The sequence below is a fragment of the Giraffa tippelskirchi genome, chromosome X (genome assembly GCF_054371585.1).
Source record: "Giraffa tippelskirchi isolate mGirTip1 chromosome X, T2T-mGirTip1v1.2.pri, whole genome shotgun sequence".
Taxonomy (NCBI): domain Eukaryota; kingdom Metazoa; phylum Chordata; class Mammalia; order Artiodactyla; family Giraffidae; genus Giraffa; species Giraffa tippelskirchi.
In genome coordinates this window covers 43,063,178-43,207,356 of record NC_137289.1, presented here as the reverse complement: position 1 = coordinate 43,207,356, position 144,179 = coordinate 43,063,178, and the positions used below count along the sequence as shown (strand labels likewise).

Below are 144,179 nucleotides of genomic sequence, written 5' to 3'. Positions count from 1 at the left end.
TTTTAGCAAAATTGCTTCATGGTAGCACACTCAATAGCAGAGCTAGTTTGACCACAACATTGAACTAACAGTCAGGGAAATGGTAAGAAGTATTGCTGAGGGTGGTTTCAGGGCATGTCCTACCTGCAATCTCACACATTCTCAAAGTCTGTAAATGTAGGAAATAGGAACCCAAACTTCAAGGTCCCCTTAAACATTTCCAAGTGGGCGATGACTGGGTTCTGGTTATTGTATATTCTTGGGGTAGTTTGAGGCCTCTCTGCTGGAGAGCCAAGTGAAATGATTTCCAACTCCTGATGTTAGAAATCCCAAGGTATCTCTCTAGTAACAGGGACACACATTTTGCTGGTATCGTTATTTTTAAATCCTTTAAAGTATTAACATTTTACTCAGAAATTCCTCTGTACATACCATATTCAATCTCAAAAAATAAAGAAAGTTAGGAGAATTCTAGAATTTTAGCTATTAAAGCTCTCAAAAACCCTTGGACTTCCCAGGCCTAAAGTACTGCCATTAGCCCTATGATGATAAACTCAGGCCACTCAAGGTTCCACAGTTTTCTTCCTTGTATGTTAATAAAAAGCTGCCTCGTGCATCTGGGAATTTCACTTCCAATTCCAGATTCTACTTTATTTACAGGCTAATGTGACTGAGTACTCCAGGAGACTTATGAAATATCTCCAACTTTATGAATAATGGATATAAGGCACATCTTCAAACTACTTACCTAAACATCCCCTGTGAGATCTGCCACCTGGAGGTTTGGTCTTCTGAAATAGACAACAGAGATAAAACTTCATTGAGTTTTAGTGAAAAGTATCTTGTTGGTACTGTTAACAACCGATATATCAGTAAAACTCCAAGATACTGATACTTAGACTTTTTTTTTTAAGTATATCAAATGTTTACCTTAAAAGATATACATCATTTCCTCCCACATTACTGGACATTCATTTCATCAGAAGACCTTAGACTGAGGATTTGTAGGAATCCTCCAGACGCTGCTAACTGCGGAAGTGGGCAGCTTCTGCCCGAGACAGCAAAAGCTTCTGTCTTCAGAACTGGATAGGTTCCACCCAAGATGACAGAATGGAGATTAATTTTCTCTTTTTTTAACACTCTTTCTGTCCCTTTACCCTTCTACTGATATTACCTATTATGACACTTTTACACCCTCCGGAACACTCTTGTGATCTCTCTTCTATTGCTGTTCAGTCACTAAGTCATGTCCAATTCTTTGCAATGCCATGGACTGCAGCACACCAGGCTTCCCCATCCTCCACCATCTCCTGGAGTTTGCTCAAACTGCTCAAACTCATGTCCATTGAGTCGGTGATGCCATCCGACCATCTCATCCTCTGTCACTCCCTTCTCCTGCCCTCAATCTTTCCCAGCATCAGGGTCTTTTCCCATGAGTCAGCTCTTCACATCAAGTAGCCAGAGTATTGGCGCTTCAGCTTCAGCATCAGTCCTTCCAATGAGTATTCAGGGTTGATTTCCTTTAGGTTTGACTGGTTTGATCTCCTCGCTCTCAAAGGGACTCTCAAGAGTCTTCTCCAGCACCACAACTCAAAAGCATCAATTCTTCGGCACGAAGCCTTCTTTAAAGCTTATCTTCATCCTATTATTTTCATCTTTTTAATTTTTTTAATCTTTTCTTATTTCATCCCATTATATGTTATCTTCTGTTAGATACTCTATCACCATCCAGTTAGTTTTAAACCCCTATTGCCCTCTTCTGCCACTTTAGGGAAAACAAAACTCTCCTATATGTTTTTCCCAGTCATAGCTGCTGCTCTGAATTTATCTGATTGCTAGATCTAATATCCTCCACCAGACCCTGGGGACACTAATTTAATATAAGTTCCTTTAAACATCTTGGAAGGAAGACTCTCTGATAAGCCCCTTTTGGCACTTAAGCTCCCCTCATATCATTAATCCCACTCTTCAGCCTTATAAAAATGGACCTTGACCTTACAGTATCAGAACACTTCTGCTAAGGTTTTTATAATACCATCAGCAAGACCTGCTAGTCAGTAGTAGACAATAATATTGAGGCCTCTTGACCATGACAGTCAGTTCACCCTCTTTCGAAAACACCCTGCTTTGCTGACCTATTTAATTCCACTCAAAAGATATGTCTTATCGTACTTAATACAATTGCACTATACACTTAAAAATTGTTAAGATGGTGAATTTTGTTATGCATATTCTACCACAACAACAAATAAAAAATGCACTCTGAAAAGAAAAAAAGTATCTTCCTTGAAGGATACCAAGCTGGTCTTCCCTTGTGATAAATGATACTTACACTTCCAGCATAGTCTACTTCCAACTAGGGTACTCCATTTTACATGGATAGGCTTCCACCGATCTGCCACACACTGATTTATTCTGTGTACTCAGGATAATTATGAGGCACTTCTACATATTTAAAGGTACCATCCTTCCTGTGGATCATGTGAAAAAAAATAGTACCCAGAAACCTTCAAAATGCAGTGCACCCAAGCTCATTAAAAAACAACTCCTCCAGAAGTTCTGGTTAAATGCATACTTTATAAGTGGAAATTCCCTCTGACGAGTAATATCACTGACAAACACAGCCCAAAACTTGCCTTAGACCTTAATAAATCATAAGTAATACAATTTCAACTTTGAAAGACAAACTAGTCTAAACCCATCAGGATTGCTATGGACAATCACTCAGGCCTTGATAACCTCTTAACCAGCCAAAGTGGAATTTACTCTATGGCAAACACTCCTTGCTGTACCTATTGATAAAGGTGAGTCATATATCAGGACCCCAGTGGCCAGGCCCACATCACAAATATAAACCTAAATCAGCAGGCACTTATAGGAAACACCTGTCAAGGAATCCTTACACACCGATAACTATCCGCCAACTCCGCTTTAACTAAGATTTACCTTAGAAAACAGGGCTTACTAGCCTTAGAAGGAAATCCCCGACCTCCTAGCAAGTCATGCCGTCTTTTGGCACTGCCTCTTTTACCTCTATAAAACTTGCTCTTCCCAAAATCCCTCAGGAAGAGCGCTTCACTGTTTGTGAGGCACTGCACTTCACCATCCAGGGACTGTTTTCCCCTACATAAAGGACATCAAACTCGTAACCAAATTGTTTTGTTTCATCAACTGACAGTTTTGGCAATGAGTTGAGACCTGAAGAGAGCTACTGAGATTCCATGAACTGCTCCAAAACACAGGTGAAGATACTCACAGAACCCTGTTGGTTTGCTGCCTCTTCAGCCATTCGGAGAAGGCAATGGCACCCCACTCCAGTACTCTTGCCTGGAAAATCCCATGGATGGAGGAGCCTGGTAGGCCACAGTCCATGGGGTCGCTAAGAGTCAGACACGACAGAGCAACTTCACTTTCACTTTTCACTTTCATGCATTGGAGAAGGAAATGGCAACCCACTCCAGGGCTCTTGCCTGCAGAATCCCAGGGACAGGGGAGCCTGGTGGGCTGCCGTCTATGGGGTTGCACAGAGTCAGGCACGACTGAAGCGACTTAGCAGCAGCAGCAGCAGCCATTCTCTGGGATCTCAGGTAAGCTTCTCTCAGGTTTATCCCTGCTTATTTTGTGTTCTGAGCTTTTGGAGTTTGTTTCTCCTAATCCTTCTGAGTGGAAAATTGGGGCGTGAAAGACTCCAGACTTTTCTAGGTGAGACTTACTGGGCCACAGCATGTGAGTTTGTTGCCAACTTCCCCTAGCACATAAGCCAACTTCAGGAGGTTTTGATAGGTCTCATGAGCCGTGCACAGGCAGCCAGAAACAGTAAGTCTCATTGAACTAGGGAGGGTTATTTCAACAAGGGAAAATAATGGATACCCTTCAATCTAAGAAAACAAGATGGGCACTGTTAGGGGCTTTGCAAATCTTCAAGGTAAGTCCACAGCATAAACCAAAGGGGGACTCGGGGAAACAAGATAAGAAATTCTAACTGCTTTGACCAGTGATACATCAGAATCTAAGTAGGCACATGTCAGACTATTTAAAAACATTAGGATGTCTGCCACTGTAAAGAAATCTTGTGAAAGAAATAATAGATCTATTGCTAATGCAAATCTTGGAAACCATAGCCACAAAATTGGTGACTACAGGTGAAGCACTTAAAAGCCCTTAAGAGTGCTTGCTACCTAACTCTAACCTTACCTGCCAACCTCAAGAAGCGTGTGCATGCTCAGTTGCTTCAGTCGTGTCCAACTTTTGTGACCCATGGACTGTAGTCTGCCAGGCTCCCATCTCCATGGGATTCTCCAGGCAAGAATACTGTAGTAAGTTGCCATACCCTCCTCCAGGGGATCTTCCCATCCCAGGGATCAAACCTGCATCTCTTATGTCTCCTGCATTAGCAGGCGGGTGAAGGTCTATACAAAGAGGTATGCTGTAAAACACCACAAAATCCCCAACCCAGTAGCACATTCCTCTTAGGTATTAATTTGTCTCCGAGAGACCTAAGACTTAGCTGAAGAAATGGCATCCTCAAGTTTCAAAGAATTAAGCACACCATCTTCTGGCACACCTGCTAAAACTGTGTTTCAGTAATGCACTCCCTTCTGAAGCTATCACTACCTACAAAAATGGCAGAATCTTACTAAGACCACCTAGAATCACAGTGGTCACTGTGGGGTACACTTCAATTAGACAAGGTCATTCATTTAAGAAGTGTACTCAGAGATCAAATTGCCAACATCCATTGGATCATCAAAAAAGCAAGAGAGTTCCAGAAAAGCATATACCTCTGCTTTATCGACTATGCCAAAGCCTTTGACTGTGTGGATCACAATAAACTGTGGAAAATTCTAAAAGAGATGGAAATACCAGACCACCTGACCTGCCTTTTGAGAAACTTGTATTCAGGTCAGGAAGCAACAGTTAGAACTGGACATGGAACAACAGACTGGTTCCAAATAGGAAAAGGAGTAAATCAAGGCTGTATATTGTTACCCTGCTTATTTAACTTATATGCAGAGTACATTATGAGAAATGCTGGACTGGAGGAAGCACAAGCTGGAATCAAGATTGCCGGGAGAAATATCAATAACATCAGATATGCAGATGACACCACCCTTATGGCAGAAAGTGAAGAGGAACTAAAGAGCCTCTTGATGAAAGTGAAAGAGGAGAATGAAAGGTCGGGTTAAAGCTTAACATTCAGAAAACTAAGATCATGGCATCCGGTCCCATCACTTCATGGGAAATAGATAGGGAAGCAGTGGAGACAGTGGAAACAGTGGCTGACTTTATTTTTTGGGCTCCAGAATCACTGCAGATGGTGATTGCAGCCATGAAATTAAAAGACACTTACTCCTTGGAAGGAAAATTATGACCAACCTAGATAGCATATTAAAAAGCAGAGACATTACTTTGTCAACAAAGGTCCATCTAGTCAAGGCTATGGTTTTTCCAGTGGTCATATATGGATGTGAGAGTTGGACTGTGAAGAAAGCTGAGCGCTGCAGAATTGATGCTTTTGAACTGTGGTGTTGGAGAAGACTCTTGAGAGTCCCTTGGCCTGCAAGGAGATCCAACCAGTCCATCCTAAAAGAGATCAGCCCTGGGTGTTCATTGGAAGGACTGATGTTGAAGCTGAAACTCCAATACTTTGGCCACCTCATGTGAAGAGTTGACTCACTGGAAAAGACCCTGATGCTGGGAGGGATTGGGGGCAGGAGGAGAAGTGGATGACAGAGGATGAGATGGCTGGATGGCATCACTGACTCGATGGACATGAGTTTGGGTAAACTCCAGGAATTGCTGATGGACAGGGAGGCCTGGCATGCTGCAATTCATGGGTGCACAAAGAGTTGGACATGACAGAGTGACTGAACTGAAATGAACTAATTTGATGGGACCAGATGCCATGATCTTAGTTTTCTGATTGTTGAGTTTTAAGCCATCTTTTCACTCTCCTCTTTCACTTTCATCAAGAGGCTCTTTAGTTCTTCTTCACTTTCTGCCATAAGGGTGGGGTCATCTGCATATCTGAGGTTATTGATATTTCTCCTGGCAATCTTGATTCCAGCTTATGCTTCATCCATCCAGCATTTTGCATGATGTACTCTGCATATAAGTTAAATAAGCAGGGTGACAATATACAAAGGTTACAAATATTGTTAAATATTATATGATTCCACTTATATGAGGTACTTGTTGCTGTTGTTCAGTCACCCAGTCATTTCCAACTCTTTTTGACCCCATGGACTCCAGCATGCCAGGCCTCCCTGTCCCTCAAAATCTCCCGGAGTTTGCCCAAGTTCATGTCCACTGCATCAGTGATGTCATCCAGCCATCTCATCCTCTGACACCCTCTTCTCCTTCTGCCCTCAGTCTTTCCCAGCATCAGGGACTTTACCAATGAGTCAGCTGTTCACATCAGATGGCCAAAATACTGGGGTTTCAGCTTCAGCATCAGTCCTTCCAATGAATACTCAGGACTGATTTCCTTTAGGATTGACTGGTTTGATCTCCTTGCTATCCAAGGGGCTTTCAGGAGTCTTTTCCAGCACCACAGTTCAAGGTATCAACTCTTTGGCACTCTGCCTTCTTTACGGTCCAGCTCTCATAAGTGTACATGACCACTGGGAAGACCATAGCCTTGACTATATGGACCTTTGTCGGCAGAGTAATGTCTCTACTTTTCAACACTGTCTAGGTTTGTCATAGCTTCCCTACCAAGAAGCAGGTGCCCTCTGATTTCATAGCTGCAGTCACCATCTGCAGTGATCTTAGAGCCCAAGAAGAGTAAATCTGTCACTACTTCCACCTTTTCCCCCTCTATTTGCCCTGAAGTAATGGGTCTGGATGCCATGATCTTAGTTTTTTTAATATTTAGTTTTAAGCCAGCTCTTTCACTCTCCTTCTTCACCCTCATCAAGAGTCTCTTTAGTGCCTCTTCACTTTCTACAATTAGAGTGCTATCATCTGCATATCTGAGGTTGTTGATGTTTCTCCTGCCTATCTCGATTCTAGCTTGTAACTCATCCAGCCCAGCAGTTCTCATGCAGTGTTCAGTGTACAGGTTAAACAAGGTGACTGCAAACAGCCCTATTGTACTCCTTTCTCGATCTTATTTTTTTTTTAGCAGTAGCTATTTGCATTTGTTTTATTATAGTTATTCAAAAAGTATCCTACAAGTCAGATTTTTTTGTTGTCCAGTTGGTAAGTCATGTCCGACTCTTTGTGACCCCATGACCTGTAGCACACAGGGTTCCCTGTCCTTCACTATTTCCCCGAGTTTGCTCAAATTCATATCCATTGAATCAATGATGCTATCTAACCATATCATCTTATTCAGACTTAATATTACTTCTAATGGCCCTTCTCTGTTATGTTTAAAGCAATTAATTTTTTTAAAATTTAAATTTATTTATTTTTGACTGCACTGAGTCTTTGTTCCCTCAAGGGGTTTTCTCTAGTTGCAGCAAGCAGGGGCTACTCTCTACCTGTGGTGCAGGCTTCTCACTGTGGTAGTTTTTCTTGTTGTGGGGCATGGGCTCTAGGGCACGCAGGCTTCAGTAGTTGCGGCACATGGGGTCTGTAGTTGTGGCTCCCGGACTCCAGAGAACAAACTTAGTTGCTTTACAGCATGTGGGATCTTCCCAGATCAGGGATCAAAGTCATGTCTCCTGCATCGGCAGACAGATTCTTTACTCCTGAGCCACCAAGGAAGCCCTAAATCAGTGTAGTTTTTTTCTAAGTTTATTTATTTTTTAGTTGAAGAATAATTGCTTTACAGAATTTTGTTGTTTTCTGTCAAAACTAAATGTGAATCAGCCATAATTATACCTATGTCCCCTCCCTCTTGCACCTCCCTCCCATCTCCTTCCCCATGCCACCCCTCTAGGTTGATACAGAGCCCATGTTAGAGTTCCCTGAGACAGAGGAAATTCCCATTGGTTATCTATTTTATATATGCCAATGTAAGTTTCCATGTTACTCTCTCCATACATCTCACTCTCTCCGCCCCTCTCCCCTTGTCCATAAGTCTGTTCTCTATGTCTGTTTCTCCATTGCTGCCCTGCAAATAAATACTTTGATACCATCTTTCTAAATTCCACATATATGCATTAGTGTACAATATTTATCTTTCTCTTTCTGATGTACTTCACTCTATATAATAGGCTCTAGATTCATCCACCTCATTAGAACTGACTCAAATGCATTCTTTTTTATGGATGAGTAATTTTCCATTGTGTATATATACCACAAGTTCTTTATCCATTTATCTGCTGATGCACATCTAGGTTGCTTCCATGTTCTAGCTATTGTAAATAGTGCTGCAGTGAACATTGGGGTACATGTGTCTTTCAATTGTGGTTTCCTCAGGGTATATGCCTAGGAGTAGGGTTGCTGGGTCAAATGGTGGTTTTCTTCCTAGTTTTTTTTTTTTTTTTTTTTAAGGAATCTCCATACCATCTTCCATAGTGGCCGTATCAATTTAATTCCCATCAATAGTGCAAGAGTGTTCCCTTTTCTCCCCACCCTCCCCAGTATTTATTGTTTGTAGAATTTTTGATGATGGCCATTCTGACTGGTGTGAGGTGATGTCTCATTGTAGTTTTGATTTGCATTTCTCTAATAATGAGAAATATTGAGCATCTTTTCATGTGTTTGTTAGCCATCTGTATGTCTTCTTTGGAGAAATGTCTGTTTAGGTCTTTTTCCCACTTTTTGATTGGATTGTTTGTTTTTTCTGCTATTGAGTTGTATAAGCTGCTTATGTATTTTGGAAATTAATCCTTTGTCAGTTGTTTCATTTGCTATTATTTTCTCCCATTCTGAGGGTTGTCTTTTTGCCTTGCTTATAGTTTCCTTTGCTGGAAAAAGCTTTAAGTTTAATCAAGTCCCACTTGATTACTTTTGTTTTTATTTCCATTACTCTAGGAGGTGGGTCATAGAGGATCTTGCTTTGATTTATGTCACTGAGTATTCTGCCTATGTTTTCCTCTAAGAGTTTTATAGTTTCTGGCCTTACATTTAGGTCTTTAATCCATTTTGAGTTTATTTTTGTGTATGGTGTTAGGAAGTGTTCTAATTTCATTCTTCTACATGTAGCTGTCTGTTTCCCCAGCACAACTTATTGAGGCTCTGGTTTCTCAATCTTGAACCAATCAGTTGGTCCATACAGGGTGCTACCTGTTGCTTCTTGACACATGTACAGGTTTTTCAGGGGACAGGTAAGATGGTCTGGTATTCTCATCTCTTTAAGAGCTTTTGTTAATTTGTTATGATCCACACAGTCGAAGGCTTTAGTGTAGTTGATGAAACAGACATAGATGATTTTGGGTATGCTCTTGCTTTCTCCGTGATCTGGCAAATACTGTCAATTTGATCTCTGGTGGCGCCTCTTCCTTTACTAAACCCAGCTTGGACATCTGCAAGTTCTTGGTTCAAATAATGCTGAAGCCTAGCATGCAAGTTTTTAAACCTGACTTTTACTAGCATGGGAGATGAGTGTAATTGTCCGATAGTTAGCACATTCTTTAGTACTACCCTTCTTGGGAATTGGGATGAGGTTTGACCTTTTGAAGTCCTGTGGCCACTGCTGGGTCTTCCAGATTTGCTGACATATTGAATGCAACACCATAATGGCATCATCCTTTCGTGTTTTGGACAGATCTACTGGAAATCCGTCTCATTCTCTAGCTTTATTAACAGTATTGCTTCCTAAGGCCCTCTTGACTTCACATTCCAGAATATCTGGCTCTGGGTGACTGACCATACCATCATAATAATCTGGTTCATTAGGATCTTTTTCATACACTACTTATGTGTATGCCCTCCATCTCTTCTTGATCTCTTCAGCATCTACTAGGTCTCTACCATTGCTGTCCTTTATTGTGCCCATCTTTGGCCGAAATATCCCCCTGATATTTCTAATTTTCATGAAGAGATCTCTATTCTTTCTCCTTCTCTTGTTTTCTTCTAGTTTTATGCACTGTTCATTGATTAAGGCCTTCTTGTCTCTCCGTGTTTTTCTGTGGAACGCTGCATTTAGTTGGATGTACCTTTTCCGATCTCCCTTGGTTTTTGCTTCTCTTCTGTCTTCAGCTATTTTAAAGCCTCCTGAGATAGCCTCTTTGCCTTCTTTCTTTTCTTTTTCTTTGGGATGGCTTTGTTCACTGCCTCCTGTACAATATTATTGACCTCTGCCCATAGTTCTTCAACCACACTGTTAACTAGATCTAATCTCTTGAATGCAAAAGTAGGAAGTCAAGAAACACCTGGCGTAACAGGCAAGTTTGGCCTTGGAGTACAGAATGAAGCAGGGCAAAGGCTAATAGAGTTTTGCCACAAGAACGCACTGGTAATAGCAAACACCCTATTCCAACAACATAAGAGAAGACTCTACACGTGGAAATCACCAGATGGTCAACATCAAAATCAGATTGATTATATTCTTTGCAGCCAAAGATGGAGAAGCTCTATACAGTCAGCAAAAACAAGACCAGGAGCAGACTGTGGCTCGGATCATGAACTGTTTATTGCCAAATTCAGACTGAAATTGAAGAAAGTAGGGAAAACCACTAGACTATTCAGGTATGACCTAGATCAAATCCCTTATGAGTATACAGTGGAAGTGACAAATAGATTTAAGAGACTAGACCTGATAGACAGAGTGCCTGATGAACTATGGACAGAGGTTCGTGACATTGTACAGGAGACAGGGATCAAGAACATCCCCATGGAAAAGAAATGCAAAAAAGCAAAATGGCTGTCTGAGAAGGCCGTACAGATAGCTGGGAAGAGAAGAGAAGTGAAAAGCAAAGGAGAAAAGGAAAGATATTCCCATCTGAATGCAGAGTTCCAAAGAATAGCAAGGAGAGATAAGAAAGCTTTCCTCAGCGATCATTGCAAAGAAATAAAGGAAAACAACAGAATGGGAAAGACTAGAGCTCTCCTCAAGAAAATTAGAGATACCAAGGGAACATTTCATGCAAAGATAGGCTCAATAAAGGGCAGAAATGGTATGGACCTAACAGAAGCAGAAGATATTAAGAAGAGGTGGCAAGAATACACAGAAGAACTGTACAAAAAAGATCTTCACGACCCAGATAATCACGATGGTGTGATCACTCACCTAGAGCCAGACATCCTGGAATGTGAAGTCAAGTGGGCCTTAGAAAGCATCACTACGAACAAAGCTATGGAGGTGATGGAATTCCAGTTGAGCTATTTCAAATCTTCAAAGGTGATGCTGTGAAAGTGCTGCACTCGATATGCCAGCAAATTTGGAAAACTCAGCAGTGGCCACAGGACTGGAAGAGGTCAGTTTTCATTCCAATCTCAAAGAAAGGCAATGCCAAAGAATGCTCAAACTACCGCACAATTGCACTCATCTCACATGCGAGTAAAGTAATGCTCAAAATTCTCCAATCCAGGCTTCAGCAATACTTGAATCGAGAACTTCCAGATGTTCAAGCCGGTTTTAGAAAAGGCAGAGGAACCAGAGATCAAATTGCCAATATCCGCTGGATCATCAAAAAAGCAAGAGTTCCAGAAAAACATCTATTTCTGCTTTATTGACTATGCCAAAGCCTTTGACTGTGTGGATCACAATAAACTGTGGAAAATTCTGAAAGAGATGGGAATACCAGACCATCTGACCTGTCTCTTGAGAAACCTGTATGCAGGTCAGGAAGCAACAGTTAGAACTGGACATGGAACAACAGACTGGCTCCAAATAGGAAAAGGAGTACGTCAAGGCTGTATATTGTCACCCTGCTTATTTAACTTATATGCAGAGTACATAATGAGAAACGCTGGGCTGGAAGAAGCACAAGCTGGAATCAAGATTGCCGGGAGAAATATCAATAGCCTCAGATATGCAGATGACACCCCCCGTATGGCAGAAAGTGAAGAAGAACTAAAGAGCCTCTTGATCAAGGTGAAAGAGGAGAGTGAAAGAGTTGGCTTAAAGCTCAACGTTCAGAAAACTAAGATCATGGCATCTGGTCCCATCACTTCTTGGGAAATAGATGGCGAAACTGTGGAAACAGTGTCAGGCTTTATTTTTTGGGGCTCCAAAATCACTGCTGATGGTGATTGCAGCTATAAAATTAAAAGACGCTTACTCCTTGGAAGGAAGGTTATGGCCAACCTAGATAGCATATTTAAAAGCAGAGACATTACTTTGCCAACAAAAGTCCATCTAGTCAAGGCTATGGTTTTTCCAGTGGTCATGTATGGATGTGAGAGTTGGACGGTGAAGAAAGCTGAGCGCCGAAGAATTGATGCTTTTGAACTGTGGTGTTGGAGAAGACTCTTGAGAGTCCCTTGGACTGCAAGGAGATCCAATCAATCCATCCTAAAAGAGATCAATCCTGGGTGTTCATTGGAAGGTCTGATGTTGAAGCTGAAACTCCAATACTTTGGCCACCTCATGCGAAGGGTTGACTCATTGGAAAAGACCCTAATGCTGGGTAGGATTGGGGGCGGGAGGAGAAGGGGACGACAGAGGATGAGATGGTTGAATGGCATCACCGACTCGATGGACATGGGTTTGGGTAGACTCTGGGAGTTGTGATGGACAGAGAGGCCTGGCGTGCTGCAATTCATGGGGTCACAAAGAGTCGGACATGACTGAGCGACTGAACTGAACTGAATTTCTTGAATCTATTTGTTACTTCTACTGCATATTCACAGGGAATTGGATTTCAGTTTTACCGAGCTGTCCTACTGGTTTTCCCTGCATTCTTTATTTTATGCATGAATTTTGCTGTGAGAAGCTGATGAACAGAGCCACAGTCAGCTCCAGGTCTTGTTTTTTTTTCTGATTGCATACAGTTTCTCCATCTTTGACTACGAAAAACGTAATCAATCTAATTTCAGTATTGACCATTTGGTGATGTCAATGAGTAAAACCGTCTCTTGTGTTGCTGAGAAAGGGTATTTGCTCTGACGAGGGCATTCTCTTGGCAGAACTCAGTTAGCCTTTGCCCTGCTTCATTTTGTTCTCCAAGGCCAAACTTGCTGGTTATTCCAGATATCTCTTGACTTCCTTCTTTGGTATACCAATCCCCACTGATGAATAGAACAGCTATTTTTGGTGTTAGTTCTAGGAGGTCTTCTAGGTTTTCATAGGACTGATCAGCTTCAGCTTCTTTGGCATCTGTGGTAGGGGGATAGGCTTGAATTACTGTGATGCTGAATGGTTCACCTTGGAAAGAACCGAGATCATTCTGTCATTTTGGAGGTTGAACCCAAGTAGTGCATATCAGGATTCTTTTGTTGATTATGAGGGCTCTTCCATTTCTTCTATAGGATTATTGCCCACAGTAATTGATATAATTGTCATCTGAATTCAATTCACCAATTCCTGTCCAGTTTAGTTCACTGTTACCCGGGATGTTGATGATTATTCTCACTGTCATTAAGTTAGTAAAAATATAAAGTAGAGCTAATAAGTTAATATGAATATAGAAAGCCCTAGTGTAGTCACTAAGAAAATAAAATTTAAACTATATCATTAATGCAAACCAAAAGCTACACTGAAAAATTTCATTTACAAATGAAGGCAATAAAGATAAAAACAAGGACAAAAAACATGAATTTTGGGAAAAAAAATAAAATAGTCATAAATTTGATCATATTAATAATGATGCAAAAGGCCAGGCTGGATGAAGCACAAGCTGGAATCAAGATTACCAGGAGAAATATCAATAACCTCAGACACACAAGTAACATCACTCTTATGGCAGAAAGTAAAGAAGAACTACAGAGCCTCTTGATGAAAGTGAAAGAGGAGAGTGAAAAAGTTGGCTTAACGCTCATCATTCAGAAAACTGAGATCATGGCATCCGGTCCCATGACTTTGTGGCAAATAGATGGGGAAACCATGGAAACAGTGAGAGACTTTATTTATTTATTTATTTTTGGCTCCAGCATCACTGCAGATGGTGACTGCAGCTATGAAATGCAAAGACGCTTGCTGCTTGGAAGAAAAGCTGTGTCCAACCTAGACAGCACATTAAAAAGCAGAGACGTTACTTTGCCTACAAATGTCCAGTCAAAGATATGGTTTTCCCAGTAGTCATATATGGATGTGAGAGTTGGACTATAAAGAAAGCTGAACACCCAAGAATTAATGATTTTAAATATGGTGCTGGAGAAAACTCTTGAGAGTCCCTTGGACTGCAAGGATATCAAACCAGTCACTCCTAAAGGAAATCAGTCCTGACTATTCATTGGAAGGGCTGATGCTGAAACTGAGGCTCCAATACTTTGGCCACCTGATGCGAGGAACTGACTCATTGAAAAAGACCCAGATGCTCGGAAAGATTGAGGCCAGGAGGATAAGGGGATGACAGAGGATGAAATGGTTGGATGGTATCACCGACTCAATGGATATGACTTTTAGCAAGCTCTGGGAGTTGGTGATGGACAGGGAAGCCTGGCGTGGTACAGTCTATGTGGTCTCAAAGGATCAGACACAACTAAGCAACTGAACTGAACTAAATAATGATGTAAATTATGAATGAATTGAACAATCTAATCAAAAAGCAAATATTCTGAGACTACATAAATATGATAAAACTATAAGCTCTCTACAGTAGACATAATTTAGAGTCAAAGATATAGATTTTAAATGAAATGACTGAAAAATACATATAATGCAAACATCAACCAAAGAGAGAATTGGGTATACTGTACTAAGAAAAAAATGATTTTTATTAAAAACTGATGCTAGGGATAAAGAAGGACATTTCATAATGATAAAAAGGGGACTCTATTAGGAAGACATAGTAATTATATATGCACCTAACAAGACAACCAAAAAATGCATGGAGGAAAAAAAAACCTGATAGAATTGAAGAAAGAAATAGACAATTCAACAATAATTGCTATACTTTACTAATCCACTTTCAATAACGGATAGAAAGACTAGGCAGAAGATCAACAATGAAATAGAGATCTTGAATGATAATATAAACCAGATGAACCTAACAGATATCTATAGAGCAATTTATCCAATACAGGATATACAATCTTCTTAAGAGTGCAGGGAACATTCTCTAGAATACCCTATATGCTAGGACATAAGACCAACCTAAATAAATATTACAGGGTTCGAACCATATCAAGTCCATCCTCAAAATAGAATGAAATTAGAAAACAAAACATTTTGAGAAACAGATAAATATGTGGAAGTTAAACAGCATACTCCTAAATAATCAAAGGGTCAAAGAAAGAATCACAAGAGAAAGTAGAAAATACATTTGGATCTTCAACAATGCGGGGTTTAGGGCAACAACCTTTTCTGCAATCAAAAATCCATATATAACTTGTAGTTGGCCCTCTATGTGGATCTTCCAAATCAGTGATTTCACCTCTGCAGATTCAACCAGCTGCAGATGGTGTAGTGCTGTAGCAAACGAAGCAATGGACAAAGAATTCATCTCAAAAATATACAAGCAACACCTGCAGCTCAATTCCAGAAAAATAGACGACCCAATCAAAAAGAGGGCCAAAGAACTAAACAGACATTTCTCCAAAGAAGACATACAGATGGCTAACAAACACATGAAAACATGCTCAACATCACTCATTATCAGAGAAATGCAAATCAAAACCACAATGAGGTACCATCTCACGCCAGTCAGAATCGCTGCTATCCAAAAGTCTACAAACAATAAATGCTGGAGAGGGTGTGGAGAAAAGAGAACCCTCTTACACGGTTGGTGGGAATGCAAACCAGTACAGCCACTATGGAGAACAGTGTGGAGATTCCTTAAAAAACTGGAAATAGAACTGCCATATGACCCAGCGATCCCACTGCTGGGCATAAACACTGAGGAAACCAGAATTGAAAGAGACACGTGTACCCCAATGTTCATCGCAGCACTGTTTGTAATAGTCAGGACATGGAAGCAGCCTAGATGCTCATCAGCAGACGAATGGATAAGAAAGTGGTGGTACATATACACAATGGAATATACTCAGCCATTAAAAAGAACACATTCGAATCAGTTCTAATGAGGTGGATGAAACTGGAGCCTATTATACAGAGTGAAGTAAGCCAGAAAGAAAAACACAAATACAGTATCAGTTCAGTTCAGTTCAGTCGCTCAGTCGTGTCCGACTCTTTGTGACCCCATGAATCGCAGTACGCCAGGCCTCTCTGTCCATCACCAACTCCCGGAGTCTACCCAAACCCGTGTCCATTGAGTCGGTGATGCCATCCAACCATCTCATCATCGGTCACCCCCTTCTCCTCTTGCCCCCAATCCTTCCTAGCATTAGGGTCTTTTTCAATGAGTCAACTCTTCACATCAGGTGGCCAAAGTATTGGAGTTTCAGCTTCAAAATCAGTCCTTCCAATGAACAGCCAGGACTGATCTCCTTTAGGATGGACTGGTTGGATCTCCTTGCAGCCCAAGGGACTCTCAAGAGTCTTCTCCAACACCACAGTTCAAAAGCATCAATTCTTCGGCACTCAGCTTTCTTCACCTGCCAACTCTCACATCCATACATGACTACTGGAAAAACCATAGCCTAGACTAGACGGACCTTTGTTGGAAAAGTAATGTCTCTGCTTTTAAATATGCTCTCTAGGTTGATCATAAGTTTCCTTCCAAGGAGTAAGCTTCTTTTAATTTCATGGCTGCAGTCACCATCTGCAGTGATTTTGGAGCCCCCAAAAATAAAGTCTGACACTGTTTCCACTGTTTCCTCATCTATTTCCCATGAAGTGATGGGACCAGATGCCATGATCTTAGTTTTCAGAATGTTGAGCTTTAAGCCAACTTTTTCACTCTCCTCTTTCACTTTCTTCAAGAGGCTCTTTTGTTCTTCTCCACTTTCTGCCATAATGGTGGTGTCATCTGCATATCTGAGGTTATTGATATTTCTCCCGGCAATCTTGATTCCAGCTTGTGCTTCTTCCAGCCCAGCGTTTCTCATTATGTACTCTGCATATAAGTTAAATAAGCAGGGTGACAATATACAGCCTTGACGTACTCCTTTTCCTATTTGGAACCAGTCTGTTGTTCCATGTCCAGTTCTAACTGATGCTTCTTGACCTGCATACAGGTTTCTCAAGAGGCAGGTCAGGTGGTCTGGGTATTCCCATCTCTTTGAGAATTTTCCATAGTTTATTGTGATCCACACAGTCAAAGGTTTTGGCATAGTCAATAAAGCAAAAATAGATGCTTTTCTGGTACTCTCTTGCTTTTTCGATGATCCAGTGGATGTTGGCAGTTTGATCTCTGGTTCTCTGCCTTTTCTAAAACCGGCTTGAACATCTGGAAGTTCATGGTTCACATAGTGCTGAAGCCTGGCTTTGAGAATTTTGAGCATTACTAGTGTGTGAAATGAGTGCAATTGTGCTGTTGTTCGAGCATTCTTTGGCATTGCCTTTCTTTGAGATTGGAACGAAAACTGACCTTTTCCAGTCCTGTGGCCACTGCTGCGTTTTCCAGATTTGCTGGCATATTGAGTGCAGCACTTTCACAGCATCATCTTTCAGGATTTGAAATAGCTCAACCGGAATTCCATCACCTCCACTAGCTTTGTTCATTGTGATGCTTTCTAAGGCCCACTTGACTTCACATTCCAGGATGTCTGGCTCTAGGTGAATGATCACACCATCATGATTATCTGGGTCGTGAAGATCTTTTTTGTACGGTTCTTCTGTGTATTCTTGCCACCTCTTCTTAATATCTTCTGCTTCTGTTATGTCCATACCATTTGTGTCCTTTATCGAACCCATTTTTGCATGAAATGTTCCCTTGGTATCTCTAATTTTCTTGAAGAGATCTCTAGTCTTTCCCATTCTGTTGTTTTCCTCTATTTCTTTGCATTGATCGCTGAGGAAGGCTTTCTTATCTCTCCTTGCTATTCTTTGGAACTCTGCATTCAGGTGGGAATATCTTTCCTTTTCTCCTTTGATTTTTGCTTCTCTTCATTTCACAGCTATTTGTAAGGCCTCCTCAGACAGCCATTTTGCTTTTTTGCATATCTTTTCCATGGGGATGTTCTTGATCCCTGTCTCCTATACAATGTCATGAACCCCTGTCCATAGTTCATCAGGCACTCTCTCTATCAGATCTAGTCCCTTACATCTATTTCTCACTTCCACTGTATAATCATAAGGGATTTGATCTAAGTCATACCTGAATGGTCTAGTGGTTTTCCCTACTTTCTTCAGTTTAAGTCTGAATTTGGCAATAAGGAGTTCATGATCTGAGCCACAGTCAGCTCCCAGTCTTGTTTTTGCTGACTGTACAGAGCTTCTCCATCTTTGGCTGCAAAGAATATAATCAATCTGATTTCGATGTTGACCATCGGGTGATGTCCATGTGTAGAGTCCTCTCTTGCGTTGTTGGAAGAGGGTGTTTGCTATGACCAGTGTGCTCTCTTGGCAAAACTCTATTAGCCTTTGCCCTGCTTCATTCTGTACTCCAAGGCCAAATTTGCCTGTTATGCCACGTGTTTCCTGACTTCCTACTTGTGCATTCCAGTCCCCTATAATGAAAAGGACATCTTTTTTGGGTGTTAGTTCTAAAAGGTCTTGTAAGTCTTCATAGAACCGTTCAACTTCAGCTTCTTCAATGTTACTGGTCGGGGCATAGACTTGAATTACCATGATATTGAATGGTTTGCCCTGGAAACGAACAGAGATCATTCTGTCATTTTTGAGATTGCATCCAAGTACTGCATTTCGGACTCTTTTTTTGACCATGATGGCTACTCTATTTCTTCTAAGGGATTCCTGCCCACAGTAGTAGATATAATGGTCACCTGAGTTAAATCCACCCATTCTAGTCCATTTTAGTTCGCTAATTCATAGAATGTCGACATTCACTCTTGCCATCTCCTGTTTGACCACTTCCAATTTGCCTTGATTCATGGAACTAACATTCCAGGTTGCTATGCAATATTGCTCTTTACAGCATTATCACCAGTCACATCCACAGCTGGATATTGTTTTTGCTTTGGCTCCATCCCATCATTCTTTCTTGAGTTATTTCTCCACTGATCTCCAGTAGCATTTTGAGCACCTACCGACCTGGGGAGTATACTAACACATGTATATGGAGTTTACTAAATCGTAAAGATAACCCTGTATGTGAGACATCAAAAGAGACACAGATATATAGAACAGTATTATGGACTTTATGGGAGAGGGCGAGGGCAGGATGATATGGGAGAATGCCACTGAAGCATGTAAATTATCATATGTGAAATGAATCGCCAGTCCAGGTTCGATGCATGATACAGGGTGCTCGGGGCTGGTGCACCAGGATGACTCGGAAGGATGGGATGGGGAGGGAGGTGGGAGGGGGTTCTGGAAGGGGAAAACATGTACACCCATGGTGGATTCATGTCAATGTGTGGCAAAACCAATACAATATTGTAAAGTTAAAAAATAGATAAATAAACTAATTAAAAAAAAAAAGAAAAAAAATCTTTGTATAAGTGGACCTGCAGAGTTCATATGCCTGTTGTTCAAGGGTCAACTTTACTTTGAGAAGAATGAAAGCAAAAACACACCACATCCACGTGAGGGGATGTAGCAAACTAAACTCAAATAGGCAGCCATAGTAAACAATTAATTCTAGAGAAAAATTAATGACATAGAGAATAGAAAAACCACAGAGATACTCAACAAATTAGAATTTGGTTATTTAGAAAGGTCAATAAATTGACACAACTTTAGCGATTTTCATCAAAGGAGGAAAAAGACTCAAATTACTAAAATTAGGAATAAAAAAGGAAAAATTGCTACCAACTTTAGAGAAATAAATATAGTTGTAAAGAAATGCCATGATGCTAGTTAGAAAATTTAGATGAAATGGACAAATTTCTAGAGATACATAAATGACTGAAATTGACTCAAGAAGAAAATGAAAATCTGAATAGCAAGAGATAGAATTAGTCATTTTTAAACCTTTTGCCCAACCCACCTCACAAAAGGCCCCCTTACACTACCTAGATCCCGATAGCCTCGCTGCTGAATTCTACCAAGTATTTAAACCAAAAATCATGCTAATTCTCCACACATGCATTCTAAATGTGTCCACAGAAGTGGAAAGGAACATTTCCCAACTCATTCTATGAGGCAGTATTACTCGGATGACAAAACTAGAGGTCAGTTATTTTGTAGAATTCTCAATTTTGCTCCATCCAGTATTTGCTCATGATGAATTTCATGTTTTGCATCTTTGACAGGAAAATGACAGAAATGATACTGTGTTCATATCATCTCATTCTATCAGGTGGTTCATGATTTCATTGTGTCCCAATATTGATGATATTCACTTGGATCACTTGATTAAAGTGGTTGCTGACAAGATTCTCCACTGTCAAGTTACTCTCCCCTATCTTGTATTTTAAAACATTTTTTTTTTGTATTTTAAAGTACGTAAATATTTTATTCCTCACCAAAATTAGGTTTATTAATTTATTTGTATCTATTTTGTTAAGAGTCTCTTATTTTACTAAATGAATCATGATCTGTCACTATCATTATTTATTTTGAAGTTCACATTGTTCCAGCCTTGGACAGTGGGAACCTCCTTAAGCCTGGCTCTCTGTGCTTTTGCCATCTCCCCATCATTCTTTGACGGAGAAGGCGATGGCAACCCACTCCAGTTCTCTTGCCTGGAGAATCCCAGGGACGGAGGAGGCTGGTGGGCTGACGTCTATGGAGTTGCACAGAGTCGGACATGACCGAAGCGACTTAGCAGCAGCAGCATTCTTTGAAAAATTTGATGCTTTTGGTACAAGATATTCCAGGCTCATCTTGTACTTTTCCTGTCCTAGCCATGGAATTAACAATTTCTCCAAGAAGTCCCAAGTATTTTTAGTGGAAAATGGAATTTAGAATCCAATATATGAGATCTGTGTGTACTCATTATTTCCCAGTTCCTTTCATCGAGAGTCTGGGAAGTGTACACGTGTGTGTGCATGCCTGTGTGTGTGTGTGTGTGTGTATCCTCCCGATATAGCTCAGGCTCTGATATCACAAAATGCTGGATTGTCCTCAACTCATGTGAGTGCCTTTCTCAGCATATTCAGACTCTGACACCCACTCCAGGCAACCCTTTTATAAACATACCCCCCTTACCCTCCTTGCGCTTTGATACTCTGCACTGGCATACCCCCATGTGCAGATACTCTCCTTGTTCCACTCAGCCTCTAACTGCCCACACAGAGCTGGATCACTTCCATCCATGAATGCCCTCCTCACCTTGCTTGGCCTCTGACTTTCTACACAAACCTGCCTCCTCCTTGTGGATTTCGTCTTCTCTGGACTGAGGCTTTTACTCTGTATGCCTGGCCAGCTTCCTATTTAATATCCTCCAGATTAAACGGACTCTCATAGCAAGCTGCTCTGCTCTGTGAATGCCTCTTAATCCCACTTTGGCACTGATTGCCCATGACACATCCTAGCATGGATATCCTGTTTTCCCTGCTCAAATTGTGACATCTCATGCTACACACTTCCCTTCCCTGCTCTTGTGGATCTGGTCACTTCAACCTATTTGAGTTCTGACTCCCTATACTAGGCTATTCTGACTGCATGGATATCCTTATCACCCCTATTTCACTTCTAACATCTCACTCTGGCCCACTATGGCTCCATGACCCCTGTCACGGATACTTGTCTCGATCGATCTCACCTAATTTTTTGTGATGAGTTGCTCAGCAAGAGGGAGAAGGGGAAGAGAGAGGGGTGTTCTTGAATTGAATTTGAAGCATAAGTGAGCATTGCCTATCAAAGATAGATAAACCACATTTCAGGTAGGGAACTTACATGTGAAAAATGGGGTATAGAAAAATAATTCTTCGAGTTTATATTTTTTTCCAGAGGGTTACTAAATAATGCATCAACATTAGTTGAAGAAACTTTCTTCTCCCAGTGTAAAATGACACCTTCTATCTTTATCATATTCTTGATGTGTATGTGTGTCTATGTATCTTAGTCCATTTGGGCTGCTATAACAAAATATCAGGCATAGAGGTGCTTGTGAACAACAGAAATTTATTTCTCACAGTTCTGGAGGCTAGAGGTACAAGATCAGGGTAGCAGTATGGCCAGATGAGGGCCCTTTTCTGAGTTGCGCACTTCTCTCCTATAGGAAGTCTCCTGCGTATGAATAAGTTCCATTCTGAGAGTGCACTTTTAAGCCCAGTTTGTTGTAAGCCCAGCAAAGTTAGCCTTAGTACCCAAATAACAGAATCGGCTGTATTCTGCTGCTTTTTAAAAAATTAATTAATTTTTTTATTGAAGGATAATTGCTTTACAGAATTTTGTTGTTTTCTGTCAAATCTCAACATGAATCAGCCATAGGTATACATACATCCCCTCCTTTTTGAACCTCCCTCCTCTCTCTCTCCCCATCTCACCCTTCTAGGTTGATACAGAGACCCTGTTTGAGTTTCCTGAGCCATACAGCAAATTCCCGTTCCTTTCTGTTTGACATATGGTAATGTAAGTTTTCATGTTACTCTTTCCATATATCTCACCCTCTCTTCCCCTCTTCCCATGTCCATAAGTCTATTCTCTGTCTGTTTCTCCACTGCTCCCCTGTAAATAAATTCTTCAGTACCATTCCTCTAGATTCCATATATATGTGTTATGATATTTATCTTTCTCTTTCTGAGTTACTTCACTCTGTATAATAGGTTCTAGGTTCATCCACCTTATTAGTGAAGTGAAAGTCGCTCAGTCATGTCCAATTCTTTGCAACCCCATGGACAATACAGCCCATGGAACATTCTCCAGGCCAGAATATTGGAGAGGGTAGCCTATCCTTTCTCCAAGGGATCTTCCCAACCCAGGAATCTAACCCAGGTCCCCCACATTGCAGGCAGATTCTTTACCAGCTGAGTCACAAGGGAAGCCCATCCACCTTACTAGAACCGACTCAAATGTGTTCCTTCTTATGGCTGAGTAATATCCCATTGTGTATAAGCACCACAACTTCTTTATCCATTCATGTGTTGATGGACATCTAGGTTGCTTCCATGTTCTAGCTGTTGTAAATAGCACTGGAATGAACAATGGGATACATGTGTCTTTTTCAATTTTTGTTTCCTCGGGGTATATGCCTAGGAGTGGGATTGCTGGGTCATAGGGTATACTGCTCTTTTACACGTGCTTTCGGACATCCTGGGCTAGAAATAAATGTAGTGTTCTAGTGTACTCTATACAGTACTGTGCTGAAAAAAACACAAAAGCACAACCGTTTGTAGAGGATGCGCGCATGAGGCAATGTCTGCCAGACACGTGAATTAACTGACGTGACTGGACATGGGAATGCAAGTTTGAATCTTTGAAATTTCACAGTTTGAAGATTCCTATGTAAGGGACTTACTGTATTCTCACATGGTGAAAGGAGCTAGGGAGCTCTGTGAGTTCTCTTTGTAAGAGCATTAATCTCCATTCTTGAGGGCTCCACCCTCCTGACCTAAATATCTCCCAAAGGCCCCACCTTCTAATATCCTCACACTAGACATTAGGTTTACAACATGAATTTTGGGGGTGCCACTTTCATACAAAAGCTGTATGTGTGTGTATGTGTGTGTGTAGTTGAGTTGATTTCTGCTCTCGCTTCTTACCTCATGAGCTGTAAGTCTTACCATGTACCAGTACTAGTCGTATACCAGTACTTCTCTATGTAAGTATGTAGGCTAACCATATGCTTTAAAATCTAGTAAGGACAACCTTCATGCTCATTCATCTTCTTTTTCAGAAATGTCCTGCCTCTTATAACATGTTTGTTTTTCCACATATATTATAGAATTAGCTTACTTCTCATACCAATCACATTAGTATTTTTTTGAAATCTCATCATAATTTTAGAATAATTTGGGGACAATTGATATCTGTATAAAATCTTTTCATACTCCCAAAAGATACATCTTTCCATTTCGTCATGCATTTCATTGTGTTTTTCAGTAGTATTTCAGAATTTTCTTCAAATAGCTGTTGCATATTTTTTATTTGTCCTTAAATGTATTCTTAATATTTATCTGTTTCTAGCTATTATAAATGATGTCTTCCATTATAAATGTAATTGGTTGTTAGTGTATAGGAAGACTGTTCTATATATTATTATTTTTATCCAGCCATCTAGCTCAATTCCTTTAAAATACAGCTGTCCCTCAATATCTCTGGGAGATTGGTTCTAAGACACCACTGCCAAAGATCAGATACCCAAATCCACAGATGTTCAAGTCTCTTATAATAAGAAGCATAGCATTTTAGGATTTGCATATAAACTGCCCATATCCTCTCATATACTTTAAATCATCTCTAGATTACTTATACTACCTAATACAATGTAAATGATATGTAAATAGTTGCCAGCATGTGGTAAATTTGAATTTTGATTTTTGGAAATTTCTGGATTTTTTTAAATAAATATTTTTAATCCACACTTCGTGAATCCCTGCATGCAAAACCCATGGATAGGAAAGGCTGACTATATAGAGTACTTTTCTTTGGAGTCTCCTGTCGTCAGCAAATAATGTTAATGTTGCCTCCATTGCTCTATGTTTTAAAAATAAACTTTAAAAAACCTTAGAATGATTTTAGACTAACAAAAAAAGTGAAGATAGTTGCCATATATCAGAAAGTTCCAAAATATCACACATATTGTTATAAACTAGCATGCCTACTTTATTTCTAAGATTTGTCCTATTAAAATTTTCTTAGTTTTTACCCAATGTCCTTTTTCTGACCCAGGAACCCATCCCGGATCCCACATTGCATGTAGTAGATGTCTCCTTAGGCTCTTCTTGGATGTGACAATTTCTCAGACTTCCCTTATTTTTCATGACCTTGATAGTTTTGAGGAGTACTAGTCAGGTATTTTATAAAATGTTCCTCAACTTGGATTTGTCTGATGTTTTTCCTATTAACCTGGAACTATGAATTTTTTTTTGGGGGGGGGGTCTTCCTTTGTGGTTCAGCTGGTAAAGAATCCAACTGCATTGCGGGAGACCTGGGTTTGATCCCTGGGTTGGGAAGATCCCCCGGAGAAGGGAAAGGCTACCCACTCCAGTATTCTGGCCTAGAGAATTTCATGGACAGTATAGTCCATGGGGTCGCAAAGAGTCAGACATGACTGAGTAACTTTCATTTTCACTTTCACTTCATGGATTTTGGGGGAAGAAGACCGCAGAGGTTGAGTGTCCTTTTTACCATGTGATACGATCTACATGTCTTATCCCTGGTAATGTTGACCTTGACCACTGGGCTGAAGTAGTGTTTGTCAGGTTATTCCACTGTCAAGTTACTCTTTTTCCCCCTCGCCATATTGCTGTATTTTTTTGAATGAAGTCACTATGTGACTTTTTGAATGAAGTCACTCTTAAGGAATAGGGAGCTCCACCTCCTTGAGAGCACAATTACCTATGTCAGTTATCTGAAATTCTTTCGCGTGGGAAATTTGTCTATTGTCTCACATGTATTCAATCATTTATTTATATCAGTACGGACCCATAGATATTCATTTTATACTTTGGGATATAATCCCAAAAGATGACTAACTTAATTTATTACGTTGCTCGTCTTGTTACAGTTTTGGCCATTGGAAGCTCATTCCTGTCTTCTTTGACATAACTCCGTTACTTCAGGGCTTTTTTATTTTTTTAAAATTTTAAAGCACTTCCTTTTTGATACAGTAAGATCCCCCAGACTCCTCTTCTATATTTCCTCTCTGAGCCCTACAATCAGTAATTTCTCCAAGAAGCCTGGTTCCTTTTATTGGAAAAGAGGATTGGGAACCAAGATCTGTGCTTATTTCTACATCATTGTTTCTTTCAGATTTTGGGAGTATCATTTCTCTTAAACCCTTTCAGCTAAGAAGGCAAAGAAATATATGTATGTATACTCATGGGCCATCTATTTCACTGCTCAATTCAAGTATGCATGTGTAACAGTATCAGGATTGTTAACCTGTACCCCTACGAGAAAGAACACTATAAACTAGATTACACTGCTTTTATATTTTACTTTCAGTCTTGCAAACTCCATTCATTTCCGAAGTTACTTAAGTCAGGGGATCTTAGTGAGGTGGTTTCATACATTTGTAATATAATTCCATTCTTTAGTCAAATTCTGCATTCTATTCTTGATGTCAGTTTTTTTTAAATATGCATGCATTGCTTTACTTTTTGTGCTGTAAGGTTCTTCTGGTTTTGACAAATATGTAGTGTCATGTATCTTCCATAACATCATACAGAATAGTTTCACTGCCCTAAAACATCCTTTATGCCTGGAGAAGGAAATGGCAACCTACTCCGGTATTCTTGCCTGGGAAATCCCAGGGATTGAGGAGCTGGTGGGCTACTGTCCATGGGGTCTCAAGGAGTCACACACGACAGCGACTGAGTACAGTCATTTTTAAGAACAGTGTTGGCCACACAAAACACATCAGTGGCTCCTAGTTTGTGGCCTCTGGTTTAATATCTTACTTTCCCACTTGTCCCTCTGCTCCATAGGGGTACATGCCCATGGGGCTGCTCTGCTCAGCCCAGTGTTTGGATTCAACAAATGGAATAATGAAAATCGAAAACGGACCCACCCTCCCAGTAGAGCACCAGGTTCAGAAAGAATACATTGGCATGGAAATGGCATTCTGTCACTCCCCACCTCTTTTTCAATTGCCCTCTGGAAATTTCGCTATTTCCCTTTAAGCCCTACTCCCAGTTGACCCCTGCAAGCCTTCTTACCCTCGGCCCTGAAGTCATCACAATGGCCACATGGGTTCTGGTGGGGGCGGGGCCCTCTATGACGTCACCAAGGGCCCAGCCCTGGCTGGTCCTCAGTCTCCAGGTGCCAGGGCAAACCAGCGCACCAGGAGCTGTTTCCTCTCGGCTCACATGTGGTCCATCAAATGGTTCCTGTGCTTTTCCACGGGTGTTACCTGTGTCTGCGCCTTAATGTTTACTTCTCTGAGAGAGAGAGCCGAAGAAATCCAGGGGAAGATGCTCTGCGGAGGATACAGTCTAATTCAGCAAAATCAACCAGAGCATGCCCGAGACTGGCTTAAGATCATGTTTCCCTGGCTTTTCTTCATTGTGCTCATGTATGTGACAGTGAAGTTGATGGGAGAGAGTGGTGAGAGTAATGTGCAGACTCCTCCTGCCTGTCAGGGCGGTTCATTTGGCTCTCCGGGACAGAAAAAGAAAAATGCTTCCCCAGACAAAGACTATATGTTTGCCACCTTAACCCAGCTGGAGATGGACCTTGTGAAATTTGTGTCCAGGGTGCGGAATCTGAAACTTGCCACGGCAACCTGCAGTAACCTCAATGCTCCCAATGTCGAGGTTCCTGCAGACGCACACAATAACATTACACTGTATGAACTCTGGTGCGACGAAGACTCCGATTGAGTGGATTTGTATGTCAGAGTAGGAGAGGAATTGTTGATTGTTGACATACCTTATCCAAACTAATAAAACTATTCTGAAGCAAAAGAAAAAAGCCTCTGATATTTTTTATTTGCTCTACAGTTTGACCTTTTCCAGAGTGTCGTATAATTGGCAGCATGCAGTGTATAACCTTTTCCAGACTAGCTTATTTTACTTTATAACATTCATTCAGATTTCATCCATCTCTTTTTGTGATTTGCTAGCTAATTTCTTTTTATTCTTGAATAATATTCTGCTATGTTGATGTACCAAAGTTTGTTTACCCAGTCGTCTACTAAAGGACACTTTGGTTGCTTCCAATTTGTGGGTGAGAGAGAGAGAGTATGAATTAAGCTGTTATAAAATTCATGTGCATGTTTTTGTGTGGGTATTAACTAGCAAATCATTTGATGAGCAGTCTAGGAGTGTAATTGATAGATCATGTGGTATGACAATGTTTAGCTCTGTAAGAAATTGCTTCCAAAGTGATTCTACCATTTTGCAATCCCACTAACAAGGAATGAGAGTTCCTGTGGTTCCTCATCTTTGCCAGTAATTGGTTTGTCAGATTTTTGTATTTGACCATTCCAATAAGTGTGTAGTGGTATCTCATTATTTTAGTTTCACCAGTCTACTCTAAAAAGTTATCTTATTTCCGTATTTCCATTGCAGCATTTCCATTGTGTTTTATTACCATAAATTCTTCAGGAGTTTTATCTTTAATCTGAGGTTTAAATAGATCTACTGCTCAGCAGAACTTCTGCTGCTGTTTATACCATCAGTGATTATTTTGCTTAAATAGTCTTCTAATAATATTTTCATGAAGGACTCATAACTTGAAATCATGTATAACACTGAGCACGTTTTTGAGAGAGGGCAACAGGCAGGAAGGCCAGGGGTCTCCAAATGGAGGAAATAGGCTGCAAGTGTCAAACATTTTATCTCTCTTAAGCGGCAGGAAAAAACAAACTAGCGATATTTTTTCCCTTCTCTATACAAATTTGAGAGGTTTCTCTTAAAATACTGTGTTGCCATGACACCTGGTTTCAGCTGAAGTTAACTACTCTCAAACTTTGAGTTAACCAATGCATTTTTCTTATGGAAATGTTTGTCTTAAGCTATGTTAATGTACTGTGCATTTACCCCAAACACTGTCTTTCGCCTAAGGCTCAGAACCTACTTGGCAAACCAGTATGTTATACTCAGACATTGTTCCCCTAATCTATGTAAATGAAACTATTTGCATGATCTGCCTTTCTGCAAAATTCAAGTCAATCCTTTTATGGCCTGGAATGTCCGGTGCCCAGATTATTCGAAAATACATCTTATGGATGAGGGGTGTGGTGTCACTCTGAGTTGAAGACATTCCTTTCTTACATTAACAAACTGCTAGTGACTATATAACATCCAGCTGAAGACTAGCAGGGAGGTACTCTTTCTGCCCCCTTCTGATGCCTATGTCAGCTTTCTCTATCTCCTTTATACTTTAATAAAACTTGATCACACCAAAGCTCTGAGCGATCCAGCCTCGTCTCTGGCCCAGGATTGAATTCTTCTCCTCCAGAGGCCAAGAATCCCGGCCGTTTTTCTGTGGCTCAGCAACACCCTTTCATCTTGCGGGCTCGTCCGGAATTCTTCACCACAAGGTAAGGATGCTTAGAGCTCTAGTTCTTTGTTCTCCGAGCGAACACGTTTTCTGCTGTACTTTACTAACTCTACGGCGTGCTTGTGTGAATCTGCGTGAAAGAAGTGAGGAGCCCTGCTCTGCGGTTCCGCGGTGACCTCATACGGCTTATGGCAGAAACCTGTCGGGGGTTTATACCGACCTGCCAATGCCAAGAGGCACCCAGTGTCTCCTTTGGGGACCGAGCAGAAATGGGCAAAGCGTGTGGACCGAACTCTCCTTTCTCGGTCAAACTTTTCGGTCTCTTTGACCATTTCATAGCTCCTTGGGAATTAGAAGTACTAACCTATCTGTCGGGTCATAGACTTTCAAGGGACTTGTGATCTATGCTGTTACTGTGTACTGTTCCTTGGGTCCCAAACTTGAGGTTGGTAGTCAGCAAGCGCCTAGCCTCGCTAGGAATCGAAAGTTTGGAAGCTAGATGGAGCTCTAGCTGTGGGAACATCTCTGAGGTTAAAAGTTACTCAGATTGGAACTGCAATGGATGTTTTTTCCTTTGGTAACACTGGCTCTTAGTGGCCCAGACGAGGCTCTTATACTGGTGTGGTGATGCTTGGAAGGAACATCTCAGTTTTATGTGCGCATTGGTCTTATTGTGGTCAGGAATATATTCAGGGTCGTGCACAGGCACTCAGGTGACAAATGTCTCCTCCAGCGGTCTTGGTCTGGGAGGCATTCTGGAAGGTTACTCTGATTGCACCCCGGGTGGCATCAGAGGCAAGCAAGGTTTTAACGGCGAGGAGCTGGACGTCAGTCAGGGATGCCATCAGGTCTACCCCTGGTGCATCCCCACCCCGTCTCGGTGGTAGAACCGGGAGGGACGAGTACGGCGCCTGCGTCGGTAAGGGACAGACTAAGTCCGACCAGAAAAAGAAAAGCTTTGGTGTCAAGTCTGTCTACACCCCCATCTAGAGCAGGGAGGGACGCCTCCGAGAGAAAGAGGGCGCTGGTCGCTTTTTTTCTCTCTTACAGATGGGAGCTAACAATTCCAGCCTCACTCCTTTGAACTGTATCCTGAAAAACTAGGATAGATTTGATCCCCAGGGCTTAAAGAAGACACACCTGGTCTTCCTATGTGATACTGCATGGCCGCGGTACCCACTGGAGGATGGCGAACGGTGGCCAGTTGGAGGGTCTCTTAAGTATAATACTGTTCTACAATTAGACCGGTTCTGTAAAAAAAAACAAGAGAAATGGGTAGAAGTAGCATATGTGTTGCCCTTTTTCTCTCTGCGAAATATGCCAGACTTGTGTCCTAAGGGTGTAGGTTTGGGTGTGACACCTTCAGCTCCCTCCTGTCCTCCTACTTTGCCCCCATACCCGGGGCTCCCAACTGAAAACCAGAACCACCCCCCCCCCCGCAAGAAGGGCTGCCTTGGTCTCAGTGGAAACCCAAACTGAGATTCAAAGTGCCCATATAGAGGTCGAACCAACACCTGTCTCAGTACGACCTCAGACTACTTTGGTTTCAGTAGAAACTCAGACCATCGAAGTAAGAGATGGGATGGAAGACAGGAGACAAGGAGAGAAAGAAAATCAGGTTTCTCCAATCTATCCCTGGGATCTTCTGCGCAGAGCAGCCAGAGAGACTGAGGAACAGCGGCACAAGCTGTTGCCTCTTCATGAAGCACCCACCGGGAGAAATAATCAGTCTATGAGAGTGAATAAGCCTTTTTCTTATGAAGAAATACAAAGAATTAAGGAGGATCTGGGAGACTATTTAGAGGACCCAGAAAAATATATTAGAGCTTTTAAAGGTGTTACTTTGCTTTATGACCTTACTTGGAAGGATGTGATGTATATCTTGGGACACACGCTGACTCCCGACTCAAAGAGTCGAGTCTTGGAAAAAGCAGTTGCTTATGGAGATAAATGGCTTGGTAATGAATCAGTAGGGAAGAGGGAGGACGAAACAGCCGCTCTCCCCACTGAGAATCAGGCGGTCCCAACTATAGAACCAGATTGGGACTACAACACAGCTAAAGGAAGATGGGGTCAGAGTCATTTTGTCAGATGCATTCTTGAAGGACTCAGGCAGGCGCGTGCTAAGCCTTTAAACTATGGCAAATCGGCAAACATAAAACAGGAGGAAAAGGAAGCTCCTGGTCAATTCCTAGATAGACTGAGAGAAGCCCTTCGCAGATTCACTGAGATTGATCCCGAAAGTGAGGAGGGAAAAGCGATCTCAAAAGATGGATTTCTCACTCGGTCGGCTCCAGATATCCGCCGTAAGCTATTAAAACGGGCGTATGGACCTAACCAGTCTTTAGATAATCTGTTACAACTGGCTCAGACAGTCTATTATGGTAGGGAATATGAAGAAAAGAAAGAAAGGCAGAAAAAGACAAAGAAAAAGGCGGAAGCCTTCGCAATGGCTGTAAGAACTGTTCTTAAATAGCCTGAGAAAAATGCCCAGAGGGACCCAGGTGAAAAGGGATGGGTTTGCTCTTACTGTGGAAAGGAGAGGCACCTCAAGCGGGATTGCCCTCAGGCATTTAAGCCGCCCCCGGCTCCAGGTCCTGTCTGCAAAGGACCACACTGGAGGAGAGACTGCCCGCAGAGGCGTAGGTTTCAGGGGTCTGACTCTCAAGACAATCAGGACTGAAGGTGCCCGGGGGTCCCCACACAAGCTCCCGTCCTAATTACACCTGAGGAACCCCGGGTATTAATAACTGTGAGAGGCCAATCCGTCAATTTCCTTTTAGATACTGGGGCAACTTACTCCGTGCTTACTGAAGCCCCTGGCCCACTTTCTTCCCGATCCGCTTCCATAATGGGACTGTCTGGACGAGCCAAAAGGTATTACTTCTGTGTTTCTGTCAGTTGTGACTGGGATTCGGTGCTATTTTCACACGAGTTTCTGATCGTGCCAGAATCGCCCTCACCCCTTTTGGGGAGAGAGATACTGAGTAATGTCCATGCCTCTGTTTTCATGAATATGGAGCCCTCCCTTTCTCTCCCTTTAATTGAACCAAATGTAAACCCTAGAGTATGGGCTGATGGAAAATCGGTGGGTCGAGCACAAAATGCTATTCTTGTAGTTGATAAGCTCAAAGAATTGAGCACTTATTCCCACATAAGAAGCAGTATCCACTAAAACCTGAGGTTAAGGAAGGGTTAAGACCCATCATCGAAAATTTAAAGGAGCAGGGACTATTAATTCCCTGTAACAGTCCATGCAACACTCCTATTTTGGGTATAAAGAAATCAAATGGTAACTGGAGACTAGTTCAAGACTTAGGAATAATAAATGAGGCTGTAGTTCCTTTACATCCTGTGGTGCCTAATCCTTATACTCTATTGTCTGAAATTCCTGAACGAGCCAAATATTTCTCAGTAATGGATTTAAAAGATGCCTTCTATTCAGTGCCTTTGGCGGAGGAAAGTCAATTTCTATTTGCCGTTGAAGACCCTACGCAGCCAGCGTCTCAGTTAACCTGGACAGTTTTGCCCCAGGGATTTCGTGACAGTCCTCACTTATTTGGACAAAGTTTGTCCCGGGATCTACAACACTTTAATAGTTCTGGAGCGGTGGTGTTACAATATGTAGATGATATTTTGCTCTGTGCTGAGACAGAGGAAGCTTGTTCACAAGCCTCAGAAGATGTCTCAAACTTTCTGGCAGGCTGCGGTTACAAGGCATCAAGAGAAAAGGCTCAGCTTTGTCAACAATCTGTTAGATATCTGGGCCTAATCATATCAGAAGGGACTAGGGCCATAGGCCCCGAGAGAATTAAACCTATACTAAATCATCCCCTACCTATGACTTTAAGACAACCGAGAGGATTTTTGGAAATCACAGGCTACTGTCGCATTTGGATTCCGGGTTATGGGGAACTTGCCCGGCCTTTATATAAACTTATCGCTGAAACTCAGCAGGCCCAAACCGACAAACTGGTTTGGGCTCCAGATACTCAAAAGGCTTTTAAGGTTCTACAGGCGGCTCTCCTGCAAGCTCCCGCTCTGAGCTTGCCCACAGGGTCAGAATTTCATTTGTTTGTCACTAAAAGAAAAGGTATGGCCTTGGGAGTTTTAACACAACCCCGAGGACCTCACCAGCAACCTATTGCTTATCTAAGCCGACAATTAGATGTAATTTCACGTGGGTGGCCCCACCGCCTAAGAGTAATTGGAGCAGCGGCTTTATTAGCACCAGAAGCTTTAAAAATAATTAATGGATGAAACCTTACTGTACTGACTTCTCATGATGTGAGTGGAATCTTAAATTCTAAGGTTAATATCTGGATGACAGACAGTAGGCTTCTTAAATATCAGTCATTGTTGTTAGAAGGACCAGTAACTAAGCTTAAGGTTTGTGGGAATTTAAATCCTGCCACTTTCCTTCCTGAGAAGGAAAATGAAACACCAGATCGTGATTGTTCCCAATTTCTAACTTTAAACTATGCAGCTCGGGAAGATCTAATGGATACCCCATTAGACAATCCTGACATGGAAATATTTACAGATGGCAGTTCTCTTGTTCGAGATGGAAAGCATAAAGCAGGTTATGCAGTGGTGATGGCTGAACAGGTTTTCAAAACAAAATCTCTCCCCCAGGGAACTAGTGCTCAGTTAGCGGAGCTTGTGGCTCTGACCCGAGCTCTAGAGTTAAACAAAGGGCAGCGAGTAAATATCTACACTGATTCTAAGTCTGCTTATTTGACTTTACATGCTTGTGCTGCCATATAGAAAGAAAGGCAGTTTAACACAGCAACAGGAGAACCTATTAAACATTTCAGAGAGATCGGGAGACTTTTAACTGCTATATATTGTCCTAAGGAAGTAGCTGTTATGCATTGCAAAAGACACAACAGGGATGGGAGTAAAATAGCCCGAAGGTAATCAGCTGGCTGACGCCAGAAAAGCAGCACTTTACCCAATCCCCTTCACTACAGACGCCTTTGATCTGGACAGGTCCTGTGGAGCGGGAAAAACCACAATATACTGAGGAAGAATTAGAAAGATGAGAAAAGAGGAGCAAAGATTACTGATAAAGGATGGTTACAGTCCGAAGATGGATGATTAATAATTCCTGAAAATGCTCAATGGAAAATCCTTAAGGGTTTACACCAGAGTTTTCATTTGGGTGCAGAGAGTACTTACCAGATGGCTTCTCATTTGTTTGAAGGTAAACATGTAATAAAAACTTGAGAGAACATTATCAAAAGGTGTGAGGCTTGTCAAAAAAATAACCCAAAGACTAAAAAGCTGGCAAAATCTGGATTACAACGAAGTGGAAAGTATCCTGGAGAGGACTGGGTGGGAAATTGATTTTACTCATATGCCAAAAGCTAATGGATATTTTTTTTTTTTTTTTTGCTAATGGATATTCTTGCTTACAAGTTTGGGTGGGTGGATACTTTTACTGAATGGATTGAGGCTTTTCCCTGTCTTAGTGAACAGGCTAAGGAGGTTATAAAGATTTTAATCCATAGAATTATCCCCAGGTTTGGGCTGCCACGGAGCCTTCAGAGTGACAACGGCTCCGCCTTTAAAGCTGCCGTAACTCAGGGGGTGTCTAAAGCTCTAGGAATAGAATATCACTTACACTGTTCCTGGAGACCCCAATCCTCAAGAAAGGTTGAAAAAGCTAATGACATTATCAAAAGACACCTGCGTCAATTAACTCAAGAGACTCAGGACAATTGGATTAAAGTCCTACCCATAGCTTTAATGAGGGCTCGAACTGCCCCCAAAAAGGAGGGACTGTCCCCCTTTAAATGTATTTATAGAAGGCGTTTCTTACGCACAGACATTGTTATAGACCCTGAAGCCTTGGAATTAACTAATTATGTAACTCGGCTCTCAGCTTTTCAACAGGCATTAACAGAACTCCGGGAGAGGACTCCTGACCCAGCCTCTGAGTCAAGCAAGCCTCTATTTGAACCAGGAACTGAGGTCCTCATACAAACTTTGGGTCTGGTGGCCAATCCCTTGAGCCCCTCTGGGAAGGTCCTTGCCAAGTTATTCTTTCTTCTCCCACAGCTGTCAAAGTGCCAGGAATTGATTCGTGGGTACATCACACTCGAGTTAAGAGGTGGCACCCTGACCAGAACTAAGTGGCTTCATTTTATGTCTTGACTTTCTATGCTCTGACTTTGTACCTTTCAGATGGGCCTGATCATCTATGTGAGCCTACTTCTGCTGACTCCAAAGGTCCTGAGTCTGCCGTTTGATCCTCAAGATAATGCCTTCCTGTCCTGGGCTCACTCCTACGCTGCCTTTCATAATCGGTCTAACTGCTGGGTCTGCGGAGCACTCCCCTCTTCATCAGTGGAAGGCTTCCCGTGGTGGACATCTCCACTTCAAGGAAAAGACTTTCTCCAAGTCTGCGAATACCTTCGACAACAATCCTATGTGACGCCTCTTCTTAAACTAATGACATCTAACAACCCTAAAATGGACTGGTGCAACACTTTGTACCTTAACTATGGACATAACGTGACTTTTAATTTTGATTATACATTGTCTCGGTTTAATGACTCTTTTGCCACACATAAGGCAAATAGGTCTAGATCTAATGGCTTTTTACCTGATGTTTATCAAATATGGGATGAGGTTATATGGCTAACTCCTGAAAAAGGACGTCTAATATCTACTGCCCCTATATGCTGGGAACAAATACAGCCATCCCCGGAAGTTAGTCAACAACTTAATTATAATGATTGGAAACACTTGGGACTTTTGCCTCGGGAAATATGCAATGTAATCATTCCCGTGTTTTCCAACCCCAATTCAGGTCCTCCCTTTGTCTGGCCAGGCACTGATTGGGACTGGATATCTCAGTCACGCTGGCTTGCTCCAAACGGGACTTATTGGATATGTGGCTCTTACCTATGGGCATGGCTTCCCCCTGGTTGGACAGGGAGATGCACCCTAGGTCTCGCCTTTACTCACGGCTCTATCTTTTCAGAGCTTCCAAAAAAACCTGCTAATTTACCCCACCTTAAAACTCGGTGGGCAAGGTCTATATTTCACTGGTATGATTATTTGGCTGCAATGTTTGTTCCCTCTTTGGGAACTACAGACGTTATGCTACGAGTAGGTGCTTTGACTAATTTTACTCAACAGGCATTGCAAGATTCTCAAAAAGCTATTTCAGCTCTTAATGCTGAACAAGCACAAATTAGAAAGGTGGTTTTACAAAACAGATTGGCTTTAGATATTCGGAGAGCTGCGCAACGAAGAACTTGTGCCATTATTCATACCCAGTGCTGTACATATATACCTGATACGAGCACCAACGTTACTCATTTTGCTAAACACATGAACAAGATGATTGGGGCTATGGATACTCCTGGAGCCTCGATTGCCTCACTTTGGGAGACGTTAACTAGTTCCCCATGGGGGAAAACTAGTTTAATTACAATAATTCTGGTGATTTTGTTTTTGCTGTTTACTCCCTGCATCCGTAACTGTGTAACTGGATTTGTTTCTAGGTGCATGAGAGCTTTTAAGTTACAGATGGTGATGGTGGCTTAAATGCCTGCTACTGCTGCAGCTTCCTCCAACTACTATTCGGGGCCCCTGGATCAGACACCCTCAATATGAGAGTTAGGAGAATATGTTGCCTCAATAATTTAGGAACAACGCCCCTTGTCAGCTTGGAAGCAGTTATGGAACAAAAACGACATCCCTTTTCCCTAGGCAACATAATTCTCCTAAAAGAAAAGGGGGGAATGAGAGAGGGCAACAGGCAGGAAGGCCAGGGGTCTCCAAACGGAGGAAATAGGCTGCAAGTGTCAGGCATTTTATCTCTCTTAAGCGGCAGGAAAAAACAAACTAGCGATATTTTTCCCCTTCTCTATACAAATTTAAAAGAGGTTTCTCTTAAAATACTGTGTTGTCTCATGCATCGAACATGGAATGGTGTTCTGTTTCACATATGATAATATACATGTTTCAATGCTATTCTCCCAGAATGTCCCACCCTCAGGGCTGGGGCAATGGGATGACCCAGAGGGATGGGATGGGGAGGGAGGTGGGAGGGGGGTCCAGGAAGGGGAACACATGTAAACTCATGGCTGATTCATGTCAATGGATGGCAAAAACTGCTACAATATTGTCAAGTAATTAGACCCCAACTAAAATAAATAAATGTATTAAAAAAAAATACTGTGTTGCCATGACACCTGGTTTCACCTGAAGTTAACTATTCTCAAACTTTGAGTTAACCAATGCATTTTTCTTAAGGAAATGTTTGTCTTAAGCTATGTTAATGTACTCTGCATTTACCCCAAATGCTGTCTTCCGCCTAATGGCTCAGAACCTACCTGGCAAACCAGCATGTTAAACTCAGAATGGCACCAGACCCCTCATCCATAGGATGTATTTTCGAATAATCTGGTCACTGGACATGCCGAGTCATAAAACGATTGACTTGAATTTTGCAGAAAGGCAGATCATGCAAATAGTTTCATTTACATAGATTAGGGGAACAATGTCTGAGTATAAGACATTTCTTCCTTACATTAACAAACTGCTAGTGACTATATAACATCCAGCTGAAGGCTAGCAGGGGGGTGCTCTTCCTGCCCCCTTCTGATGCCTATGTCAGAAGCTTTCTCTATCTCCTTTATACTTTAATAAAACTTGATCACACCAAAGCTCTGAGCGATCCAGCCTCGTCTCTGGCCCAGGATTGAATTCTTCTCCTCCAGAGGCCAAGAATCCCGGCCGTTTTTCTGTGGCTCAGCAACAACCTTTCACTAGCAAGTAAGGTTCTTAAAGAAAAAATCATCACTGGGCTCCACATGTCACCCACACCAGGAAACTGAAAGAATCTTTGTCATTAAACACTTCAACAGGCAAAACCAAACCGTTACCAATATCTTTGGGCACATGGTGGTCAGGATGCAGGGGAGATCCAGGGATTTCTTAGAGATGAGCCCAGGGTCCTGTACAGACAGACAGAAAGTGCCCTGATTCCATCATCCAAGGCTTCCAGCAGGAGGCAGCCACACTGGAAGCCTTCTAGAAAAGGATCTTCTTTATCAGAATAAACATTGTTCAAATTGAAAGCATATTGGTTATTATTTGCCAACCTAAAATATTCTTAAAAGCCTGACCCCAGATCTTTGCAGTTCCCACTGGTTTCTTTGTGTTCAGATTGTCAGGGTGGAAACATTCCGTCATTTCAAATTAGTTTCTTCTAATTCTGTTATTGGCTATTATATGAAGGAAAGGTCACACTTGAAAAAATACATAAGAAAATTCCTGCAAAAAGATTGAGTCAAGGAGCCCATAAGCTGCATGAACTCTGCCTTCTAACAGTTTCAATTTCAAAGACTGACGGCAGAAGAAGAAGGGGACGACGGGGGGCGAGATGGTTGGATGGCATCACCGACCCAACGGACATGAGTTTGAGCCAACTCGGGGAGATGGTGAAGGACAGGGAAGCCCAGCGTGCTGAAATCTATGGGGTCGCAAAGAGTTGGACACGACTGAGTGACTGAACAGCAACAAGCAGCTTCAATTTTCTGCCTGGAGAAATCGGATAAAATAGGCATCCTGATTTTTTCACTTCTCTGTTCAAACTCTGCTACAATGAAATTGATATTCATATCAACATGTAAGGATTTCTGAGTTTTGAGATGTCACACCAAGGTAAGAGGTGCTGGTGAAAATAGAACGCTACTGGTAGGCAAAACATTCTTAAAGCTTTGTTTCAAATTGGATTTAAATACAACACTACATGGTTACATGAAGTCTGAACCGAGAGTCTAAATACAGCAGGCAGTATGTAAAAGCAAATTTGACATCCCGTATGTGGGAGTAAAAGCTACCGGTTTTTGCAGTAGTCATATACGGATGTGAGAGTAGGACCACAAAGAAGGCAGAGCACCGAAGAACTGATGCTTTCAAACTGTGGTGCTAGAGAAGACTCTTGAGAGTCCCTTGGACTGCAAGGAGATCAAACCAGTCAATCCTAAAGGAAATCAGTCCTGAATATTCATAGGAAGGACTGATGCTGAAACCAAAGCTCCAATCCTTCGGCCACCTGATGTGAAGAGCCGACCCACTGGAAAAGACTGATACTGGGAAAGATTGAAGGCAAATGGAGAAGGGGACGACAGAGGGAGAGATGGTTGGATGGCATCACCAATTCAGTGGACAGCAGTTTGAGCAATCTCCAGGAGATGGTGAAGGACAGGGATTCCTGGCGTGCTGCAGTCCATGGGGTCACAAAGAGTCAGACACAACTCAGCAACTGAACAGCAACAACCACGGGAGAGTAAATGTTTCTTGTCAGATCTGCAGCTGGTATGCACAAATTGGTTGACAGCACTCTCCAACATAGATTGTCTCCAAGTCTGATTAAGTGTGTCACAAGGGCATGAATCAAAGTGATGTATTCGTTCCAGGATGGAATAGAATGTTACTTGGAACAGTCTGTAAAACGTACACCGAGTCTGTAATCCACTCAAGATTTCAAAGAATAAAACATTTACCTGAAATTTAAAGCCTCTTGGAAAGTTGTGTTCTATCTATGAAAACATTTCATAGATTTCTTTTCATAATCATTTTTCACAGTGATATAACACTTTCACTCCTCAGTTGCTGATGTTATTACCAAGATAAACTTGTCCTCATGGGTGTGGGAGATAAAGTTGACCCATTGTGATTGTTCTCTGGTCAAATGACTCTCGCAATTTCTAATTATGTTCTACATCCACAATATTTCTTGTTATACCCATCAAAGTCTACTTCTCAGATCTTCATGTACACCAAATAATAGATACCTGGTGAGTTCAGATTATATTAAACACTCTTTCCACAGCTCTTCCCATGTCGATTGAATCAGAACAAGGTGAAGCAGGGAGAAGAGTTGAAATTTTCAATGATTTCTAAGGCCTCTAAAAAAAACATTAGACAGAAACCCTAGCCTTTACTGGTCTATACGAAAGAATCACAATGTGCCTGTTTCATGAAATTGCAACAACTGACTAACTAGAGTTGCAACAAGTTGGAGTTATGCTTGGAATGATTTGAGTTGAAACAGTTTGGATGTGGCCATGTGAGGATATATATAGGATGATACATACTTAAGGAGGTATCAACAAGTATGAATCCATAAATTGATAAGGTATACTTTGTAAACAAAGATGAAACATTGAATTTGTTTTCACTATCTGACCCTTCCAGAATTTGCCATCATCTACTGACTCCCCTGGGGACTTGGTTTATTGCCACCAGATTAAAACTAGTTACATGAATCGTGGTTAGCTTTGTTCTCTTTGTTTGAAATTGTTTATGTTTCTCTCTCCTAGTATACTCTTATAAAGGCCACAATCTTTATCACTTATTTTGTCGATAAGGTTGTCTCTTGCATTTTCCACTGTGTAACCATCTTCCATGTATACAGATATTGATATGTCTATGTATATAGATATTTATGTTTCTATGTATCTAGGTATTTATGTATCTATATATCTATGCATATAGACATTTATATATCTATGTACCTAGACATTTATATCACTATCAATCTGGACGTTTATGTATCTATGTACCTAGACATTTATAATTAAGTACACTTATGTATACACAAATAGATGTTTTACCAGTGTAACAGGGCCTGATAAAAAGGGAACGCTCCTACAAAAAGAGTCAGACATGACTTGGCGACTGAACAACAACAACAAAATAGAAAATACATTCCGTTCACCTGCCACCAACAACACATAGTATGTCAGTGCCACCACAGTATAAAATAAAGGTTCGTTTAAAAAAAGAATGCTCAGGGGGACTTCCCTGCAGTTCAGTGGTTAAGATTCTATGCTGCCAATGCAGAGGGCGAAGGTTCGATCCTTGGGCAGGGAAATAAAGATCCCACGAGCCGCGTGGCATGGCCAATAAATACATAAAATTATTAAAATAAATACATAAGAATGTTCAGGAAGAACACACAAGCTTTGGGGTGTTTCTTCAGGTACATTCCATATTAAATTACAGTCCTGAGTTAAAACTCGAAAGTTTTCATTGCCAAGGTTATCACAACTGGGCATGAAAGAATCCTGCCGCCTTGTGGCCATTCCCTGAAATAGCAACCTTAAGAGTTTTGCTTATGAGTACCTCTTTGTTGTTCAGTCCCCAAGTCGTGACCCACACTCTGTGACCCCATGGACTGCAGCACGCCAGGCCTCCCTGTCCCTCATGATCTCCCGGAGTTTGCTCAAACTCACGTCCATTGAGTCGGTGGTGCCATCCACACAATCTCATCCTCTGTCGCTCCCTTCTCCTCTTCCCTTTACGACCCCTCACCCCATGGTGGATTTGGGGCTGACCTCGCACCTCACCCCATGGGGGAGCTGGGGCTGACCCCACATCACCCAGTGGTGGAGCTGGGGCTGACCCCACTACTAACCCCACAGTGGAGCTTGAGCTGACCCCACACCTGACCCCACGGTAGAGCTCGGGCTGACACCACACCTCACCCAACGGTTGAGCTGGTACTGATCCGACACCTGACCCCATGGGCCGGCTGGTTCTAACCCCACACCTCACCACACGGAGGAGCTGGGGCTGACACCACACGTCTCGCCACGGATGAGCTGAGGCTCACCTCACACCTCACCTGTCGGTGGAGCTGGGCCCAACCCCACACCTCAAGCCAAGTGGATCTGGGGCTGATTCAACACACCATCCGACGGTGGACCTGGGGCTGACCCAACACCTCATATCATGGTGCAGCTGGGGCTGACCCCACACCTCACCCCTGGTGGGGCTGACCCAACACCTCACCCCACGGTGGATTTGGGGCTGACACCACACCTCATCCCACGGAAGAGTTGCAGACTGACCCCACACCTCACCCCATGGTGGAGCATGGGCTGACCCCACACCTCACCCCATTGTGGAATTGTGGCTGACACCACACCTAACCGCACGGTGGGGGCTTACCCACAACCTTAGCCCACAGTAGGGCTTACCCCACACCTCACACCATGGTGGACCTGGGGCTGATCCCATACCTCACCCCACGGAGGAGATGAGGCAGGAACCCACACCTCACCCAATGATGGAGTTGGAGCTGAATACACACCTCACCAATGGAGGGGTTGGGAAATGACCCCACATCTCACCCCATGGAGCAGTTGGGGGCTGTCCCCACACCTCACCCCATGATGAAGTTGGGACTGATCCAAAACCTCACCCCACGGAGGAGTTGGGGACTGAACCCACACCTCACCCCATGGTGGAGCTGGTGCTGACCTCACACCTCACCCCCAGTGGGGCTGACCCAACATCTCATCCCATGGTGCATTCGGGGCTGACACCACACCTCACTGCACGTGGAGTTGGGTGGACCCCTCACCTGACCCCAAGTGGATTTCCGCCTGATTTACACCTCACCCCACTTTGGGTTGGGGGCTGACCCCACACCTCACCCCAAATGGAATTGCTGGCTGTGGGTTGGGGCTGATCCCATAGCTCACACCACGGTGGAAATGGGCCTGACCCCACACTTTATCCCACGTGTGTTAGGGCTGACGACATACCTCAACCAACTGTGGAGCTTTGGCTGAACCCACAACTCACCCCAAGTGGAGTTGGATCTGACCCCACACCTCACCTCAAGGTGGACCTTGCGGTGATCCCACACCTCATCCCATGTAGAGTTGCACTAACCCCACACAACAACCCACGTGGAGTTGGCGGTTGATCCCACACCTCAGCCCACGGTGGACCTGGGTCTGATACCACATTTCAACCCAGGTGGAGATGGGGCTGACTCCGCAGCTCAACCCACATGGAGTTTTGGCTAATCCCACTCCTCTCCCCACGTGGAGCTGGGGGCTGAGCACACACCCCACCCCACAGAGGAGTTGGTCTGACCCCACACCTCACCACGTGGCGGGGTTGGGAGCTGACCCCACACCTCACCCAATGGTGGAGCTGGTGCTGACCCCACACCTCACCCCCAGTGGGGCTGACCCAAACATCACCCCACGGTGGATTTGGGGCTGACAACACACCTCATCCCATGGAAGAGTTGGGGACTGACCCCACACCTCAACCCACGGAGGACTTGTGAGTAGACCCCAGACCTCAGCCCACGGTGGAGCTGGGGCTGACCACACAACTCACTCCACAGTGGAGATAGGGCTGACCCCACACCTCACCCCACGGTAGAGATGGGCCTTACCCCACACCACACCCTACAGTGGAGTCGTGGATGACCACACACCTCACCCCATGGTGGACCTGGGGCTGACCCAACACCTCATCCCACGGTGGAATTAGGGCTGACACCACACCTCACCACTCGGAGGAGTTGGGGGCACACCCCACAACTCACACAATGGAGGAGTTTGGGGTAGACCCCAGACCTCACCCCTCTGTGGACCTGGGGCTGACCACACACCTCACCCCACAGTGGAGATGGATCTTACTCCATACCACACCCTACGGTGGCGTTTTGGCTGACCACACATCTCACCAGATGGTGGAGCAGGGGCTGACGGCACAGCTCACCCCATGGTGGAGCTGGTGCTCACCACACAACTCACCCCATGTGGAGTTGAGACTGACCCCACACCTCACCACACATACAGTTGGTGCTGACCCCACACCTCACCCCTCGTGGGGTTGTGTGAACCGACACCTCACCCCACGTGGAGCTGGAGCTGACCTCAATCTCACCCCATGGTGGAGTTAGGGGCTGACCCCAGACTTCACCCCACAGAACAGTTGGGCTGACGCCACACCTCACCCCATGGTGGAGCTGGGGCTGAACCCATACCTCACCCCACGTGGAGTTGGGGCTGATCCCACAGCTCACACCACAATGGAAATGGGCCTGACCCCACCCCTCATCCCACACGTGTTAGGGCTGACGACATACCTCACCCTACTGTGGAGCAAGCACTGACCCACAACTCACCCCAGGTGGAGTTGGATCTGACCCCACATCTCACCTCAAGGTGGACCTGGGGCTGATCCCACATCTCGCCCCACTGTGGAGCTGGGGCTGAACCCACTTCTCACCCCAAGTGGAGCTGGGGGTGAAGCCACTCCAAACCCCATGGTGCAGCTGGGGCTGACCTCAAACAACACCCCATGTGTAGTTGGGGGCTGACCCCTCACCTCACCCCATGGAGGAGTTGGGGGCTGACCCACACCTAAACCCTTGGTGGAGCTGGCAGTGACCCACACCTCACCTCCCTGGATTTCGGGGCTGAGGCCACACCTCACCCTCTGTGTTGAGCTGACCCCACACCTCCACTCAGTTCCACCTAGAGATGATCCTCTACATCCCTCAGGTAGAAAAATGGATGAACTTCACAATTACGTCTCAGAGAGCCTGAGTCTGAGCCTACATCTCACCTCAAGTGTAACAGTGCTTGTTCCCACACTTGAGCTCCTTGGCAGCTAGGAGTCATCCTACAACGCATCAGTGTTGGGTGGAGCTGAAGAAGATCCCAGGGTGGATCACACACATCACTTCGGTTTACACTGGAGTTTTTACCTGTCACCTCAGGTTAACATGCAGTTGATCTCCCACCTCACCTTGTGCAGAACTGCAATTGATCCCACCCCAGTCACCGCAGGACGTCTGTCTCAGCAGCTGACTGACAGGACATCCAAATGGGCTCATCCCTTATCATTGTTGTTCAGTCACTGAGTCATGTCTGACTCTCTGCGACCCCATGGACTGCAGCACACCAGCCTTCCCTGTCCCTTCACTATCTCTCGGAGTTTGCTAAAAACTCACGTCCATTCAGTCGGTGAGGCCATCCAACCATCTCTTCCTCTACCCCTTATCATTTGCTGGTTTAAGTGACAAATGAGGGGAGACTGACATTTTGTTACCGTGCCTGCCTCCCGAGACAGGCCTGGAGGTACCTGAGCAACACAGCTTTTATTTAAGGTGAGTCTGAAGGCAAAGCATGGGGGACGAGGGGCGAGGGCGGGGGTCCAGTGCTGGCGTGCAGGCTCCGCCTCTGCTCCCCATGCCTCCGTCTATGATTCTGTTCAGCCAGAAGGAGCCCCGCGAGCTATGTGAAGAGAAACAGCTGCTCCTCCTTGTCCTTGTCCATCAGCTCGTGCTTGGACTGCTCCTCGGTCTTCAGGGCAGGTGGCTGAGACTGGCACACTAGCCTCTTGCCCCGCTGAGGGGAGAGGACGCCGTGAGCCTGCACCCTGGCCTCAAGGTGGGTACTGAACCCTAACCCTAACCGCAAACCCTAACCCAACCCCTAACCCCTAACCCTAACCCTTTCTAGGACCTTGACACCACCTCTGACGGCTTCGTGGCGTCTTTCCTCTCTAGGACCGGACGCCACCTCTCACTGATCCCAGACGTCTTTCCTCTCTAGGACGGGACGCCACCTCTCACTGATCCCAGACGTCTTTCCTATCTAGGATGTGACAGCACCCGTCAAGACTCCAGTCTTTCCTCTCCAGGCCGGGTCGCCGCCTCTTATGGCTCCGTAGCGTATTTCCTCCCTAGGACCGGACACCGCCTCTCAGAGCTCCATGAAATCTTTCCTCTCTAGGACATGATGCCGCCTCTCAGTGGTCCCTCACGTCTTCCTCTCTAGGACCTGACGCCGCCTCTCACTGATCCCTGAGGTATTCCTCTCTAGGACCTGAGGCCACCTCTCACTGATCCCTGACAACGTTCCTCTCTAGAACGTGACACGGCCTCTCACATCTCCGTGCTATCTTTCCTCTCTAGGACATGACGCCGCCTCTCACTGATCCAGGAGGTCGTCCTCTCTAGGACCGGACGCCGCCTATCACTGATCCCAGACGTCTTTCCTCTCTAGGACCGAACGCTGCATCTCACTGATCCCTGACGTATTCCTCTCTAGGACATGACGCCCCCTCTCACTGATCCCTGAGGTCGTCCTCTCTAGGACGGGACGCCGCCTCTCACTGATCCCAGACGTCTTTCCTCTCTAGGAGTGGACGCCGCCTCTCACTGATCCCTGACGTCGTCCTCTCTAGGATGTGACACCGCCTCTCACTGCTCCAGTCTTTCCTCTCCAGGACGGGACGCCGCCTCTTATGGCTCCGTAGCGTGTTTCCTCCCTAGGACCGGATGCCGCCTCTCACTGATTCCTGACGTCTTTCCTCTCTAGGAAGTGATGCCGCCTCTCAGTGATCCCTGACGTCGTTCCTCTCTAAAACGTGACGCCGCTTCTCACATATCCGTGATAGCTTTTCTTTCTAGGACCGGGCGCCGCCTCTCAATGATCCTTGAGGTCGGTCCTCTCTAAAACGTAACGCCGCATCTCACAGCTCCGTGATATCTTTCCTTTCTAGGCCCTGACGCCGCCTCTCACTGATCCCTGAGGTCGTCCTCTCTAGGACCGGACGCCACCTCTCACTGATCCCAGACGTCTGTCCTCTCTAGGACTGGACGTCGTCCTCTCTAGGACGTGACGCCACCTCTCACTGATCCCAGACGTCTTTCCTATCTAGGATGTGACAGCACCTCTCACGACTCCAGTCTTTCCTCTCCAGGCCAGGTCGCCGCCTCTTATGGCTCCATAGCGTATTTCCTCCCTAGGACTGGACACCGCTTGTCACTGATCCCTGACGTCTTTCCTCTCCAGTATTGGACACCGCCTCTGACGGCTCTGTGACGTCTTTCCGTGACGTCTCTCCTGTCTAGGACCTGGGGCCGCCTCTCATTGGTCCTTGAGGTCTTCCTCTCTAGGACTTGAGGCCGCCTCTCACTCATCCCTGACGTCGTTCCTCTCTAGAACGTGACACCGCCTCTCACATCTCCGTGCTATTTTTCCTCTCTAGGACATGACGCCGCCTCTCACTGATCCCTGAGGTCGTCCTCTCTAGAACGTGACGCCGCCTCTCACTGATCCCTGATGTCATTCCTCTCTAAAACGTGATGCCGCATCTCACATATCCGTGACATCTTTCCTCTCTAGGACGTGACGCCACCTCTCACTGATCCCAGACGTCTTTCCTCTCTAGGACTGGACGCCGCCTCTCACTGATCCCAGACGTCTTTCCTCTCTAGGACTTGTCGCTGCCTCTTACTGATCTGAGGTCGTCCTCTCTAGGACCGGACACGGCCTCTCATGGCTCCTTGACGACTTTCCGTGATATCTTTTGTCTCTAGGACCTGTTGCAGCCTGTCAGTCATCCCTAACGTCTTCCTCTCTAGGCGGTGACGCTGCCTCTCACTTATCCCTCCGGTCTTCCTCTCTAGGAAGTGACGTTGCCTCTCTGATCCCAGACGTCTTTCCTCTCTAGGACTGGACGCCACCTCTCACTCATCCGTGACGTCATCCTCTCTAGGACTGGACGCCGCCTCTCACTGATCCCAGACGTCTTTCCTCTCTAGGACTGGATGCCGCCTCTCACTGATCCCAGACGTCTTTCCTCTCTAGGACTGGACGCCGCCTCTCACTGATCCCTGACGTCGTCCTCTCTAGGAACGGACGCCTCCGCTCACTGATCCCTGACGTCGTCCTCTCTAGGATGTGAAACCGCCTCTAACGGCTCCGTTGTGCTTTTCCTCTCTAGTACCCGTGCCCACCTTTCAGTGATCCCAGACCTCGATCCTCTCTAAGACGTGACACCGCCTCTCACATATCCGTGATATCTTTCCTCTCTAGGACCGGACACCGCCTCTCACAGCTCCGTGATATCTTTCCTCTCTAGGACATGACGCCGCTTCTCACTGATCCCTGAGGTCGTCCTCTCTAGGACGGGAACGCTGCCTCTCACTGATCCGTGACGTCATCCTCTCTAGGAGCGGACGCCGCCTCTCACTGATCCCAGACGTCTTTCCTCTCTAGGACCTGTCGCCGCCTCTCACTGATCCGTGACGTCATCCTCTCTAGGAGCGGACGCCGCCTCTCACTGATCCCAGACGTCTTTGCTCTCTAGGACCTGTCGCCGCCTCTCACTGATCCGTGACGTCCTTCCTCTCTAGGACCTGTCGCTCCCTCTTACTGATCTGAGGTCGTCCTCTCTAGGACCTGACACCGCCTCTCATGGCTCCTTGACGAATTTCCGTGATATCTTTTGTCTGTAGGACCTGTTGCAGCCTGTCAGTCATCCCTAACGTCTTCCTCTCTAGGCGGTGACCCTGCCTCTCACTTATCCCTCCGGTCTTCCTCTCTAGGAAGTGACGTTGCCTCTCACTGATCCCTGACGTCGTCCTCTCTAGGACTGGACGCCGCCTCTCACTGATCCCAGACGTCTTTCCTCTCTAGGACTGGACGCCGCCTCTCACTGATCCCAGACGTCTTTCCTCTCTAGGACTGGACGCCGCCTCTCACTGATCCCAGACGTCTTTCCTCTCTAGGACTGGACGCCGCCTCTCACTGATCCCAGACGTCTTTCCTCTCTAGGACTGGACGCCGCCTCTCACTGATCCCAGACGTCGTTCCTCTCTAGGACTGGACGCCGCCTCTCACTGATCCGTGACGTCATCCTCTCTAGGAGCCGACGCCGCCTCTTACTGATCCCAGACGTCTTTCCTCTCTAGGACCTGTCGCCGCCTCTCACTGATCCGTGACGTCTTTCCTCTCTAGGACCTGTCGCTGCCTCTTACTGATCTGAGGTCGTCCTCTCTAGGACCGGACACGGCCTCTCATGGCTCCTTGACGACTTTCCGTGATATCTTTTGTCTCTAGGACCTGTTGCAGCCTGTCAGTCATCCCTACCGTCTTCCTCTCTAGGCGGTGATGCTGCCTCTCACTTATCCCTCCGGTCTTCCTCTCTAGGAAGTGACGTTGCCTCTCACTGATCCCTGACGTCGTCCTCTCTAGGACTGGACGCCGCCTCTCACTGATCCCAGACGTCTTTCCTCTCTAGGACTGGACGCCGCCTCTCACTGATCCGTGACGTCATCCTCTCTAGGAGCCGACGCCGCCTCTTACTGATCCCAGACGTCTTTCCTCTCTAGGACCTGTCGCCGCCTCTCACTGATCCGTGACGTCTTTCCTCTCTAGGACCTGTCGCTGCCTCTTACTGATCTGAGGTCGTCCTCTCTAGGACCGGACACGGCCTCTCATGGCTCCTTGACGACTTTCCGTGATATCTTTTGTCTCTAGGACCTGTTGCAGCCTGTCAGTCATCCCTACCGTCTTCCTCTCTAGGCGGTGACGCTGCCTCTCACTTATCCCTCCGGTCTTCCTCTCTAGGAAGTGACGTTGCCTCTCACTGATCCCTGACGTTGTCCTCTCTAGGACAGGACGCCGCCTCTCACTGATCCCTGCCGTTGTCCTCTCTAGGACAGGACGCCGCCTCTAACTGATCACAGACGTCTTTCCTCTCTAGGACTGGACGCCGCCTCTCACTGATCCCTGAGGTCGTCCTCTCTAGGAACGGACTCCTCCTCTCACTGATCCCTGACGTCGTCCTCTCTAGGATGTGACACCGCCTCTCACGGCTCCGTGATGCTTTTCCTCTCTAGTACCCGTGCCCACCTTTCAATGATCCCTGACGTCGATCCTCTCTAAAACGTGACACCGCCTCTCACATATCCGTGATATCTTTCCTCTCTAGGACCGGACGCCGCCTCTCACAGCTCCGTGATATCTTTCCTCTCTAGGACCTGACGCCGCCTCTCACTGATACCTGAGGTTGTCCTCTCTAGGACCTGACGCCGCCTCTCACTGGTCTCTGACGTCTTCCTCTCTAGGACGTGGGGCCGCCTCTCACTGATCGCTGTCGTATTGCTCTCTAGGACCTGAGGCCGCCTCTTACTCATCCCTGACGTATTCCTCTCTAGGACATGACGCCGCTTCTCACTAATCCCTGAGGTCGTCCTCTCTAGGAAGGGACGCTGCCTCTCACTGATCCCAGACGTCTTTCCTCTCTAGGACTGGACACCACCTGTCACTGCTCTAGTTTTTCCTCTCCAGGACGGGACGCCGCCTCTTATGGCTCCGTAGCGTATTTCCTCCCTAGGACCGGACACCGCCTCTCACTGATTCCTGACGTCTTTCCTCTCTAGGAAGTCATGCCGCTTCTCACTGATCCCTGACGTCTTTCCTCTCCAGTATTGGACACCGCCGCTGACGGCTCTGTGACGTCTTTCCGTGACGTCTCTCCTGTCTAGGACCTGTCGCCGCCTCTCACTGGTCCTTGAGGTCTTCCTCTCTAGGACTTGAGGCCGCCTCTCACTGATCCCTGACATCGTTCCTCTCTAGAACGTGACACCGCCTCTCACATCTCCGTGCTATCTTTCCTCTCTAGGACTTGACGCCGCCTCTCACTGATCCAGGAGGTCGTCCTCTCTAGGACTGGACGCCGCCTATCACTGATCCCAGACGTCTTTCCTCTCTAGGAGCGAACGCCGCCTCTCACTGATCCCTGACGTATTCCTCTCTAAGACATGACGCCCCCTCTCACTGATCCCTGAGGTCGTCCTCTCTAGGCGGGACGCCGCCTCTCACTGATCCCAGACGTCTTTCCTCTTTAGGACTGGACGCCGCCTCTCACTGATCCCAGACGTCTTTCCTCTCTAGGACTGGACGCCGCCTCTCACTGATCCCTGACGTCGTCCTCTCTAGGACGTGACGCCACCTCTCACTGATCCCAGATGTCTTTCCTCTCTAGGATGTGACACCGCCTGTCACTGCTCTAGTCTTTCCTCTTCAGGACGGGACGCCGCCTGTTATGGCTCCGTAGCGTGTTTCCTCTCTAGGACCGGACGCCGCCTTTCACTGATCCCTGATGTCCAAAGAGTGGGACACGACTGAATGACTGAACTGAACTGAAAATCTAACAGCACTCGTATATTCGTATGTGAAATAATAGAGTATTGCATATGTAGACCAAGGAAACCTGCATCCAAATGTCTTTGCGTGAAGTATAAAATATACCAAATTTCAGGTAAGATAATCTGTACCTCGATTTTCATTTTTGAAATGTACAAAGTTTCTATTTCATGAGTGAAAATTTGCATCGTGCTTTCATATTTGAGCTATGGACAACATACTTCATGTCAGAAGATGTTAATAGAGATTTTCATATAGAAAATATATAAAATTCCGTATTTCAAGCAGGAAAATGTATGCTCAAATTTTCCTATGTAAGATATACACAATTCCATATTCATGTAGGAAAAAGTGTGCACAGACATCCAGATGCGTAACATTCCATAAGCCATGTATCACGACCAAAAATATACAACTAGATTTTCAAAAGGGAAATGCAGATTTCGTATTTCATGTAGAAAACTCTGCACCCATATTTTCATCTGTGAAACATAGAAAAGTACATATTTCATGCAGGAAAATCATCCTTCAGGTGTACATATGTATGAAGCGGGGCATCCAAAGCCAGTGATCTGGAAGAACCCAGAGGAATAATGTGGGGAGGGATGTGGGGTGGGCTTAAGGATGTGTTGGACACATGTGTACCTATGGCTCACTAAGGTTGATGTATGGCAAAAACCGTCACAATGTTGTATAGTAATCATCCTCCAGTTAAAATAAAGAAATCAACTTAACTTACTAACAAAATCAGAAAGAAAAGCACAAGGAACTCTAGTCAGTGCTCTGGAGACACAAATGGGAAGACAATCCAACACGAAGGGATCTATGTTAGCATATAATTGATTCACACTGATGTGCAGGAGAAACTAATACACCAATGTAAAGTAACTATACTCAAATAAAAATTGATTTAAAAATATTACAATGCAACTAGACCTCCAGCGGTGAATAAATAAATGGTTCCCCCATTTGCAATGTATATGTCTTTAGGGGCATTCCGCTAAGTAAAATATTTCAGTTAGAGGAAGACAAAAACTTGATCATCACATGATATTGTTAGTTAAAATACCTGAGTTATAGAAACAGAGAGTTGAATGTGGTTATCAAGGGCTAGTGGAAATGGACCATGATGGCCCAAGATACCAACTTTAGTCATACGTTGAATAATCTCACCAAAGAAGATGCTGTAAGAGGGCAGGAGGAATATGGAGCTGCACACTTAGCTCATGTCCATTAGTGAAGTTCGAAATCCAGCTCCACCAGAGTCAGCCTCTCAGAAGAGTTTATATTGCAGGCTTTGCCCAGGGCCCTCCAGGTCCTCTGGCCTCGTGCTGGGTAGCAAGCCAGGGCACCTGGGGACAGGCTAAAGGCTGTGTCTTGCAGTGGCCCAGAGCCGCTTGCTAGAGCCACTCACTGGCCTGGCTCCAGGTTCAGAGCAATAGCCAAGCGCTCCCATCCCCACCTCCATGACTGAACGGTTGTGGCTTCTGCATGAGTCAGTCTACCGAACCCAGCCCCTGCCCGCTGAGGAGACTGAGGGTCAGCTGCATGCTGGACACCTGGCTCCCTCATTGAAGATGGCTGGGCAAAGTATGGGGACCTTGGTAAGAGGAGGGCACAGAGAACTGAGAGCTGCCTCTTCAGCTGGGACTGGCTTCCTGTGGGAGGATCAAGACTGGGTGCTGGATGAATGCTCCCAGTCAGGATAACCAGCATGCCCAGGGCCCCCCCCCCACTCCTAAACAGGACCTTGGAGTGTGAAAGTCACGCTTGGAAGCTTTTCTTTCAGCATAGGGAATCATATTTGTTTCGATAGAGGCTTACATGAACACTGTTACCTCACCGTGACCTTATTTCACTAGCAGAGGATCTGACAGGGATACGTTTGCAACGGTTAATCACACCCCTCCCTCACCTCTCCCAGAAGTGTATTTGGCTGAAAACCCTTGGGGAGTTCAGGATTTTTAAAGCCATATGCCATCCTTTCATGGCCCTGCAATAAAACTCTCTCTGCTTTAAGCTCCAATGTTCTGATATTGCTTGGCCTAACTATACTGGGTACGTTGGTATTCATTAACAGTAGCACCTAAAGTCCTATTTCTGAAGAGGGTAACTATCTGAGAGAATACCTCACTCCCAAACCACATTCAGTCATTAAATTATGTGCAATTGATCATTCTTCCAAACACTGATGGCTACAACAAATTACCAGGTGAATTTAGGACAAAAGAACGGTGACAAATGTTGTCATCAGGTCTTCTTTGAGGAATACATGTTACTTTGTAACCTTTGTAATGACTGTGCTTTAATAGGATCATTTCAGTCACTCAGTCGTGTCTAATTTTTTGCGACCCATGCACGCCAGGCTTTCCTGTCCTTCTCCATCTCCTGGAGCCTGTTGAAAGATATGCCCATTGAGTCAGTAATGCCAATCCAACTTTAAATCAGTATTGAAAGTAAGCAAAACGTACATTTGACTCATGATAACATATTAAATAGAAAAATATTCATCAGGCACAGTACCAGACATATGAAAACATGTGTCTTTAGATTTCTCTTCTCTTGAAAATCAAAAGCATATGAAAAGGTTGATTAAAATATCTTCCCCCCAAAGAGAACTAGCACATTCTATTTGCTGACACGAAACCAAGGCTGTGGATAACTGAACTATAACAAAGCTCTAAGTTGAGCTAGTTAAAACTGAACATTAGATTTTCTGTAAATCTATGTTCTATTGAGGTGCTTTCTAATTTATCTTCTCTGTATAGACTACATGCAAGAACATTTGGACTTTCATAAATACAAAATACACTGAGAGAAAATTAATTCGGCTATTCAATAGCAAACAGTTTAGTTACTGTTCTTTTTGAAGTCTATTTTCTTCAATAACTATACCAACATATTTTATGGCTGTTCTCTCTTTCAAAGATTATATCAATGGGTTCGTTTGAATCTCGATGGAGAAGAGGCACAGACTGTTAAAAACTGGAATAATGAGCAATAGTTTTTCAAACACTATGAAGAACACACATAATACAGTGAAGACTCATATAAAATACACATATGCTTGTAGTGAAACTTCATGATAAATGTAAAACTGCAACTGCAACTGGTACGCATACCGATTTGGTTAACATCTCGAAAGGATAGAAGAGAATCAAAACAAACCAAAGAAAAAGGGGAGAAGTTCATCCTGAACCTCAAGTTTTGTGTGGAAACGCTGAAGAATAGTGGACAAAGCAATACTCAGGAAAAGAAAATGTGCTCAGTGTTGTTCGATTAAAAATATTTTTTTCTAATATGCATGATTTCAACTTACGGGTCCTTCATGAAAAAGTTATTAGAGGACTAATGAAGGAAAGTAATCACTGATGGCATAAACAGAAGCAGAAGTTTTGCTGAGCAGAAGATCTATTTAAACCTCAGAAAACCAGTGAAGTTGGTCAGTCGTGTCTGACTCTTTGTGATCCCATGGACTGTAACCTACCAGGCTCCTCCATCCATGGAATTTTCCAGGCAAGACTACTGGAGTGGGCTGCCATTCCCTTCTCCAGGGGATCTTCCCAACCCAGGGATCGAACCCAGATCTCTCGCATTACAGGCAGATGCTTTACCGTCTGAGCTACCAGGGAGGCCCCAAATGTAGGCGATGTCAGGAGTGAGATTAAACCTCAGGTTAAAGAAAAAACACCCGAAGAATTTATGGTAATAAAACACAATGGAAATATGGAAATAAGATAACTTTTTAGAGTAGACTGGTGAAACTAGAACACTGAGATACAACTACAGACTTATTGGAATGGTCAAATACAAAAATCTGACAAACCATTTGCCGGCAAAGATGAGGGACAACAGGAACTCTCATTCGTTGTTAGTGGGAATGCCATTTGGAAGCAATTTCTTACAGAGCTAAACATTGTCAGACCGCATGATCTAACCATTGTGCTCCTAGATAGTTCAGCAAACGATTTGATAGCCACTGCCCACACAAAAACATGCACATGAATTTTATAACAGCTTAATTCATGCTATCTCTCTCCCTGTCTCTCTCTCTCACACACACACACACAAACACAAATTGGAAGCAACCAAAGTGTGCTTTAATAGACGACTTGATAAACTACTGTAGTACATCAACATAAGAAAATATTATTGAAGAATAAAACAAAGTGAGCTATCAAATCACAAAAAGAAATGGATGAAACCTGAATGAATGTTATAAAGTAAAATAAGCTAGCCTGGAAAAGATCACACACTGCATGCTGCCTATTATATGACATTCTGGAAAAGGTAAAACTATAGAGTGAATGAAAAATATCAGAGACTTTTTTGTTTTGCTTCAGAATAGTTTTATTAGTTTGGATAATGTATGTCAACGTTTAACAATGCCTCTCCTACTTTGACTCACAAATCCAGTCAGTTGGATTCTTCGTTGCCCCAGAGCTCATAGGTCTGCAGGAACCTCGACATTGTGGGGGCGGTGGTTACCACCAGTTGACGTGGCGAATTTCAGATTCCACACACTGGACACAAATTTCACGAGGTCCATCTCGAGCAGGGTTAAGGTATGGAAAAGGTAGTCTTCTTCAGAGGAAGACTTTTCCTTTTTCCTTCTGAGAGAGCCAAATGAACGGTCCTAATGGGCTGCAGGAGGAGGCTGCACTTTACTCTCGCCACTCTCTCCTGCCAACTTCACTGTCACGTACATCAGCACAATGAAGAAAAGCCAAAGCAACGTGATCTCAAGCAAGTCTCGGACATGCTCTTGTAGATTCTGCCGAATTAAAAAGTGCCCTCCACAGAGCAGCTTCCCCTGGGGTTCTTCAGCTTTCTCTCTCAGAGAAGTAAACTTTAAGGCGTAGACACAGGTAACACCCATGGAAAAGCACAGGAACGATTTGAGAGACCACATGGTGAGCCGAGAGGAAATGGCTCCTGGTGCGCTGGTCTGCCCTGGCACCTGGAGACTGAGGTCCAGCCAGGGCTGGGCCCTTGGTGACGTTTTAGAGGCCCTGCCCCATCCAGAACCCATGAGGCCATTGTGATGACTTCAGGGCAGAGGATAAGGAGGCTTGCAGAGGTCAACTGGTAGTAGGGCTTAAAGGAAGATGGTGAAATTTCCAGCGGGTAGTTGCAAAAGGGTTGGGGGGTGACAGAATGCCATCCCCTTGCCAGTGTATTCTTTCTGAACCTGGTGCTCTACTGGGAGGGTGGGTCTATCTTTCATTTTTATTTTTCCATTTGTTAAATCCAGACACTGGGTGAGCAGAGCAGACCCATGGGCACGTGGCCCTGTGGAACAGAGGGCCAAGTGGGAAAGAAAAGATAGTAAAGGAGAGACCGCAAACTAGGAGCCGCTGAGGTGTTTTGTGTGGCCTTCACTGTTCTAAGTCGTGAGTGACTCCTTGGGACCCCATGGACTGTAGCCCAGCGGGCTCCTCTGTCCCTGGGATTTCCCAGGCAAGAATACTGGAGTGGGATGCCATTTTCTTCTCCTGGCAGAGAGGATGTTTTAGGGCAGTGAAACTATTCTGTATGATGTTATGGTAAATAGATGACACTGCATATTTCCCAAAACCCTCAGAATCTTACAGCACATAGAGTGAATCAATGTATGCATATTAAACAAATTTTGACCTCAAGAATGGAATACAGAATCTGTCTAAACTATCGAATTATATTGCAAATATTTAAAACAACCTCAATCAGATTCCCTGACTTAAGTAACTTTGGAAATGAACAGAGTTTGAAAGACTGAAAGCAAAAGATAAAAGCACTGTAGTCTAGTTGATCGTGTTCTTTCTAGTAGTGATACAGGTTAACAATCTTGATATGGTTGCACATGCGTACATGAATTAAACTGTTAAATAGATGGCACATGAGTATACATACATACATTTCTTTGTTCTGTGAGCTGAAAGAGTCTAAGAGAAATGATACTCCCCATACCTGAAAGAAACAACGATGTAGAAATAAGCACACATTTTGGTTCCCAATACTTTCCCCAAGGAACGGAACCAGGCTTCTAGGAGAAATTGCTGATTATAGGGCTCAGAGAAGAAATATAGAAGAGGAGTCTGGGGGATCTTATGGTATCAAAACGGAAGTGAAAAAAAAAAAAAAGCCCCACAGTAATGGGGTTATGTCAAAGTAGACAGGAATGAGCTTCCAATGGCCAAAACTAGAACAGGATGAGCAACGGAATAAATTAAGTAAGTCATCCTTTGGGATTATACCCCAAAGTATAAAGCAACTATTCATAAAGCAATTTGGTGAGGTCTATCAAGACAGGCATCCATGATAGGGGACGTGGTACTATAGTGGGCCAGATGAGATGGTAGGGATGAAGAGGATATCCATGAAGACAAAGTAGCCTAGTATGGGGAGTCAGAACCCAAATAGGGTGAAACGCTAAGATCCACAAGAACAGGGAAAAGAGGTGTGTAGTATGAGATGTGATCACACCATTGGACTTATCTGTGTCATTAAGATCTTTTCTGTATAGATCTGTGTATTCTCGCCACCTCTTCTTAATATCTTCTGCTTCTCTTAGGTCCACTCCATTTATGTACTTTATTGTGCCTATCTTTGCATGGAATATTCCCTTGGTATCTCTAATTTTCTTCAAGAGATCTCTAGTCTTTCCCATTCTACTCTTTTCCTTCATCACTGAGGAGGCTTAAACTCTTTGCTCTTCTTTGGAAGTCTGCATTCAGATGGCTATATCTTTCCTTTTCTCCTTTGCCTTTCATTTCTATTATTTGCCCAGTTATTGGTAAGGCCTCCTCAGACAACCATTTTGCCTTTTTGCATTTCTTTCTCTTGGGGATGGTTTTGATCACGGCTTCCTGTGCACTATGACGAACCTCCGTCCATAGTCCTTCAGACACTCTCTCTATCAGATTTAATGCCTTGAATTTATCTGTCACTTCCACTATAAAATCCTAAGGGATTTGATGTAGGGCATACCTGAACCATCTCATGGTTTTCCCTACTTTCTTCAGCTTACGTCTGAATTTGGCAATCAGGAGTTGATGATCTGAGCCAGAGTCAGCTCTCAGTCTTCTTTTTGCTGACTGTATCCAGCTTCTCCATCTTCATCTGCAAGGAACATAATCGATCTGATTTTGGTATTGGCCATCTGGTGAGGTCCATGTGTAGTGTTGTTTCTGGTGTTGTTGGAAGAGGTTGTTTGCTATGACCAGTGCGTTCTCTTGGCAAAACTCTGTTAGCCTTTGCCCTGCTTTTCATTTTTTACTCCAAGGCCAAACTTGCCTGTTATGACAGGTATCTCTTGACTTCGTGCTTTTGCATTCCAGTCCCCTATGATGAACAGGACATCTTTTTTGGTTTTAGATCTAGAAGGTCTTGTAGCCCACCAAAGAACCATTCAACGTCAGCTTCTTCGGCATTATCGTTGGGGCATAGACTTGGAGTATTGTGATATTGAATGGTTTCCTTTGGAAACGAACAGAGATCTTTTTCTCATTTTTGAGATTGCACCCATCGCATCGGAGGCAAGTAGCCTAACCTATCCGTGCTTCCGTATCTCAGCCGTGTGATCTTAGGCAGGTTGCCTGACCGTTCTCTGCTTTCACTTCTGAGCTCTATGATCCTAGGCAAGATGCCTGTATGTGCTGTTCTTTCATATTTCAGCTGTGTGAGCTTAGATAAGTTGCCAAAACTCTCTGTGCTTCTGCATGTGAGCTGTGTGATGTTAGGCAAGATTGCTAACCTCTCTCCTTCCACTTCTGAACTGTGTGAACTTAGGTAAGTTGTCTGATCTCTCTGTGTTTCCACTTCTGAGCTGTGTTCTTTGTCAAGTTGTCAGACCTCTCTGTGCTTATGTGCTTATGTCCTTATGAGCTATGTGACCCTAGGTAAGTTGCCCGACTTCACTGTTGTTCCGCATTGAAGCTCTGTGATTTTAGGCACGTTGCCTGACCTCTCTGTGCTTCTTCATATGAGCTGTGTGATCTTAGGCAAGTTGGCTGACCTCCCTGTGCTTCCACTTCTGACCCATGTGATCTCAGCACCCGGCCTGACTTCTCTGGTCTTAACATTAAGAGCTGTGTGATCTTGAACAAGTTGTCTGACCTCTCTGTGCTTCCACGTCTGAGGTCTTTGATCTTAGGGAAGTTGCCTAAACTCTCTGTTGGCTTCCCTGTCTATCAACAACTCCCGGAGCTGGCTCAAACTCCTGTACATCGACTCGTTGGTGCCATCAACCTACTCATCCTCTGTCATCACCTTGGCCTCCTGCAAACAAACGTTCCCAGCATTCACGTCTTTTCCAATGAGTCAGTTCTTCACATCAGGTGGCCAACGTATTGGAGCTTCAGCTCCAGCATCAGTCCTTCAAATGAATATTCAGGACTGATTTCTTTTATGATGGACTGATTTCATCTCCTTGAACTCAAGAGACTGTCAAGAGTCTTCTCCAATATTCCAGTTCAAAAGCATCATTTCTTCAGTGCTCAGCTCTCTTTACTGTCCAACTCTCACATCCATACATGAGCACTGGAAAAACCACAGCTTTGACTAGAGGAAAGTTTGTCAGCAAAGTAATGTCTCTGCTTTTTTCATATGCTGTCTAGATTGGTCAGCGCTTTTCTTCCTGCACGAAGCATCTTTTAATTTCCTGGATGCAGTCTTGTTTCCTTTTATTTTATTTTATTTTTTTGTTAGGTTTTACGTGTGTGTGTAGGGGGCTTCACAGGTGGGGCTAGTGGTAAAAAAAAACCCACCTGCCAGTGCAGGAGACAAGAGATGTGGGTTCGATCCCTGGGTTGCAAAGATCCCCTAGAGGAGGGCATGACAACCCACTCCAGTATTCCTGCCTGGTGAATCCCTGGACAAAGGAGTCTGACAGGCTATGGTCCACAGAGTCTCAAAGAGCTGGTTGTGACTGAAACGACATAGTACGCACAAATGTGTGTATGTATAGCGAGAACACAATTAGATATACTCTTAACAAATTTCGGGGCTTCTCAGGTGGCTCAGTGGTAAAGAATCCACCTGCCGTTGCAGTATATGCGGGTTTGATCCCTGCACCAGGAAGATCTCCTGGAGGAGGAAATGGCCACCCATGTAAACTCTAGAGCCTGGAAATTTTCCAGCTAGCATTCTTGCCTGGAAAAATCTCATGGACAGAGGAGCCTGGCAAGCCACAATCCATAGGGTCACAAAGAGTCCAATACGACTAAACAAGCAACAGATTTTGAATAATACTTTAAAAATCTTCCTTCATTGTGCATTTAATATCTGAAAGCTCTGTATTGATGTCCCCTATGGCATTACTGAAATTGGTAATTAGTGTCACTACTTGCTTTTTCTCTCTCTTTTTTTAATCAACCTGGTTGAAAGTTTATTATTTTGTTAATCTATTCAAGGTATCAACAGTTGGTTTCATGGAGTTTTCTGGTACTACTGATTTTCGGGTTTCTATTTAATTGATTTCTGTTCAGATGTTTGTTAATCTTTTTTTTTTTTTTTTTTGCTGGTTGTGGATTAAATTTTATTGTACTTTTCTAGCTTCTTCAGTAAGAAGGTTATTGGTCTTTGAACGATCATTGGCCTTTTTCCTTTTCTAATACAACGATTTAATGCTATAAATTTCCCTCTTTGAAGATTTGGTGTCACCTCATAAATTTTGATCTGTTGTATTTCCTATTTCTCCTTTGATCTTGGCATTAATTTGAAGTGGTTTTAATTTACAAATAGTTTGTGATTTTCTAGCTATCTTTCCACAGCTAATTTCTACTTTAATTCTCCTGTGGTCAGGGAATATACTTTGTATGATTTCAGTCCTTTTGAACTCATGACGTTTTTAAAATCGCATATCTCATGAACTTCCATATTCACTTTAGAAGAATATGTATTTGGTTGCTGTTGTTCTGTTGGTCTTTCCAGGTGGTGCAGTGGTAAAGAATCTGCATGCCAACGCAGGAGAGGCAAGAGACGCAGGTTCAGTCTCTGGGTCCGGAAGATCCCCTGGAGTAAGAAACGGCAACCCACACCAGTATTTTTCCCTGGAAAATTCCACGGACAGAGAAGCCTGACAAGCCACGATCCATAGGGTCACAAAGAGTCCAATACGACTAACCATGCAACAGGCTACAGTCCGTGGGGTCTTAATGAGTTGGACACAAACGAGTGACTGAGCACATTCTATAAATATCAATTAGGTCAAGCTGGTTCATAGTATTATTCAAGTCTTCTATATATTTTCTCATTTTTTTGCTCTCTTATTGTATTAACGACTGGGAGTGAAAAGTTAAAGTTTCCAGCTGCAACTGTGGATTTGTCTGTTTCTCCTTTCCATTCTATCAGCTTTTGGCTCCTATATTTTTAAAATAGCCTACACATTCATGATTGTTACGTCTTCTCAATGAACTGAATTCTCTATCATTATGCACTGTCCTTCTTTATCTTCAGTAAAAGTCCTCATTCTGAAGTATAGCTTAATGGGATTAATTCAGCCTCTCCAGCTTTGATTTGATTTGGAATTTGAAGGTGTAAGTATTTCCACCCATTTAATTTTAAATTATTAACTTTTTTAGGGTGAGATCATTTTTGACCATACATAATGTGATCTGACCAACTAGGTCTTTAAGTATTTATCTGGCTTCATGGGCCTTCGCTGCTGCGTGCAGGCTTCTCTCTAGTTGCAGTGTATGGGCTTCTCTTGTTGCAGCACAAGGGCTTCGTTGCCTCGAGACATGTGGGATCTTTGCTCCTAGACCAGGGATCACACCTGTGTCACCTGCATTGGAAAGCAGATCCTTAACCACTGGACCACCAGAGGAGTCCCCCAAAGTAGGTCTTTTAGTTGACATGTGTAGGCAAGTTACAATTAGTGTGTACACAGTTCAGTTTTAAATCTCCCATCTGGATATGCTTTTCTTTATATCACATATGTTCTTTCAGTGACCAGTTGTCCATTTCTTCTCTTCGTTTAGATGGTTGTTTTCTTTAATTAGTCCATTCTATTGCCTCTATTGGCTTTCTAGCTATACATCTTATGAAAAATCTTTCTAGGGAATTCCCTGGCACTCCAAGGATTAGCTCTTGGTGCTTTCACTGCCATGGCTCCAGGTCCAGTCCTTGGTTAGGGAACTAAGATCCCACGAGCTGAGTGCACAGCCAAAATAATCTTTCTAGCGGTGGCTCTAGAGTTTACAATATGCATTTTATACTTCTTCCAATAAGCCCTCAATTAATACTATACCCAGTTCCTATCGAAGAACCTTAAAACTGTGTGTTTCCCTTTCCTTCCTGCTATTCTTTTCTTACATTTTATTTTTGCATATGTAACAAACACCACGGTACGCTTAATATTTTTGCTTTCAATGATTATCATATGAGATTAACTACTTTTAAAATGTATATTTATAAAACGTATTACTATTTCCAGTATGAGTCAATTCTTTGTACAGACCCACATGTTTTTCTATCCTTTTCCTTCTTCCTTAAGAACTTCATTAAAAGACTTTGTATGGCAGATCTGTTAGCAATGAATATTCTTAGATTTTTAGTTTGATAGTCATTGGTTTAAATATTTCCACTTCATCTTCACGTTTCAAACAGCATTTGCACTGATTAGACAATTCTGGGTGGTATAAATTCTGATGAGAATTCTGCTTTCTCAAATTTGTTCCTGTGTATGAAACGTGTCTTTTTGTTTCTCTTTCTGCCACTGCTGATGTCACATCAGAGTCGCTGCTGATGTTTGAGTCAATCTTTTCAGTAGTTGAGCTGGCCTTCAGTTGTTTTCTGTCTATAGACATTTTCGATGCAATACAGTTTTTTACTATACTCTAGACATGGAGAATTGTACCTTGTTGAGTTCTGGATTTTATGATAATAGTAATAGCAATAATAATAATTCCTTTCAGTAGTTTTGAGACCGAGCCTGTGATGCATTTCAGATGCTTAGAAGGAGATTTATCCTTTTCAGGCTTGCTTTCAATCATTGTTAGATTGGACCAGAGCAGTCACTAATCTAGGGCTAATTTGCCCCGCTACTGAGGTAATATCTTGCTGAGTAATGTGCAAGATACCTGCATATTATGAGTGTTTTCTTCCCTCTGGCAGGTAAGAAGAAGAACTATCTCCATCCCTCTGTGAACTCTGAGATCGCTCCACCCACTCCTTTTCGGTGGTTCTTTTCGTGGCCTTAGGTGCATTCTTCACACATATGAGCTGATCGGAATGGAGCAGGGGGCTCCCAGGGAACCCTGTACAAATATCGGTAGCGCTCGCTCCTGTTCTCTCTCTCTCTCTGCAGTCCTCCCTGCTAGGTGCAGCTCCCCTTTCTCTTGTCCTGTGTTCCAGGATTTCTAGCTGTGTTGGCCTCCCTGAATGCTGTACTCTGTTTCGTCAGATCTGGCAGAGTGCTGGCCTCTGGGTGGGTTCCCTCTTCCTGCACTAACGCTTGGAAACTTCTTCAGGAAGTAAGCCAGGGAAAATTGTAGTTCTCACCTCGTTTTCCCCCTTCTCTCAGGCATCAGCATCTTGCAGGTTCTACTATGTATGAGAACCATCACAAAATTTCAGTTACTTAAAGTGGGAGGATAAATACAAGCCTGTTAATTCCTCATGGGCTGAACCAATTCCTAAGTCAGTCTTGTTGTTTTCTAAAATGTATTTATTTATTTTAATTGGATAATTGTTTTTTAAAAAAGTTTATCTTTAATTGATGTCTTTACAATTTACATTTCTGTATCTATTTTGTAAAAGACATAATTTATTAGCACAATAGTAAACCTGTACCATAAATAGAGTGTCTGTGCACCGCAAGGAAAGATCCGCAACTCAATTTGGGGTGCACGGACTCGCTAGCTGTGCCACAGGCTCAGTGGTTGGAGCGAATTCGCATGCCCTGCACTGCAACGTGAATTCTTAACCATAGGATTACCAGGGAAGTCCCCTCAAGTCCATCTTAGTTAGTTATTGAATTCTGGGTTCAGAGGGTCAGTTATCTTTCCTTATGACGTGTCTGTGTTTGTGTGTTCTGCGATGAAATGGTTGAGGGAAACTCCCAAGGAGTTGACATGAGTGCAAAGACGTAACAACTTTGATGCAGTCCTGAAAATTACCTCTATTTATGATGCGGCGGAGGCTGTCACGAGGCTCTGGAGTCTGCACCAACCCCATCTTCTCTATTGTACCTACACCAGAAGCGGATCAGCAGGGAACATTTACCGTGGCCATGTGCTGCTCTTCCCTACCCTCACATGAGCTGGGTTCCCTTATGCACACTAACTGCCTGGCCCTGGGCCATGTAAGTTTGAGAACCCTGTTCCTGGACATCTTCCAGAGGCCCTCACATACAAATGCTCTGTGCTACAGGTATTGTTTTCATCATATGACCTTGCTTTATATATTAATAGTTACTCAAATATTATCTGAGTACGGGGCTGGTGAGATTCCATTAGTATATCAGTACATGGACTACACAGGTCATCTCACTCCACGTTCTCTGCTCCCAGGACCTACCACTGGGGTTAGTTATCACTGCCTCCTTGTTCCTTTCAAACAGGTTTCTCTGTATTTAAACCACACACACACACACACACACACACACACACACACGGCTTTCACAAACACACACACACACACACACACACACACACACACACACACACACACACACACACAGGGCTTCCCTGGTAGCTCGGCTGGTAAAGAACCAGCCTGCAATGTAGGAGACCCCGGTTCGGACCTGGGTCAGGAAGAACCCTGAGAAGCAATAGGCTACCGACTCTGGTATTCTTGGGTTTCCCTGGTGGCTCAGATGCTAAAGAATTCACCTGCAATGCAGGAGACCTGAGCTTGGTCCCAGTGTTGGGAAGATCCCCTGGAGGGGGGCATGGCAACCCACTCCAGTATTCTTGCCTGAAGAATCCCCATGGACAGAGGAGCCTGGAGGGTTACAGTCCATGGGGTCGCAAAGAGGCAGACATGACTGAGCGACTAAGCACAGCAGAGCACACACACAGACAAATACACACACAGAGCAGGCCCCACTATGAGCATCTCCCATTTGCTTCCCCTCCCCACAACTATTAACAGCATCTCCTGAAGCAGTTCCATAGGATCAGTACACACTGGTCCCCTCATTGTGTTCCACGGCCAGTGCGTGCTGCATGCTCTACCATGAACCCCTCACCGTTAGTTTACCATCCAAAGATCATTGACAATTAATGGACATAAAGAGGTTTTGCACAATTATTTGCTACCACCTTCCTTCTACACACAGGTCTACGAATGTGGGTGTGTTGATTATACATTTTTAAAGTGGAGCTGCTGGATCAAGACTCAGTCGGTCACCAATCACCCAATGAGCACCTACTATGTGCTGGGCACTGGGGTGACTGACAAAACTGGACAGAAAATATCCTTCCTTCAGGGACAGGACAAGGATTTTGAAAGGAGTGTTCACTTTGATAGATGCTGCCACAGCGCTGTCCAATCTACAGTGCAGGAGAAGTCAAGCTTGCTTCCTACCTCCTCACATCATTCTCAGGGCGGACAGAGGGGAATCCCCTTTCTCAGATGTCCAGGAGGCCACTCCAACCCCCATTTTGCCCACGCCCGTCCCCTGCACATTAGAATACACAGGCAGCAGTTTTTGGTTGTGGGGCTTGGAAGGCAAGGAATACTAGACCACTCTGCACAGCCCACGTGGAAAACGCAGGTTCAGGCTCTCGCGGGGTACAGCGACAGAGACCCCAGATCAGACCAGGGCTCACACAGGCACTGAGGCTGATGAGCAAGAGCTTGCAGTGGGGGCCTGGGGCCTGAGCACCGAAGGGCCAGTGGAACCCAGTTTCCAGGAGTGTTTGCTGCCCAGTCAACAGGCTGGAGAGGCTTCCCCAGTCAGTGGCTGCTTTAGCGAGGTCACTCTAGGAGTCAGCAGGCATCCTTGGGCGGGGCTCTGAGTTTCAGGTAATCATCCTTCTGAGTTGCAGTGTCCTAAGCACTTCTAAGGTGCCATCTCACTTCTTCTTCACTAGGTCCCTTGAAGAAAACCCTGTCACACCTGTGGGACCTTGAGTCTGGCTCTTTCTCTCACAGACCCTCACCCTTTCCCAGCAGCCCTGAGGGAAGTGCCCTGGACTCCTGGTCTGGGTCTGGATATTCGCTGGATCTTGGAGAGATTTTCCGTTCCTCCCTCAGCAGGAATTTGTGACAGACCCCTGTGTGTGGGCAGGAGAGAGGTGTCCTGAAGAATGCAGGGAGTAGACAGGGTCCTCACGGGATCCTCTGAGGAAGGGGGGTGCCAGCTGAGAGGCCACAAATGGAGTGAGGGTGTCAATGAGGCCCTGGGAGTCGGGCTGGGGGAGGGGCTAAAGAGGCCCCTGAGGTGGGAGGGGAGGCCTCTTGGAAGATGAGGGGAGGGGTGGGAATTTGCGGAGAGAGAGGAGTTGTGGCAGCTGTCACCAGGAGAGGGACTCTGGAAGATGACAGATGATTAGAGGGATGTAAGGGAGTTGTCATAGGCACAGTGAGGGGAAACCCTCTCCGATCTCCAGAATTCAGTAGCCCACAGTGGGTGCTGAGAGAGACGACCAAGTCCCCGGGGCTTCTTCTCTGGATCTGGGATTCACTCTGAACCTCCCATGGGGCAGGATACAAAGTTACCATGACCAGAGGTGACCGGTGATGGGGGGAGGGTTAGGGCCTAAGTCAGGGACCCAGACATGGGAAATCAGTTTCAGAACCCCTCAGCTCTAAGGCACACCACACCCCTGGAGTGAAACTGCCTTCCTCAGAATGACATGCTGGTGAATGCAGACTGCAGGGGTTGCAAGACTTGCGGCCTCTCTCCCTTGGTGTTGACTTAACAGAGTCTCAGTGCCACTGCCCACACGGAAGTCCAGAGGGAAAGAATTGGGGCTCTGTGTCCCAGGGTGCAGCCTGTCGGCCCTGTGCGGAGGGGTGTGACGCCTCCGAGCTAAAGGGGAGCTGTTAGCTTGAGTAGTGTCTACTTAGAGAAAAACATACGGTGGAAGTGTTGGGAGTCTAAGTTGGATTCAGGGTCTTCTGGGGACTAGAACCCAGGACACAGCTACTCTGTTAGCTCTGAGGAACCTGCTCTGAGGAGGTAGCAGAGAAGTCAGTATGATTTTGGCTAGGAAATACATTCAGTCAAGTATGGATATTGGTGAAAGATTACTGTGAAACACAGAGATCAGATATCACAAGTTACCGCTTTTCATGCTTTTCTGTGTTTGGGAAGATGCAAGAATCTGGCGTCACTGAACCTTTTCCTGAGGTATCCGTGCAACGAAATAAAGGCCAGCTGGTCCAAAGCATAGTGTGCCTCATCCTGTTTTTCACTCTGAATTCCTTCAGGATGCAGTGTCATTCAGCAACCACAGAGGTTACAACCTCACCCGATAGAACTGGCTGTGAGCAACGCTGTTTGTCTTAGGGATCCTAACTCATCTGAGGCCACAGTGGGAATTTCTGAGCTGGTTAGGGTCTGTGTCCTCAGGTGTGACATATTTGAGCTGCTTGGTATTGGTGTCCAGGATGAGCAGGCTCGGAACTATTTGTGGATCTCTGTCCCAGGTATGGAGTCTCTGAACTATGGGGAGGAGGGGTGGTCTTTGTCCAGAGGGATGGGCCTCTGAGCTGTTCATGTATCTGCAAATGAGAGTGTTCTTGAGATGAAGGCTGGATAGACCCCACTCTCACGGGTCTAGAAGTAGACCTGTGATTTCACATTTGCTATGATTTCTACCATGCCTGCCTACAGAGATGAAAGCTTGGGGCCCCATCCTCAGGGAGAGTAAGTGATGTGCAGTTCACAGGAGCCCATGGAAATAACTCTGATAAGAACAAAACTTTCTGACATGATGACCACCCTTGATAGGGGCCCTGTGACCAAATCTGTGTTCACACACTCACTCATTCAATCTGCCCAACCCACAACAAGGAGGGCACTGTTTGTAGATGGGAGCCCAATCCAAAGCCCAGTGCAGATGGAAAGTCTCAGCACCGGAGGAGGGGAGAAACTGGATGTAAGCCTGGGTTCCTTGGAGGAGGCAGGGAAGACTCAGCACAACCCTGGCCAGGTAGTGAGGGAGGGGGGCATTTGCACAGGGCCGCAAGGACCCTGTGACTGACGCACTGTCAGGATATTTCTCTGTGTCTCCCCATCACACACTCAGCTGGTTACCGGATATATGGAATGCAACCTTCTCATCCCCTGGGAGGTGGTGCTGAAAATTACAGAGGTGAGGCTCCAAGCAGGTGGGGAGAAACTTCACACTCAGCAATTTTCATGAGGCTCCACCACAAATGCAGAGACCCCTGCCTCTCTTTCCCCCATTAAAGCATTCATTGGCACTGAGGTCAGCAGGAGTGTAGTCTGGACAGAAGAGGTTGTGAGGGACCCTGTGTACAGCATGAGCCTCCCCATGACTGGAACATGTCCTTGTCTTGATGGGCAGAGGCCCCTGATGTGTGTCAAGGGAGCATGACCGATGCCCTGGCCATGGGTAACTCAATCACTCCCTAGAGGCAGTCCCCGAGGAGGGGCCTCTTTTCTCCTGTAGAGACAGGTACATCATCCAGTAGCAGGGCTGGGCACCCATAGGTGGCTGCTAACTAAGTGGGGACACTTTGCTTCCAGAAAGAGTCTCTCTGCTCCTATCTAATGCTCTAGCTTTGTCTTTCTCCCTGACAACTCCGTGCCTGTTACATCGTCCCTCTTTGCCTCTGCAAGACTGAATGTGACCTCACTCACACCACGAGGGTCCTTGTTCTGGCTCTCCTGAGGGTATCATCCATTGACATGGATGTTCACTGGGAGCAGTAGGGGGCATTCCCCTTGAGAGTGGGGATTCGAGGAAAGGCACGTTCAGCTTCAGAGGGCCTGTGGTTTTCTTGGGGGTAAACCAGGCGTTCCTCAACAATCATTGTCTGACCTGGGCCTCTGAAGGAAGCATGGGGGCTTCTCTTGTAGGAACCCTCCTGGGGCTCAAGTCAAAGTCCTCCCCATGGCCAGTACGCCCTATGGGACCTGCCCCTCGTTACCTCTCTCATCCAATCTCCTGGCTCTGCCTCCATCACGCTGTGACAGTCACATCAGCCTCCTCACTGTTTTCACACACACGACACTGAGTTCCACTCCCCACTTTTTCCACTGGCCATTATCTCTGTCTGGGGTACTCTTCTCCCAGAGAGGCATCTCTTCTAGGCTTTTGCTCAAAAGTCACAATCTTAGAAAGAACTTCCGTGACCACTCTTTCTAGACATGATCCCCTCTCTCTATTTCACTATCCCGATTTAATTTTAATCACGGCAGTTACAAACGCCTGAAAAATTACTTAGAGTTTGGGGGTGTATGATCCCAACAGAATGTACATTCCATGAGGGCAAGGTTGATTTTCTCCTTCCTAACACTCATAGTTGTGCTTCACACATACATGTGCTTCACACATGACTGAATGACAGAATGAATAAATTTAAACTCGTTGAGAGAGGCACAGCTAGACAGGCTGAGGATTCTGCTAGGGAACATATTCAGGGATGACAAGATGATGACACAGCTGTGGTCTTTATCTCACCTACATGGTGTCCTTGGGTCCCCTTGGAGATGACCCCTTTTCTAACAGAATGGAAAGTCCTGTTGTCCTTTCACATATCACTCGCAGTCAGCGACAGAGGCCGTCCCCACGCCAGGCCTTCGGATTCCATTCTCAGTAGCTTTATCTCTTCTGCCAGTTGGGGGACTGTGGCCGCCTTTCCCCATGAGACCTATTCTGTGTTAAGCAGGAAAGCACAAACAAGCACCAATGCCAATGCTCAGCACAGAGAAAATTCTTTGAATGCTTCCTGTTACAATAGTGGCCACCACAGAGGAGTAATCTTCAGTTTATGAAGACTTTTTTCCGAGTCCAAGAGTGTGGCAATCTGTGGGGTTTTCCTCCTGACTTTGTCTTTCCACCCTTTGCATTATCATCCTGGGAAGGTTGGGGAATCTACGTCTGTTGTTCCCCAATCTCACCACCAAGAGGCGCTCGAGATGAAACAGTTTTGTCCTGGGATGTACCGCTGAGGGGTAGCGGTAGGACCACCCACTCTGGAAGGTACCATTGGGAGAGTGCGTGTGACAACACAGAGGGTCCCCTGACACGGCGTCGGGCATCGACCACAGTTCCCAGCGGAGGCACTCATGGCGCCACTGGGTCCAACCGCATTCGCTCCACTCCGCCTTCCCGCCGCATTTGAATTTGAGTGGACACTGATATTAAGCCGCAACTTTCTTTGTCTCTTTTCCAACTCCACCCCTTCGTTTTGACATGGTCACATCCAAGGTGGGGATGGCTCCAGAGCGAGAGATTGGCTGCCGCTTTGGGGGTAAGGCGACCGGGAGATGGCCGGAATTAGTTCTTCCGGAGCGCGAGTATACGCGGAAGTCCGGCTACTCCCGCCCTCCTTTTTCTCCTGCTCAGTTCCCATTGGCTGCCTGTCTTAGACAGGCACTGAGGTCGCGGAGCTGGACCTCTGGGCGCGAGGCGTGTGTATACCAGGGCGCCTGCGTTCGTTTGCCCGGCTTTTCAGAGTGTGCCATGTTTTCTCCGAGTTTTACCGCTTTTCCCGAAGGGGTTGAATGGCTGCCTTGGTTACTGGCGAGGTTCGGCACAGTCAGTGGCTGTGCAGGGCGACCGTGTTTCAGTCTTACTGAGCTCTCCCTCAGTCTGGATCAGATGGCAACGCGCGGTAAGTCGCACAGATGCATGCAATTCATGACCAGGGAGAGGTCTCAGGGCTTGTTTCGTGTCTCTCCCTGGAGAGTAACCTGGGTCAGGGAGCTTGGGGTTGTGTATGGCTACGTGTGACATCACAGATGCTGTTTTGGGTACGTTTGATCTCTCTGAGCCATTGGCCAGGATTGTGGGTGATGGGGTATTTGATCGGAGTGGATTTTGAGAGCCATAGTCCAAAGCCTCTAGGATGTGTGTGCCTGTGTGCCGGGATGTGCATTTTTGGAGCTTTGGGGCACTTGAGTCCCTGGGTGTGAGATGTCTGTGTAGGCGTCTGCGCCCCAGAATGTGAGATCTCTGAGCTTTTGATTCTGGGTCCCAAGTTGTGCTGTCTCTGAGCTGCTTTGAGGAGGGGTTTGTCTTAAGGTGGAAACTCTCAGCTGCTTGGGGTCTGCGCACAGGGTGCAGGTTTTCCATTTGTCTGGGAACTTTATCTGCAGGTTGTATGATGTTCTTGAGTTACTCAAAGTTATGTCTTTCTGCTTAGCGGTTTCTGTATTAACTTAGTAAGTGTCCGGAGTGGTTCGGAAGTCAGTCTCCGTGATGTGAAGTATCTGTGCGATTCTCATTTGTTTCTGTCTTGACGACCTTGGTCTGTTTGGAGGCTCTTTGTCGCAGTGTGTTTGGTCTCTGTCGTATTTGAGGGTCTGAGGCTCGAGTTGTGAGCTCTCTGTGCAGATACTCAGTGACCTTTTTTTGTGTGTCTGGGTATCTACCTGAGCTGTTTGGAGTCGTTGTGTTAGAAATAAAACCTCTTGAGTTCTTGGCTGTGAGGTCTCTGTCCAGGAGCTGAGGATTTGGAAGCTGGCAGATATGATTCCGAAGCCTGGAACCTGACATGCTGACTGTGTGTCATTGAGCGTGTATGATAATTAATTCAGTGGGGCCAGTGTCGGTCTTGGAGGGTACCTGTGCATGTTAGCGATGTGTGTAAAGGGCCTGGCTCCCGACTGTCCTTCAGCAAATGTTTTCTGAGCACCTGCCATATACCAGAGCGCTATTCGAGGAGTTTGTAACAGGACAAAACGGACCAAGTCTCTCGTTTCAGAGACCTGGTAGTCAGTAAGTAAATCAAGGGTGGGTGGCAGGCACTATGAAGAAAGATAATACTAGATCAGGGGAAAGGGGGTGTGTGGGGTATGATGTTATTATTTTATTCAAGATAATGAGGGAAAATCTCCCTGAAAGATGGCAATTAAGCAGAGATGTGGAGGAAGTGAGGGAGCAGGCCATGGGCTTACCTAAGGGAAGAGCATTCCAGGCTGAAGGAGCAATAAACGCAACAGTCCTGGCAGGGAAATCTACTTGAGGTGCTTCTGAATGTCAAGGAGTCCCGTGATGCTCTGAGTTTGTCATGTTTCATTGGGTTTAGCACTCATTGCAAAGGGTCTGGTGCCGAAATCTCTGTTTCTCCCACAATTTGTGGTCATCCGCATTTCACAGATGAAGGACTCAAGGCTCCAACGTGTGCCCTGCACCTTCTCTCCTAGCTATACCTGAAATTAGGAGTGAAACCTTCTGGTCCATGATGAGACAGAAAGCTTGAGTATACCAGCTGCAGGGATGATAGCATCCAGCTGAATGTCAGTCAGCCAGCGGATATCAGTTACAATATGGGAATCGCGCCTCATAACACTGCTACTCTTGATGCAGGGCAGGACTTAAGAAGGAGAAAGCAACTGGGGCAAAGGAGGGAGGCAGGAAGGAGAAGCTGGAGGACAATGAGAAAATAAAACCAATGGCTTCATCACATTGCTTGGATTTGGCCCATTTTACCTTGAGTAACTGGTTGTGTTAGAATATAGTCACCTTTTCTCTGTCCCTACCCATTTTTTCCCTCCCTTTGTCTGTTGTGCCAGGGATACCACCTGGGCCTGGAGATTTCTGTAAATTTTTCAACTACAAGCTCGATTTTTAAATAGATTATCTATTTCTTTTTGGCTCAACTTTGTTAGTTAGTTCCTTTCACCGAAATTGCCAGATGTAGTTATTATAATCATTCACAGAATCCTTTTAATTTCTGTGAGATCTGAAATCTATTTTACTTCCGATATTCGTAAGTGTTGTCTTTAGATATCTTGCTTTTTTTGGTCTACATGAGTAGACGTTTATGAATTTGTATTGATCTTTTGAAAGAGCCAGCTTTGGGTTTTGTTGATCATCTCTACTTTTTTTTTTTCTGATATGTGTTCTGATCGCTATTTCCCTTATTTTGCTGACAGTCTCGCTACTAATGAGGTTTACTAAAGTCCCTGAGAGTTTCCCAAGCATAGTGAAAACGGACAGATTCTAGGGCACTATTGTAGCTGCACTAAGTGAGATGCACCGAGTGCGGATCATGAAATCTCCATTTTTCTTTTTTTAGAATTCCTCAGTTCTGATTGACATGGACAACTTGTCTAGGCACTACTAGAGCAGAGGAATGGTCTTATTTTGCCTCCTGCCAGGCTCTGTCTCCACTGGGAGCATGTGTAGGTGACAGGGGTTTGCTGCCTTCTCTGATGCACAAACCCAAGACCTCCAGTCTAGGAGACTCACTGACCTGCTGTCTGCTGTTCTGAGGAGGCTCTCAGACTATCCTTTCTACAAAACATCCTGATGCAGTCTTGCCAAGCCTCTATCTGAAAGATTTCTGAAGAAATCCGATTTCTATTTCGTGTGCATTTCTGAGGTAAGATCAATTTGTGTTATGTGGTAGCTGTTATTCTACATATTTTGCCATAGCCGTTGGATCTTAGCCTTGACTGAATAAATACAGAACACACTGAGGTTTCCACAATGCCTCGAGACCAGTGGTTCCCTGACTGCTGGGCGACTCTGAGCAAGTAACATAGTGTCTCTGTGCCTCATTCTTCCATTAGCCACATAGAAGCACTAGCTTGGAGTAAATTTAACTACTTCATGGGGCAGTGTAGAACACTGACCATGTTAAGACAGGGGAAAGTGTCAGAACAGTATGTGCCATATGGTACGTTCCCGGTCAATTCTAGCTGTTGTCATTACTGTAGTTAATATTATTGCTGTTCCACATTTCCCTGGATAGTGCTCCAGGGACACAGTGTCAAGACCACCTTTGACTCACCGCATGGACCTTGCAGCATCACTTCAGCCCTTCAGGGCCTCAAGAATGGATTGTATGAGGCATGGGGGAAGGATTTTTTTTTTTTTAGCATAATGAGTATTCGGCTCTTCCTGTGGGGACATTGTGAAGCCTAAATACAACACTGAGGCTTCATCATGTGCTCGTATGGAAAAATTTAGTGCATATTCTCTATGCAGTTACAAGTCTAATGACCCCTTCCTATGATATGTATAATGACAGGAAGTAAGTGGTCACTGGCCAGTTATAGAACTAGAGTATATAAAGTTTTAAAAACCTTATAGAGGGTCATTTAAAGGCCAAGAAACTTCTTCACATAGGTTTTTTTTTTTATTTTGGCTTTCTTTTTATCAAGTCTAATTCCCCTGTATCAAATTCTGAAAATCTCAATCTAATGAAGATATGAAAATGTTAATAGTCAAACTTTCATCATTAATGCTTTATTTCTTGTTTAGTTTTCACATTGCCAGTTTTAGTGTGTTTCTTATTTCTTCTGCTAATATTCATGATTTTTAATCCAAGGGTAATGGTGTGGATATTTTCATAATTTTCATAATAAAGGAAATTAATTTTCCTTTATTCTAGGAGGTTTGTCATAGAGGATTTTACTATGATTTGTGTCATACAGTATTCTGCCTATGTTTTCTTCCTAGAGTTATATAGGTTCTGGTCTTACATTTAGGTAAATCTGAGGAGATCGTCAGCCATGATTTTGGATGGAGAGTCTGAGGATGGGACACGGGTGCTAGAGAGCGGAGTTGGGGTGGGAGGGGAAAAGGGTGGGGGCAGGGACGGGGGTGTGAGTACAAGCAGAAACGGAAGTGAAGAGAGGCAGGAAGATAAGCTCACCCTTCTGAACCGTGGTTAGCTCTCCATGTGTGCACGTATAATGAAGTCTTTGAGTACTCATCACAACACTATGAGGTAGCATTTTTAATGCTGTCATCCCTTTCGGCAGCTGAGGAAGCAGAAACACGTAGCGGTTAACGGGTGAATGAATTTACCCAAAGTCACCTCCCTGGCAAGAGCTGAGTCAGATTGGTGCCAGGTGGAGAGGAACAGAGACGTGTTGTATCTGACCCCCAATCTGGAACACATTGCGGTGTCTAGTGTACTCTGGATCAAAAGGCAGATCCACATGTCCATCCGCAGGAAACTTTACCGTGTACGGATTGAACACAGTGTCTCCTAAGTGCATGAAAGACCATGGGATGTCAGGTCAGCATGCACATATCACAGAGAACAGTTCCTGGTCCAAATAATAGATACAGTATCATGAAGACATTAACTCCCCTATCTCATACTTTTTAAAAATGAAGAGAACGGAACCTGGAAGGCAATAGATCACATATTAAGGGGTTTTTTCCCTCTCAATTGTGACATTCTAGGTAATTTCCAAATTACCTATTTCTAGCTTTTAACAAATATTTATTTTTCATTGATTGATTATTATTTACAGTATTGGTTTGATTTCTGTCACACCTCAACCTGAATTAACCATAGTTTTCGGTGTACATATGTCCCCTCCCTCTTGAATCCCTCCCACTTCCCGCTCATTCCCACCCCTCTAGGTTATTACAGAGCCCCCGTTTGTGTTCCCTGAGTCATACAGCAAATTCCCATTGGCTATCTATTTACATATGTTAATGTATATTCATCCATGCTACTCTCTCCATTTATCTCACCCACTCCCTCTCCTCCCCTACCCTTGTGCACAAGTCTGTTCTCTATGTCTGCGTCTCTATTGCTGCTCTGGGATCAGGTTTATCAGTACCATCCTTCTAGATTCCACATGTATGCGTTAATATACGGTATTTGTTTTTCTCGTTCTAACTTACTTCCCTCTGTATAATAGGCTCTGGGTTCATCCACCTCCTTAGAACTGACCCAGATGCATTCCTTTTTTTCTATGGCTGAGTAGCATTCCATTGTATATACGCACCTCAGCTTCTTTATCCATTCCTCTGTCGATGGACATCTAGCTTGCTTCCATGTCTTGGCTACCGTAAATAGTGCTGGAGTGAACACTGGGGTACGTGTGTCTTTTTCAGCTTTGGTTTTTGGAAGGTCATATGCCTAATAGTGGGATTGCTGGGTCACATGGTGGTTTTATTCCTAGTTTTTTAAGGCATTTCCACACTGTCTTCCATAGTGACTGTATCAATTTACATTCCCACCATCTCTAGCACTTGTTGCTTGTGGACTTTTTGATGATGCCCATTCTGTCTGGTGTGAGGTGATATCACGTTGTAGTTTTGATTTGCATTTCTCTAATAATGAGCTTCTCTGGTGCCTCAGATGGTAGAGAGTCTTCCTGCAGTGCAGGAGCCCCAGGTTCAATCCCTGGGTCAGGAAGATCCCCTGGAGGAAGAAATGGCAACCCACTCCAGTATGCTTGCCTGGAAAATTCCATGGACAGAGGAGCCTGGTGGGCTACAGTCCGTGAGCTTGCAAAGAGTTGGACACGACTGAGCGACTAACACTCTAATCATGAGTGATGGAGAGCATCTCTTCATGTGTTTCTTAGCCATCTCTATGTCTTCTTTGGAGAAATATCTGTTTAGGACTTTTGCCCACTTTTTGACTGGGTTGTTTGTTTCTCTGGTATTGACTTGTATGAGCTGTGTGTATGTTTTGGAAATTAATAGTTTGTCAGTTGTTTCAGTTGCTATTATTTTCTCCCATTCTGAGGGTGGTCTTTTCACTGTGTGTATAGTTTCCTTTGCTATGCAAAAACTTTTAAATTAAATTAGCACCTAGTTATTTATTTTTGTTTTTATTTCCTTTATTCTAGGAGGTTTGTCATAGAGGATTTTACTATGATTTGTGTCATACAGTATTCTGCCTATGTTTTCTTCCTAGAGTTATATAGGTTCTGGTCTTACATTTAGGTCTTTAGTCCATTTTCAGTTTATCTTTGTGTGCGGTGTTAGGAAAGTTATGACCAACCTAGACAGCATGTTAAAAAGCAGAGACATTACTTTGCCAACAAAGGGCCGTCTCGTCAAGGCTATGGTTTTTCCAGTGGTCATGTATGGATGTGAGAATTGGACTATAAAGAAAGCTGAGCGCAGAAGAATTGATGCTTTTGAACTGTGGTGTTGGAGAAGACTCTTGAGAGTCCCTCGGTTTGCAAGGAGATCCAACCAGTCCATCCTAAAGGAGATCAGTCCGGGGTTTTCATTAGAAGGACTGATGTTGAAGCTGAAACTCCAATACTTCGGCCACCTGATGGGAAGAGCTGACTCATTGGAAAAGACCCTGATGCTGGGAAAGTTTGAGGTCAGGAGAAGGGGATGACAGAGGATGAGATGGTTGGATGGCATCACCGACTCAATGGACGTGGGTTTGGGTGGACTCCGGGAGTTAGTGATGGACAGGGAGGCCTGGCGTGCTGCGGTTCATGGGGTCGCAAAGAGTCGCACACAACTGAGCGACTGAACTGAACTGAACTGAACTGATGGTGTTAGGAAGTGTTCTAATTTCATTCTTTGCACTGAGTTGTCCAGTTCTTCCAGCACCACTTACTGAAACTGCTGTCTTGTTCCCATTGTATATTCTTGCCTCCTAAGTCAAAGATAAGGTGCCCACATGTGTGTGGGTTTTTCTCTGGGCTTTCTATCTTGTTCCCTTGGCCTTTATTTCTGTTTTTGTGTACTGTCTTGATGACTGTGACTTTGTAGTATAATTTGAAAGCAGGTAAGTTGATTCCTCCCGCTCCATTCTTCTTTCTCAAGATGACTTTGGCTATTCAGGGTCTTTTGTGTTTCCGTACGAACTGTGGCTTTTTTTTTTCTAGTTCTGTGAAAAATGCCATTAGTACTTTGATAGGGATCACATTGAATCTGTAGATTGCATTTGGTAGTATAGTCATTTTCACAATATTGATTCTTTCTACCCAGGAACCTGGATTATCTCTCCATCTGTTTATATCATCTTTGATTTCTTTCATCAAATTATAATTTTCTGTATATAGTTCTTTTGTCTCCTTAGGTAAGTTTATTCCTAGATGTTTTATTCTTTTTGTTGCAGTGGTGAATGGAATTGATTCCTTAATTTCTCTTTCTGATTTTTCATTGTTAGTATGTAGGAATGCAAATGATTTCTGTGTATTGATTTTGTATCCTCCGACTTTGCTAAATTCACTGGTTAGCTCTAGTAATTTTCTGATAGTATCATGGTATTCTATGTACAGCATCACGTCATCTGCAAACAGTGAGTGTTATACTTTCTTCTCTTCCGATCTGGATTCCTTTTATTTCTTTTTCATCTCTGATTGTTGTAGCTAGGACTTCCAAAACTATGCTGAATAATAGTGGTGAAAGTGGACACCCTTGTCTTGTTCCTGATCTTAGGGGGAATGCTTTCAGTTTTTCACCATTGAGAATAATATTTGCTGTGGGCTTATCATATGTGGCCTTTACTATGTTGAGGTAGGTTCCTTCTATGCCCATTTCTTGAAGAGTTTTAATCAGAGCCAATGCCCCCACAGACTGAGGGGTCCACAGGTCATGATTTTAGAGCCCCCACCACTTGATTTACACTGGGTGACTCTGCAAACCCTCCAACCCCTCTTGCGGATACAAACACACACAACAGCACAGCAGAAATTGTGAGCCTGTCTTTGTCTCCTGAGGTAATTGCAGATTTGTGGACTCACTACCCAGAGTTGTCACTGGCCATCCTTTGCTCATTCTTGTCCTGAACAGGGTCACCGCAGAGATGCGTGGACCAGTCTCCCCTAGACTGTGGACGTCTCCTGCCTCCTCTTCTCGTTGTTAGACATCTCATGTTCTTTCGCCTTCATCTCCCATGTCAGCAGGGGGCTGGGCCCATGCACATACACGCAAACACAGGTGACACAAGCACACACCTGTACACACGCATGTGCAAGGCACAGGGACACAAACAGGGAACAAATGTGTCAGTACCTGAAGAACCAGTGGTTCACACGAAATGCAGTGATTTCATATTTCTCATAGGAAAATCCATTCTGATCTTCAAATGTGAAATATACAGAAGTCCAACTTCCATGAAAGAGTGTTCAAGCCTAGATTTTGATAGAAGAAATACAAAGAATTCCATATTTTGCGAAGAAGCAGTGGTGCACATATTTTCATTTGTGAAACAGAGAGAACTCCAATACCATATAGGTTCTCCATATCTTAAGAAAACCAATGCCATGATTTTCGTCTGTGAAATATAGAGATTTCCATATTTAATGTAAGGAAGTCACCACCCAGATTGTCATATATGAGGTATAGAAAATACCATATTTCATGTAAGAAACTCAGCATCCAGATTTTCCTAAAGTGAAATACAAAAAGTTCAATATTTCATGATGTAAATTCAGCACTGACATTTTCATATGTAAAATATAGAGAATTCCATTTTTAACTGAGTAAAATTTCACCCTGATTTTCATATGTGAAATATACCGAATTCCATAGTTTAGGTAGTAATATTGGTGCACAGATTTTGATATCCAGAATATACACAATTCCGGATTGTACATGGGTAAATTAGCACCCAGTTTTTCATGTGTGACATACATAATGTTAAGTACTGCCTAGAGGAAAATTTGAGCAGAGATTTTCCTATATGATATATAGAAGATTTCATATTTTGTGGTAAATGGGTGTCCAGGTTTCACATGTGATTCTATAGAGAGAACTCCACATTTCATGTGGGAAAATTGGCAACTGTATTTTCATATATGAAATATAGACTTCAGGGTTTTTTTGTATGAATGTCTGGGATGGGATTTCCTTATATGAAAGATGAAAAATTTCTTATGTCATGTGTGAAAATCTGTTCACTGATTAATATATGTGAAAAGTAGAGATTTCATATTTCATGTAGGTAAAGTTTTTCCCAGTGTTGTATAATGTGAAATATAGACAGTTACATATTTATGTAATAAAATCATAAGATTTTCATATATGAAAAATACAGAATCCCATGTATCAATATAGCAGAAAAACCCTTCCTCCAATTATCACCTGTAAAATATACAGAAGTCCATATTTCATTTAGGAAAACTTCTAATGTGATGTCCACATGCAAAACACAAAATTCCACATTCACATTTGAGAAACTATGCCTACAAAACCCATGCTAATATTTTAATATGTGAAGTTTAGGGAATTTAATATTTAGTGTAGGAAAATGAAAGTCTATATTTTCAAATGCTAAACACAGAGAATCCCATATACCATGTAGGAAAATGTGCAGCCAATATTTATAAATGCGATACGAAGAATTGAACATTTCATTTGTGAAATGTAGAGAAATACATATATTGTAGAACACACAACGCCAATATTTTCATATGTGAAACACAGATTAGTCTATATTTAAATCAAGGAAATCTGTGCTCAGATCTTTTATATGGAATGTAAAGAGTACCACACCTCATGTAAGACAAGCTCTATCTAGATTTTCATTTGTGAAATGTACACATTTCGTATTTCTGGAATGAATATTTGCTACTGGAATTTCATATTTGAATGATAGAGAATTGTACATCTCTTGTCAGAAAATTTAATTGAGAAATTCATTTATGAAAGTAGAATTCCATGATTCAGCAGGAAAATGGATACTCAAATTTTCCTATGTGAATAATACAGAATTCCCTATGCTTTCAGGAAAATACGTGCACATATATCCATATGTGAAGCATGCAATATTTCATATATCATGACCAAACATATACAGCTAGATTTTCAGACATGAAATACAGATTTCATACTTCCTGGAGAAAATTCTGTACCCATATTTTCGTGTATGAAATATAGAAAGTTACATATTTCCTGTAGGAAAGTCATCTTTCAGGCTTTCCTATATGAAATATAGAGAATTCCATATTTGAAGTGGGAAAATCTGCACTAATACCTTAATACAAGAAATGTACAGAATTTCATATTTCATGTAGAAAATCTGCACCTAGATTTTCAAATGTGAAATATAAAGAATTCCATTGTTCGTCAAGTTAACCTGCCCTCATGTTTTGAAAGGGACATACAGAGAATTCCATATTTCATGTGGGAGAATCTAAACCAAGATATTCATATATGACATGTAGTGAATTGCACATATTATGGAGCAAAATCAGGGTCCACATGTCATATAGGAAATATAGGGATTCTATATTTCATAGAAGCATATCTAAGGTAAGTTTTCCATATTTGAAACATAGAAAATTCCATAATTCATGTAAAAAATTTGAACTCAAATTTTCGTATCTAAAATATACACGTTTCATATGTCATGTAAGAAAATCTGTACCCTGGTTTTCATATGAGAAATGAACAAACGTCCATATTTCATCTCAAAACTTCCTCATCTTGTTTTTACTTGGGAAATATAGAGAGTTCCATATATTTTCTAAAATATCTGGCCTGAGAGTCCCACATACGAAACGTGGAAAATTTCATATGTGATGCGTGAATATCTGTACACTGATTTCTATATGTGAAATATAGAGATGTCATAGTTCAAGTAGGAAAATCTGTTCCCAGATATCTATATGTGAAATTAGAATTACATATTCTATGTCAAAAAATCATAATTAAGGTTTTCTTATATGAAATATGCAGAATCCCATATAGCAATATAGCAGAAAATCTACACTTAACTTATCATCTGTAAGATATACATGATTTCATACTTCATTTAGGAAAATCTGCACTCAGATTTCCACACGTGAATCATACAGAATTATATAATTTCACAGTTGAAAACCTAGGCCCACAACACCTGTGCCAATATTTTAATATGAGTTCTAAGGAGAATTTAATATTTAATGTAGGTTCCTGAATGTCTATATTTTCCAAAGAGAAACACAAGAGAATTCCATATGTCATGTGCAGAATGTGCACACAGATTTTAATAAGTGTAAAATAAAACATTCAGTATTTAAGCAGGAAAACCTTTTTCCAGATTTTCATATAGCATATTGCATGTTTCATGCAGGAAAACCTGTGTCTAGATTTTCAAATGGGAAATATAGAGAGTTACATATTTAGTGTAGAAACATCAGCACCCATGTTTTCATATGTGAAATACAGAGTATCCCCAAACAAGGAGATCTGTGTCCATATTTCTTTATGTGAAATATGAAATATACCAACTTTCATGTAGGAAAATCTTTACCTAGATGATCATTTATGAGATGTACAAATTTCCTAGTTCAGTAATGAAAATTTGCCTCGGTGTTTCATATTTGGACTATGGAGAATTATATACTTCATGTCCGAAAATCTTAAGTGAGATTTTCATTAGAAAACTGCAAAATATTCCATACTTTATTCAGGAAAACATGTGCTCAAATTTTCCTATGTGAAGAATACAGCATTCCATATTTATGTAGGGAAAAGAGTGCAGAGATATCCAGATGTGAAACATACAATAGTCCATCTATCATGACCAAAAATATACAGCTAGATTTCCAAACATAAATACAGATATCAAATTTAATGTAGAAAAAACTACACCCATAACTCATATGTGATATAGAGAAAATTGCATATTTCATCATTCAGGAAAATCATCATTCAGGTTTATATATGCATAAAGCAGGGCATTCAAAACCAGTGCTCTGGAACAACCCATAGGAATAGGGTGGGGAGGGAGGTGAGTGGGGCTTAAGGATGTGTGGGACACATGTATACCTATGGCTCATTAATGTTGATATATGGCAAAAAGCATCACAATATTGTACAGTAATTATCCTCCAGTTAATACAAATAACTTAATTTGAATTCAAAAACGAAAAAAGTGGAAGGAACTCTACTCAGTGCTCTGTGGTGACCTAAATGGGAAGACAATCCAAAAATGAAGGGATCTATGTATGCCTATAATAGATTGACTTAGATGTACAACGGAAACTAATATAAGATGGTAAAGCAACTCCATTCCAATAAAAATTGTTTTCAAAATATAACAATTCAACTATAGCTCCAGCAGTGAATGAATAAATGGTTCCCCCATTTGCAATATATATGTCTGAGGGGACATTATGCTTTTTAAGTATAATATTTCAGTTAGAGGAAGATAAAAACTATATCATCACATGATATTGTTAGTTAATTTACCTGAGTTATAGAAACAGAGTAGAATGTGATTATCTTGGGCTAGTGGAAATAGACCATGATGGTCTAAGTTACCCACTTTCAGTCAAAGTTTGTATAATCTCACCAAGGAAGATACTGTAATAGGGGCAAGATGGGCATGGAGCTGCCGTCCTTAGCTAAAGACCATAGAGGTTAGAAGACCAGGTCCACCAATAGTCAGCCTCTCAGCAGAGTGTAGTAAAAGGTATATTTCAGCCTTCGTCCATGGCCCTCCAGGTCCTCTGGCCTTGGTCTGGGTAGCAAGGGGTGGAGCCTGGGGACAGGCCAAAGGCCGAGTCTTGCAGAGGTCCAGAGACCTTGCTAGAGACACTCACTGGCCTGGCCCAGGGTTCAGAGCACTAGGCAACCTACCTCTGCCATCCCCACCTCCATGACTCAACGCTTGCAATAATCTGATTGGGTCAGAGTCTACAAGACCCAGCTTCCCCCCCAAAGTTAGGGTAGACTGAGAAGACTGAGGGCAACTGTGGGCTGGGCACCTGGCTCCCTCCTTTAAGGTGGCTGGGCAGGGTATGGGGACCTTGGTAAGAGGAGGGCCCAGAGACTGAGAGCTGCATCTTCAGCTGTGACTGGCCACTGGTGGGAGGACCAAGACTGGGTGCTGGATGAATGCTCTCAGGCAGGATAATCAGCTTGCCCAGGAAGCCCCTCCTCCTAAACAGGACCTTGGAGTGTGAAAGTCAAGCTTGGAATCTTACCTTTCAGCATTGAGACTAATATTTGTTTTGCTAGAGGTTTACAGGAACACAGTTACCTCACTATGACTTTTCTTCAAGAATAGAATATCTGACAGCAAGAAGGTTGTCAGAGCTAATCACATTCCTCCCTCAAGTTTTGTATAAGTGGGCATTCTTGAAAGTGTTTGGAAAGTTCAGGATTGTTAAAGGCATAAGCCACCCATCTCCTTGCATGGCCCTGCAAGAAAATGCTCTCTTCCTTAAACTGCAATGTTCTGATGTTGTTTGTCTAACTAACCCATGGGTACATCAGTTCAGTTCAGTTTATTCAGTCAGTCAATGTCAGTCGTGTCCGACTCTTTGCGACCCCTTGGACGGCAGCACGCCAGGCCTCCCTGTCCATCACCAACTCCCGGAGTTTCCCCAAACTCATGTCCATTGAGTTGGTGATACCATCCAACCATCTCATCCTCTGCCGTCCCCTTCTCCTCCCACCTTCAATCTTTCCCAGCATCAGGGTCTTTTCAAATGAGTCAGATCTTCGCATCAGGTGGCCAAAGTACTGGAGTTCCAGCTTCAACATCACTCCTTCCAATGAACACCCAGGGCTGATCTCCTTTAGGATGGACTGGTTGGATCTTCTTGCTGTCCAAGGGTCTCTCAAGAGTCTTCCCCAACACCACAGTTCAAAAGCATCAATTCTTCCACGCTCAGCTTTCGTTATAGTCCAACTCTCACATCCATACATGACTCCTGGAGAAACCAAAGCCTTGACTAGATGGACCTTTGTTGGCAAAGTAATGTCTCTGCTTTTTAATATGCTGTCTAGGTTGGTCATAGCTTTTCTTCCAAGGAGTAAGCATCTTTTAATTTCCTGGCTGAAGTCACAATCTGCAGTGATTTTGGAGCCCAAAAATATAAAGTCTGCCACTGTTTCCACTCTTTCCCCATCTATTTGCCATGAAGTGATGGTACCAGACGGCATGAGTTCTCTGAATGTTTAAGCAAACTTTTTCACTCTCCTCTTTCACTTTCATTAAGAGGCTCTTTAGTTCTTCTTCACTTTGTGCCATAAGGGTGGTGTCATCTTTATATCTGAGGTTATTGATATTTCTCCCGGTAATCTTGATTCCAGCATGTGCTTCATCCAGCCCAGCGTTTCTCATGATGTACTCTGCATATAAGTTAAATAAGCAGGGTGACAATATACAGCCTTGATATACTCCTTTTCCTATTTGGAGCCAGTCTGTTGTTCCATGTCCGGTTCTAACTGTTGCTCCCTGATCTGCATACCGATTTCTCAAGAGGCAGATCAGGTGGGCTGGGGTTCCCTTCTCTTTCAGAATTTTACACAGTTTCTTGAGATGCACACAGTCAAAGGCTTTGGCATACTCAATAAAGCAGAAATAGATGCTCTTCTCGAACTCTCTTGCTTTTTCGATGATCCGGCGGATGTTGGCAATTTGATCCCTGGTTCCTCTGCCTTTTCGAAAACCAGCTTGAACATCTGGAAGTTCATGGTTCACATATTGTTGAAGCCTGGTTTGGAGAATTTTGAGCATTACTTTACTAGCGTGTGAGATGAGTGCATTGTTCAGTAGTTTGACCATTCTTTGGCATTGCCTTTCTTAGCAACTGGAATGAAAACTGACCTTTTCCAGTTGTGTGGCCGCTGCCGAGTTTTCCAATTTTGAAGGCGTATTGAGTCCACTGGTTTCACAGCATCATCTTTTCGGATTTGAAATAGCTCAACTGGAATTCCATCACCTCCACTAGCTTTGTTCATAGTGATGCTTCCTAAGGCCCACTTGACTTCACATTCCAGGATGTCTGGCTCTAGGTGAGTGATCATGGCATCGTGATTATCTAGGTCATGAAGATCCTTTTTGTATAGTGCTTCTGTGTATTTTTGCCACCTCTTCTTACTATCGTCTGCTTCTGTTAGGTCTATACCATTTTTGTCCTTTACTGTGCCCATCTTCGCATGAAATGTTCCCTTGGTATCTCTAATTTTCTTGAAGAGATCTCTCGTCTTTCCCATTCTATCGTTTTCCTCTCTTTCTTTGCACTGATCACTAAAGAAGGCTTTCTTAACTCTCCTTGCTATTCTTTGGAACTCTGCATTCAAATGGGTATATCTTTCTTTGTCTCCTTTGCTTTTCACTTCTCTTCTTTACACAGCCCTTTGTAAAGCCTCTTCAGACAGCCATTTTACTTTTTTTGCATTTCTTTTTCTTGGAGATGGTCTTGATCCCTGTCTCCTGTACAAGTTCGGGAACCTCCGTCCATAGTTCTTCAGGCACTCTGTCTGTCAGGTCTAATCCCTCGAAGCTATTTGTCACTTCCACTGTATACTCGTAAGGGATTTGATTTAGGTCATACCTGAATAGTCTAGTGGTTTTCCCTACTTTCTTCAATTCAAGTGGGAATTTTTCAATAAAGACTTCACGATCTGAGCCACAGTCAGCTCCCAGTCTTGTTTTTGCTGACTGTATAAAGCTTCTCCATTTTGGCTGCAAAGAATATAACCAATCTGATTTCGGTGTTGACCATCTGGTGAAGTCCATGTGTAGAGTCTGCTCTTGTGTTGTTCGAACAGGGTGTTTGCTATGACCAGTGCGTTCTCTTGGCAAAACTCTATGAGTCTTTGCGCTGCTTCATTCTGTACTTCAAGGCCAAATGTTCCTGTTACTTCAGGTATCTCTTGACTTCCTACTATTGCATTCCAGTCCCCTGTAATGAAAAGGACATATTTTGGGTGTGTTAGTTCTAGACGGTCTTGTAGGTCTCATAGAACCGTTCAACTTCAGTTTCTTCAGCATTACTGGTCAGGGCATAGACTTGGGTTACTCTGATATTGAATGGTTGCCTTGGAAACAAACAGAGATCATTCTGTCGTTTTTGGGATTTCATCCAAGTACTGCATTTCAGACTCTTTTGTTGACTATGATGGCTACTCCCTTTCTTCTAAGGGATTCTTGCCCACAGTAGTAGATATAATGGTCATCTGAGTTAAATTCAACCATTCCAGTCTGCTTTAGTTCTCTGATTCCTAAAATGTCGACATTCACACTTGCCATCTCCTGTTTGACCACTTCCAATTTACCTTGATTCATGGACCTAACATTCCAGGTTCCTGTGCAATATAGCTCTTTACAGCATCGGACTTTCTTTCCATCACCAGTCACATCCACAACTGGGTGTTGTTTTTGCGTTGGCTCCATCTCTTCATTCTTTCTGGAGTTATTTCTCCACTGATCTCCAGGGGGCACCTACCCGCTGGGGAGTTCATCTTTCAGTGTCCTATGCTTTTGCCTTTTCCTACTGTTCCTGGGGTTCTCAAGGCAAGAATACTGAGGTAGTTTGCCATTCCCTTCTCCAGTGGACCACATTTTGGCTGAACTCTCCACGATGACCTGTCCTTCTTGGGTGGCCCTACACGGCATGTCTCATAGTTTCACTGAGTTGGACAAGGCTGTGGTCCATGTGATCAGGTTGGTTAGTTTTCTGTGATTGTGGTTTCAGTCTGTCTGCCCTCTGATGGAGAAGCATAAGAGGCTTATGGAAGCTTCCTGATGGGAGAGACTGACTGAGGGGGAAACTGGGTCTTGTTCTGATGGGCAGAGGCATGCTCAGTAAATCTTTAATCCACCTTTCTGTTGATGGGTGGAGCTGTGCTCGCTCTTTCTTATTTACCTGGGGCCAAACTATGGTGGAGGTAATGAAGATAATGGCGACCTCCTTCAAAAGGCCCCATGCATGTACTGCTACACTCAGTGCCCCCAACCCTGCAGCAGGCCACCACCAACCCACATCTCCACTGGAGACTCCTGCACACTCCCAGGCAAGTCTGGGTCAGTCTCTTGTGGGGTCAGTGCTCCTTTCTCCTGGGTCCTGGTGTGCACAAGGTTCTGTTTGTGCCCTTCAAGAGTCTATTTCCCAGTCCTGTGTAAGATCTGGCGGCTCTGTGGTCAGGCTAATGGCGACCCCCTCCAAGAGGGCTTATGCCATAGCCAAGTCTGCTGCACCCAGGGCCCCTGCCCCTGCGGCAGTCCACTGCTGACCCGTACCTACACAGGAGACACTCAAACGCAGTTCTGTCTCAGTCTCTGTGGGGGCTCTGGGTCCTGGCGTGCACAAGGTTTGTTTGAGCCCTCTGAGCATCTCTGGCGGGGATGAGGTTTGATTCTAAATGTGAATTTGCCCCTCCTACCGTCTTGCTAGGGCTTCTCTGCCCTTGGACGTGGGGTATCTCTTCAAAGTCGCTCCAGCGCCTACCATCTTGCTGGGGCTTCTCTGACCTTGGACATGGGGTATCTCCTCAGGGCCGCTCCATGCCACGCAACCGCGAAACCAGTATTAGCCAACACACTCCAGTATTCTTGTCTGGAGAACGCCGCTCCTTGACAGAGAAGCCTGGCAGGCCACAGTCTCCAGGGTTGCAAAGAGTAGGACACTACTGAAGCGACCCCGCATGCAGAGGCACAAGACTGTTTTTGCCTGTGGCAGCTCTGCCCCAGTAAGAGTTGACCGTGAAGGTGGCACAGCTGCTTGGCTTGCAGGGACCATGGCAGCGCCAAGTGTGCAGGGACACGGACTGCCTCCACCGCAAGACTTATGGCCCTATCAGTCTTTTCTCAAGCCTCTTGTAGCTGGCGATCAGAAGGCCTCTTTGGCCAGTCTTTCTCCGTAACTCCACCCGTTCAGGCACTTAGAGGGCTTCGTTGCCTGGGGACCTTCTCTGTTGTTTGGCACATCGGGCACACAGAGGGGCCCCCCTGGCTGGGTCCTACTCCGTAGACTGGCGCATCAGGCACTTAAAGGGGCACCCTGGATGGGGTCCTCCTCTGTAATTCAGTGCGTCAGGTGCTTGCTGGGCCAGCCTCTCTATTGTTCAGCTGCCAATGCTGGCAGTGTGGGAAGAGAGAGGCTATGGTGATGGCTCCACCGCCAAACGTGACTCAGCAGTATCGCCTAGCTTCCGTGGCTGCCCGACTTTCCTCCACAGGCATTTGCCACCACAGTCTCCTCCCTCATATCCCCTTGATCAGTCTCTCCACAGTCAAGAGCAGCCCTCGCTTTAGGATTGCTCCACAATCCCTAAACTCCAGCTACCAGCCGCTGCACCTTCCAGGGGATCTGCATCCCCGTCTTGGGTATGTATGGCTGCAAGGACTGTCTGATTCTCATCCCACTTAGGCTGCCACAGATCAGCTGTTTCACTCTCATCCTTAAATGTTTCTCCTCTGACTCCGACAATTGCCCCGACGTGGGGATCGGACCCTTGCTTCAGTTCCCCCACCTGCTGAAGGCAGGTCCAGTCCTACTAACACTTCTGTTTTTCCCTAGTCCCTTCATCCTACCAAGGTTTGGGTGGGTCTATATATTATTTTCCACTAGTCAGGGACTCCTGTCCACTCTCAGCTGGTGTTCTGCATGCACCTCTGTGTCTGAAGGTATATTCCTGATGTATCTGTGGAGAGAGATGTACTCCGCGTCCACCTATTCCTCTGCCATCTTGTTCTTCTGTATGAATTTTAAAAATAATTTCAAAAAACCAGGGAATTAGAAAATTGAAATGTGTGTGAAATGTTTGTTTTGCCATTTCTATACTATATATCAGTCCCCATTTATATATTTAAATGTTTCATTAACTAGGATATGTGGAAAATATGTAAATAAACTGGGATATGTGGGATAAGTGTGATAGAGGTAGTGGATGCGTATATCAGTTTCTTCACTTTATCTACTGCATATCACACATAAACTGCTTCTGAAGAACTCCATAGTACACTTTGGGAGAATGAGAATAAACTGGGAAATGAAATTGCTAGGAAAATAATTTAGAACTTACCGAACTCTATCATGACTGACCTCGAGAAAACACTACAGCTGGGATCAAGAGGTTGGAATTTTGTAGATCCTCCTAGTTTTTCTCTCATTGTTTTGCTGAGAATCACATCCTTCACAGATTTCTACATCCAATAACAGTGGTACTGATAAATTGTTTTTAACTTTAATTTCTTTTTTTGTGGATGTATTCATGAGTTGCAATATTATATTTGTTCAGATTTACAACATAGCAATTCAGTTGTTTTATATATTATACTCTGTTTACATTTATTATTAGATAGTTGGTATATTCCTCTGTACTGTATAGCATATCCTTGTTGCTTAAAGTTCAAAGTGAATAGTTTAAAATGAAATATTAAGTTCTAATGAAAACCATTGTAAATTACAAAGGACTGAAATCACAGTGTGCTTTCTCTCTCTCCAAGGATGTAGTAAGCTTGAAATCAATCTTTTAAAAAAGAAATAGGAGAATAGAATTATGGACATGGGGAAAGGGGAGGAGAGGGTGAGATGTATGGAAAGAGTAACATGGAAACTTACATTACCATGTGTAAAAGAGATAGCCAAGGGGAATTTGCTGTATGGCTCAGGAAACTCAACCAGGGGCTCTGTATCAACCCAGAGGGGTGGGATGGGGAGGGAGATGGGAGAGAGTTCCAAAAGGGAGGGGATATATGTATCCCCTAGGCTGATTTATGTTGATGTTTGACAGAAAACAGCAAAATTCTGTAAAGCAATAATCCTTCAATAAAAAATTAATTAACTAAAATCACAAAAAGTATCTCAAACAAAAATAAAAGGAATAGGGAAATCACCAACTACTTTGAAATGCAGCAATATACTTATAGAAATAAAAATGTCAATGCACCAAGAAGGAATCACAATGGACATTAATTTCAGTAAATATTATCATAAGCATTAGCAGTCAAATACTTGAGGTAGAAGAAGGAGTCATCTTATTTCTCTTAATTGCTGAACATCGTCCTCCTTCTTACTTTGATGCAAGGTGCTAGAGACATGTCCCACAACAAGAAATGGATGCATGCATGTGTGCTAAATCTCTTCAGTTGTGTCCGACTCTTTGTGACCCTATGAACTGTGGCCCACCAGGCTCCTCTGTCCCTGGGAATTATCCAGGAAAGAGTACTGGAGTGGGTTTCCATGCCCTCCTCCAGGGAACCTTCTCCACTTAGGGATAGAACCTGGGTCTCCTGTGTCTCCTGCATTGCAGGCAGGTTCTTTACTACCGGCGCCACTTGGGAAGACCCAAGAAATGGATGGCGTGTATGCTAAGCCGCTTCAGTCGTGTCCGACTCTTTGAGACCCTACGGATTGAAGCCCGCTAGGCTCCTCTGTCCATGGGATTTTCCAGCAAGAATACTGGAGTGGGTTGCCATGCCTTTTTCCAGGGCATCTTCCCAATCCAGGGATTGAATCCGTGGCTCTTAACGTTTCCCACATAAGAAGGCAGTTTCTTTACCACTAGCGCCACCTGGGAAGCCCCAAGAAATGGATACCTGTACTTACATCGCCATGGTTAAAAGCAGGTGCTTGAATGGAAAAACATCAGGGAAACTATCACCCCACCTTCCCGCTCCATCTCTAGGCTGAGTGCCACAGGAAGGTTGTTATTTGTTCAGCCCTCCTCACTCCACCATATGTTTGGCCAATTGCTTTGGCTCATGGGCTACCAGTCCCTCATTGGCTGCTACTGTGGAGACTGTCGCTGCATTCACTGTCACTGGACTATCCCATCATCCCTGCAAGTTTGCAATTCAGTCCGGATTTTTTTTTTTTTTAAAGCCAAATGTTCTAGTTTGCAAACAAAAAAATAGGATAAGAGAAATCTAGATAAGGTAATTTCATAAGATATGGTGCTTGATTCCAGAAATTTAGAATTTTCTCATTTTACACTGTGTTTGAGTCCTATTTTACACATGGAAGTGAATTGGGATTGAAGAGATAGAATGGGTAAGTGTGATTTTTATATCTGCTACTGCTGGTGCAGTGGTAAAGAATCCACCTGCCAATGCACGAGACGAAAGAGACATGGTTTCTATCCCATGGTCAGAAAGATCCCCTGGAGTAGGAAATGGCAACCAGTTCAGTATTCTTGCTTGGAAAATTGCACGGAGAGAGGAGCCTGGCGGGCTCCTGGCCATGAGGTCAGAAAGAGTCAGATATGACTGAGTGACTGAACACACACACACACACACACACACACACACACACACACACACACTGCTCTTTGTGTCCATGCGTGCTACCTCGCGACAGTGGTGCCCGACTCTTTGCAGACCCTGTGGACTATAGCCCACCAGGCTCCTCTGTCCATGGGATTCTCTAGGAAAGCATACTGGAGAGGGTTGCCATGCCCTCCTCCCGGGGATCTTTATGACCCAGGGATCGAACCTGCCTCTCCTGCGACTCCTGCATTGCAGGCGCATTCTTTACTGCTGAGCCACCCGGGAAGACCACACTGTTCTTTATCGGTTGCTATACACCACATAAAAATCTCTGGATGGTACCTAAGTATAGGTGGGAGAATGAAAATGAAAAAGGCCGATGAAACTTTTCGGGAAACCATTTTGACCATAAAGATCCCTAAAATCGCTGAGAAACCACAAATAGATATAACCATTTAGGAAAGTGACGAGTTGCAATACGCTAAGAAAAAAGTACACGATTTTCCATCGAACGAATGACACATCCGACACACATTGAAGCAAAGTTAATGAAGTTTTTAATGTTTTCGTTGGGGTGGAAATGTGCCTCTTCATCGCTACAGGTCTTTTCTCTCCAAGTGAGAGAAGAAAAGTCTGGTTTGCGATGTTCAGGCGGTCCTGAGGCAGTTTATCTGCAGCTGTTGTATCTGATGATCGCTTTAGTGGCCTCGGACATGGCATGCTTGCCGATCTCTCCAGGCAAGAGAAGACGAACAGCTGTCTGGATGTCATGATTTGTGATGGTGCGGTGCTTGTTGGAGCGGGCCAGGCGCCAGGCCTCTTCGGCGATCCGCTCAAACATATCCTTCACGAACGAATCCATGATGTTCACGGCCTCACGGGAGAGACTCAGGCCCGGATGGACTTGCCTCAGCAGCCTGCGGAAATAGATGGCGAAGCTCAAGAAGTCGTCCGGACGGGAGCGGCGGCGACGGCGACGGCGACGGCGGCTCTTAGCCGTCTTCCGCTTTGCCTTCTTTGGCTCGGCATCAGACGACTCTGGTCTGGAGGGCTCTGTTTCCGAGGGCTCAATTTCGGAGGTGCCAGTTTCTCTGGTGCTCAGATCTTCCTGAGAGTTGTCAGAGGCTGGTTCAGCCTTGTGGGAGACACCACCCCCCATGGCTCAGAGGGAAGACCAGTGCGGGCGTTGAAGGCCGTTGGCCGAGTTTATAGGCCCTGCGTTCCCTGACGTCACAGACACTGTCCATATCTGATTGGATAAAATGCAAAGCAGGGAGGCCTGTTACTATGGCAGCCCATGTCACTTCTCACTGGATGTCCCACCTCCCAACTCCTGCCACGCCCCTCCCCCACGCTTAACCCCCAGTCAGCCAAAATCAGTGGTATCTTCAAACTTTCCGTGACCTCCACCAGAAAAATCTTTGAACTCTGCCCCATGTAGGAAACAGGCATCCATTCACCTCAGCTGACTTATGTCTACTATTGATGCATGAGAAGTTTGAAAGATGTCACCAAAGTCACTGAAGTTGAAAAATGAAATAATCAGTTAGAGCTTCCTGAGAGAGTCTGACTGACCTCCATAACTCAAGCTCTTTCAGGCATCAGAGAGACTCAGGTCACTTGGTGGATATTTTACTCCAACACAGAATCTTCTCCTGATTGACCTGCAGTGGCATGAGCAGAATGTCCTGGCTTCCTCAGCAGAGTGCTCCTGAAAATCCTAAGAATTAATTGACCAGCTATTATCTCCGAAACTTATCAAAACCAATGATCAATTTGAAGAGACTGACAAAATCCCATTCTCCAAATACAGAACACAAACAGAAATAGGAATACTTACACATACACAGTGAAAATATTTAACATTTTTCAAATTTTAAATTGTTTTCTTAAACATTATATAGGTCCCCCAAGTACCACACATACTGGAATTGATTAATGATTTATAGCGGTTATTTCTCAAAAAATGATCACTCTTATTGCTGAAAAGCCACCAGGGTGAGATAAAATGAATAAAATGATAAATAAAGCAGCTAGGAGTAAACGTATCTAAGGTGGTGAAAGACCTGTACGTAGAAAAAGTAAAACCCTGATCAAAGAAAGTGAAGATAATACAAACAGAGGGAAAGGTTTACCTTGTTTATGGATGGGAAGAATTGATATTGTTAAAATAAACATGCTATCCAAGGCAATCCACATACTCAGTGCAATTGCTGTGAAAATACCGGGGCATTTTCCACAAAACTAGAACAGACCATTTTAAATTTTGTATGGAAAGACGAAAGACCCTGAATCGCCAAAACAGTCTTAAGGAAGAAGAGCAGAACTGGAGGAATCAGGTTCCCTGACTTCGAACTATATCAGAAAACTACATTAATCCAGTCAGTGTAGTATCGGCACAAAAACAGACACGTGGAACAGAAGAGAGAGCCCAGAAATAAACCTATGTGCTATGGTCAACTAATCTATAATAAAAAAACAGAAGAATATACAGTGGAGAGAAGACAGTCTCTTCAATAGGTGCTGCAGGGATAATTGGATAGCTACATGCAATAAAGTAAAATTAGAACATTCCCTAACAGCATATACAAAAATAAACTCAAAATGGACTAAAGACCTAAATCTAATACATATATTGTGTATGAAGTCATTTTAAGAAATAGAATCCATTAGATATCTTAATGACCTGTGTTTCTTTCACATTTGTAAATTCAGAAATTAAATGAATACATCAGTTATAAAAAAAACATTAAAAATACAAAACAATTGGGTTTTGAAGAGATAATTGGGACCTCAAAGGACTCTGATACACAGAAAATCTAGGATGGAGAAGGGAAAAGCAGTTTGATGTTGAAGATTGGAAGGGGGAGTAACACTAGTAATTATTCACTTCAGTTGATGATTGAGGAAATAAGAGAACCTAGTGAGGAATCACCTTGCAATGTTGTGGTTCACTGTAAAGGCAAAATAAGGGAAATGGCTTCATAGCTGAATTAACAATTGCAAGTCTCAACTCGTGGATGGTGGTGTTGATGGGATAGGCATACCCCATTCAGAAACCTTTTCAACATTACCATTGTTTATGGATTCCCTTAAAAAGAGGACCCCAACACAGCATAGAAGTTAAGTGCAACAAAAAATTTCAGGAGAAAAACCTCATTTCACACTGCCTAGAATCAGAAGTTTCTACCCTAACTCGTTCAGATGATCTAATGTCATTCTTTTCTAGCCCTTATTCTGTTGTTTTTGAAGTGGAAAATCTTGATGATTTTCAGCTTAACATCATAGGGATGCTGAGGGCATTCAGTCAGAGAAGCTAAAAAGTTCATGTTGACTCCATGTCAGCCAAGGAGGGAGTCAAACTGGTAGCCACGGTCACTGAGCCACTCTACAGTGAGGTTATCCTGACTAAACCAATAATGGTCTTCCTGGTGTGTTCGGGTCTAGTGACAGTAGTGTAACAAGTATGATTATTTATCTACTGTATTGTTCATTTTATAAAACTAGTTAAGATCATTTAAATATCATATGAGTATTAGAAAATGGCCAAATAGTAAAGAATCCACTTGCAATGCAGGAGACTCAGGTTCAATCCCTGGGTCCAGAAGATCCCGTGGAGTAGGAAATGGAATCCCACTCCAGCGTTCTTGACTAGAAAATTCCATGGACAGAAGGGCGAGGCAGGCTACAGTCCATGGAGTCACAAAGAGTTGGACACAACTGAGCGACTAATACTTTCAACACTTTCAAGTATTCTAGAGCTCCTGTACAAAATGCTAGTGATTGGGTCACTTAAACAACATTCATGTATTGTCTCATACTTGTGGAGGCTCTAAGCCCAAATCAAGGTTTCATCTGAGTTGGATTTTATGCAAGGTGTGAATGCATAACGGGCCTCCGTTCCTGGCCACTTTTCTTGGCTTGTAGATAGCTGAAGTCTCCCTATGCCTCCCCACGTTTTCTTCCCTATATGTATGTATCTATGTCTGATTTTCCCTTATTATATAGATATAAGTCATTTGGATTAAAACCTACTCTAATGAATGCATTTTAACTTGATCACTTGGTAAATACTCTATCTCCAATTATGATCACATTTGAGTATGAGTGTTTATGGCACAGATACATTAATTTTAGAGGCAGAAAATCAACCCTTAGGAGATATGTATTTTGAATTAATTGTGGGCATATCTCCTGCCTCTTCCATCTTATTTAGAGAACACTGGTGACCACTTATGAGAAACAAGGTGGCCCCACCACAGTCATTTTCACAGTTCTGTGATTGTTCAGTAATTTTGTTTTCGTATTTTATTTCTTTTTCTCTGTGTGAGCGAGAAGATAGTGTATCATTTTCAATTGCTGCAAAGTATTCTTTACACCTACAGTTGTAATTATTTCCTGTTGTGTAGGATATAAGAATCTGTAAGTACACCACTGTCAGCCAAACATTGAGATGAAATCCTGATAATCCACGAAATCAAACTTTTCCTGAGCCCTTCAGGAGAGGGACAGGGCTCTACAGGACAAAAAAAACAAAACACTTTCTTGAAACTGGCAGAACCTCATGAGATAAAGGAAAAGAATTGAGGTCCTTGGGCAAGATACTAGAGAGAGCCTCCCTGAGTAGTACAGGTATGAAGTGGACAGTGCCTTTTCAAGAATGGGCAATGAAGGTCTGTATCTTTTGGTCCAAAATAGAAGAATTCTGATGGGCTATTATACCTCCAGGGCTCTCCTTGGTCACTGCAGTAAATATTTAGGAAATGTGAGTCCAATTATCAAGAACATTATTTGGTGTTTTGTGGAAAGTTAGAGAAATCTTATGAGAGAACATTTACAACAACTACAATGGGAGGGGGGGAAGGGGAGACAAAAGAAAAAAAAATCCAAAAGAATCTACAGAACAAGTCAAAACAAAAATAATCAATGTTTTTCTTGAGTCACTGCTGTCAGAATCCTTTCCCTCGCTGGGAGTCACAGTTCACCTCACCTCCCTAGAAACCCCTCTAACACTGTGCTGCTGTCTGGACCTGCTGTGGGGGCAGCTCAGATTCTAATCTGGTCCTATCTTCTGTGTTCTTGTCTCCAACGTCCACAGCTATCAGAACTAGTGCGTTTTCTTTTGTGGGAGCTCTCGATGACCTTTTATATATTCCATAGGCACAGAATCTGCGGATTGAATCTTCAGCTTGTACAGCTGGTGGGAAGGTCTGGGGTCTTCTTCCTTAGCCGCACTGCCCCTGGGTTTCTATTGTGGTTTCATTTCCACCTCTGCATGTGGGTCGTCCACTGGGGTTTGCACCTGAGGCTGCCCTGGAGGAGTTGGGTTTCCCCTGTGAGGGCCAGGTGTGGAGGTGGTGCACTTGCTTGGGTTGCAGGGGTTCTGGCAGCACCAGGTACTCAGGGGAGTTGGCGGCTATGGTAACAGGAAACAAAGTGCTCTAGAAGGGTATCAGTTCAGTTCAGTTCAGTCGCTGAGTCATGTCCGACTCTGCGATCCCATGGACTGCAGCACGCCAGGCCTCCCTGTCCATCACCCACTCCCAGAGTTTACACAAACTCATGTCCATTGAGTCGGTGATGCCATACAACCATCTCATCCTCTGTCATCCCCTTCTCCTCCCACCTTCAATCTTTCCCAGCATCAGGGTCTTTTCAAATGAGTCAGTTCTTTGCATCAGGTGGCCAAAGTATTGGAGTTTCAGCTTCAACATCAGTCCTTTCAATGAATATTCAGGACTGATTTCCTTTAGGATGGACTGGTTGGATCTCCTCAGTATCGAAGGGACTCTGAGGACTCTTCTTCAACACTACAGTTCAAAAGCATAAATTCTTCAGTGCGCAGCATTCTTGATAGTTCAACTCTCAGATCCATACATGACTACTGGGAAAACCATAGCTTTGACTAGACAGACCTTTGTTGGCAAAGTAATGTCTCTGCTTTTTAGTATGCTGTCCAGGTTGGTCATAGCTTTTCTTCCAAGGAACAAGCATCTTTTAATTTCATGGCTGCAGTCACCATCTACAGTGATTTTGGAGCCCCCCCCCACCAGAAAACTCTCTCATTGTTCCCACTATTTCCCCATCTATTTGCCGTGAATTCATGGGACCGCATGCCATGATCTTACTTTTCTGAATGTTGAGTTTTAAACCAACGTTTTCACTCTCCTCTGTCACTTTGATCAAGAGGCTCTTTAGTTCCTCTTTGCTTTCTGCCATAAGGGTGGTGTAATCTGCATATCTGAGGTTATTGATCTTTCTCCCAACAATCTTGATTCCAGCTTGTGCTTCATCATCACGTGTTTCTCATTATGTACTCTGCATAAAAGTTAAATAAGTGGAGTGAGAATATACAGTCTTGACATACTCCTTTCCTGATTTGGAACCAGTCTGTTGTTTCGTGTCCAATTCTAACTGTTGCTTGTTGGCCTGCATACAGATTTCTCAGGAGGCAGGTCAGGTGTTCTGGTATTCCCATCTCTTTCAGAATTTTCCACAGGTTGTTGTGATCCACACAGTCAAAGGCTTTGGCATAGTCGATAAAGCAGAAATAAATGTTTTTCTGGAACTCACTTGCTTTTTCAGTGATCCAACAGATGTTGGCAATTTGATCTTTGGTTCCTCTGCCTTTTCTAAATCCAACTTGAACATCTGGAAATTCACGGCCCACGAACTGTTGAAGCCCGGATTGGAGAATTTTGAGCATCACTTTGCTAGCGTGTGAGATGAGTGGAATTGTGCGGTAGTTTGAGCATTCTTTGGCATTGCCTTGCCTTGGGATTGGAATGAAAACTGACCTTTTCCAGTCCTGTGGCCACTGGTGAGCTTTCCCAATTTGCTAGCATATTGAGAGCAGCACTTTCACAGCATCATCTTTAAGGATTTGAAATAGCTCAATTGGAATTCCATCACCTCCCCTAGCGTTGTTCATAGTGATGCTTCCTAAGGCCCACTTGACTTCACATTCCAGGATGTCTGGCTCTAGGTGAGTGATCATGCCATCGTGATTATCTAAGCCATGAAGATCCTTTTTGTGTAGTGTTTCTGTGTATTCTTGCCACCTCTTCTTTATATCTTCTGCTTCTGTTAGGTCTATACCATTTTTGTCCTTTACTGTGCCCATCTTTGCATGAAATGTACCCTTGGTATCTCTAATTTTCTTGAAGAGATCTCTAGTCTTTCCCATTCTATTGTTTTCCTCTCTTTCTTTGCACTGATCACTAAGGAAGGCTTTCTTAACTCTCCTTGCTATTCTTTGGAACTCTGCATTCAAATGGGTATGTCTTTCTTTGTCTCCTTTGCTTTTCACTTCTCTTCTTTACACAGCCATTTGTAAGGCCTCCTCAGACAGCCATTTTGCTTTTCTCCCATTTCTTTTTCTTGGGGATGGTCTTAATCCCTGTCACCTGTACAACGTCATGAACCTCCGTCCATAGTTCTTCAGGCACTCTGTCTATCAGATCTAATCCCTTGAATCTATTTGTCACTTCCACTATATAATCGTAAGGGATTTGATTTAGGTCACACCTGAATAGTCTAGTGGTTTCCCCTACTTTCTTCAATTTAAGTCTGAATTTGTCAATAAAGAGTTCATGATCTGAGCCACAAAATCTGCCAACAAGGTCTCCCGACAAGATCTCTCAACTTCCTTCTTAGCCAAGCCTAAAAGACAGACTCTGTAGTGCAGCACATCAGGCCAAATACCGGATAAACTGAGAATATTTGTATGTAAGAGTACCAGGTACGGGATATTGTGCAGAAGATGTGCACTGCGAGTGAAGTCACGTAAAAGTCTTTTGTGCCACTTTCAGAGGGAAACTATTCGTCTTCCAGACGATCCAGTCGACAGGATTCAAATCACTAATAATAGTCAACTCAGCCACAAGGCAGGGCAGGGTCCCTTTGTGGAACTTAATAAAGAAGTTCCCATGCAAGCCTGTCTGCACCCTCTAATTTTCATTACTCAAATGTTTTCATTCCATCAACAGAGAGTTCAAATACAGACCATGGGCAGGCACTCGTGGAGATGATGAAGACTGCAAGAACACAGCATCCTTCCGGGGCGGTGAACACAGAATGCTGCAGGTTGGTGAGAAGATGGAGGAAAAATGGACCAGAGAATGAAGGGGAGAGTTCAGAGCAAAGATCTGGCTTTTTGGGGTGGTGGGAGCTGCTCCAGACCTGCCTGCAAGCCTTGGGGACATATTTCAAAATGTAATAAACAATGTAGTCTCTGGCCTCAATGAGCTTTGACAATCTTAATGCCTCAGCATACTAGACTAGACCAACTGCAGTGCAACAGGTTAGAAATTCAGGAGATATTATTTGGGGAAAGGGGGACAGTGACTTAAAGGAGACTTGCTCGGTCACACTTTTTCAAACAGTGTGAATACTTAATAGAGCTGGAGCCAGGATTCACCTATATATAGACTGTTCTCTTAAGCATATTTCAATTTCGTGATCATCACGAGATAACCACGTTTATGTGGGATTTCATTTTCTTTCTGTTTGAATACTTCTCTACTTATACAACCGGAAGTTAGCACTACCTTGGAAGTTACATTTTTGTATTAGGACTTTTCTCTCACTTCTCCAACTGTACCAGTTGTGCTAGATGACTTCCTACCACTAAAGATGGCCCAGTTCATAGTAATTCCTCCTGCCATACAAGAGTCTCTCAAAAAAACGAAAAGGCAGATAGAATGCAAAAGCACAGACAAGCCAAGCTTCTGAGGACTGTTTGAAAAAAAGGCCATGGGAAAGTAGGCCATGAGTTGGCTGATTGACATAGTAGTGTGGTTATAGAATCCGTGGCATCAGAAAGAGACAAGCGGCACTCAAAGATGCAGAACAGCCGAGTTTATTCAGCACCGGTGTGGGCTCAGTGGAGTTGCCGCCAAAGACTGAGTGCCTCGGCTTTGTTCTGGGTATCTTTTAATACACCGTAGATTTCCTGCTTGAACAGCTCAGATCCCTCCCTTCCCCAGGTAGCCCTAGTTCCCGAGAAGAGGAGGTGACCACCAAGCAAGAGATCAGATGTGGAAGCGGTGATTGATGAGCAGCAGCTGTTAACACAAGATAAAGGAAGGGAAAGCAAAAGGTTGTTACTTTAATTGGGGGCTTTGATCTGGTTTCTATTTCATTCCCCGCTCTTGATATTTAGGGTGCATCTGCGGCTGTCAGAGAACATCATCATCCAGACCTGGTTGGTAACCCCTTAAAAGCAACAACTAGGTGGCTGTTCTCCGTTTGACAACTCTTTCTATGAATGAACCCTGTTACGTGTTTGATTAGGACCGGTATGAAGCAGGGAATAAGCAGTCATCGGTGAGTATGACTACGACAATCCCAATCATTGTTTTAACCAGAAACATTGTCTGAACTAGAAGATGGGCAGTCTTCCTGATATTTTTAGCTATGTCTGTCACAACTCTTCGATTGTCTCCTATTTGGATGCAACAGTCAGTTTGGTAGAATTTCCCACAAGCTCCTCCTTCCTCCACTATTCGATTTGGATAGATGGCAGTCCTCATCTGGGATTGTTGCTGTGCCAACAGTTCCAACGCAGTTGCAATTTCATTAGTTATACTCTCAAGTACCGCCCGCAGTCGGATTATTCCGTTGAGCATGTAAATGTGGGTCCTGTACCCCCAACTGCCGTCTTGTGGCTACGTGGCCGGACCATAATACGGGATTATCTGTTGGGGGCGCTCAGCTTTGCCCCAACTTTGTTTTCCCCCTAGCTCGAGGAATCATTTTTCTCTATGTCTCAGGTTGTCGCAAATTGGGAACACCAGCGTGTCCCCTGGTGAGTCGGGAAGAGGAAGAAACCTGACTGAATTATTCCTATGGTGCAGGTTCCTCCGCATCTGGATGGGAATCATGAGTAGGCCCTTCTCCCGCAAATCCAAAAAGTCCCTCTCGGGGCTGCCATAAGTCTGGGTTTGTGGAGTTAAAATGCTTCCAATATGGGCTAATGCCTGGGATTGCAAGAAAAGGATTAGTATCAGGTTGACTTCCCGTACAGTTTCGCTCTGGAATCCCAGAAGTGGAGTTGAAGGGAGTGCAAGTGTGATTTCCATTCCCTCCCTTTTGGGGATCCCGATACCAGGTTGGGGCCCCTGACCACCACAGACGTTTGTTACAGGTACCATTATAGACCAGGGCTCTTCTACATTTTGTTTCTCTGACCCAGGTATAATGTGTCCCTTCCTGGCTTAGGCATTCTTTGCCTTCTGTTTCCTTGGACAGGGTCCAACTCTGAATAGAACCCCCTGCCCGCCTGCTAGTTGTTCGATTCCATTGGAATAGCAGAGAGGCATCCAGTGCAGTACACTTCCAGGGCCATGTTTTATGCATCAGAGCTCCTCCACAAACACAGCAGCTAGTGACATTTAGTTCCAGGGCTACCTCCTCGGCTAGATGGATAAAAGGATTATTTCCAATAGTGGTCATTTCTAACTTATCTTTGAGGGAAACTCAAAGCTGGTTATAAAGTCCAGAGGACCCCATCTTTGGACCTGATGCCAATGGGTCTGGCTTGGTTACTTGGGCCTTTAACCATTTGACCACCTCCTGGGCTCGTTCTTTCCTAGCCTGGTCTTCCCCCCCACAATCTATCATCCCAAAATGAGTCTGTCGAGTCCAGCAAGCCATCTGTCTTGGGGTACCATAGCATGTTAGGCCATTCACACTGTGGGCTCTAATTGTCCCTCGCAATGATGCTTCCTTTCTCTAGTTCATGGGAAAGCTGAACTATAACATGCGGCTGGTTTGTATGTGCAGTCAGTGAATCCTTGGGCCCATTTACCCTCATGGTAGAAAGACTCCGTACATTCAGAACAATTATCCTGGCTCTCAGATGAGGAGGCGACTTTACAACTTAACAGAACTATAAGGCAAAAATACACTGTTTTCATATTTAAGTTGATCACAGTCGGAGGAGACTCCTAAAAAGGAAGAAGTATGAAGAAGTAGGGAAAGCAGAGAGAGAGTTTTTGGATACAAGTCCACTCTGTGGGAGAGAGGAAAGCCCTATTCCAAATAAGATGAATAGGGGGAGTCCCAGACCAATTAATAACCAATACATCTGCCTTGTGTAGGTCCTATTGGTTCCTCCAGCTTCAGCCGTGTGTTTCTTAACCAGCTCCCGGTGTGGCCCCCAGCAGGGCTTTGGGGTGCTTGTTTCCTTCTTTGCAAGGTCAGGCACAGGAGTTTCTCCAGACTAAGGGTCATTTCCCACTTTTCCTGGCTATCAGTGGGACTTGCAGGTTTGACTCTGGAGTAATGGGTCCAAGCATCTGTTCATGCCACCTTGAGATCAGTGGGGGTAGTTAAGATTACAAAATAGGGCCCTTTCCACATGGGTTTTACAGGCTGTTGTTTGCAATCCTTACCCATACTCGGTCCCCTGGTTGGTGAGGATGTGCTGTTATACCTAAGGAAATGGGTATTCTATCAATTATCCACGTATGTATTTGAGAGATTGTGTGTCCTAACCCTTTTAGCTGCCTATATAAGTCCAAGTTCCCCAGTTCTCTGGTGTCTCCCCTTAAGTTGACTAGCGAGGGTGGTCGTGCATACAGGATTTCAAATGGCAAAAACCCTGTCCGTGCCCCGGGTGAACACCTCACCTTTAAGAGGGCCGCAGGCAACATGCCTACCCAAGATAAGCTGGTCTCCTGGCATAGTTTTGCTAGGGTTTGTTTGAGGGTTCCACTCACGTGTTCCACTTTCCCTGAGCTCTGGGGATGGCAGGCAGTATGCAATTTCCACTGGGTTTTCAAAGCCTTTGCCACCTGTTGTTCTGCATCGGCTACAAATGCCGGTCCATTGTCCAACCCTATGGTCAGACACATTCAATATCTGGGGACAATGTCTTTCAGGAGTGCCTTGGTTACTTGTCTTGCTTTTTCAGTTTGGGTAGGAAAGGCTTCCACCCAGCCTGAAAAGGTGCAGATCAAATCTACAAGGTATCTAAATCCTTGATTTGGAGTGATTTCAGTGAAACCTGCTTCCATATCCTCAAAGGGGGATAGTCCAAAATGTTGTGTCCCTGCTGACCTACTAGGCCCCTGGCGAGCATTATTTTGTAAACAGGTTACACATCACTGGGAGACCGAAGAACAGAGTGCGGGGAGGTGAGCAACGAGATAGTATGGGCCTAGCAACGTCTCTAAGGCAGTCTTGCCCATATGGGTCAGTTCATTTCGCTGGTGCACCAGCTTGTAGGCAAGGTGTTCCGGAACATAGACTCGTGGTCTTGTGTGAGCCACCATCCCATCTTGGCCTTGGTTCCCCCTTCCGTTTTCATCCATTTCCTCCGCAGGCCGGCCGGATTTCCCAGGCTAACAGGGCCCCTGGGCTGCTGGAGCTGTGAACCACTCCCAGGCTGCTTGGCCCAATCTCAGCCATTGGCAGAGAGGGTAGTGGGCGTCACGCTCCACGGACAGGCCCCTAGCCCAAAGGGAGTCGCCTCGGGCCCACCTCACCCCCTTGCCCCGGCTTCCGGGGCTCCAGCGAGCCACATGATGCCTCTGATTCGCTGAGTGCCCACCTCCAGGCATATTGCCTGTCTTCCATCTGGCAAAACCCAGGTGCGAGCTGCCATTTCCTTGGCCTGTAGAAATTCAAACCATGAATTCCCACTTCCATATCCGAAAAAGACACTCCTGCGTCCCACAGGACCTTAGACATCTGGGTGCTCTCCCAAGGTGTCCCATGAAAGGCAGGGGGGCAATGTGGCTGGAGAGTTTCCTCCATAAAGCAGAGAGCCCGATGTGGTCTGGATGATAGGAGAGTGGGTACAAACCCAGTTTGATACAATTGAGCTCTTTTGCTCAGGAGCCACAGGGTACAGAGCTCTCTGTGTCTCTGTCTCTGCTTCTGGCACGCACTGTTTCTCTGTCCATCTTTCTCCGTGTGTAGTAGGGGCTTGTGTCTGTGTGTCTCTGTCTCCCTGACTGGTGCTGTTGCCCTCTGCCACTCTCCGGACACCGGCACTCATAAAAGACACTTAACCTAGGCATAAAGCCAAAGCTCTCCTCCTGTGTGAGTTGCACCCACGGGAGATCTGACTTTGTCAGTTCACAAAGCTGGGGAATGCTTTCTCAAACTTAGAGGCAAACACAGGCGATCTCTGCTGAACCACAGAAGGAGACAGGCGTCCCTCCCTCCCTCACATGGTGGACATGAACACTGCACAGGACTACGGTGGCTTGGCCACACTTTGGACAGGGGGAGAAACGGGGCATGCTCTAGCTGGCATGAGGGAGCTCCATGAAATGTGCTTAAATGCCAGTCAGTGAGAAGCTAAGGACAGCTCTCCATTGAGGACCATGACTCACCGGTGCCAGAGGCATTGAAGTCTGCCCATTTAGTGTATACAGGCCCTTTCAAAATGGGGCTGTTCTCGTTCAGCCTCCAGGTTGAGAACACACCGCAGCCTACCCTGTCTCCCCAGCCCTGTGGGGTCGGGAGCAGCGAAGAATCAACTGACGCCATCCTTTGCATAGTCCTGATAGCCAAGCTTTCTGCGAAGAGAATAAAGAGTGATGTTTCCAACTGGAAAACTCTGCAGGTAGCAGCTGCTTATGCTGGAGTCCCGTCAGTCAACCAAAGCTTACATACAAAGCAAGGTGTGCTCATGCCCCTGGTCATTTTGGGGCATGAATGCTGCTACACTTGAGAAGGACAGAAAGATCCAAGGGACTGTAGCCCCGCCCCCTCTTCTGTGCCTGGGAATCCACCCCATTCTGTTTCTTGGCTCCTTTCCATCCTCACCGACTTCCCACTGGTGCTTTCTGCCTGCCTATCCTTTCGGCAAGGGATCCAGGGTGCAGCAGCACACTCGGAAAAAGGAAGGAATTCACGTCAGGACATTTTTAAACGAGCAATGTGGTGTCTTCCTCATGACTGCTATTCAGTAATGCCTGGAGCCTAAATACAGCAGGCTCTGCACTGGAACCTGTCTCTCACTGTCCCAGGGTCCCTGCATGCAAACAGCCTGCCGTCCTTGCTTCATCCCTGTTCCCTCCCTCACAGGCAGACACTGGCAGAGGGGCACTCACACACACCGCCCACCTGCGCTTTCCTCACCCTTCTGCACTGCCAGGTAGCTGGAAGTGCCCGGACGGATTGCACGCTCACACCCAGGCTCTCCTAGGATGCCTGGGGATTCACTCTGAGAGCCTACATTAGCATGTCATTTGTCTCGCATGGTGCCAATATGGAACACACTTGGAGAGGGAGTGTGCTGGCTGACAGGCTGATCCTAGGCAGCACTAGCCTAGGACTTGCCCAGATCGCCTTCTCACAAGTGTGGAACAATCTTCAGTGAAGCCGGCTCTCATTCCAATCCTCCTCCTTCCAGTCTCTTCCTTTATCCGAAGCACCCTGGCCTCTTCAAAATCGGGGGTCCTGCCCTAGCCTCGTCCAGCATTTCCACAGGGTAGCCAATGCACCACAGACTGAGGGGTCCACAGACGGTGGTTTTAAATCCCCACATCACTTGATTTATTTCCTCTGGGTGACTCCTCAAACCCCCCACCACTGCTTACGGATACAAACACACATCACAGCAGGAATTGTGAGCTTGTTTATGCCTCTTGATGTAACTGCAGATTTGCAGAGTCACTGTCCACAGTTGTCATCTGTCATCCTTCCCTCATTCCTGTCCCGGACAGGGGCATGACAGAGATGCATGGACCCGTCTCCCCTAGTCTGTGAGCGCCTCGTGCCTCCTCTTCTGGTTGCTCCACATCTCATGTTCTGTCACCTTCATCTCTGTGTCTGCAGAGGCCAGTACCCATGCACACACACATGCAACACAAGCAGACACGTGTCAGGGACAGGGACCCAAATGCAAACAGGGAACACGTGGCAGTACGTGGAGAACCACTGGTTCATTCAAAATATAGAGATTTCCATATTTCTTATAAGAAAATCTCCATTCTGATCTTCAAATGTGAACCATACCAAAGTCCAACTTCCATGAAGGAGCATTAGCACCTAGATTTTGGTATAGGAAATATAAGGAATTCCATATTTCATGGTGGATAATGGTTGTCTTGATATATGTATGAGAAATGCAAAGAATTTCATATTTCATGAAGAAACAGTGGTGCTGACATTTTCCCTTGTGAAATAGGGGAATACCAATACTATATTGGATCTCCGTGTCTTAAGAAAACCAATGCCTAGATTTTCATGTGTGAAATGTAGAGTATCCCATATTTAATGTAAGAAAATCACCACCCAGATTTTCATATAGGAAGTATAGAGAATTCCATAGTTCATGTAAAAAACTCTGGATACAGATTTTAATCAAGTGAAATACAAAAAAATTCAACATTTCATGTAGTAAAACCATCGTTGAGATTATCATATGTAACATACAGAAAATCTATTTTTAAGAGAGTAAAAATGTCACAGTGATTTCCATATCTGAATTATGCAGGGTTCCATATTTTATGTAGTAAAATTGGTATGCAGAATTTGAAAGATATCTTAAATATACAGAATTCCTGATTGCATGAGGGGAAATTGGCACCCAGGTTTTCCTATGTGATACACATAATGTTCAATACTTCCTCTAGGAAAGTTTGAGCAGAGGTGTTCATATGTGATACATAGATATTTCATATTTATGTAGAAAATGGATGGCCCTAGTTCAAATCTGATATATAGAGAATTCCGTATTTCATACGGGAATATTGTCACTCATATTTTCATATATGAAGCATAAAGATTTCTGTATTTTTTGTGCAAATATCTGGGCCGAGATTTTCTTATACTAAATGTGAAAAATCTCATATGACAAGTATGAAAATCTGTTCACAAATTTCTATTTGTGAAATGTAGAGGTGTCCTAATTAATGTAGGAAAATTGGTTCCCTGATTTCTATAACATGAAATATAGAAAATTACATACTTATGTCAGAAAATCTTAATTAAGATTTTCATATATGAAATATACAGAATCCCATATGTCAATATAGCAAAAGTCTTTGTTCCAATTATCATCTGCAAAATGTATGTGATTCCATATTTTATTTAAGCAAATCTGCACACTGATTGCCACGCGTGAAACATACAGAATTTGGTATTCCACATTTGAAAATCTATGCCCACCAAAGCCAGGCTAATATTTTCATATGTGTTGTGGAGAGAATTGAATATTTAATGTAGGAAAATGAATGTCCATATATTCAAAGGTTTACCATGGAGAATTCCATATATTGTGTAGGAAAATGTGCTCACAGATATTCATAAATGTAACATAAAGAAGTCAATATTTCCATTGGGAAAACTTTTTCCAGATTTTCTTAGAGCGTATTCCATATATCATGCAGGACAATCTGTGCCTAGATTTTCAAATGTGAGCTATAGAGAATTATATATATTTAGTGCAGAAATAACAGCATCCTAACCCTTACCTGACACCCTAACCCGACACTCTAACCTGACACCCGACACCCTAACCTTAGCCCAACACCCTAACCCGACTGCCTAACCCGACACCCTAACCCGACACCCTATCCCACACCCTAACCCAAATCCCTATCCCACACCCTAAACCTAACCCACACCCTAACTTACACCCTACTCAACCCCTCACCCCTAGACTTACCTTTTGAAGACCTCTGTCTGTCTGTGTGGATTTATGTATGTCTCAGTGTGAGTCTTCTGTTTTTTGATAATATTGCTGAAGTTGTAAGTGAGTTCTTATTTAAATAATCTAAAGAAAAGGAAGCCCTTACAAATCAAACAGTTCTAAATACAAGAAAAAATTGACCTAAATGAATTTTAGATTCATGTGAACTGGGAAATAGTCAATATTAAATACCTGGTATTTATTTTTTTTCACTACTCTAGACATGTCTGAGTCATTAACAGTAAGCATAAAATTTTTATAGTGCCTAGGTTTATTATAAGTTAAATATTGCTATATTGTTACATCTGTCACAAGCTTGTCAACAAAGAAAGTACCTCTAAAAACAAACAAACAGAAAAACTCCTAAAGAATGTAAATGCGATATGAGCTTTTAGATAAACTGTTAAAAATAATTATACTTTAAAATATCTATCTACAATAGTCTCAATTGAAGGCAGAGGAGAAGGGGACGACAGAGGATAAGATGGTTGGATGGCATCACTGACTCGATGGACATGAGTTTGAGCAAGCCCCGGGAGTTGGTGATGGACAGGGAAGCCTGGCATCCTGCAGTCCATGGGGTCGCAAAGAGTCAGACACGACTGAGCAACTGAACTGAACTGAATTTACAATAGTTTCTCCAGATTTTGGTTACCTGAATTTCTATCGTTGTGCTAAACTAAGTGATGACAGTGTATTGAATAGCTAGGTCATTTCCAAATAAATAAGGTTCTGAGACATTCACTACTTGACAGGACCTTCCTCTTACACAGACACTAAAGAGGTTTTTGACCATCCATGAATAGTGTCTGGTGCCATCCTAAGGTGTTCACTATAAGAAAGCAAAAATGTTTTTTAGATAGTATCACTGATACGTATGTTCACCAATCTATAGAATGCCAATGTAAAAGTCAGTTCTTTGTTGCTTAAGGAAAATGTATGTCTTGTTATTAAAGAAGGTATGAGTAATGAAATCACATTTTATGAAGGAAAAAGAAATAGTTCTGACTTCGGGTGGCAGTTTCAGGATGGGAGAAGCAAAGGAATGGGTACGGAAAGGGATAAGGAGGTTTTATGGGAAGTGGACCTCCAGAAAAGTGTTTTGTGCCTAGTACAAGTTTTCTTGAGAGGTTGAACTGCCTTTGCTAATGGATTTTAAGTTTCTTTACCTCTTGAGTGATCTGTTCTAGGTTGACCTTTGAAATCCTTTGTTAACTTTGGCTAAGTGGATAAGTATTGTTTCACAGTGACTTATGTCATCCTACTTGACTGTTATAAACCCTTTTGATATTTATAAACAAACCTTCCTAAATAATTGACGTCTAGCTACCTTTGGGATGCTTCAGAGGGCCCCTGAGACCTCCCAAAGAGAGATATTAAACAGCCCGAGTTCATTTGGCATGTTAAACTACATGGGAAGTGTTGTCAGAAGAAGTGATGGATCTTCTCAAGTTATATTGTATGGTTGATGATACTAATATAGATATCCTAGAAATTATGTGACATTCATGAAAATCTGATATGTTTTGGTAAAATGCTGTCAGTTATAATTCTAGTTATCATATTCAAGTGTTTCAAGTCACAGCAATGGCCAGATTACTTTGTCAATTTCAATTTAATCAGGTTTTAAACATGCCTTCTATGGTTTCACACTGATGCCTTTGCAAAAATACTGCTACTTCAAGATATATGGAAAAGACTTTTCTAAGCTTACCCATAAACAATTTTTTTTTCTGTTATCTGGTAAGCTGGTACCAGACTGGAATTTGGTCTAGTCTCTAGGATCATCGAAAAAGCAAGACAGTTCCAGAAAAACAGCTATTTCTGCTTTATTTACTATGCCAAAGCCTTTGACTGTGTGGGTCACAATAAACTGTGGAAAATTCTGAAAGAGATGGGAATACCAGACCATCTGACCTGTCTCTTGAGAAACCTGTATGCGGGTCAGGAAGCAACACTTAGAACTGGACATGGAACAACAGACTGGTTCCAAATAAGAAAAGGAGTACGTCAAGGCTGTATATTGTCACCCTGCTTATTTAACTTATATGCAGCGTACATCATGAGAAACGCTGGGCTGGAAGAAGCACAAGCTGGAATCAAGATTGCCGGGAGAAATATCAATAACCTCAGATATGCAGATGACACCACGCTTATGGCAGAAAGTGAAGAAGAACTAAAGAGCCTCTTGATGAACGCAGTTGAATCCATGCAGGCTGAAGAGCACCAATGACAGCAGAGAGAAATCGTTCTTCTATTGCTTCCTACACAAAAAAATAAATAAAAGAGAGAAGAAAGCTTGTAACTCTTTTTCTGACACTCAGATCACCAAAGGGAGAAACTGCTATGAATATGTGGATAGAAAGGACACGTCTTTGGCCAACTGGATGAGGTGAGTGCAGTGAGTCTGCAGTTTGTAGACGTCGCTCTTCCCTCAAGCCCACACCCCTTTCCTTCTCAACCTGTCTCCCTCAATAGCTTTCACATCTTCTTTCCTCTTTTCCTTCCATATCATGCTCTTTCATTTCAAAAGACATTGGAAAGAAAGAAATACAAATATAGCATGTGCCCTCAAAATACAAGTCTATGTGCTAAACAAAACTGGGGGACTTGAAAACAACTTGAGGAGTCTAGATTCACCAGGGACACTGTAACTCACTTAATTGACACTTACCAAGCACTTCATGTTTCAGTTTAGACAGTGAACTTCATTACTGAAGCAGGTCACACAACCCATGTCCTTTTGGAGAACATACTGCAGACAGACATTAGCCAATTGGTTTTAGAAATAGTAACTTTAATTTTTCCATTTTTGAGTAACTGCACAGTGCCAGGATAACCTAACACGAGAGACCTTGAGTCCATGTGGGCAACAACCTCCCCAGGCTCGGTTCCAGTGAGAAGTGAGCCCTGAGGCCTGGGAAGGAATGCGGGGCAGGATGGCCGTGAGCATGGCCATTCTCTAAGGGCCTCTCCTTTCATCAGGGCAGGCAGAAAGTGAATAAACTATTACTGTTCTGGGTCTCAAGCTATGTCAGAGCACTCTCCAAGTTTCCATGGGAGGGGGTGGGCAAGTGAACAGGACCCTGGATACACATGGGGAGATTGAAGAAAAGCCTCGGGAGAGAAGGCAGGCTGGGGTGAGTGCTGAGGGGTGTGTGCTAGCCTAGGAGCACCAAGTCCTGTGGAATGAAAGAGAACTTAATTTAGAACTTAAGGGAGCTGGAGGTCACCAGCCTCATGGACAGTCCAGGTGGAGACGCGGCTGGGACTGGGCTCCGGAAAATGGCTAATTAGGTAAGGAGAGAAAAGCATTCCAGCCAGGAAGAGGACCAGAGACAGGATCTGGAAATAGGAATTCGCACGGCCTGGTCGAAGGTGTGAACAGAAGGTCCCCATGAGGGGCGGTGGGAGCCACAGCGGCCTCAGAGTCTGAAGGCAAGGAGCTGGGCATGGTCCGACAGTGGGGGGCGCTCGTCACCTGAGGTTTCTTTTCCTTTCCCTGCCTCGACCCCAGGTATGTGAACTGTGCCCGGGACGATGAGGAGCAGAACCTGGTGGCCTTCCAGTATCACCGGCAGATCTTCTACCGAACCTGCCAAGTGGTCGGGCTGGGCTGTGAGCTGCTGGTCTGGTACGGGGACGAGTATGGCCAGGACCTCGGCATCAACGGGACAGCAGGGGGAAGAGCGAGCTCGCGGCCAGGAGAGGTGAGCGCCACCCCTCTTCCAGCGCCCCAGCCCACCCCGGGGAGCCTCCCTGGTCCGATTCCAAAGCAGAGTACAATCCAGTCTAAAGTCAGTCAAGTCGCAATTAAAATGCCTCAGAATTAGATTCATTTCATATGACTGTTAGGAAAGATTTTTATGTGAAAAATGTTAGTTCTAATTTTCAACATTTTATGCAAAAAATATGTAACATCACCTTCTGCTGAAAGGCTCAGAAGCAAAAAGCAAGTTTTCTAGCACCTACCAGCTCTCTCACCTTTCCCTGTTTCTTCCTCATTTCCTCCCATTTCTAAGCGACAGGAGTCCAGTGATTTGCATTCAGTCACTGTTTCAGTTTGTTGTCCTGTGAGTTCATACTCTGTGCCAGACAGGGCTCCACCCACCAAAACAGACAGAACCACTGCCCTGGGGCAGCACGGGCTTCATACCAGACAGGGGCTGGTGCTCTGAGGAAAACAGTGCAGGAAAAGTGCCTTGGATCAGTGTGAGCAGAAGGCGGGGTGTGGTGCAGGATGGTGGGGCAGGGTCTCTGCAGAGATAACACCCGTGGGAAAGGATTCCAGGCAGGGGAGCAGCCAGTGCCGCAGCCCCAGGGCCTGGACGAGAGGCCATGCCGGTGGTCGCAGGAGGAAGCACAGAGGGACAGGAAGGAGGCTGGACGGGACACGGAAGCCTCAGGGCCTGTGTCCACGTACAGGCCCCAGGGGTCTTTCTGGGTGACACAGAACAACCGTGAGGTTTTCAGCTGCAAGCGGCATGTTCTCTGTTCTGTGACAATGCTTTGGTTCATTTTTGGGAAGAGACAGCAGCGGAGAGTCCCCTCAGAGGTCAGTTCATTGCCGGACACGAGGGGAGAGTGGGCTGGCTGAAGATGCACGGGAGTGAGGGTGTGAGGAGTCTGGCTGGAGATGTATTTTTAAACAGGACTTCCTAGTGCACGTTAAATGGACTAAGACTGAATGAAATAAATGAGGTATGAATACTGGTGAGGCTTGAGAAAGGACATGCCTTTATTTTCGGATTTATGGAAAACTGAGAGAGGAGCAATTTGTGAAGCAGTTGGGGCAGCAGGAGCCAGAGACCTGTAGTCAGTGGGACCTGGGCCACTCGGTCTCGTCCAGTCTGAAACCCACTTCCTGCAGAGATCGGCACAAAGGCTGCTCTTTGAACCAGGAGCCGCAAAGTCAGCTTTACTCACACCTGCTCTAACTACCCCCTGTGCTACCTCCCATAGGCAGAGAGCTCCAGGCCAGGCGCCCCTAACTTAATAGACCCTTTCCCCTCACAGGGAGCCACTCAGGAAGATTCTACCTAAGTCATCAAGAGTCTTATCTCTCAGTAGGGTAAAATACCTGTGGCCACTGTGACATGACTTTTCAGATACTGACACACAGGGAAAGGTCCCTGCAGATCCACCTCTATCAGGAGAGGCGCTGCTCTGATGCTGCTGGAAGGTCCCTAGTCCGGGTGATACGTAGAAAAGGCCCTTGACACAAGCTTCCCGGATTTCTGTAGATGTAGAGAATAAGGATGGAATGGAAAAGTGGACTGTAGAGACACACTTGATGGGAGACAAATCGTGCGCTGTCAACACCAAGATGATTAGTGGGCAGGCCTTACGACGGCAAACCAGCTACCTGACCAAAAGCTTTCTCTTTCAGCAGAACCGAAGCCCAAGATCCACCCATGTGCCTCCTGCTCTCTGGCCTTCTCTAGTCAGAAATTCCTCAGCGAACATGTCCAACGCAATCACCCCTCTCAGACCCTCCTGAAACCATCTGCAAGAGACCACCTCCAAGCAGAGGATCACTGCCCAGGCAATCAAAATCAGCAGCAGCGATATTCTGATCCGCACAGCCCGAGTGACAAACCTGAGGGTCGCGAGGCCAAGGAAAGGCCCCAACCTTTGCTGAAAAGCAAAAGGCTGAAGAGGATTTCAAGGGCCTCTTCCTACTCGTCCTAGGGACAAATGGGGGGCTCTGGGATGCATGAGAGAATGACGGAAGAGCCCACCACAAGCCAGAAACTGAATCCAGAGGACACAGGCAAATTATTCATGGGGGCAGGGGTCTCGGGGATTATAAAAGCCAAGTGCGGAGAGTGTGGGCAAGTCTCCAAGGATAGGTCAAGTCTCATCACAAACCAGAGGACACACACAGGGGAGAAGCCCTATGTGTGCAGGGAGTGTGAGTGAGTCATGACCAACAAACCACATCTTAGCCACAGGAGGATTACTGCAGCCGCCCCATGCCTCAGCTCTAAGGGGGCCTCAGAGGAGGTCTATGACCCTTTACTGTCCCCAAGAGTATGAGAAGAGACTTCCCAGGTGGTCTAGTGGCCAAGACTCCAATGCAGAGACCCATGTTCAATACCTCATTAGGGAACTAGCTCCCACATGCTGCAACTAAGACACAGTGCAGCCGAATAAATTAATACATAAATAAATATTTTAAAGAAAAAGTGTGATAAGCCCAGAATTAATTGATTAAACAGACCTTCCACTTTCATGACAGGAGAGGAGGTAGATAAACAGCAGAGGGTTTCTTAAGTGTTCTGGAGATGTTCATGCCAATTGCCTTTGTGGGTTTTTTGTACTCCTAATAAATTTTGTCTCCAAACAAATCTGAAGCCCAGACTACGTACTTATTCCCCGCTTATTACTGAGAGCAGTGGGGTCCAGTGGTAGCTGAACCCCTGGGAAGGCATAATTCTGGAGCCAACTCAGTTAGGTCATGGAACAGTCAGTTCCTGGGTCCAGGGAGAGGAATCTAGGGTTTGAGACAGACTCACCAGGGAAGAGAATTTCCCGGCCTCCTGGGAAGTGTGGCCTCTCCTCCTTATAGACCACGACTCTCCTTTGGCCTCTCCTGGTTGCCCTCTGGTTTCCTCTGGCTTCTGTGGCCTCAGAGGTGAAGGCCTCGTGCACGTGTGTGTGCGCATGTGCGTGTGCCTTGCTCAGCCTGGGCCATCTGGTCTTTGCTGCTCCCCCAGGGTCATCACAGCATCTGGACTCCAGATTCGACCACAGGGGTCCAGTTTTCAGCCCTGCCCTCAGCAGCTGTGCGACCTGGGGCAAGATGCTCAACCTCTCTGTGTCTCTATTCTCATCTGTGATACACGGTGGAGGCAGCAGCATTTTAGTCTTATGCATAAGCACAGGGAGAATCTGGCAGAGGCTGGCTGAGAATGCAAGCCCCACCTTTGCTGTTCCTTGTGATGTTTTCTTTAACCTTTTATTATTTTTTAATTGAAGAATAATTGCTTTACAGAATTTTGTTTTCTGCATGTCCTTCAGCCCCCACACCTTCCAGCTCTTCAGAGCTAGACGAGGAAGGGGCCGTTTAGGCACTCGGCTGCCCTGATGAGTGGGTGTGAGGTCAGGGGTGCTAAGGGAGGGCGACCTCCCTTCCCACCACTGCCATTCCTGCTGAGCTGGGCAGCCCCAGAGCCCCTCCACAGACAGGCAGTGCCGACAGTAGTCCGCCCTGCCGAGAACAGAGCCTGGAGCCGCGTGTGCAGGAAGTCCCTGTCCAGCCCCCATCCCACCCCCACACGCAGGGTCCTCGAAGCCCACACAGCGGCTTCTCTGTGCACGGGCCTCGTACCTGTGTCCACGTGCTCTGGTCAACGCTGTCGCGACCTTGAAATTCTTAACTATGGAATAGTTCATCCTTACACGTCCCTTTTATGAGTAAAGTCTGATGGACCCTGGGGTGTGCTGTGAGCAGAGCAGATACGCACAGCACGGGTCCCAGGGGTGACCAGGCTGCACGAGGGGACAAGGTGGACACAAAGGCCCCCCGGTGAGTGAAGGTGGTGACGGCATCAGGAAGCCACACTTGCTTAGACCCAGAACTGAGCTCTGACACAGAGTGGAGGCAATGGCGTTCTAAAGAGTCGACCACACCCTCCCCTCTGTGAAGGACCTCTGCCCTGGCCTGATCCTTCCAGGATGTGTTCAGGAGGCTGAAGTTCACCCGGTCACCAGAAGACACCAAGGGGACAGTGGGCTGCGGGACGGGGAGTGGAGGGTGCAAACTCCAGGACTGGGGGCAACAGCCCTCAGTTCCCTCCCTGTGCCAGGCTTCCGAAGCGTCTCTACACGAACCGTGTCAGTAATAACCAGCCACTATTATTTTCTCATTTCTTTCACGCTTTCTTAAAGGATCACGTTTGTCTGTGGCTTGGTTTCCCTACAGGAAGCGAAGCCGTATAGACTCCCCATCTTCTGTGGCTTTAGGCAGGGGCCACGGGAGGGAGAGTTAGGGGTGGTGCAGGCAGAGGGGCTTCAACTGAAATACGGTGGGGACCGAGAAACTTGCAGGGGCTTCTCACCTGCACCTCCCGCCGGAGCTGGGCCTGGAATCCCCTGGAAGCCTGAGCAATTCAAAGCTTCTCCCTCCCCTCTGCTCCCCTCTCTTCCCCTCAAAAAGCTGACTCCTGGGCCAGCCCACAACACCCCCAAATCCCCCATCACCCACAGCCCCTCACAGCCCCTCCCTCACAACAGTGGGACAACCTGCATGGTGGCAGGGATGGTGTGTGACCCCAGAGCTTGGGGTCTCAGCTGATCTTGAGCAAGGGGGCTGGTGCTTTACACAGCCTCCCAGCCCTAGGGAGCTGCCAGCAGCCACAAGCCACGATCTGAAGCGGGGTGGGGGGGGGTGGGATGTGAGCTGCCTGAGGTCCCATCCTGTCCCCACGACAGCAGCCAGGCCTCATCTGATACCGTGACTGCTCTGCACGAGCACACAGGACTGTAGCAGTCACGGGGACAGGACAGCCAGCTGCCTCCACCGCAGGCTCCACTCTGACTGCAGCGGTCCCACGGCTGTACCAGCCCCGCCTGCACGCCGCTCTGCTTGTCTGCCAGAGCTCGGGGACCCTGCGTGAGTCGGTGAGGGCAGAGCTCCAGAGGCCAAGCCTGTCTTCAGCCGCCAGACCCACCCTGGTTGCCAGACTCATGAGCCCAACCGGAATCTGAAGCCTTTGGGAGAATGACACCGCAGATGCTGACCTCAGAGCTCAGACTCCTGAAAACTTACTAGACAGGTTGCTTTTAGTCTTTTTTTTAAGTAGGAGGTTGGCAGGAAGGAGAGAGGAGAATGACTTCCTTGGTGGTGCAGTGGTTAAGAATCCAGCTACCAATGCAGGAGACATGGGTTCAATCCCCGATCTGGGAAGATCCCACCTGCCACGGAGCAACTAAGCCCATGCACAACTACTGCAGCCATGAAATTAAAAGACGCTTCCTCCTTAGAAGAAAAGTTATGACCAACCTAGCATATTAAAAAGCAGAGACGTTACTTTGCCAACAAAGGTCCATCAGTCAAGGCCATGGTTTTTCCACTAGTCATGTATGGATGTGAGCGTTGGACTATAAAGAAAGCTGAGCACCGAAGAATTGATGCTTTTGAACTGTGGTGTTGGAGAAGACTCTTGAGAGTCCCGTGGTCTTCAAGGTGATCGAACCAGTCCATCCAAAAGGAAATCAGTCCTGAATATTTATTGGAAGGACTGATGCTGAAGCTGAAACTCCAGTCCTTTGGCCACCTGATGCGAAGAGCTGACTCATTTGAAAAGACCCTGATGCTGGGAAAGATTGGAGGAGGGAGGAGAAGGGGACGACAGAGGATGACATGGTTGGATGGCATCACTGACTCAATGGACATGAGTTTGAGTAAACTCCGGGAGTTGGTGATGGACAGGGAGGCCTGGTGTGCTGCAGTCCATGGGGTCGCAAAGAGTCGGACACGGTTGAGCGACTGAACTGAACTGATTCTTAAAGATCTTATTCAGAAAATCAAAAGACAAGCCACAATCTGAGAGAGAAGTATTTGCAAAGCTCACATCCGATGAAGGATTTGGACTCAAAATAGACAAAGACCTCTTGAACAACCCCATAAAAAATGAGTAAAGATCTGAACAGACACCCAGCCAAAAAAAAAAAAAAAAAAAAATACAGATAGTCAAAAACAAAAGCATGCTCAACATCATACACCATTAGGGAATTACAAATTAAAATCATGAGATATCACATCACACATGTTATTAGGACCCCGTCATACCAATTACTGGAGGCTGAGGAACAGCAGGAATGCCCCCTCACTGCTGGTAGGACACATGCACAGCCACTTTGTAACACAGTTGGGCAGTTTTCTCTGAAGCTAAACAAACCTCACCTTGGGATCCAACAATTGCTATTTCCAGTATTTAAGAAACTGCTTTGAAAAATCCATGCCCAAATGCAAACAAAGATGAACTTATGCACAGCAGCACTATTCATAGTAGTTAAAAACTTGAGGGCAAGTAGAGTAGGCCACCCCAAAATAAGCCTATCTGGTGTGAGGATTATTTACGTTGGCTTAGAGGAAAAAAAAAAAAAAAAAAGAGGACTCTCAGTAAACTAAGTAGCAATTGCCTTTTGTGAAGGACATTTACAACAGAGAAATCTCTGCATTTAAGGCTTGCCCCTGTTTGCACCAGAAATAGAAGGATAATTAACTCAAGTAACTCATCAATGGGAAGGTCCCATCTTAAATCTACCAACAATCATCCTTCTTTACTGTGTCTTGCATGATAACTTTCCATAAGTGGCTTCTCCCATTCCCCAAGGTCTTACTTCTGTCTTCAGCTGAAGAAGGTATTTAAGGTGATGGCTTAGGACATTTCAGGGACTGACTCAGTTTTCTTGGGTAGCTCCCCTGTATACAGTAGGCATTTGTTGTTTTAGTCACTAAGTCATGTTCAACTCTGGGATCCCATGGGCTGTAACCCCCCAGGCTCCTCTGTCTATGGGATCCCTAGGGCAAGAATACTGGAGTGGGCTGCCAACTCCTTCTCCAGGGGATCTTCACAACCCAGGGATCAAACCTGTCTCTCCTGTTTTGCAGGCGGATTCTTTACCACTAAGCCACCAAGGAAGCATAGAGGAGGTATGCTTCTGTTTTTTCTCCTGGTGATTTGTCTTTATTATGTAAGGGCAGAATGAAAATTGTTTTTCCTCCCATACACATGCAATGGAGTATTACTCAGCAGTAGAAAGGAATGAACCACCAACCCTCAAAAGGCATGGTTAATGTCACTTGCATATTACTCAGTGAAAGAACGCAGTCTGAAGAGACAGCGTGCAGCATGACCTCATTTATGAGGGATGGGCTCGGTTTGGTGGGTCCTCCCGTTTCCTGGATCTCAGAGGGAGCAGGCTCCAGGGGGCTGTGGAGCAGGTATGTGGAGTTCTGCTGCAGATAAGAAATCCAAACTGAAATAGAGGTGAATATCTTATGATTTCTCCAAAATAGTTACAGAACAATCAACTGGAAACCACATAAAATGAAATGACTGCAAACACAAACTGTAAAACTTACACCAAATTCACTCAGATTTATTTAAAATGCAAAACAATCAAAATTACATGTATATATAAGAAAATGTACATGACCTTGGCGTTGGTCTGCAGATCATGAGCTCTGAGTTTTAACACAGAAAACGCCAATATACAAAAGAAAAAAATATTGTGGACTTTATAAAATTAAAGATTTCTCCCCTGAAAGACCTTATTCAGAAAGTCTAAAGACAAGCCACAAACTGGGAGAAAAATATTTGCAAACACATATCTAATAAAGGATTTGGACCTAAAATAGACAAAGACCTCTAAAACAGCCCCAGTTAAAAAAAAAAAAAAAAAGAAAGAAAGGGTAAGGATCTAAACAGAAACACCTGGCCAAAGGAGATATGCAGATGCTACATATCATACAAAAATTATACAAAAAGTATCATACTACTAGGGAATAACAATGAAAATCATGAGATAACACACCGCACCTATTAGCACTGCTGTGCTCTGAATATATGACAGTAGCGATTGCTGGAGGGTGAGGAACAACAGAAGCTCTCCTTCAGTGCTGGTGGTGTTGCAGGAAGGGGGACCCCTTCCAGGCCCTGAAACTGGGCTCTTGTCTAACACTCGGAAATGAATTGTCCGAGGAGACACACGTGCTGACAAAGAAAGAGATTTTATTGGGAAGGGCGCCCAGTTGGAGAGCAGTAGGGGAGGGGAACCCAGATTTTATGGTGATGGGATTCGTTTCTGGATTGTCTTTAGCCAGTCATTCTGACTCAGAGTCCTGCCTGGTGGTGCTGAAGGAGGAAAGTAGGCCGAACAGATTCCATCTTGAAAATCAGTCTCCATCTTGAAGCCACTGTGAACTTTGGACTATATGCCTGGGTGCTCACCTGATGGACACTAAATTATGTGCCCACTACCCATGCAACGACATAACAATTGGAAAACCGACCCCCGGATAAAAGGCCTTCAGGATTCGTACCGAGACATCCCGTCACCAAGGGAGTGTACTAATTTACCCCAAAGCAAAACAAATTCTCTGTACAATACGTATTGATATCTGTTACCCTGTTTATCCAACTAAGACTTACTGCATATAAATCATAGCTAGCAGTAGCAGCAGTAGCCTTGATTGTATCTCTCCTTTACACTATCCAGACTAGTTTCAAGGGATCTGGGGATGTGGGTTTGGGCACGTACACTTATGGTATATACGGTTGTCACCAAAACTGGTCGGGGTCCTTGGCTAAGAGGAGACTGTGCCTTGAACCCACCAGGGTAATAAATTGCACTCCACTATTTGCGTTGTCCTTCTGAGTGAGTTTGCTTCCCGGAGAGCGTGGCTACAACAGTGCACACCCTGTTCTGCCAAGATGGATGCCAGCGTGGATTCTGGGAGGTGGTCGGACATGTGGTGTCTCCTTTTGACCTTTCCCGAACTCTTTCGGTTGGTGGTGGCTTATGAGTTCCGTGTTCCTTACCAGGACCTCCAGTCGTAAAACAACTCATGCATATGGTTACCATGGTGCCTGGGCAGGGTGGACGGTTTCAGTCAGGGTGCCTCCCCTAACAGTGGGATGCATGAACAGCCACTTTGTAAGACAGCCGGGCAGTTTTTTCCAAAGCTAAACAAGTCTCACCTTGGGATGCTCAGTATTTCGTCAACCGCTCTGAAAACCTCTCTCCAAATTCAAACAAGGATGAAATTATGCACAGCAGCACTATTCATAATAGCTAAAAACTTGCACAAATAGGGATATCCTTCAATAGATGAATGCACAAGCAAAGTGGGATACATCCATGTCAAGGCAAATAGAATATGCCACCCCAAAATATGCCTTTCTGGCATAAGGAATATTTCAGTCTCATTAAAAACAAACAAACAAACAAAACCCAGGAATCTCAGAAAACTGTATGGAGATTCCTTGGCTGTGAAGGACATTTACAATAGAGAAATTTCCATATTTAGGGGCTGTCCCTCTTTGCACCAGAAATAGAAGGACGATTAAACCTCAAGTAGCTCTTTTCGAAGGGAGGAGCCCTGACTTAAATCTGCAAACAGTCATACCCTTCTTTACTGTGTTTTGCCTGATAACCTGCCAAAACTGGCTCCCCCTCCCCCAAGGACTTTCTCCTATTATTTTTATCTGAAGATAGTATTTTAAATAATGGCCTTGGACGTTGCAGGGAGTACCTCACTTTTTCTGGGTAGCTCCTGTATATATAGGAGGTGTGTGCTTAGTCGCTCAGTCATGTCTGACTCTTTGCGACTCCATGGACTGTATAACCTGCCAGGCTCCTCTGTCCAGGGGGTTCTCCAGGCAAGAACACTGGAGTGCGTTGCTGTGCCCTCCTCCATGGGAATCTTCCCAACCCAGGGATCGAACCCAGGTCTTCCGCATTGCAGGTGGATTCTTTACCATCGGAGCCGCCAGGAAAACCCATACAGGAGGTATACAGGTTATTAAACTTCTGGTTTTCCCCTGGGAATCGGTTTCTTCTTTTTTAAAGGGGAAGTCTCTACCAAGAATCTGGAACGGTAGAAGGAAAATTGTTTTTCTTTACAAGCATATGCAATGGAACACTGCTCAGCAATAGAAAGGAATGAACCATCAACTCATACATTGTTAGTGACAGAATCCAGCCTAAAGAAGCTGCACACACTATTGAACTCAACGAGGCAGCAGTTGTAACCAGGGAGGGTTAATTTTAAATTTACACTGGATCTACGACTTTAACCCTTTTTTATTATACTAAATATACATAATGGCCTGCTTCTGGGAGATAATCTGAGCCCCCTATGAAGGACTGTAAGGAAGTGAGACTAACACATCCCCCTGCCTGAGGCTTGCCATTCTAGGAGACATCTGCAAGGATTGAAAAGTCTTTTTGCTTTGTTTTCTCACCTCCCTCATTTCTGATCCATAAAAGAGCCTGGGCATCCGGCCCTGACAAGATGGATATTTTGAGGCACTAGCCTGCCGTCTTCTCCGTCAGCTGGCTCCCCAATTAAAGTCTCTTCCTTGCCTCAACACCTCGTCTCTTGGATTCACTGGCCTGTTGTGCGACGAGCCGAGTGAGCTTGGACTTGGTAACACGGTGAGCAGGGCATGAAGCAGGATCTTAACTCCCTGCCCAGGAACTGAACCTGGCCAGCCTGGATGAAAACCAGGAATCCTAGACACCAGAGCAGCAAGGGCTACAGGCTAGAAGATATTTTCCCTTGACTCTTTGTCCCAGGGAAAAATGCATTTATCCCGGAGGCAGAAACTGTAAATGCAAGTATGAAATTCATTATTACAGACATAGACAAGTGGGAGAGCACATAGAGAAACAATTTGTTTAGTTGAGACAGAAGCAAAGCAGAGATGCACATCTGGAGAGAAAGTGTGTGGGCAGCCCCCCTGGTGAGGAGGAGCACAGTAAAGAGGCGGTTAAGTCATTAATACGGGTCAGTTTTTCCGGGTCTTTGTCTTCCTTCAGCCAGTTATCTGGTTTCTTTTTCAACCTGATCTATGCTGGGACCCTCCCCTTGGTATGCACACACCCCTCAGGCAAGATGGATCTCGAAGTGAAGGCTTCTGGGAGGCGCAAGACTCATTATGGCCTGGCATTGTCCCCAGACTTTTAACCCACAGAGAGCCTTCCTGTGCATGTGTAGTGTCTCCTTTGTCCCAAAAGAGGGGGAGCAGCGATTCCTGAATCCTTTTCTCACACAGGGTTTTGCCCCTCTTTGTCCTTGCCTTGACTATTACCTTGACTATTGCCATGACTGTTACTTTAAGGTGTTTCCAAGAGACAAACCCTGGCTATTTACCCTGTTTCTCTTGTTACTTACATTTCAGAGGGCAAACAGGAGGCTGATTGTAAATGCCTTAACCGGAGTCCAGCTATCTCTTGTCTCAGGAAATGCTAACAGTTGTGAGTATCCAGCTGAAGCCCACTTCTTCATGCCCCGTGAAATGCAAACAGGAGGCCAGTTGCTAGTGTCTAACCTGGAGCCCAGCTATCTCCTACATCATTATGACCCCATTTATGACATGCTGGATGAGGCAAAGCTACACAGATAATAAGCAGATCATGGGGTGGGGGTTTAAAGGATTCCATGTGATACTTTAGAATGGATACCTGTCATATGCATTTGTCTAAGCCTGCAGATTTGTATCGGAGAAGGCAATGGCAACCCACTGCAGTCTTCTTGCCCGGAGAATCCCGGGGACGACGGAGCCTGGTGGGCTGCCGTCTATGGGGTCGCACAGAGCCGGACACGACTGAAGCGACTTAGCAGCAGCCGCAGCAGCAGATTTGTATAGCCCAAGGGGTCGATTATAATCCATTTGATTTTAGTTATTTGGGGTGTAGGAGTGGAACACACAACGTGACATCGCATCTAACTGTAATAGAACTACATAAAAAAACCTCACTGCACAGGATGAGGCAGAAGGTGCTGACAACTTTGGAAATGAGCAGAATCTGTAGACTAAAGGCAAAATGGAGCTTTCATAAGCAGTGGGCTTTATTTTACAGAGGTCTTTCCAGGGTGTGGTAGCTAAGACTGCTCAAACCTCTGAACATGTCATCTGGAAAGGAGCAACACACAGAGACACGGCGGCTGGTGGGCATCGGGTTCCTCACTGTGGGACTGACAGTGACACAGAAAGGAAGAGAGGGCCTCTGCCCTGGTGACCCTGGATCTGGGCTTCCTGGGAGGATGACGTGGGGAGCTGACTGGCTGGGGAAACGCACAGACCTCTGCACTGGGAAGGCCCTGCACAAGTGGGAACCTCACGCCCCATGTTTCCCCCATACCCGCTGGAAACACTCAGCCCTCCATGATCTGCGAGGTGCAGATTTTAAGACATTCTTGACCCCAGGCAGGTACAGGAGTGTGAGGGTCTTACTTACCCCTAAGCTGTCCCAGAAGCCAGGCCCTGGAGCCTGGAGCCAGGATGGGGATGCCTGGGCCTCTAGCCAGCAGCTGGTTGGAAGGAGGAGCCAGTCCTGAGGGCAAGAGCTCCCTGTCGTCTGTGAGCCCCGGTGCCCTGACGGGACTCATCCCCAGTGGGGACACGGGCGGGGCCTGCAGTGGTTCTGTTTTCCCTAGGGACTCTTTGATGAAAAGGCTCCCCGGGTGGTTCAGTGGTAAAGAACCCACCTGCCAATGCAGGAGACGTGGGAGAAGGGGATTCGATCCCTGGGTTGGGAAGATTCTCTGGAGGAGGAAATGGCAGCCCACTGCAGTATTCTTGCCTGGAAAATCCTATGGACAGAGGAGCCTGGTGGGCTACAGTCTATGGGGTCGCGAAGAGTCGGACACAACTGAGTGACTTCACTTCACTTTTCACTTCACATTCTGTCCCTAAATAGCAAGTTCCAATCTCCATATTAGGCAAGGTGGGCAATCAAAAGACCCCCAACCAATGAGAACACCATCCCATCTCATAGGAACTTTCTTTGTCCTGAGACTATAACCATTGGGTGCAAGCCCAGGAAAGAGATCAGCTCTTCCTGGTCAGTCAGGAAGTCTGCCCGCTGGCTCATCAGTGGCCCTCCCTACCTCAGTCCTCTGTTCTCAGCAAATTCTCTCTTCTAAAATACCGTCTGCTCTGCCTGTGTGTCTCTCTGTCTCTCTCCCTGCCATGTAAGGACACAGTGTTGCACATATTATCCTTTGCTTACCCTCACAACGCTCCCTTGCCCTTGTAGTTACATATCAGAAAGGCCGCAGAGTAACTGAACTGCTAGACTCAATTACTGGGCTATTAACACCAGCCTAGGACTGTTTTTGACAAGATCCTAGCACCTCTGTTCCTCATCACTGAGTCCTGACTGCAAGCCCTCGTCTTATATAGGCCCCTGGACTCCTCATGGGAGGGGGTGCAGTTCTCGAAGCATGACCCTACGGGGTTCCCCTCTCCACTGACTGGAAATTTCTTTTAGGAAGTTCTATGTTCTGTAACTTCAGAGTTAAATTGTTATGCCTTCAAAATTTGTATAAGGCATCCAGCACAAACCTTTTTCAATTTATAAATCGAGCCAAAGTAAAATTCCTATTTTTAAGTAAGAGGTTCTGGGATCACCAGAGTAAAGCTGAGGAAGTCAGGCCCTTTTTGCCTCAGTTCAGTTCAGTCACTCAGTCGTGTCCGGCTCTTTCCGACCCCATGGACCGCAGCACACCAGGCCTCCCCGTCCATCACCGACTCCCGGAGCTTACTCAAACTCATGTCCATTGAGTCAGTGATGCCATCCAACCATCTCATCCTCTGTCATCCCCTTCTCCTCCTGCCTTCAATCCTTCCCAGCATCAGGGACTTTCTCAGTGAGTCAGTATTCCCATCAGGCGGCCAAAGTATTGGAGCTTCAACGTCAGCATCAATCCGACCAATGAATATTCAGGACTGATTTCCTTTAGGATGGACTGGTTGGATCTCCTTGCAGTCCAAGGGACTCTCAAGAGTCTTCTCCAACACCACAGTTCAAAACCACCAATTCCACGGCGCTCAGTTTTTTTATGGTCCAACTCTCACGTCCATACACGACTACTGAAAAAACCATAGCTTTGACTAGACGGACTTTTGTCAGCAAAGTATGTCTCTTCTTTTTAATGTGCTGTCTAGGTTGGTCATAGCTTTTCTTCCAAGGAGGGAGTGTCTTTTAATTTCATGGCTGCAGTCACCAACTACAGTGATTTGGGCGCTCAAGGTGGGGGTGGGGGGGGGAAGCACACTCCCTGCTTCCATCAGTTCCTCATCTATTTGCCATGAAGTGATGGGACCGAATGCCACGTCCTTCGTTTTTGAATGTTGAGTTTTAAGCTAGCTTTTTCAGTCTCCTCTTTCACTTTCATCAAGATGCTATTTAGTTCTTCACTTTCTGCCATAAGGGTGCTGTCATCTGCGTAACTGAGGTTATTCAGGCAGCCTCTCCCTCTCCTGGTGCTGGGAATCCCAGTTCCAGCCTCCTGCCTGAGGATGCAGCCTTCTAACGCCTAAGAACTCCCAGCAGTGCACTGTGGACCCTGAAGGGACTCATCTGGAAGGGAGGTTTGTGAGATGCTGTAGGGGGAAAGGAGTGAGACTCAGGGCCTGTCTTCTTTGCTCAGGCACATCCCGCTCATTTATTGCACAGCCCAGGAAGCCAGCTGGCCCTAAGACTCCGCTTGCCCCTGGAATCCAAAGGTGGGCCTGGGAAAGTGCTGCCACCTTGTGGCCATTGTCTGTAACTACAACATGACCACAGGCACCTCAGCTCAATCCACAAGGCCTGGGCTTCCCTTCCAGCCAGCTGCCCCCAGGGAATGGCAGCTGATGTTCAGGAAGCCAACTGCCAAAGGAAAATCGCCCTCACACCCTTAAAGGAGAGGAAAGAAAGAAAAAAACAGAAAGCACAGATGCACCCAACCTCCCCCACCAAACAAGGCGCTCAGCATCCCTAATTACCGCAGGAATGCCAATCCAAAGAACAATGGGAAATCACATTGCAACACTCACAAATGCCAACATGGCAAGGCTATAGGCAATCAACGTGGCAGAGAGTCTGGAGGAAGAAGAACCGCCCTGGACTGCGGGTGGGAGCGCCCATTGACAGCAGCCGCTAGAAGGGAGACGGCAGACTCTGAACGCCTGAAAGAAACACTCTCAAGTCAGGCCTTGTGTCATTCCCGCACCTTGGCCTGTATCCTGAGAGCTCCATCGATCAAAAGGCACATGCACCCCAACAGACCGCCAGCACTGCTTCCTTCAGGAGCCTAGATGCACAACCTGCAAAATCCCCAACGAGAGACTGAAGCTTAAAGAAAATGTTGTGCACAGATCCGGTAGACGGTGTCTCACTCACAGAAAAAATGACACGGGAAGTAGGGAGCTCTAACCCTGGGAGACACGGATGGATGGCCCACGAAGGATCACAGGCCAAGAGTAGTCAGGCAGGCAGAGGAAGAACTGGGTATATGAGGTCTAGTCTAGGCCAAGTGAGGACAGACATAGAAGGCAACAAATTGACATCCCAGAAAGAGACGCTGAGAATTCAAAGTCAAAAAAAGGGTTTTGGAAAGAAAGAAAGAGCACGGCCTGGAACAAATTAGCAGGTAAGTACCCAAAGCGAAAGCAGATCTGTACCTGTAATGAATCACCCACGTGGACTGTACCCTTTCCTCCTCCCTTCCATCCACACAGACATACAACTCTGTAGCTCTAAGAGATGATCCAGTTATCTGTTATCTTCCTGCTTTCCATTGGCAAAAATAAAGTACCTGAGGTAGAAAAGGCATGAAGACCTGATGCTCACCACTCTGCCCGACCTCCTAAGGCAGATAGTCCCCCCAACACCATAGAGAAAACCCACAGATGACTTCATACCTGAATCAGGCGACTGTGCAGTGACAACCATCACAGCAGGTCAATTAGACTATGCTGCGGGTAGTATTGGCAAGATGTTAAAGAAAAGGGAAGGAAAGCAGTGTCTACTGTATGACGTTCGACCTCCCTAACTTGGGATGCTACCGCATCCCTGGAGGCTGAACAGGCTTGAGTCCCACTGCTGAACTGGGGTGGGGTCAGAACAGTCTGGCAGTGAACAATTTTTAAAGGTTTAGTGTGTGCTGTGTCAGGCTGGGACAAGATTACATTGTGGGATTGAGGCCGCTAGGAATTTCAAGGCAAAATTAAACCAGTCTTCACCTCTGCTGGTCCTGGGATCTTAGCTCAAGCCTCCTTCCTGACAACGCTGCCTCCTGGAATATAAGCACCCTCAGTAGTGTACTGTGGACCCTGAAAAGATTAGTCTGGATTGGGTGTTTTTATGATGCTTTATGGGGAAATAGTAGTGAGACTCAAGGCCTTTTCTATTTGTTCAGGTAGAATCCAGACAGATAGTTCAGGTAGAATCCAAAAACACAGAAAACTAATTAAACTGGTCACAACAACCACAGCCTTGTCTAACTCAAAGAAACTATGAGCCATGCCATGTAGGGCCACCCGAGACAGACGGGTCATGGTGGAGAGTTCTGACAAAATGTAGTCCACTGGAGATGGGAAAGGCAAACCACTTCAGTATTCTTGCCTTGAGAATTCCATGAACAGTACGAAAAGGCAAAAATATATGACACTGAAAGATAAACTCCCCAGGTCAGTAGGTGCCCAACATGCTACTGGAGAAGAGGAGAGAAATAGCTCCAGGAAGAAGGAAGAGACAGAGTCAAAGTGGAAACAATGCCCAGTTGTGGATGTGACTGGTGATGGAAGTAACATCCCATGCTATAAAGAGCAATATTGCATAGGAACCTGGAATGTTAGGTCCATGAATCAAGGTAAATTAGAAGTGGTCAAACAGGGGATGGCAAGAGTGAACATCAACATTTTAGGAATCAGTGAACTGAAATGGACTGGAATGGGCAAATTTAACTCAGATGACCATTATATCTACTACTGTGGCCAAGAATCCCTTAGAAGAATGGAGTAGCCCTCACAGTCAACAGAAGAGTTGGAAATGCAGTACTTGGGTACAGTCTCAAAAATGACAGAATGGGGAACACATGTAAACCCATGGCTGATTCATGTCAATGTATGGCAAAAACCACTACAATATTATAAAGTAATTAGCCCCCAACTAAAATAAATAAATTTATTAAAAAATAAATAAAACCATGTCTACAATCCCCCCCCCCAAAAAAAATGACAGAATGATTTCTGTTCGTTGCCAAGACAAACCATTCAGTATCACAGTTCCAAATCCAGGCCCCAACCAGTAATGCTGAAGAAGCTGAAATTGAATTATTCTATGAAGACCTACAAGATGTTCTAGAACTAATACCCAAAAAAGATGTCCTTTTCATCATAGGGGACCGGAATGCAAAAGTAGGGAGTCAAGAGATACCTGGAGGAACAGGCAAAATTGGCCTGGGAGTACAAAATGAAACAGGGCAAAAGCTAACAGAGTTTTGCCAAGAGAACACACTGGTCATAGCAAACACCCCTTCCAACAACACAAGAGAAGACTCTACACACGGACATCACCAGATGGTCAATACCGAAATCAGATTGATTATATTCTTCGCAGCCAAAGATGGAGAACCTCTATACAGTCAGGAAAAAACAAGACCGGGAGCTGACTGTGGCTCCGATCATGAACTCCTTATTGCCAAATTCAGACTTACATGGAAGAAACTAGGGAAAACCATTAGACCATTCAGGTATGACCCAAATCAAATCCCTTACAATTCTACAGTGGAAGTGAGAAATAGATTCAAGGGATTAGATCTGATAGACAGAGTGCCTGAAGAACTATGGATGGAGGTTCGTGACACTGTACAGGAGACAGGGATCAAGACCATCCCGAAGAAAAAGAAATGCAAAAAGGCAAAATGGTTGTCTAAGGAGGCCCTAAAAATAGCTGTGAAAAGAAGAGAAGCAAAAGGAAAAGGAGAAAAGGAAAGATATACCCATTTGAATGCAGAGTTCCAAAGAAGAGCAAGCAGAGATAAGAGAGCCTTCCTCAGGGATCAATGCAAAGAAATAGACGAAAACAATAGAATGGGAAAGACTAGAGATCTCCTCAAGAAAATTAGAGATACTAAGGGAATATGTCATGCAAAAATGGGCACAATAAAGGACAGAAATGGTGTGGATCTCACAGAAGCAGAAGATATTAAGAAGAGGTGGCAAGAATACACAGAACTATACAAAAAACATCTTCATGACCCAGATAACCACGATGGTGTGATCACTCATCTAGAGCCAGGCATCCGGGAATGTGAAGTCAAGGGGGCCTTAGGAAGCATTGCTACAAAAAGCTAGTGGGGGTGATAGAATTCCAGTTGAGCTATTTCAAATCCTAAAAGATGATGCTGTGAAAGTGCTGCACTCAATATGCCAGCAAATTTGGAAAACTCAGCAGTGGCCACAAGACTGGAAAAGGTCAATTTTCATTCCAATCCCAAATAAGGGCAAGGCCAAAGAATGTTCAAACTACCGCACAATTGCACTCATCTCACATGCTAGCAAAGTAATACTCAAAATTCTCCAAGCCAGGCTTCAACAGTACATGAACCATGAACTTCCAGATGTTCAAGCTCGATTTAGAAAGGCAGAGGAACCAGAGATGAAATTGCCAACATCCACTGGATCATAGAAAAAGCAAGAGAATTCCAGAAAAACATTTTCTTTATTGATTACGTCAAAGCCTTTGACTGTGTGGATCACAACAAAATGTGGGAAATTCTTCAAGAGATGGGGATCCCAGACCACCTGAACTGCCTCCTGAGAAGTCTGTATGCAGGTCAAGAAGCAACAGTTAGAACCAGACATGGAACAATGGACTGGCTCCAAATGGGGAAAGGAGTACCTCAAGGCTGTACATTATCACCCTGCTTATTTAACTATATGCAGAGTACATCGTGTGAAATGCTGGGCTGGAGGAAGCACAAGCTGGAATCAAGATTGCCGGGGGAAATATCAATAACCTCAGATACAGATGACACTACCCTTTCGGCAGACAGTGAAGAGGAACTAAAGAGCCTCCTGATGAAAGTGAAAGAGGAGAGTGAAAAAGCGGTTTTAAAACTCAACATTCAAAAAACCAAGACCATGGCATCTGGTCCCATCACTTCATGGCAAATAGATGGGGAAACAATGGAAAAATAACAGACTTTATTTTTGGGGGCTCCAAAATCACTGCAGATGGTGGCTGCAGCCATGAAATTATAAGATGCTTGATCCTTGAAAGAAAAGTTATGACCAACCTAGACAGCATATTAAAAAGCAGAGACAATATTTTGCCGACAAAGGTCTGTCTAGTCAAAGCTATGGTTTTTCCAGTAGTCATGTATGGATGTGAGAGTTGGACCATAAAGAAAGCTGAATGCCAAAGAATTGATGCTTTTGAACTGTGGTGTTGGAGAAGACTCTTGAGAGTTCCTTGGAATGCAAGGAGACCCAACCAGTCCATCCTAAAGGAAATCAGTCCTGAATATTCTTTAGGAGGACTGACACTGAAGCTGAAACTCCAATACTTTGGTAACATGACGCGAAGAACTGACTCATTGGGAAAGACCCTGATGCTGGGAGAGATTGAAGGCAGGAGGAGAAGGGGATGACAGAGGATGAGATGGTTGGATGGCATCACCAACTCAACGGACATGAGTTGGAGCAAGCTCTGGGCATTGGTGATGGACAGGGAAGCCTGGCATGCTGCGGTCCATGGGGTCACAAAGAGTCAGACACGACTGAGCAACTGAACAACAAGATGTGCTACACGTATACGGTAGACTATTTCTCACTCATATAAAACTGCCACTGAAGTTAGGGAATTATGACACTGGTAGTCACAGGGATGGAGTTTGAAGGATCATGCACTAAGGCAGAGGTAGAACATGGTGTATGAGGTATTGTCCAGGTAAACTAAAAAAAAGATGTGCAAGCCAACAAATTTCCAATTCTGAAAGAGACTCTGAGAATTCAAATCAAACAAACTGTTCCAGAAAAAAATTGAAGTGAAGGGATGGGATGCATTAGGAGGTCCATACCTAAATTGACAAGAAATCAATATATGTAACAAGTAATCCACAAGGAAAATCCTCTGCCTTCCTTCCTTCATTCCTTCCTTCAACATATGCACAGAAATCTTTGTCTCTAAGAGATAATTCATCAAATTTATCTCCTATCTTCCTGTTTATATTCACAGAAAAGTGTATCTGATATAAATAACTCACAAGGACCTGATGCTCACCACTCTGCTCAACCTTCTAAGGCAAAAAGTCGGGGAAAAAAAAGTAGAGATTTCATAGATAACTTGCATTCCAGTCCCTATGATGAAAAGGACATCTTTTTTTGGTGTTAGTTCTGGGAGGTCTTCACAGAATCGGTATTTCAGCTTCTTCAGCATTAGAGGTTGGGGCATAGACTTGGATTACTTTGATACTCAATGAATTGCCTTGGAAATGAACAGAGTTCATTCTGTTGTTTTTGAGACTGCAGTCAAGTACTGCATTTCACATTCTTTTGTTGACTATCAGGGCTACTCCATTTCTTCTCAGGGATTCTTGCCCACAGTAGTGGATATAATGGTCATCTGAATTAAAGTCACTCATTCCCACCCATCTTAGCTCACCTACTCCTCAAATGTCAATGTTCACTCTTGCCATCTCCTTCTTGACCACATCTAATTTACCTGGATTCATAGACCTAACATTCCAGGTTCCTATGCAATATTGCTCTTTACAGCATCGGACTTTACCCCCAGACACACCCACAACTGTTTCCGTTTTGACTTAGCCTTTTCATTCCTTCTGGATTTATTTCTTCACTCTTCTCCAGTAGCATATTGGGCACTTACCAACTAGGGGAGTTCATTTTTCAGTGTCATATCTTTTTGTCTTTTCATACTGTGCAGCTGACTATTAAAGGTCAGCTGAATTGCTAGGCAGTTAATATTCAGGAAGATCCAGCTTTTCGTAGTTGTTCAGTTGCTAAGTCATGTCTGACTCTTTGCAGCACTCTAGGCTTCCCTGTCCCTCACTATCTCTGGGAGTTTGCTCAAACTCACGCCTGTTGAGTGGGTAAAGCCATCCAACCACCTCATCCTCTGCTGCCCCCTTCTCCTCCCATCCTCAATCTTTTCTAGCATCAGGGTCTTTTCCAATGAGTCGACTCTTCGCATCAGGTGGCCAAAAATTGGAGCTTCAGCTTCAGCCCTTCCACTTCCAATGAATATTCAGGGTTGATTCCACAAGAACTTTCTCTCCTACACATACAAATTATTAGTACACCTCAGCTAAAAAAAAAAAAAAACAAAACAAAACTCAACAAAAAAATCTGCCAAAGGTCTAAATGCATGTTTCTCTAACGAAGTCATAGAGACGGTCATAAAGCACATGAAAAGATGCTCAGCATCACCAGTTCTCTGAGAAAGGCAAATCAAATGTACACTGAGGCATCACCTCACATTGGTCAGAATGGACACATCAAAAACCTACAACAATATATTCTGCAGAGGGTGTGGAGAGAAAGAAACCCTCCTACACTGTTGGTGGGAATGTAAACGGGTACACCAATTAGGGAGAACATTATGGCGGCTCTTTTAAAAACTAAACATAGAAGTACCCGGTGACCCAGAAATCCAACACCTAGAAGGAGATCCAGAAAAAGAAAGCAACATTTTAAAAGACACCTGCACTCCACAGATCACGGCAGCGCCGGGTCAACAGCCAAGACGGGGGAGCGACTTCAGTGAGCAAGGACAGACAGACAGACACAGAGAATGAGGTACATACACAGCCAAGACAGGGGGCAACTTAAGTGAGCAATGACAGACAGACGGACACAGAAAATGACGTACATATACACTGGGTACAACAGACAGACAGAGGAGCGACTTCAGTGAGCAAGGACAGACAGATGGATCCAGAAAATGAGGTACATACACAGCCAAGACAGGGGGGCAACTTAAGTGAACAAGGACAGACAGACGGATCCAGAAAATGAGGCACATATACACAATGCGATATTGCTCAGACATAAAGAAGGATGAAATGATGCCATTTCCAGTTACAGGGAAGAAATTAGAGGTGATCAAACTAAGTGAAATAACTGAGAAAGGGAAAGTCAGATAATAGAGAGTATCGCTTCTGTGGAATCTAAAAATGGATACAAATGAATGTCATTACAAAAGGCAAACAGATTCACAGACTCAGAAACTTACAGAAAGGTGGCAAAACGGAAAGGTGGCAGGGGGCGGGGGGAGTAATTAGCTGGTACAGATCGAGATTTACATGTCAAAACTGGTGCAGTTGTTGTTGTTTAGTTGCTCAGTCGTGTCCGACTCTTGGCAACCCCATGGACTGTAGCCGGCCAGGCTCCTTTGTCATGGGAGTCTCTAGGCAAGAATACTGGAGTGGTTTGCCATTTCTTTCTCCAGGGGGTCTTCCCAACCCAGAAATTGAGCCCAGGTCTCCTGAAAGTCTCCTGCATTGCAGGTGGATTCTTTTACCACTGAGCGAGCAGGGAAGCCATAAAACAGGTGCTGAAGGGCTCTAAATAGTCACAAGTGTGACGGGGCTTTAAATGACATCTGCCCTCAAGAAACGTCGCGGGGCATTTCATCAGAAAAGAATTCCAAACAGCGCCGAGATTCAAGAAGCCATTTTCAAGAGGTAAATTGTACTCACAAAGGATGAAAATAATAAAAGCACATGGAAAGATACTCCACACCAATAGTTATTAAATCAATGCCAATCATAACTACCATAAGGTATCACCTCACGCTGGTCACAATGGCCATCATCAAAATGATCTACAAAGAATAAAGATAAAATAGATAAATAAAATAAAAGATCTGCAAAGAATATACAGAAAATGAAATCTTCCTACAATCTTGTTTGAGAATGTAAATGGTGAAGCCCCTATGGACAACAGCATGGAGCTTCCAAGAAACACAAGACATAGAGGTATCATATGACCCCGCAATCCCACTCATGGGCTTGGGTCCAGAGAAAGTGAAGTGTAATTAGCTCAGTCGTGTCTGACCCTTTGCAACCCCATGGACTATACAGTCCATGGAATTCACTAGGCCAGAACACTGGAGTGGGTAGCCTTTCCCTTCTCCAGGGGATCTTCCCAACCCAGGGATCAAACCCAAGTCTCCCTCATTGCAGGCGGATTCTTTACCAGCTGAGCCACAAGGGAAGCGCAGGTCCACAGAAAATCACCATTCAAAATGACACATGCCCCTTGATTTTCAGGGCAGCACTATTTCAATAGGCAAGACATGGCATCCACCAAAAGGTCCACTGACAGAATAATGAAGACTAGGGGGTACATCTATACACTGGAATACTACTCAACCATAAAATAGAATGAAATAAGGATGCTGTCAGCAGCATGGATGGACTAAGAAATCATCCCAGGAAGTGAGGGAACTCAGACAGAAAGATAAATATCGTGAGATATCACTTACAGGTGCAGTCTATAAATTCATACCAATGACTTAATGTACAAAACAGACTTCACAGCCTGAGAAAATCAAACTATGATTATCAAAAGAAAGTTAGAAAGAAGGGATAATTAAGAGTTTAGGATTAACGATACAGACTAATATCTAACAAATTAATAATCAAATAGGACCTAGTGAATAGAACAGGGAACTCTATTGAACAGACTGTAATAATCTATACGAGGAAAAACATGGAAAAAGAATAGATACGCTTCTATGTAAAATCAAATTAAGTTCCTGTACCGCTAAAACTAACAAAACAATGGAAATCAACTTGACTCCAATAGGAAATAAAAATTAAATTACCTGAAATCCATCTAGGGAACCCCAGACAGTGGCGACCCTATGGATTAGATATGTGATATGCTATGACATTAATATGACACCACCAAATGTTTTCACCCAGTAGAACACAGAGCAGCAACCCATTCAAAGGTGCCTGACCTCATGTGAATGTCCCAAGATGAAGAGAAGAAAAAGGACCACAGGTTAATCAGGGCAACACCCTCAATTCAGATGTTGGGAATCTCCGAGGGGCAAGAGCAGACACAGGGTCTCCGGGTACGGGATCCGGACCCACGTGGATGGGGTGAGACCCACACAATCCCCGGCCCCTGCATCTGGGGTCGCACGACTCTTGGTTAGGACACCAGGTCTCTGCTGGCTGAGCCCCTAAGGCGGAAACGAGTGGGTTCCTGGAGCCTCCTGGGATGGTAGAAAGAAGCGTAGGGTCTCCTCTCCCCACACTTGTCCCAGGGAAGTCCTCCTCTCCCACCCTTCGGTTCTGTCTGATACTGTTTTTACAGCTGTCACGATAATGTTGAACACACTACCTTGGTTCCAGCGGGCTCGGTCCTTTGTTTTCCCACTGAGGTGTTGAGAAAACACACCAGGCACGGGGCTAGGAGACGAGGGGCAGGTCTGGTCTCTGCTGAGCAGGGATGGGCGACCGGAAGGCGATCACAGGGGCAACCTCACCTGCTGCCCGTTGGTTTTTTGCCTCATCCCAGTACCCTGGAATCAATTTACCAGGTGAACCTGCCTTCCTACTCAAATTGAAGGTGCTGGAAAATGGGACTAATTACCAGGTAGCCCACCTGAGGTGTCTCTATGAGCCCCAGGGCAGGTGAACCTGGCAGGAGGAAAGACTAAGAGCCCTACTGCAGCCCTGACCCCTGGGAGGACCATGGAACCCCACTCAGAGGAGGGCACGTTACCCAGAGAAGCCCACCTCAGCTCCAGACCCCAGGCCTCTGAGCACTGACATTCAGACACAGGCACGGAGTTTTCCAGGACAGAGGACAGGCCCAGTCTGCACCCAGGTCTCCACATCCTAGTGCACACAGAACATGGTCGCTGCCAATATTCCCACACTATCTCAATAGGCAAGAAGTGGAATCACTGTAGAAAGCACGCAGTCTTGTCTAAACATAATCAGTGCAGACGGCATTGAAAAGTCAAAGTGTTCATCATTCAGACATGTCTGACTGTTTGTGATCACATGCACTGTACCCCTCCAGCCTCCTCTGTCCATGGGATTCTCCAGGCTAGGATACTGGAGTCGCTTGCCATTCCCTTCTCCAGGGGATCTTCCCGATCCAGAGATCAAACCCAGGTCTCCTGCACTGCATGCAGATTCTTTACCATCTCAGCCACCAGGGAAGCCCCTAGACAAGACTTAGGGAGGTCTAAATCCACCATGTAGACAGAACGTGGTCAGGTTTAAACTAGCATAAGGTTGTTCTCCCTGGAGGCACAGGTCACACACATGCGGGGTCTCTCATCATTGGACAGGGGCCTCACCCTCATGTGGGAACTAGTGAGAGAGAGCAACAGGCAGGAAGGCCAGGGGTCTCCAAACGGAGGAAATAGGCTGCAAGGGTCAGACATTTTATCTCTCTTAAGCGGCAGGAAAAAACAAACTAGCGATATTTTTTACCTTCTCTATACAAATTTAAGAGAGGTTTCTCTTAAAATACTGTGTTGCCATGACACCTGGTTTCAGCTGAAGTTAACTATTCTCAAACTCGGAGTTAACCAATGCATTTTTCTTATGGAAATGTTTGTCTTAAGCTATGTTAATGTACTGTGCATTTACCCCAAAGGCTGTCTTTCGCCTAAGGCTCAGAACCTACTTGGCAAACCAGTGTGTTATACTCAGACATTGTTCCCCTAATCTATGTAAATGAAACTATTTGCATGATCTGCCTTTCTGCAAAATTCAAGTCAATCGTTTTATGGCCCGGAATGTCCGGTGCCCAGATTATTCGAAAATACATCTTATGGATGAGGGGTGTGGTGTCACTCTGAGTTGAAGACATTCCTTTCTTACATTAACAAACTGCTAGTGACTATATAACATCCAGCTGAAGACTAGCGGGGAGGTACTCTTTCTGCCCCCTTCTGATGCCTATGTCAGCTTTCTCTATCTCCTTTATACTTTAATAAAACTTGATCACACCAAAGCTCTGAGCGATCCAGCCTCGTCTCTGGCCCAGGATTGAATTCTTCTCCTCCAGAGGCCAAGAATTCCGGCCGTTTTTCTGTGGCTCAGCAACAACCTTTCATCTTGGGGGCTCGTCCGGGATTCTTCACAAGGTAAGGATGCTTGGAGCTCTAGTTCTTTGTTCTCCTAGCGAACACGTTTTCTGCTGTACTTTACTAACTCTACGGCGTGCTTGTGTGAATCTGCGTGAAAGAAGTGAGGAGCCCTGCTCTGCGGTTCCGCGGTGACCTCATACGGCTTATGGCAGAAACCTGTCGGGGGTTTATACCGACCTGCCAATGCCAAGAGGCACCCAGTGTCTCCTTTGGGGACCGAGCAGAAATGGGCAAAGCGTGTGGACCGAACTCTCCTTTCTCGGTCAAACTTTTCGGTCTCTTTGACCATTTCATAGCTCCTTGGGAATTAGAAGTACTAACCTATCTGTCGGGTCATAGACTTTCAAGGGACTTGTGATCTATGCTGTTACTGTGTACTGTTCCTTGGGCCCCAAACTTGAGGTTGGTAGTCAGCAAGCGCCTAGCCTCGCTAGGAATCGAAAGTTTGGAAGCTAGATGGAGCTCTAGCTGCGAGAACATCTCTGAGGTTAAAAGTTACTCAGATTGGAACTGCAATGGATTTTTTTCCCTTTGGTAACACTGGCTCTTAGCGGCCCAGACGAGGCTCTTATACTGGTGTGGTGATGCTTGGAAGGAACATCTCAGTTTTATGTGCGCATTGGTCTTATTGTGGTCAGGAATATATTCAGGGTCGTGCACAGGCACTCAGGTGACAAATGTCTCCTCCAGCGGTCTTGGTCTGGGAGGCATTCTGGAAGGTTACTCTGATTGCACCCCGGGTGGCATCAGAGGCAAGCAAGGTTTTAACGATGAGGAGCTGGACGTCAGTCAGGGATGCCATCAGGTCTACCCCTGGTGCATCCCCACCCCGTCTCGGTGGTAGAACCGGGAGGGAAGAGTACGGCGCCTGCGTCGGTAAGGGACAGACTAAGTCCGACCAGAAAAAGAAAAGCTTTGGTGTCAAGTCTGTCTACACCCCCATCTAGAGCAGGGAGGGACGCCTCCGGGAGAAAGAGGGTGCTGGTCGCACATGCTCACAGCTGAGCATGTGTGTGTGTGAGCGCACACACACACACACACACACACACACTTATATATGCTGTTAGGCTGTACAGGAGTTGTAACTAGAGAATAAAGCAGCTAGCTAGCTGATTTGGATACATTTAGCAATGATGTTTCTACAGTTCCTTTAGTGTAGATGTGATATTAGGTTCTAATAATACAAACCCCGAAAACATCATGATGTTTCCCGAAAGCCTCACTCCTTTGAACTGTATCCTGAAAAACTAGGATAGATTTTGGTGTCATCATTTTGGTGACATAGCATACCATTTCAGGGACATGTATTTCCTGCATGTATTTTGTCATGTAAATAGTAGGTAATGGTCTTTTGATAGATTTGATCCCCAGGGCTTAAAGAAGATTTTTTTAAGGTCACTTTAGAAATGTGGGTTGTCATTTCCTTCTCCAAGGGAACTCCCTGACCCAGGGATTGAACCTATATCTCCTGCAGTGGCAGGCAGATTCTTTACCACTGTGTTACCAGGAAAGTCCATATGTAACAGTGCTTCATGGGAAAAGACTATCCGTTTTATTGGGAGTTATCTAGCGATGTCCTCTTGTGTAGTTTTACCAGTTTGTGGCAGAAATGTCAAGTAGAATTACCAGAGGATCTAGACCAAAAAAGCAACCTAGCTAAGCAAAGTATGCTGTACTTGTTGAACTTTTCTTTCATCATAGAAACTTGTTCTCTACTTAACTGTAATGAGCAATTTTTAATAATGTTGAGATGCTGAAATAATAAACAGTAACATCTTTCACCACTTATTCTGTCTGCTTTCACCTTTCCTAAACTTTCAGGGCTAGGAACCTGCGACTCAAAACAGGGAACCTGTGACAACAGGTGAGACCATTTAAAGAGTAACTCACTTGTGACTTTCAGAGCAACAGATGATTGAGAAAGATGATATAACCTCTTAAACTGCTACAGTTACTCCTTTACCAAGATTCCACTAAAGTTTTCTAAAAGGAAGCAAACAAAACTCCAAGCTGCAGTCACCTGGAGAAAATAAGCTGTAAGGTTAAAAACTAATCACTAAAAAAAAAAAAATAACTATGGGTACCATAGCGATGGCTCTTGTGTGTTAAAAAAAAATCTTATACTCAAAATAAATCACACTGATACTGGAGTGTGTGCTTATATTTATACTAAATTATTAGCACTGATGCAATGAGAATAGTTGTTTATAGTAGTTAGCATATAAGAGGCTGAAATTAAGTGATATTAAATACAGGGAAGCAGAAACATGTCATATATAGGAATGAATGTGCCACAAGAGAAGGTCAGCATTCTTGTCCTTATTTTTAAAAAGTCTGGCCTGTTTTTTGGTCAGTACCCACTTAACACCAATGTTTTGAAGAAAGAACGTTTAGAACACTTTCATATATAGCCCCTACTGAACCTGTTGCCAATAATCTGTGTGTTTTACACAGTTATAGTTTTGGTGATTTCAGTTCAAGGATTAATTGAATCCCTTCTTTAAATAATGAAAATGAATTAGCATTAGCTAGAAGGGTCCCTGTCTGCATTTTCTGGCAACTTTTTATATTTCTCAGTATCATGGTCACATTTGTTAAAAGTTTTGGTTTTTTTGGCTGCATCTGGCGGCATGTGTGATCTTAATTCCCTAACCATGAATCAAACCCATGCCCCCTGCAGTGGAAGCACAGGGTCCTAACCACTAGACAACCAGGGAATTCCTGGTTAGGAGTTTTTAAATTATCTTCCATAGGGTATAAAAGGCATGTGCCTTCTTTCCATAAAGCACTGTGTAGCCTCTTTGTTTTCATTTTTATGGTAAGAGTAGTTAATTACCTTCTCTCTCACATAATCTTTTTTTTTTTAATTTTACATTTACTCCACAGCTCTGTTTTGGGCAAAGTCACTTAACTACCCTAAGTTTTTGTTTCTTCCCTAATTTCAGTAATCATTGGATATTGGGAATACTGGGAATTAACACCACCCTCAAAACATTGCAGTCGGTTGGAATATGTTTTGAGGCATACTTCTGTACCCAGTGTCCAGCAAAAGATTATCATTGTGGGAATATCCGAGAGGAAGATGAAGTTTAGATTCTGTTCTTGAGAAACAAACAATCTTGAAATAAGACATCAGAGCAAGTAATTAGACAAGTATTGTGTGTGCTGATGGTGAAAGAATGGTTGTCTTTGATGGAGGAAGATTATTCTCTTTGACCAAGTTTGAGGATCTGTGTGGAAGAGGCAGATGAACTGAATCTAGTAGGATAATGGATGTCCCAGCCAGATTGTCCTCATCCACTTATATAACTATAGGAGGATGTCTGTGATTCAATTGCTGAATTTTGTGGCAACATTCTAAATCCTATGGGAGTTGAAGAGAAAAATCAGCAGGGATGTGTAGTCATTGGGAAACGTGGTTTGGGAGAGGATGAGGCTTCTGCTGAAACTTGAAGGATGAGTAGAATTTGGATAAGGAATAAAGTGGAGGGCATTTTAAGGCTGAAAGGTAGATACAGAGAGAGGGGATTCTTACTACGAGGGAGAGATAGAGGTAGTGGGGTCAGGATAAAACAGAAGGTACTGATGTAGGGGTTAGGAGGACATGTTCAGGAGGATGGTGCGTGCCTGTGCATGCGGAGTCGCTTCAGTTGTGTCCGACTCTCTGCGACCTGTGGACCATAGCCCGCCAGGCTCCTCTGTCCATGGGATTCTCCAGGCAAGAATATCTGGAGTGGGTTGCCATTTCCTTCTCCACAGGAGGATGGTAGTGATCAAAAAGCTAATTTTGAGTGTTGTTGAAAGATTAAACTGGTTAAATGTGGCTAGTAGGAACGCCAGAAGACCCGGAATACCCGGCAAAGTTTAGACAAGCCATTTCAGCATAATAATTATAGCTTCCTGAAATGAGACTGACATGATCAAAATGGGTGTGAACCCTAGATGTGGACCTTTTTTGAGTCAAGGTATTTACTGAGAGGGTCCTACTGTATATAGCAGAGGGAACTCTGCTCAGTGTTTCGTGGCAGCCTGGATGGGAGATGAGTTTGAGGGAGAATGGGTACATGTAAATGTATGGCTGGGTCCCTTTGCTGTCCACCTAAAACTATCATACTAGTTAAATCGGCTATACCCCAATACAAAATAAAAAGTTTAAAAAGAAAATAAAAGATTTACTGAGAATACACTTGTGTCCCTGTGTTGTGCTAAGTGCTGTGGTGAATACATAGATGAGTAAGCTGTGTTACTACTTAAATAAGTTTATAGTCTTGTTGGGGAAATAAATTCATTCACTAAACTGTGATTGAGAAACCTATAATACAGCATAACAATTGAGAATGCTGACTTTGGTGTCAGGTGGAGTTGGATTGAGACCTAGGTCTCCCTCTCTTGAGCCATGTGACTGGGCAAGTTATTCAACTTCTGTAAGCCTGTTTGCTTTACTGTAAAATGGAAATAATAGTATTACGTGGTTCACAGAGTTTTTCTGAGAAGTAACTTTACATAATGTATAGCACAGTTCATTTAAATAATAAGTCCTCCATAAATGTTAGCTGTTATAATATAAACTTACAATGATATGTTATTATATTATCTTAATTATGATTATTACCTACTCTGTAGCCACTGTGAGAGGGGCTGGGAATATGAGGATGAAGGCTAAGCAGTCCCTTCCATCAGAAAGCTTTTGTATAATAGTATTAAATGTTATCCTTGTGTGACTGTATTTTCCCATTCAAAAATTGGTACATATGATCTGACAGTAAGATATTTAAAATTAGAGCTATCTGAAAGGATTCATGCTGGCTGTAATAGAAGAAAACAGACAGTTCTGTGAGAGTCCTGGGAAAAAGAATTTTTCCCTCAGGTGGGGATCATCCAAAGAGGCTTTCTCAAAGATTCTTTTGAAAAGTACCTGGGAGAGGAGATGCCCTGATTGGGGCAGAGGTTATCTTTACAGAGTGTGATTCCAGAGTGTGCAGTGCATGTAATGGGAAGAAACATTGGAAAGATAGACAGGTATCAATACAGAAAAGTGTGTAGGCTTCTTGGATGTTGTGCTGAGAAGTTGGGACTTGCTTTCATAGGTAATATACCTTAGATCTGCTCTTCAGGATGTTAGCAGCATAAAGATTACGTAGGAGGGAGATAGGACTGTAGATGGATAGACTAAAAGGTCTTTAGAAAAGCTAGACTTGAAGTGATAAAGGGCTATGATAATCCAAAAGGCTTAGTGATTTACCTCAATCTCCCTTTGTTTCTTGTGACCAAACTTCTTGAATTTGTAAACCTGGAGATTGAGGAAAGTTGAAAAGGAGACTGAATTTGACAGCAGAGGTGTTCGAAAAGGGGAGAAATAACATGACAGTAAGTTCAAATGTAGACACTTAGACTTTCCTGACTGGGATTTTCCTCTCTGACCTTCCTTCTCCCTTGGCCGGAAGGTCAAGTCCAGATTTTGAGTCTCAGCCTTCTAAATTAGACCCTGACCTTCTGCTCCAACTGTGTTTGTCACAAACCCTAGGCACAGTGCTCCAACCACACTATCTTTCTCTAGCACCAGGATATCCTCTTCTCTGTGCCTAGAGTGCCTTTACCAGTGATAATCTGTCTGAGGATGTCCTCCTTACATTTTAAGATTAAGTTCAAAAGTCACCTTCTCTGGAAAACTGAAGCCCATCACTGTCACCCCACCACTGAGTGACTAGCGTGATGACATTAATACTATGTCTTTATTTTCCATCTTTGTCCCCACTGAACAGTAAAGTCTTCGAGAGGAGACTCTGGATCCTTAGTCTCTATATATGCAGCACCCAGCACGGTGCCTACACACTAAACATTCACTTAAAGCTTGAATATAAATGAATAAGTTGGGTGAGTATGATAGACATTCAAGTTGAAATCTTCTCAAGTCGTTTGGAAACATGTCACTAGAGCTTGAGTAATCAGAGTGAGAGTGGGTGAGCTTTGACTCAGAGGGTTGCATGCCCATTTGACCTGGAGACTAGTGCTGTTGATTTACCGGCTAGGGAGGAGGCAGGGTGGCAGTTTCTGTTGGTACAGTTAGGTATGTGAAGTGTGGGTGTTCTGAAGCATTGCCTGTTTTGGATAGAGGAAGGTGACAAATACACAAATACAAATAATGTATTCTTGCATGTTTTATCCACCTTCTCTTCTTCATGATTTGAACTTATCAGCTTAACTGTGTGTGTGTGACCAAATCTCTGATTTTAAGTCATCAATCAGCCTCACTTTCCCAATTCTGTTTACCTGCTAGTGGCTGATGAATAGCCCCTGCTTTTATCTTTTAGTTCCTTTCAATTTCAAGAAAAAAATACAAAATTCA

General features: G+C 44.5%; 1 protein-coding gene, 1 long non-coding RNA gene and 1 pseudogene across 45 annotated transcripts; 1 reads left to right on the top strand and 2 right to left on the bottom strand.

Annotated features, from left to right (window-relative positions):
* Positions 1-44,884: 44,884 nt before the first annotated feature.
* LOC145537119 (uncharacterized) lies at positions 44,885-45,495 on the bottom strand. Its single transcript, XR_014076227.1, has 2 exons — positions 45,413-45,495; positions 44,885-45,192 (listed from the first exon to the last, which is right to left on the bottom strand). It is a non-coding gene; the product is annotated as an uncharacterized LOC145537119 (long non-coding RNA).
* A 24,403-nt stretch (positions 45,496-69,898) lies between these two features.
* On the top strand, positions 69,899-120,547 carry LOC145537117 (histone-lysine N-methyltransferase PRDM7-like). Of its 43 annotated transcripts, none has more exons than XM_081567847.1 (8): positions 70,276-70,527; positions 72,937-73,242; positions 99,510-99,606; positions 100,685-100,848; positions 109,924-110,567; positions 111,693-111,885; positions 118,797-118,838; positions 120,008-120,547. In XM_081567847.1, the coding sequence occupies exons 5-8, from the start codon at positions 110,563-110,565 to the stop codon at positions 120,044-120,046; spliced, it is 279 nt and encodes a 92-aa protein (XP_081423973.1). In that variant the 5' UTR covers positions 70,276-70,527; positions 72,937-73,242; positions 99,510-99,606; positions 100,685-100,848; positions 109,924-110,562; the 3' UTR covers positions 120,047-120,547. The 43 variants fall into 43 exon arrangements, 31 of the variants coding, with proteins under 31 accessions (XP_081423973.1, XP_081423970.1, XP_081423977.1 ...); XM_081567844.1 differs by having other exon boundaries at positions 109,799-110,567; XM_081567851.1 differs by having other exon boundaries at positions 99,510-99,610; positions 100,513-100,848.
* On the bottom strand, positions 92,056-92,702 carry LOC145537118 (histone H2B pseudogene; annotated as a pseudogene). Its single transcript, XR_014076226.1, has one exon. The product of XR_014076226.1 is annotated as a histone H2B pseudogene (transcript).
* Positions 120,548-144,179: the final 23,632 nt, after the last annotated feature.

Bases quoted from the DNA above. Each gene is read 5' to 3' on its own strand.
- LOC145537117 (XM_081567822.1), top strand. The intron at 111,886-113,564 runs GTGAGCGCCACC...TTTCTCTTTCAG, and splicing joins CGAGCTCGCGGCCAGGAGAG to CAGAACCGAAGCCCAAGATC.